Source organism: Macaca nemestrina, chromosome 7 (genome assembly GCF_043159975.1).
Source record: "Macaca nemestrina isolate mMacNem1 chromosome 7, mMacNem.hap1, whole genome shotgun sequence".
Taxonomy (NCBI): Eukaryota; Metazoa; Chordata; class Mammalia; order Primates; family Cercopithecidae; genus Macaca; species Macaca nemestrina.
Genome location: NC_092131.1, coordinates 149,885,297 through 150,003,365, shown reverse-complemented (window position 1 = coordinate 150,003,365; position 118,069 = coordinate 149,885,297). Strand labels below are relative to the sequence as shown.

The 118,069-nt window shown below is 46.0% G+C and overlaps 1 protein-coding gene across 7 annotated transcripts; it reads right to left on the bottom strand.

Moving 5' to 3' along the window:
* Positions 1–9,619: 9,619 nt before the first annotated feature.
* On the bottom strand, positions 9,620–117,415 carry LOC105490167 (myosin VC). 7 transcript variants are annotated; one of them, XM_011755560.3, is made up of 41 exons: positions 117,214–117,415; positions 105,558–105,668; positions 102,291–102,456; positions 101,657–101,801; positions 97,749–97,905; positions 94,784–94,927; positions 93,779–93,860; positions 91,836–91,943; positions 86,294–86,400; positions 82,975–83,240; positions 78,687–78,768; positions 75,294–75,434; positions 72,822–73,031; positions 69,918–70,001; positions 68,701–68,835; positions 68,160–68,257; positions 67,197–67,283; positions 66,594–66,705; positions 65,600–65,811; positions 63,187–63,352; positions 61,122–61,268; positions 58,909–59,073; positions 57,100–57,193; positions 54,120–54,183; positions 50,649–50,829; positions 48,370–48,463; positions 48,006–48,069; positions 47,843–47,923; positions 46,497–46,677; positions 44,110–44,203; positions 42,703–42,766; positions 41,463–41,631; positions 37,182–37,269; positions 35,770–35,868; positions 34,307–34,461; positions 31,153–31,242; positions 28,433–28,583; positions 27,155–27,437; positions 12,991–13,165; positions 12,082–12,162; positions 9,621–10,496 (listed from the first exon to the last, which is right to left on the bottom strand). In XM_011755560.3, the coding sequence occupies exons 1-41, from the start codon at positions 117,238–117,240 to the stop codon at positions 10,344–10,346; spliced, it is 5,313 nt and encodes a 1,770-aa protein (XP_011753862.2). In that variant the 5' UTR covers positions 117,241–117,415; the 3' UTR covers positions 9,621–10,343. The 7 variants fall into 7 exon arrangements, with proteins under 7 accessions (XP_011753857.2, XP_011753862.2, XP_011753838.2 ...); XM_011755536.3 differs by lacking the exon at positions 117,214–117,415 and adding an exon at positions 110,352–110,462; XM_011755545.3 differs by lacking the exon at positions 117,214–117,415 and adding an exon at positions 110,352–110,462 and having other exon boundaries at positions 72,906–73,031.
* Positions 117,416–118,069: the final 654 nt, after the last annotated feature.

The following is a 118,069-nucleotide window of genomic DNA, read 5'->3' as shown; positions in this document are numbered from 1 at the left end:
ATAGGACTAATTCTTAGGGCTTCGGTGATGCTGTGGGCATTTTTGCTGCAAGATCTGAAGCCTGTGCACAGCCACCTCTGGTGCGGACTTGATTTTGTATACTTTGAAAATTCCAGGATTTGTAGTCCATTCCTAGTCTTTGTTGAAGGCTTAGGACGAAAGAGTACTTCTGAGCTGAATTTTGCTCACTACTGAGGCCCTGTAAGATTCCATCTTCATTAGAGCTGGACCCACACACCACTGGGACCTGTCCTTGGAAAGATGCTCCCAGACTGTTTATTTGCCAGCTTCTCTTTTAGCTTGATTGCCTGCCAAGCAGACTTGTAGAAGTCAGAAGAAAAAAGTATTAGCCCTAAGAAAGAATAGAAGCTAAAACATTCATTGAGCACTTTGCTTGCTGGGTACTATTTAAAATAAGTTATCAAATGAAATCATGTGATCCTAATAAAACTCTTATGATGTAGGTGCTATTAGTATTTCTATTTGCAGATGGGAAAACAGGCTTCAGGAGAAAGGTGAGAACCTCCTTGCACACCACTAACTAGGAATATAAATAGGATTTGGACCCAGGCAGTCAGACACTAGAATCCACATCCTGAACCTCTATGCTATACTGCCTGGCCAAGCCTAGGCATACTGAAAAGTGTGTGTTATAGAAACTGATTCTATGGCAACTCATCTGTCACAGGACTCTCGCCTGACTGTTTTAAGACAGATAACTAAATTTTTTTTTAAAGTGGCACTTACGATTTCTGCACACGTTGAACAGTAGCTGAGTTGTTGAGATTTCTTGAAAACTGGTCTCAGAGCTCTTTGTTTGAAACATTTGTCACATGAGCCAAATACATTAGCAAGAAAGGTCTGATCACACATCTTCTACCCAAGATGAACTGAGAAAAAGTGAAAAGAAGGGAGAGGGTGTGAGAAAAGCCAATGGTTTTAGCTTTCTAAAATCTCTTCTTGCTTGTACCATGGTAGCTATTCAGACGTCTACATGTGGGATAGAGTATATGCAATTAATTTATAACCTTTCAACTATTACAACATGCTGGGTCAATACAACTCATTTATTTAATCAGTGAGAAAGCATCAGACAGTAGGTTTTCTTTTTTTTTTTTTTTTTGAGACGGAGTCTGGCTCTGTCGCCCGGGCTGGAGTGCAGTGGCCGGATCTCAGCTCACTGCAAGCTCCGCCCCCCGGGTTTACGCCATTCTCCTGCCTCAGCCTCCCGAGTAGCTGGGACTACAGGCGCCTGCCGCCTCGCCCGGCTAGTTTTTTGTATTTTTTAGTAGAGACGGGGTTTCACCGTGTTCGCCAGGATGGTCTCGATCTCCTGACCTAGTGATCCGCCCGTCTCGGCCTCCCAAAGTGCTGGGATTATAGGATTGAGCCACCGCGCCCGGCCGACAGTAGGTTTTCTGAACTTAACGCGTCTAACCAGTTTTTTGGCAGCTGGCAGACACAGTCAGGATTGATCCTGGCAGCACAGTATCAATTCTGTGGGGTTTCACAACGGAAAATGTTGTTGTAATGGATGCTATAATTTAAAACTTTTAAAAACATTCCTCCCGTCAGGGTGAACTTTTACAGTAAAGATAAGGGTCAGCAAATGATGGAGCCTGACCCTAACCAAAGCCAGGGGGCTGAGTAAGGGTGGTGTGGGTTCCCTGCAAGGCAAGCACCCACTTATTAAACATTTGACAGCCAAAGACCCAGGGTCCCTGTCTGTTCACAAGGAAGTCAACAGACAGGCCCAGGCCACTGCAGGGAGGCAGCCTTGAGGCAGCACAAGCATCTAGTGGTTTCAGGGACAGGCTGTGGCTGCCTGGTCCCGGACCACCACTGAGGCTAGTTACCTGATCTCTCTGAAGCTTAGTTTTGCTAATCTGTCAAGTGGAGATCTTAAAATCTACCCTCTGAGGTTATCAGGAGAATGATAAGAGTCAGTGCATAAAGCACTTAGCTCGAGGTTGGTAATACAGAGAGTGCGCCAGTGCCCTGAGTGGCAGCAGTAGCGGGAACAGTGGCTGCCTTGGGAAGGAGGGATAGGGGAAGGGGCAGGGTGAGGCTGGAGATGCGAAGGAAAAAAATGAGAGGAGCCTATGGCAACGGTTCAGACAAGACGCGAGGAAGTCATGGACTAAAGGTGAGAAAGTAACTTTTATCTGAGGAATGCAAGCCCTTTTAAATTATCAGGCCCAGAGAGTCATGAAAATGAGACAGCAATAACGTCCTAGTCCCCACTTTGAGCTGTGTATTCATCTTTTTATTATTATTATTGTTACTGTTATTTTGAGACAGAGTATCTCTCTGTCTCCCAGGCTGGAGTGCAGTGGCACAATCTTGGCTCACTGCACCTCATTCTCCTGGGTTTAAGGGATTTTCCTGCCTCAGCCTCCCAAGTAGTTGGGATTACAGGCATAAACCACCATGCCAGGCTAATTTTTGTATTTTTAGTAGAGACAGGGTTTCACCATGTTGGCCAGGCTGGTCTCGAACTCCTGACCTCAAGTTATCTGCCCACCTCGGTCTCCCAAGGTGCTGGGATTACAGACGTGAGCCACCACACCTGGCCTCACCTCTTGAAACTGCTTGCTATTCACACAAGTAGCTAAAAAACAACCTAATAATGCCACACTGGACACTATAATCCACACCCTGTAGTGTAACAATGTATAGCCAATCACTAATCAATGTTATTTCTATAAACCAATGAGAATTCCTGACAACTTTGTATCAGCCAACTCCCTGTCCCTCTTTTTTGCCTTAAAAAAAAAAAAAAAACTGCTTGTAACAAAGGCCAAACAGAGATAATGTTCAAGGTTACTTGGGTCTGGGCCTTCCAGGCATCTGTCCTCACTTTGGCTCAGGTAAACTCCTTAAATCTTGTTTTGTGCTACAGCCTCTTCCTTTTAGGCCCACAGAGCAATGTAGTGGGATGGACTTGGACCATGCTTAGGAAAGAGAAAGAGAAGGAGCTGGATTTGGCATGTGGGGTTGAGGAGGGGGAGATGTGGGTGCTGTGGCCTAGATTTCTTTGGGAGACCGAGGGGTTATGTTGCCATTGCTGGAGATGAGGACAAAGCGGTTAAGGGGGAAGGGAGGCCAGTGTGGCCCTGTCAATTTGGTAGGTGTTCCAGAGTAAGTCCCTTCAAGATTCAAAGAAATGACTCCCTGAACATAAAGATAATTGGGAGCGGTGGTCTGAACATTTCAACAGAGTCAAATCTGAGAGGGATGCATTTATGGGGGAGGTGACAGTGGGGACATTTCTGATGAGAAACGTCTGCCATGTGGAGCCCACCCTGGGGCTGGAGAGAGAATGGGGAGCTCATGAGTTGGGCTGAGCTCCTACAGCAAAGGGGCAGCCAGCACAGTTCCAGAGACCTCTAGGCAACAAAGGCATACAGGGCATCCCTTAGGGACAACAGCTCGAAAGGAAACCAGCTACCAACTGCCACAGAGTGCCCAGCCCTTGCCTCTCAAAACTATCCTGGGAGGGGGGCAGGACATCTGTGTTACAGCTGAGAAGAAGCAGGGGGATTAAGTAAGTCCAAGGTCAGCGGCAGAGCTGAGTCTGTAAGTAGCGTGAATACACACTTTGGAACCCTTCCAAGCTAGCATGGTCAAGCCGCATGGTTTTGTCACAAAAGGTGAGTTAACAAAAAAGGGCCTGCCCTCCAGAGCCTGGCCCATGGTGGGGCTTGGTAGCTGTTGCATCCCACTCCCCAGCCCTGTAAAAGGCAGCCAGTAACAAGGTCAGTCTGAGCACTCCCAGTAATAGTATTAGGACGGTGAGCCATGGGCTGTTAAGCAAGGGAGCAGCGTCATCCACGTGGATTATTCCAGAATTTGTGCTTCCAGAAATAGGTCAGAGAGAGAGAGAGAGAGAGAGAGAGAGAGAGAGAGAGAGAGAGAGAAGGGATGGCAGGAAAACAAACTAGGTTAAGAGATTGCTATGTTCTGCAGAAGAAGAAATGAGCTCCAGACAGAGGAGCAGCTATGGGAATGGAAGGCGAGAGGAACCCATGGCACCAAGTAGAGGAGGAATAGAAGGATGGCTGGGAGGCACGGAAGAGAAAGACAAGTAGAAAAGATGGCCGATATTCCATATCTAGATAGAAGCAATGTTTTTCTTCTCAAACTAAATTGCGAATTTTTTCAAATTATAAAAGATACTTATAATGTTCATTATAAGTAACTTGAAACAGAGGGCTGGGCGCGGTGGCTCACACCTGTAATCCCAACACTTTGGGAGGCTGAGGCGGGTGGATCACTTGAGGCCAGGAATTTGAAACCAACCTGGCCAACATAAGGAAACCCCATCTCTACAAAAAATACAAAAATTAGCCTGGCATTGTGGCGTGCACCTGTAATCCCGCTACTCGGGAGGCTGAGGCAGGAGAACCACTTGAAGCCAGGAGGCAGATGTTGCAGTGAACTGAGATCACGCCACTGCACTCCACCCTGGGAAGCAGAGTGAGACTCCATGTCAAATAAGTAAATAAATAACTGGAAACAGAAGGACACAAAAAGGGGAAGGTAATCGCCTACATGCCCTATGCCAATAAAAATAACTGACTTGTTGGCATTTTATGTTTTCTTCTAGTATCTTTATAAGCATATATGTGTGTGCTTTTTAAAAAATTGGAATTGTATACCATATACTACTTTAACTTATATAATAGCATTTTCATCTTCGCGTCACTGCATATTCCTGGAAAACACTATTTTTTAATGGACACTCCAATTTTTGAGTCATATGGGCCTTAAGTCATATCACATAGCTAGCATTTTAGACCTCACTGGTTAAACATGGTCAAGCTACAAACTAAATTTAAAGCATTTTAAAACTGTAAATGTTACACATATGATTGTAGAAAGTTTGGAGGAAAAAAGGTATAAGGAAGAAGATAATCACCTATAATCCCACGACTCAGAGAAACTTCTTTTTACATTTTGGTGTATGCAAGAATAGATTTGAGACCACAGAGGTCATACTGTTCATGTATACTGATGACATTTCTATATCTTGATGTTTTTCACTTAGTATTTATATCATGAGCTAAATTTAATTTTAGTACTTTCTGTTGTACTTATTGTCAATAATCCTTTTTATGATGAGAGAATTTTTCACAGCTAGAGCCAATGTTTCGATGAACATTTTGACAAGAAAGACAAAAATGCCCCATTTAACAAATTTTGACATGAAGTTGCTTTCCAGTAGGAGTTCATAGAACTTCTCAAACCTTCCCCTAATAACCTTATGCCAAGCACAAACTGTCTTTGATATCTGTTTTACCTAAATATATGGCTTAAAAATTACCACAGAAATACATGTTTATTTTAAAAAGAACCAATACCAAAGATGAGAAAGTAAAACTTGAATCCCCCATCACATGCCCTGCATTTTCACTGCCCTTATTTGGTTTGTTGTTTATTCTTCCAGACTTTTCTGGCACAAACACATAGATACAGCTTTGGTAGTCATGCAAATAGGGCTACTTGCTTTCTTTGTCTAACATATTCTGTTAACACTTATAGATCTACCTTTTTTGGTAATAGGTTCAGCATTATTCTGTCCTATGGAGTGTCATAATTTATTAAACCAACTTCCTGTGTTTGGATACATAAGGTATATCCACTTTTTACTTTTAAAATACTGCTTCATTAACTCAATTAAAAATGGACAAAAAGACTTTCATACATTGCTGGTGGAAAGGTAAAGTGGGGTATCCATTTTCCAATGGTGCAGCTGTGGAAAACAGTTTGGTAGTTATTCAAAACATTAAATATACAGCTGTTATCATATGACCCCACAATCCTACTAGATATATACCCAGGATAATTGAAAATGTATGTTCACTGGCCAGGTGTGGTGGCTCACGCCTGTAATCCCAGTACTTTGGAAGGCCCAGGCGGGTAGATCACCTGAGGTCAGGAGTTCAAGACCAGCCAGGGCAACATGGTGAAACCCCATCTCTACTATACAAAAATTAGCCAGGTGTGGTGGCAGGCACCTGTAATCCCAGCTACTTGGGAGGCTGAGACATGAGAATCGCTTGAACTCACGGGATGGAGGTTGCAGTGAGCCGAGATCACACCACTGCACTCTAGCCTGGGCAACGCGAGGAGACTCCGTCTCAAAAAAAAAAAAAAAAAAAAAAAAAAGGAAAAAAGAAAAAAAATGCACCTACAAATGTTCATGGCAGCATTATTAGCCCAAAGTGAAAGCAACTCAAGTGTCCACTGACAAACGAATAAACAAAATGTCTATCCCTCCAGTAGACTGCTATTCAGCAACAAAAAAGAATGACATTCTGACACATGCTACAACATGGTCCAACCTTAAAAACGCTATCCTATGAAAGAAGCCAGACACAAAAAGCCACATGTTGTATGATTTCATTTATGTGAAGTGTACAGGATCAGCTAATTCGTAGAGACAGGAAGCAGATGAGTAGTTGGGAGGTGGAGGGAAGAGAGAGTAAGGGGGAAGGAGGGAGTTGTGAGTGGCTGCTTAAGGGGTATGGGATTTCTTTTTTGGGGTGATGAAAATACTCTGGAGTTAGTGACAATGGTTGCAAATCCTTGTAAATAAACTAAGAAAACACTGAAATATATGTTTTAAAATGATGGGTTTTAAAACATGAAACAAAACATGTGGACATCATATCTCAATAAAGATTATTTTTAAAATGGACAAAAGGCTTGTGTAGTCACTTCACAAATAAGGATACTTATATGGTCAATAAACATATAAAAAAGTGCTCATTATCATTAGTCATCAAAGAAATACAAAGTAAAACTATGGTGTGATACAACTACTTACCCATCAGGAAACTTAAAAAGCCTGACAACACAAAAGTGTGGGCAAGGATGCAGAGACTGGAACTGCCTTTCTCTGCTGATGGGAGTGTAAGTTGGTATAACCACTGTAGAAAACTGGTTGGTAGGAGCTAATAAAGTGAAATGGATATATTCTATGACCAAGCAATTCTACTCCTGCATACATACGCCACGGAAAATAATGCTTATTTCCTTTAAAAACACACACACACACACACACACACACACACACACACACACACATAAATGTCATAGCAGCTTTATTCATAGAAGGCCTAAACTTGAAAGACCCAAATGTTCACCAGTTGTAGACTAAATTGTGAAATGAGCATAGAGTAAAAAAGAACAAATTGATACACACAACAATGTGGATGTATCTCAGACTTACAACTACAAAATGTTCTGTGTCAAAAACCTTTTTCTAACCCCATAAACTGTATTCAGAGGCTTATGTTGTCATGTGTCACCTGGATCAAATTTTAAAACTAACTTAGTGATTTTAAGTATGCTTAATCTTTTTCCTGATGCCACTATTAATGTAAAAAACACTTTACTGTTTCAAAATAAATTCATGTGTATTGTAGAAAAATTAGATTTTACAGATTAACAGCAACAAAACCCCTCACCCATGCTCCCACCACAAAGACCTGCTAACACTGTGGCCTGTACTCATCTGGATGCTTTTCCGAGCACTTCAAAAGCTGGAGTATTTTAACTAAATGTCAGCATGCACGTACCTTCCAGAGTCAGCACTGGGAGCCACAGAGCAGATGGTGAGAGGTGAGGACTGGCGCACAGCTTGAGGTGTGAAGCACCTCTCCCACCGGTTAATCTCCTTATCTTCTCAGAGTGCTTCTCAGCTTGCTTTCTTCCCCCACTGCACTTCCATGCTCCCTGCTGGGCACGCGCTGCCATCTGCATCCCTCACTCACCCCTGGAACCTTCTGCCCAGCCCCACTGTGGAGGGAGACCTTGGCAGGTTTGACCTCTGTGTCTGCGCCCACTCACTGAGCAGGCCTCACATTCACCTGGGCCGCATGTTCTTAACATTTCTCTATTTTGGTCTCCTTGCTGCTGTCAGCTTTGTAGAACTGATCAAGACCTGTGGGGTGAGCGCCTCCCTCTCCCCATGTTTCCACACATAAACTCCTCAGCCTCCACAGGTCTCCCTGTCCCCAAACATGACCTACTTTGTCCCATGGTTGACTCCCCGCCACACACACACAGTCCTCCAACAGGACTTGGCTCCGTCGGTTCTCTCCCACCTCATCAGCAGTAGGATGAAGGCAGGGATGCAGAGGATGTGGTACCTGCCCTCTGGGGCTCACAGGCCTACAGAGGAAGTGGGCAGCATTTCTGGCTTCCAGCCCAGGGTAAGTGCTGTAAAACAGGCATAAATCCTGAGTTATGGAAGCCGAAAATCAACCGTGATGGCTCCTCATGGTGTGGGGAAGGTCTAGAAAGGGCATGGAGGTCACAGCTCAGGATCAGAAATCCAGCCAATTCTCTACCAAGTAGCCCCTCATTCTGACACAGTGTGGAAGCACCCTGGAGACACAGCCTGAGCCAGCACTGTGACATGTTTAGTTCCTTTCTACACATTTTAATATACTTTAAATGAGATATTATGGATCTGTAAAGATTCTAGCATCTTTCAGTGTGACCCTAAAGAAAGGCATAAAACTTGTGCACTTAAGAGACATGTCATCTCCTTGCAACGAAAGAATCTGACCCAATTCATTTGGTAATTAATTTTATTGATTAAAGTATTACAAAGTTCTACTTTTCATTTTTTCATGTACAATATATTGAAATGAGCTAAACTCAATCACTTATAATATGAAAAGATATTATTACATATTAGCAGGGTGATATCGCTTCATAATCCTGTATTATTGCTACCTCTAAGACACTAGTCTGTATTATAGAATCACAGCTATCACCTGTGACTGTTAGACGCAGAAGGTGCAGTTGGGATTCTTGGGTTGGTAACACAACAGCACTGGATCCACAGGCCAGAGACTAGGAGTGCTTATCAAATGAGGTTTTAGGCTCTGAAAGGAAGGAATGAGAAGGTGTGCCGGGACAAGAAATAGCCAGTTCCCATAAAACTTGGGAAACATAGATTTCTCAAAAGGAGGGTCCGACCTAATTTTTTAGTTACTTTTGGAGAAAATTTAAAAATAAATACATTGAAATGCTGATTAGAGAGAGAAAATAATTTAGGTTGCCTTTTTAAACTGATTTTTTTTTAAAGTTATTGTATGAAAGGTATTAAAAAATAAAAAAAATTATGGTGAATATGTTGGTAGGTAAGATGTGAAGTTCTTTCAGAGAAGATAAATGGCACGGCAATTACGCTTTAATAATATATTAGTTTAAAATAGATATACACATAAAAATACTTCATATGATTCATCTCAGATTGAACACTCTCTTAAAAATTAAAAGGGTCAGCTGGGTGAGGTGGCTCATGCCTGTAATCCCAGAACTTTGGGAGGCTGAGGGGGGCGGATCACAAGGTCAAGAGATCGAGACCATCCTGGCCAACATGGTGAAACCCGTCTCTACTAAAAATACAAAAATTAGATGGGCGTGGTGGCGTGTACCTGTAGTCCCAGCTACTCAGGAGGCTGAGGCAGGAGAATCACTTGAACCTGGGAGGCGGAGGTTGCAGTAAGTCGAGATCACACCACTGCACTCCAGCCTGGCAATAGAGCTAGACTCCGGAGTCTCAAAAAAAAAAAAAAAAATTTAGAAGGGTCTAAAATAAACTTTTTTTTTTTGAGACGGAGTCTGGCTCTGTCGCCCAGGCTAGAGTGCAGTGGTGCGATCTCGGCTCACTGCAATCTCTGCCTCCCGGGTTCACGCTGTTCTCCCAACTCAGCTTCCCGAGTACCTGGGACTACAGGCGCCCACCATCATGCCTGGCTAACTTTTCTAAAATAAACATTTCTCAATGCAGGGCGTTTTCATTAAAACGAATTCATGAAAACCTTCCGTCCCCAGCAGGCATGGGGCAAGAGAGCTCTTGGCAGGCCATGCTGGCCAGATGGGATTATTTCCTGGAAGACTGAGCCCTGGAATCCACTTGCAGCTTTGTAAATGTACTCAGGCTTCACAGGAACCTTAGAAAACTTGGAAGCCACTGTGTCCCCAGATCTCACTCCCTCCTGGTAGAGCCCTGCCACAGACAGAACAGATCAAGAGGCACGTGGAAGAAAATATAAGCCCTCCAGGAATTTCAGTCAAAACCAGCTGAGATTTGAGAGTGAGACATGGTTTTTCCAACTACAGCTGGTGTGTGTGAATTCTTACAAAATTGCAGCAGCAGCGCTGTCACTGTGGGTGAGAGATGATGTGGTCCATTTGAGAAAAGTCTGTTTTCTTCCTTAAATCACATTCCAATTTCCATTGCCAATTAATAAACCACATCCCTCATAGTGAACCTTCACTTAGCTTTTGAGGAAAAAGTGCATTGACTTTTTCTCCTGCTATAACCTATTCAGAAAGCCTAGCTTGAAACTGCTGGGGATCTGAATCATTTCCAGAGCATGTGGAGAGGGGGTAAAAGGAAATGTGACTTGAAAGAGATATTTGGTATCCAACATCAGCTGTGATGAATCCTCGCGGCTATTTAGGAGAGCCTGGAATCAGAATCAGAGGAAAAATGAGTAAGGAAACTAACATGTTCTGCTTTACTGCTACCTGAAAGTCAAGGCAAAACACAACTATCTCTAGTGGAGAAATCCTTGCACCATCATGTGAAATGACATACATGAGAGCTTTTTAACAGCAGCACAATTCCAAAGTCTATCCAGGGCTTCCAGATCAGCTCTCATGAACAATTAACTTGCCTGTTTCACTTCAGAAGTTAATTTCCCATGGGATGAGCTGACCATAAATCTGTTTTATATTCTAATCTATTCTAATCAGCATAATTCTAAGGTCAAACATGAGTAGATGTCAAGTATTACATTTTTATTGAACCCCATTTTCTTCTTCATTCATGGGTTTGCAACCTTTTTGCTCTCAGGACTGCTTTATACTAAAACATTACCAAGGCCCCAAAAGCTTTTGTGTATATGGGTATGACTATCAGTATTTGCCATATTAGTAATTAAAATGATTTAATTCATTAAAATAAGCTCAATACATGTTAAACATAAGTTTCCAAAACAAAGAAAATTTAGTGAGAAGTGGTATTTTCTATTTTTGCAAATCCCTTTAATGTCTGCTTAAAATATCATATATAATCATACATTATATATGCCATATTTTAATATATATGTCATATTATCATATATATAACATATCATATATATCCGTTTCTGCATTCAATCTGTTGTGATACGTTATTTTGGTTGAAATACATGAAGAAAATCCACAGGATCTATTTAGAAAATCCACAGATACCTATTTAGAAAATCCACAGGTATGTATTCAGAAAAAGGAAGAGTTTGCAGACCCTCTTCAAAGTGTCTCAAGGACTCCCAGGGATCCTTGAGCCAAACTTGGAGAACTGCTGCCCTAGCGTTCCTCAGGGGAGAAACTTTAGGGATTATATAAGAAAAAATGGTTATACAAATGATTATAAAAGAAAAATCATCTCGGTTTCCATTCAGCCTCTGCCCACTTGCATGGTATTCAAAGATCAGTAAGAAATAAGATATATTGGCCGGGCGCGGTGGCTCAAGCCTGTAATCCCAGCACTTTGGGAGGCCGAGATGGGTGGATCATGAGGTCAGGAGATCGAGACCATCCTGGCTAACACGGTGAAACCCCATCTCTACTAAAAAAATACAAAAAACTAGCCAGGCAAGGTGGTGGGCGCCTGTAGTCCCAGCTACTCGGGAGGCTGAGGCAGGAGAATGGCGTGAACCTGGGAGGCGGAACCTGCAGTGAGCTGAGATCTGGCCACTGCACTCCAGCCTGGGCGACAGAGCGAGACTCTGTCTCAAAAAAAAAAAAAAAAAAGAAATAAGATATATTGACAGAATACAGCATGGGAATCATGGTTTTGGTGTTTTCATTCCCTTCCCACCTGGACTAAGGTGGATTCTGAAAATTTCACAGGAAAATTTCCTGCTTATCTTTGAGCTAGGTGCCTTCCATTTGTATATGTGGATAAATGTACTTTAATCCTGGATTTCTGTAATGTTAATTAAATATCAACATCTTATACCATAGTTAGGAGATAAAAATTAAAAGGCACATCCTTAAGAATCTCACCTGTACTTTGCGAACAAAGGATGGAGTCACTCTCTTCTCAAAGTCATCTATAGGCGTGTATGAATTAAGGATCTTTATGATCTGCAAACAGTACATAACATGGTGTTAGACCATGCAAAATAATAACTCTCTTCATAAAATAATGGTTCTGGTTATTGGGAACCATTGGGAAGCACAGGTGGTTCTTTTGGCCTATAATTTGGCTCAGGAACTGTATGTTACCTATTTCCAAGAAAAGAAAACAAAGGGAGAAAAGTGCCATAGGGAGCAAAGGCAAATCAGATAATCAGACATCAGTAAGAGGAGCCCCTTCCAGCCTCCCCACCTCCCACATGCCCACCCCTCCACATACACATTTGTGAGTTTAATGGGCAGGGAATGCATTGCAGAGATTTGTGTGTATGTGTGTGTGATTATTATTATTATTATTTTTGACATAGGGTCTCCCTTTATTGACCAGGCTGGGGTGCAGTGGCGTGATCTTGGCTCACTGCAGCCTCGAACCCCTGGACTCACATGATCCTCCCGCCTCAGCCTCCCAAGTACCTGGGACCAAAGGTGTGTGCCATCACCCCCAGCTTTTTTTTTTTTTTTTTGGTAGAGCGTCTTGCTATGTTGCCCAGACTGGTCTCAAACTCCTGGGCTCAAGCAATCCCCCCACCTTGGCCTCTCAAAGTGCTGGATTACAGCTGTGAGTCACCTCGCCCAGCCCATTTCTATGTGTTTAAGACCTAGTGTTAGTATTTAATAAATATTTATAGATAAAAGGGTGGGCCATGGGTGATAGGTATGATCCCAAGAGAACACACAGAACCAGGGTGCCCACAGCGGGCTAAGCCAAGAAAGGCAATGCCCACTGCACTGATGTGTCAGGGAAGAGCCAGGGAGACACCAGGCAAGTCCGGTCACCTGTACAGCAGACAGTGAGGTGCAGCGTTCGTAGATCTCCTTAGCATCACTGTCTGTGGTCTTCTTGACCTGAAGCAACCAGGCTGCCTGAGAGAGGGGCTCCAACGTTTCCTTTGCTAAGCTGTTCTGCAAATTCTTATCTTTAAGCCATTCTTCTAAGTAGCTGATATTGCACCTGGAGGGAAAGGCAGAAGAACAGAGAACACTTTAGGGAAGGGTGCTAGAGCCCCGTGTGTGTCCCAAGAGGGTACCAGAGTTCGCTGAGATCCTTAAGACCACAGCTCAGCAGTTTCTCATCTGCAAAATGAGGGAGCTGGACTGATGATGAGCTCTCCTGATCCAGAGTTCTAAGACTCACGGTGGTCTAGGCTGAGGGGCCAGAACAGCTATAGACTTTGGGGACAATCTGAGCAAAGAACAGTGATTGCAATCACTTACGAAATACAATTTTGAAAATTGATTAAAGTAAAGAAACAGTGATATCTGAAGAGAAGACTTCCATAAGTATAAAAAACTGTTTTCGTTTTCCTGAATTGGTAGAAATCTTTCAATTAGCGAAGGCTTTCTTTCAGTCGACTGCAGTTTTTATTCTTATTTCTGTCACTAACTGCCACATGGATTTATGAGTTAAGAGGCATGGGTTTTAGTCCTACCAATCCACTGTGTGAACCTGGAAAGTTAATCAACCTCTCCGGGCACAATGAGAGTGTTGAGAACCCTCAAACATTGCTAGTGGGAATGTAAAATGGTACAGCTGTTGTGGAAGACAGTTTGGTGGTTTCTCAAAATTGAATACAGAGTTACCATATGACACAGCAATTCCACTCCTGGATATGTACTCAAGAGAAGTGAAAGCATGTCCAAACAAAGCCCTGTACACAAATGTTCACAGCAGCATTATTCGTAATAGCCCAAAAGTGAGAACAACCCAAAATATCCATCAACTGATGAATGAATGAACAAACTGTGGCATTATCCCTACAATGGGATATTATTCAGCAATAAAAAGGAATGAGGTGCTGATATTTGCTACATGGATGAACCTCCCAAACATTATGTAAGTGAAAGAAGCCATCCACAAAAGGTAACATTTTATGATTCAATTTATTTTGAAATGTCCAGAATAGGCAAAATCTGTAGAGAAAGAAAACATATTAATGGTTTCCTAGGCTAGGTGGAGTAGGGAGTTGGGGTGGGGGTGAGAGCGGCCGTTAATGGGTATAAGGTTTCATTCTGGAGGGATGAACATGTTCTAAAATTCAATTACGGTGATAGTTGCACAACTATGTAAATATATCAAAAAGATTGAACTGTATACTTAACTTATTTATTTTTGAGATGGAGTCTCACTCTATCACCCAGGCGGGAGTGCAGTGGCCCAATCTCAGTTCACTGCAACCTCCATCTCTTAGGTTCAAGTGATTCTCCTGTTTTAGCCTCCTGAGTAGCTGGGATTACAGACACCTGCCACTACGCCCAGCTAATTGTTGTATTTTTAGTAGAGACAGGGTTTCACCATGTTGGCCAGGCTTGTCTTGAACTCCTTGCCTCAAGCGATCTGCCCACCTCAGCCTCCCAAAGCGCTGGGATTATAGGTGTGAGCAACTGTGCCCGGCCTGAACTACATACTTTAAACAGATGAACTGTATGGTATATAAATTACATACCAATGAAACTGCTAAAAAAAATTGAGTGTTGAATAAAGTTATCTCTAAAGTCAGTTCCAGCTCTGGGCCGGGCATGGTGGCTCACGCCTATAATCCCAGCACTTTGGGAGACTAAGGCAGGCTGATCGCTTGAGGTCAGAAGTTCGAGACCAGCCTGGCCAACATGGCAAACTCTGTCTCCACCAAAAATACAAAAAATTAGCTGGGTGTGGTGGCAAATGCCTGTAATCCCAGCTGCTCGGGAGGCTGAGGTAGGAGAATCACTTGAATCTGGGAGGTGGAGGTTGCAATGAGCTGAGACTGTGCCACTGCACTTCAGCCTGGGTGACAGAGTGAGACTTTCTCAAAATAAATAAAATCAGTCCCAGCTCTGACCTTAAAGATTAGCAATGCCCCATGTGGGTCTTCTTTCTGGCTGTAACATTTGGACAGTGATGCTGAATTAATGTTATTCCATAGGATAGTGGGTGTGAGATAACATATCTTGCATTGGTTCTCACTATCCCCCATTTTTGCATTGCTACTTTTGTCCCACTAGTTTGAGTTCTTATTACTTTTGTTTAGGTTTTTGTTGTTGTTTGTTTGTTTGTTTGAGACAGAATGTCAGTGTCGCTCTGCTGCCCAGGATGGACAGTAGTGGTGCAATCTCGGCTCACTGCAACCTCCGCCTCCTGGGTTCAAGAGATTCTCCTGCTTCAGCCTCCCGAGTAGCTGGGACTACAGGTACCGGCCACCATGCCCAGATAATTTTTGTATTTTTAGTAGAGATAGATTTCACCCCATTGGCCAGGCTGGTCTCGAACTCCTGACCTTGTGATCTGCCCACCTCAGCCTCCCAAAAGTGCTGGGATTACAGGCGTGAGCCACCGCGCCTGGCCTACTTTTAGTTTTTTGGGTTTTTTTTTTGAGACGGAGTCTTGGTCTGTCGCCCAGGCTGGAGTGCAGTGGCATGATCTTGGTTCACTGCAAACTCTGCCTACCAGGTTCACGCCATTCTCCTGTCTCAGCTTCCCCAGTAGCTAGGGCTACAGGAGCCTGCCACCTCGCCTGGCTAATTTTTTGTATTTTTAGTAGAGACGGGGTTTCACTGTGTTTAAGCCAGGACGGTCTCGATCTCCTGACCTCGTGATCTGCCTGCCTTGGCTTCCCAAAGTGCTGGGATTACAGGCATGAGCCACCGCGCCTGGCCCTTTTAGTTTTTATTACAGGTTTCGAGGGGCTCCCATCTCAGCCCTTCTAATTCACCCTATTCAAATACTGCCGCAGTCTATTCTAAAATCTGAATTTTGAGCACATTAATTCTCCCACTCAAAGATGTGTAGTGGGTTTCCAGTTCCTGGTGAGATGGAGTAACCATACTCCATCTTGTCTGTCCCACTGAACGCAGCCACAAATCCTGGATGGAATGCATTGGGCAGCTATTTGAGGACTTGGAAAAGTAAATAGTAGCAGGTATATTGGGGAAGATGACCAGAATTTGAAGTACTTCCAAGTCAAAAGTGAGATAATCACTTTTCCCCTCTGCTATTCACTGGCCTCTACCACCACAGTTTGAAACTCAGAGGTGGGCATCAATGCCAACAAAGACCTCCAGGGGGAGCTCTCTGGTTCTAGCTCAAGGAGCTGAAAAGGGGCCTCCTAATGCTCAATGCCCTACCTTTTCCCTCTCCTTTTTCTCTATTCTTTCATGCTGAAGTTCCGATCCCATGTCGACAGCAGTGGTGGCAAAGGAGGCCAGGAGGAACCTAAAACTCGAAGAGAAGGGAAACTTCCTTTCCAATTGGAGGATCTGTGGTTCAAGGTTCTCTCTTTGCCCTCACCATTTGACCCCAGATGGGGACATCTGCAGTAAGTACACGGCAGAGCAAGTCAAGGAAAGCTCCAGTTTTCTAGCAGAAGCACCAAAAAGGGGGCAGAAAGTAATAGGAATGCCACAGAAAGGGAGGAGCCTGGGAAAGTTGGGAAAAGCAGTTTGTCAAAGTTCTTTATTAACTCCTGGGTTTATCCCTGAGCCCATGCATGAATCTGACCCTAAATAGCATACACAGACTTTAAGAACTGAACTATGAAACATACCCAAGTTCCAAGGTGGCCACTGGTTTTCACATATATGAAATGGACCCAAAGAGCACTACAAAACCCTTACACATGGAAATGACATGAGAACCACAAAACATGGAGGATGGTCAGAACTTGCAGTCTGGACCCAAGTGCATTGTCCACCTGATGAAAATATCAACATTCTCTGTTGCAGGAAGTCAGGGACCCTGAACGGAGGGACTGGCTGAAGCCGTGGCAGAAGAACATAAATTGTGAAGATTTCATGGACATTTATTAGTTCCCCAAATTAACACTTTTATAATTTCTTACGCCTGTCTTTACTGCAATCTCTGAACATAAATTGTGACGATTTCATGGACACTTATCACTTCCCCAGTCAATATCCTTGTGATTTCCTATGCCTGTCTTTACTTTAATCTCTTAATCCCGTCATCTTCTTTGTAAGCTGAGGAGGATATATGTCGCCTCAGGACCCTGTGATGATTGCGTTAACTGCACAAATTGTAGAGCATGTGTGTTTGAACAGTATGAAATCTGGGCATCTTGAAAAAAGAACAGGATAACAGCAATGTTCAGGGAACAAGAGAGAGAAGACTTCTGGCCACTGATCAGCCGGATGGAACAGAGCCATATTTCTCTTCTTTCAAAGGCAAATAGGAGAAATATCGCTGAATCCTTTTTCTCAGCAAGGAACATCCCTGAGAAAGAGAATGCGCCCTGAGGGTAGGTCTATAGACGGCCCCCTTAAGGCAGCTGCCTTTTGCGGTGGAAGCTGAAGGGATGAAATAAGCCCTGGTCTCCTGTAGCGCTCCCAGGCTTATTAGGATGAGGAAATTCCTGCCTAATAAATTTTGGTCAGACAGGTTGTCTGCTCTCAAACCCTGTTTCCTGATAAGATGTTATCAATGACAATGTGTGCCTGAAACTTCATTAGCAATTTTAATTTCGCCCCATCCTGTGGTCCTGTGATCTCGCCCTGCCTCCATTTGCTTTGTGATATTTTATTACCTTGTGAAGCATGTGATCTCTGTGACCCACACCCTATTCGTGCACTCCCTCTCCTTTTGAAAATCGCTAATAAAAACTTACTGGTTTTACAGCTTGGGGAACATCATGGAACCTGCCAACATGTGATGTCTCCCCCGGAAACCCGGCTTTAAATTTCTCTCTCTTGTGCTCTTTCCCTTTATTTCTCAAACCAGCCGAGACGCATAGGAAATAGAAAAGAACCCACGTTAACCATCGGGGGTGGGTTCCCTTGATAATTCTCCATATGATTTAAAGACTTAGGTCTTAGTCAGGGATGGTGGCTCACATCTGTAATCCCAGCACTTTGGGAGGCTGAGGCAGGTGGATCACTTGAGATCAGGAGTTTAAGACCAGCTTGGCCGGCCGGGCGCGGTGGCTCACGCCTGTAATCCCAGCACTTTGGGAGGCCGAGGCGGGCGGATCACAAGGTCAGGAGATCGAGACCACGGTGAAACCCGGTCTCTACTAAAAATACAAAAAAAAAAATGAGCCGGGCGCAGTGGCGGGCGCCTGTAGTCCCAGCTACTCGGGAGGCTGGGGCAGGAGAATGGCGTGAACCCAGGAGGTGGAGCTTGCAGTGAGCCAGGATCGCGCCACTGCACTCCAGCTTGGGCGACAGAGCAAGACTCCGTCTCAAAAAAAAAAAAAAAAAGAAAAGACCAGCTTGGCCAACATGGTGAAATCCTGTCTCTACTAAAAATACACAAATTAGCCAGGCATGGTGGTGGGCACTTGTAATCCCAGCAACTCGGGAGGCTGAGGCACAAGAATTGCTTAAACCCAGATGGAGGTTTCAGTGAGCCAAGATTGGGCTGCTGCACTCAAGCCTGGGTGACAGAGCAAGACTCAGTCTCAAAAAAACAAAAAACAAAAACAAAAACAAACCCCAATAAAAACTAAAAAATAAGACCTAGAGTCTCATTATACAGTATTTAAAAATATCCAATATCCAATTCAAAATTGGCATATGAAGAACCAGAAAGATCTCAACTCACATTAAACAAAACAACTAATAGAAGTCAACACTGAGATGACACAGATATTCAAATTATCTGACCAAGACTTTAAAGAAGTCATCATAAAAATGCTCCAAAAAGTAAAGCTAAACTCTCTTGTAATGAGTCAAAAGATATAAAGTCTCAGAAAAGAAACAGAAGATACAAAGAAAAAAAAATGGAAATTTTAGAATTGAAAAATACAATAATAGAAATAAAAGAACTCACTGAATGGGCTTACTAGCAGAATAGAGATGACAGAGGAGAGTCAGTGAACTTGAAAGGATTGACAGAGATTATCCAATCTGAACAGAACAGAAGAAAAGAACTAAGAAAAAGGAGCAGAATTTTATGGACCTGTGGGACAATAATGAAAAGTCTTTAACAGTTGGTTCACTGAAGTTCCGGAAAGAGAAGACAAAGAGTATGATGCAGACAAAATATCTGAAAAAATAGTGGCTGAAAATGTACCAAATTTGGTGAATGGCCAGATTCAAGAAGCTCGGGAAATTCCAAACAGGCTAAACCCAAAGAAATCCACACCCAGACACATCACAAACTGTGGAAAACTAAAGACAAAGAAAAAATCTTAAAAGCAATCAGAGAAAAATGATGCATTATTTATGGGGAATAATTCAAATGACTATGGATTTCTTATCTGAAACCACAGTAGCTAGAAAAAAAGTAAAACATTTTTAAAATGGTGAAAGAAAACAACTGTCAATCCAGAATTCTACATCCTACAAACATATCCTTTAGGAATAAAGGTAAAGTGAAGACATTTTCAACTGAAAGAAAACTAAGAATTTATTGTCAATGAAACTCTAAAAGGTACACTAAAATACTTTCCTCGGGTAGAAGGAAAATTACATCAAAATGAGACTTGGAAAAAAATGAGACTTGGAACATTAGGAATGAAGAAACAACAGAAATGGTAAATACCTGGTTGAGTATAATAGACTATTCTTCTCTTACTGAATTCTTTAAAATATGTTTGATGGTTGAAAACTAAAGTTATAATATTGTATGGTATAGTTTTTGATGTATGTAGATCTAATATATAAGACCACTGCAACATAAAGTAGGGAGGCTAAAGGGACCTACATGATGGTAAGATTTCTACATTCCACTTGATGTGGTAAGATATGGATTCTAAATAGACTGTGAAAAGTTAAGTATATGTACTGGAATCCCTAGAGCAACAACTAAAAAAAAAGATCAAAGGGATAATACTAAAAACAAAAACAAACAAACAAAAAACCACATAATTTAGAAAGGGATACTAAAAAATTTCAAATAACCCAGAAGAAGCAGATAAAGAACATGGAGAGGTGAAAACCAGAAGGAACAAGCAGAAATTAATAAAATGGTAGTCCTAAATATAAGTATTATATTACATTAAAATGATCTAAACGTCACAGTTCAGAAGCATAGATTCCAGCCTGAGCAACATAGTGAGACTCTGTTTCAACAAAAATGGCATATGCCTGCAGTACCAGCTCCTTGTGGGGCTGAGGAGGGAGGATCACTTGAACCCAGGAGGTCAAGGTTGCAGTGAGCCATGATCATGCCACTGGACTCCAGCCTGAGTGAAAGAGTGAGACCCTGACTCCAAAAACAAAACAAAGAAGCAGCAGCGTAGATTGTCAGGTTGGATTTTTAAAAAGTAGATGTGGCCGGGAGTGGTGGCTCACGCCTGTAATCCCAGCACTTTGGGAGGCCGAGGTGGGCGGATCACGAGGTCAGGAGATTGAGACCATCCTGGCGAACATGGTGAAACCCCGTCTCTACTAAAAATACAAAAAAATTAGCTGGGCGTGGTGGCAGGCGCCTGTAGTCCCAGCTTCTCAGGAGGCTGAGGCAGGAGAACAGCGTGAACCTGGGAGGCAACGGAGCTTGCAGTGAGTGGAGATCATGCCACTGCACTCCAGCCTGAGAGACAGAGTGAGACTCCGTCTCAAAAAAAAAAAAAAAAAAGTAGATGCAAATATCTGCTGCCTACAAGAAATTCACTTCAAATATGATATAGGTAGGTTAAAAGTAAAAGGATAGGCAAAGATATATACTAAGGAAACACTAATTAAAAGAAAATTTTAGTGGTTATATTAATTTCAGACAAAGCAGACTTTGGGGCAGGCAGAGAAAATTACCAGAGAGGCCGGACGCAGTGGCTCACGCCTGGAATCCTAGCACTTTGGGAGGCCGAGGCAGGCAGATGATGAGGTCAAGAGACTGAGACCGTCTTGGCTAATATGATGAAACCCCGTCTCTACTAAAAATACAAAAATTAGCTGGGCATGGTGGTGTGCATCCGTAGTCCAGCTACTTGGGAGGCTGAGGCAGGAGAATCACTTGAACCAGGGAAGTGGAGGTTGCAGTGAGCCTAGATTGCGCCACTACACTCTAGCATGGGTGACAGAGTGAGACTGCCTCAAAAAAAAAAAAAAAAAGGAGAAAGAAAATTACCAGAGAGGGATAAAGAAGGACACTACATAATGATAGGAGAAATACATTCACCAAGAAGACGTAACAATTCTTAAAGTGTATGTACCAAACAGGAAAGCTTTAACATACATGAAACAAAAACTGACAGATTGAGAAAAGAAACAGACAAATTCATAATTACAGTTGGAAACTTCAACACTCCTCATAGTAATTAATAGAACTAGTAGAACAGTATCATCAACAAACTGAGTCTACTTGATGTTTACAGAACCTTCCAGCCAACAAGGGTAGACTACATATTCTTTTCAACTGCATGTATAATGTTCACAAAAACATATCATATTCTTGGTCATAAAAGCAAATCTTCACAAATGTTAAAAGAGTTTAAATAATAAAAAATATGTTCTTTTTTTTTTTTTTTTTTGAGACGGAGTCTCGTTCTGTAGTCCAGGCTGGAATGCAGTGGTGCGATCTTGGCTCACTGCAATCTCCACCTCCTGGGTTCAAGCAATTCTCCTGCCTCAGCCTCTTGAGTAGCTGGGATTACAGGCACACACCACCACGCCTGGCAAATTTTTTTTTTTTTTTGTATTTTTGGAAGAGACAGGGTTTCACTATGTTGGCCAGACTGGTCTCGAACTCCTGACCTCGTGATCTGCCCGCCTCGGCCTCCCAAAGTGCTGGGATTATAGGCGTGAGCCACCACGCCCGGCCTTAAAGTATGTTCTTTTTTAAAAAACGTAAAAATATTTAGAGATTGTTATTTTTAAAGTAAAACTGGGAAAGTCCCAGGCAAGGTGGAATGGTAAGTCCATACAGGTTCCATTTCAGTATCAAAATCTATGGTACATTTCAACCTGTATGCACATTGAGATTTTTTTCTAATTGTAGTAAAAATGGTATAACATAAAATTTGCCATCTTATCCATTGTTATAGCACAGTAATGTCAACTATATGTACATTGTTATACAGTAGATCTATAGAACTCTTTCAACTCATAAAACCAAAACTCTATACTCATTGAACAGCTACTTCCTTTTCTCACTTCCCAAATCCCCTAACTACCATTCTCCTTTCTGTTTCTAAGAGTTTTACTGAAAAAGTATGTTCTATGGCCATAATGGAATTAAACCAAAAATCAAAAACAAAGATAACAAGAGAGTCTCCAAGCACTTAGAAGCTAACATACTTCTAAATAATCCATGGGTCTAACAGTAAGCCTCAAGGAAAATTAGAAAATATTTAGGACTGAACAAAAATGGAAAAAAAAAATCAAAATTTGTAGGATGGAGCTAAAATAGTGCTAAGAGAAAAATCTATAGCATTACATGCTTAGAAAAAAATAAAGTTCTCAAAGTCAATAATCAAAGCTTCTCCCTTTAGAAACTAGAAAAAGAGGAGCAAAATAAATCCAAACTAAGCGGAAGCAATGAAATGACAAAGACAATCTCAGAAATTAACTAAATTAAAAACAAAAAAATTCTGGGTGTGGTGGCTCATGCCAGTTATCCCAACTACTCAGGAGGCTGAGGTGGGAGAATCACTTGAGGGCAGGAGTTCAAGACCAGCCTGAGCAATATAGAGACACTGCATCTCTAAAACTTAGCCAGGTGTGGTGGCACATGCCTGTAGTCTCAGCTCCTTTGGAGGCTGAGGCTGGAGGATTACGTGAGCCCAGGAGTTTGAGACCAGCCTGAGAAATATAGTGAGACCACCCCTACCTCAAAAAAAGAAAAGAAAAATCAATGAAATAAAAAACTGGTTCTTTGAAAAAAATCAATACAATTAATAAGCCTCTAGCAAATCTGACCAATAGAAAAACAGAAGACACAAATTACCAGTATCAGGAATGAAAGACAAATATCACTACCAATCCTGCAGAAACTAAAAGGATGACAAGGAAATATTATAAACAGTTCTATGCACATAAAGTCAACAAATTAGATGAAATGGACCAATTCTTTGAAAATCACAAACTACCAAAACTCACCTAAGATCAAATATATAACCTGAAGAGTCCTACAGCTATTAAAGCAATTGAATTCATAACTCAAACCTGTTGAAGAAAAAAATCTGTAGTGGCAGCTTCTGCTGATGCATTTCTCAGCTGGGTGCGGTGGCTCACGCCTACAATCCCAGCACTTTGGGAGGCCAAGGCAGGCAGATGGCTTGAGCTCAGGAGTTCAAGACCAGCCTGGGCAACATGGCAAAAATCTGTCTTAGGCAAAAATACAAAAAATTAGCCAGGTATGGCACTCGCCTGTGGGTCCAGCTACTTGGGAGGTTGAGGTGGGAGAATCACTTAAGCCTTGGAGGCGGAGTCTGCATCACTGCACTCCAGCCTGGGAGTGCACCACTGCACTCACCCACAGAGTGAGACTCCATCTCAAAACAAGCAAAGAAACAAACAATAAAAATAAACCATGCATTTCTCACCCTCGCATTCCACTCTCTTTCTAATCAATTTTTCCATCATTCCTGGCATGCTTCATTCAAAGGGGCTGTTCATATTCTGCCTTCAGTTTTCCATCATTTCATCATGTGCTCATTTCTATAATTCTTGGTCTGTTGACTTTGGTCTGTTGACTTGTTCTTCAAGACTCAAATCCGTGCCTTTCCTATTCTCCCAGATCTCCTCAGCCTGCATTATTCTAGTTTTTAACAGAACTGTCTCCATGAGACACTGGGCAAAGCAGCCACAATGGAAATTGCTGTAAAAATGTTAGTGCGGTGATTATGAGATAATGTTCCATGTGAGGCATTAGTTTTGTAATTTGTGACTAGGAACAAAAAATAATTAGGTACTAGGAAAAAATCTTTGTTTCTTCCCAGGAATCACTCTGCTTCATGATACCCAATAAAACTAAAGAGCTGATCATGTTTTGCTTTTTGTCCTGGCAGCCAGGAAGCCCAGAGCCAGTTTTCAAGCTACTCTGCCTGCTATTTACATTTTAATTTTCTTTGGTTCTAGTGTTCTTTTCTTTTTTATTTTTGAGACCGAGTCTCGTTCTGTCACCCAGGCTGGAGTGCAGTGGTGCAATCTCGGCTCACTGCAAGCTCCGCCTCCCGGGTTCACGCCATTCTCCTGCCTTAGCCTCCCGAGTAGCTGGGACTACAGGTGCCCACAACCACGCCTGGCTAATGTTTTCGTAGTTTTAGTAGAGATGGGGTTTCACCGTGTTAGCCAGGATGGTCTCGATCTCCTGACCTTGTGATCCGCCCACCTCAGCCTCCCAAAGTGCTGGGATTACAGGCAAAAGCCACCGTGCCTGGCCGGTTCTAGTTTTCTACTTGGGTTCATATTTTATTATTTTATTGCTTATGTTTTCACTGTAAAGCCACTGCAAATTCTTTGTAGGTCTTGCCGCGGTGGGCAATTAACAAATATCCAAATGACTAAATGAAAGCCACTAAAATGCACGTGCTCCTCAGAGCAAAACACTATCAAAGCATTACTTCTCTGATGGCCACTTCCACCTGGTGGAAGGGAAAAAGTACTGGGTACCTGGGGGGCAGGTGTTTATCCTCAAAGAAGTTGTTCTAAGACCTAGAGTCATGGATCTCCCTCATGATCCTTTTCATTCATGTCTCTACTCAGTCTTGGGGGATCCACTGATGGAGTGAGAACTGAGTTTAAGAAAGGCTCTGATGTGGCTTTACTTTAGGGCTGAAACCAGCTACAGAGGGCTACAGGATATCTGTTTGGAGCTTGTGAAATAAACATAACTCTTTCATTTCTTAATGAAGACATAAAGATCTGCAAAGACTAGTCCTTCTGAATACCCCTTCCTATCTGAAAACCATGCCCTGCTGTCATGGGAATTTGTGGGAATGGTCTATGGGGATTGACTCCAACTCCAAAGTTTCACTAATGCTAAAAAGGTGTAAGGGATGCCTCTCACATTTAGTTTTTGACTTAAGATACTTAAATTTTAAAAAAAATTTTGTGGGTACATAGTAGGTATATATATTTATGGGGTACATGAATTTTTTTTTTTTTTTTTGAGATGGAGTTTCGCTTTGTTCCCCAGGCTGGAGTGCAGAGGTGTGATCTCAGCTCACTGCAATGTCTGCCTCCCCAGTTCAAGTGATTCTCTTGCCTCAGCCTCATGGGTAGCTGAGATTACAGGTGTACAACACCAGGTCTAGCTAATTTTTTTGTATTCTTAGTAGAGATGGAGGTTTCACCATGTTGCTCAGGCTGGTCTCAAACTCCTGACCCCAAATGATCTGCCTATCTCAGCCTCCCAAAGTCCTGGGATTACAGGCGTGAGCCACTGTGCCTGGCCCATGAAAAGTTTTGATACAGGCATGCAATGTGAAATAAGCACATCATGGATAATAGGGTATCTGTTTCCTCAAGCATTTATTCTTTGAGTTACAAACAATCCATGACACTCCAAGTTATTTTATCTTTTAAATTATTTATTTATTTTAGAGCAAGATAGAGCAGAGTCTTGCTCTGTCACACAGGTTGGAGTGCAATGGTGTGATCTCGACTCACTGAAACCTCGGCTCACTGCAACCTCTGCCTCCGGGGTTCAAGTAATTCTCCTGCCTCAGCCTCCTGAGTAGCTGGCATTATAGGCACGTGCCACCACGCCCAGCTAATTTTTGTAATTTTAGTAGAGAGGGGTTTCACCATGTTGGCCAGGCTGGTCTCAAACTCCTGACCTCAGGTGATCCACCCACCTCGGTCTCCCAAAGTGCTGGGATTACAGGCGTGAGCCACTCCGCCCAGCCTCTAAGTTATTTAAAAATATACAATTAAGTTATTATTGACTATGGTCACCCAGTTGTGCTATCAAATAGTAGGTCTTATTCATTATTTCTATCTTTTTTGTAACCATTAACCATTTCCACCTCTCCCCAGCCCCCCACTACTCTTCCCAGCCTCTGGTAACCATCCTTCTACTTTCCATCTTTATGAATTCAATTGTTTTAATTTCTAGCTCCCACAAAATAAGTGAGAACATCTGATGTTTGTCTTTCTGTGCCTGGCTTATTTCACGTAGCATAATGATACATACTTTCTTTGTCACCTTCCCTTACATCATTACCATCATCACTACCCCAGGTTCTCATAACAGATACAGGTATCAAATTTCTGCACACACCATAAGAAACTTAAATATCTATCCTATATTACGTGTTTTCCAATCACTTGATCAGTGTTAATTCAAATAGTAGCTCAGGGACCATGGTCTCTCAATTAAGAGATAGTAGACACACCTCAAAACTAGATTACCAAGTCTTCGGGATGAACTCCAAATGCCTTAGCCTGGCATTCCAGACCCTCCCAGTGTAGATTCAACCTACCTCTTTACCTTGGTCCTGCTGCTCCCCACACCAGCCTCTGCTTACTCCACAAGCAGCCTGAGCAGGGGTTCTCAGTCACTCCCCACAATGCCTCTGACCATTACTCCTGCTTGGAACGTTCTTCTCCGTTTCCTTTATCACTCAAGGCACAACTCTCTGGCTTCCCCAACTGTTCCATCTGTAATCTCTCTCCTCTCTGATACATTTCCTGCACCACTTGTTTGTGATTTAATCATAGTTGCCTTTAATTATTATTTAGCTATTCAGAAGCTTCTCAAAGGCAGGGATCTTATCGACTTTTCCTTGTTTCCTGTGTTCTCCACCTGGCAGTGCTATTCAGAGAAGGTGGTCACTACTGGTTGAGTGCATGACCACCCTAGAGGGCCAGAATTTAAGATACACATTTACTGGTTCTCGGTTAAAGCGGCTAGGCCAGCGTATCAAATTGGCAGGGTGTGGCGCGAGTGGAGTAGGCCCTGGGCGCCAGCATCCCGGGGTTCTTAGGGTGACTCGCATATCCCTACAGCAGTAGGGCCTAAACAGGGGTTTGACGCCACAGCAAGGAGGGTCAGGCGTGTGTGGCCTCGGTCTTTAAGAGTATCTTTTCCGCCGGCCTCTCTGCGTGAGTGGCGGTTTATGAGTTTTACCTGATCTGCATCCCTTTTCTGCAGGAGCACATGTCCTTGCGCAGGAAGAGGCTGTTCAGCGTGACCGCCCCGATCAAGAAGAAGAGCTGCTTCACCGCCTGCCTCACGAGCTCGGGGTCCAGGCCGTTCTGGCACATGGTGGTGTAGAAGTAACTCAGCTGTTGCAGGACGGAGGTCATGGTGTAGGCGTCCGTGTCGTCTACGCTGGAGGAGCGCTTCCGGAAGCCTGTGGGCTTCAGGCCGGAAATGCCCTGCAGGCTCTCGTACTCCAGCATGCCTGGCACTGCGGAGAGACGGGGAGGCTGTGCTGACACACCAGGAGAGACACACGGAACGTTCCGACGCTCTTCTGTTTGTTTCAGGAGATGGGACATATTTCTTTTCTTTTCTTTTCTTTTTTTTTTTTTTTTTGAGACGGAGTCTCGCTCTGTCGCCCAGGCTGGAGTGCTGTGGCCGGATCTCAGCTCACTGCAAGCTCCGCCTCCCAGGTTCTCGCCATTCTCCTGCCTCAGCCTCCCGAGTAGCTGGGACTACAGGCGCCCGCCACCTTGCCCAGGTATTTTTTTGTATTTTTTAGTAGAGACGGGGTTTCACCGTGTTAGCCAGGATGATCTCGATCTCCTGACCTCGTGATCTGCCCGTCTGGGCCTCCCAAAGTGCTGGGATTACAGGCTTGAGCGACCGCCCCCGGCGGAGATGGGACATTTTTCTACAAGAGTCAGTGAATGTACTTGTGATAGAGAAAGCAAAAGAATCAAGGGTTTGGGACAGCAGGGTGTGTGTCGGGGGTAGGAATGGACGGTTGTTTCCAGCGGGGCTGCAGCTTGTCTTCTAGGTTTGAAGCAGCACGTTTTTCAGCCTCACAGGAAAGAAAGGCGGTTAGCGTGACAACTCATGGCCTGGGCATTAAAGCCTAAAGTATTTAAATTTCAGGAAATTAAGGAAAGTATACAAGAATTCGAATGGGGCTTTAGGATTTCAAAAATACTTGGCTAAGCCAAGAAGTAGAAGTACCACATATAATAGCAGTAGTAGAAGTTTCCCCAAGTTTTTTCCTTCAGGATAAATCATCCTTACAGAAAGAAAGTTACTAACAGCTTACTATTATTTAGGGAATCATTTTAAGCAAGCAAAGAATTAAAAGGTAGATACATGATTATATTTCCTTGACTTTTTAAACAATGTTACACATAATCACACATTACACATACCAAGTTTATGTTTTAAAAAGTCTTAATGTTACTATAAATATTTTTTGGTGATCAATTCTCTTCTTACCTATTATTGGTTGGATATTCTTTTCCATTATGATAATAAATTGATGATATATTCGTATAGCCACATCACTGAGAATCTGTCTGTATTCTGAAAGGTCAAAATTGTTCAAGCAATTCTTATTCTGATGTGGACTATTATGCTTCATGAATTCCTAAAAGTAATTTTAAACAAAGTATTAGAATAATACAAACATGTAGGAAATTAATAATCAGCTACTATAACTCTTTTACCTTAAAACTTAATGTCTGATTTATATCAAATGAGTTCATGATGCTTGGGGTAGCATGTACCTTCTATAAGAGAAAAATTGCACTGATTTCCTATATGATCCCAGTCTGTCACACTATCATTGTCCTACCCACTTCCCTACAAACATTGTCCCTGGAACCTACAGACTAAGTGGAAAAGCTCATAGAAAGCCCATGGAAGCGTATAGGAAAATGAAACAAAACTGCAGAGCATCCAAGGAAACACACTGCTACGAAGAGGTAAGTGGATACAATAAATGAGATTCATAACCTGATAATTATAGGGTACAAAGTTGAAATATTTTAAAGTGTGTGTTATGGATTGAATGTGTCCTCCTAAAAATCATACGTTGAAGCCCTAACCCCCGCTGTATTTGGAGATGGGGCCTTTAGGGAGGTAATGAGGTTAAATGAGGTCATGAGGATAGTGGCGTGATCTAATAAGATTGGTGTCCTCATAAGAAGAGACACCAGAGAGAGCTTGCCCTCTCTCTCCCTCTCCCTGACCCATGCACCCAGGAAAGGTCCTGTGAGGACACAGGGATGGAGAAAGTGGCTGTTAGCAAGCCAGGAAGAGAGCCCTCACCAGGAAGTGACCATGCTGGCACCCTGATCTCAGATGTTTGGCCTCCAGAACTCTGAGGAAATAAATCTCTTGTTGAAGCCACCCAGCCTGCGGTATTTTGTTATAGTAGCCTAAGTGAACTAATGGAATATGTTTAACATGTTCAAAGAGACTAAAGAAAAAGAAAAAATTAAGAATAGGACATTATGGGGCTGGGCATGGTGGCTCACGCCTGTAATCCCAGCACTTTGGGAGGCTGAGGCAGGCGGATCACTTGAGGTCAGGAGTTCAAGACCAGCCTGGCCAACATAGTAAAACCCCATCTCTATTAAAGATACAAAAATTAGCTGGGCATGGTAGTGCATGCCTGTAGCCACAGCTACTCAGGAGGCTAAGGTAGGAGAATTGCTTGAACATGGGAGGCGAAGGTTGCAGTGATCCAAGATCTTGCCACTGCACTCCAGCCTAGGTGAGAGAGTGAGACCCCATCTCAAAAAAGAAAGAGAGGAAAAAAAAGAATAGGACATTGTGGTAAGAGGCAGAGGTGAAAAGGAACAAGAGAGATTTTAGAAATAAAAATATGGTAACTGAAAAAGCAGTCAGACAGGGAAAAGAACATTCTATACATGGCTGAAGGGGGCAAAGAAAGGATCATAAAACAGTGCTGAATAAGGCATTCTTCCACTAATGTCTCCCAGATACCAGTTTGCTGTAAATGGACTAGTCTGTGCCTCCTCCTGTTTTGGTATTCTTTTTAGTCAGAGGTTGGATTTTCTTTACTTCTCCTTTTGTTCTATAGTACTAGTCAGATTACTGTTATATTTTATTTTACCTTCTTTCCATTGGGACAACTGTTTATCTTTATGGAAGAGGATATTAGATCATTACCTTACATATCAATTTTGGATAGGTAAAAACATAATTGTCAACTCTAAAGGTGAACTACAAAAGTTTAGAAGAGAGTATCTTCATGATCTCAGGGCGGGGAAGAATTTCTGAACAAGACACAAATCATAAAAGAACAGGTTTGACAGATTTAAGCATATTGAAATTCAAAAACTGTGTGACAAGGGACTTCATAAAGAAAATCAGAAGTGAAGCTACAGTCTATCCATATGATATAAAGACCTCCTACAAATCAATAACAAAAACACCAACCCTAAGAAAAAGAAAGAAAGGATGTGACTAGGCAATTCAAAAGGAAACCCAAATGACCAATAAACATATACAATTATGCTTGACTTCGCTAGTGACCAAATAAATGCAATTTAAGTCAACAAGATATAATTTTATACCCTGACACTGGTAAAGGATAAGAATGTCTGTCAATACCAAGTGTTGGTGAAGGTATGAGACACTGGAAACATCATACACTGCCGGTGGGGCTGTGAAATGGTACAGCCATTTTAGAGAGCACTGAAAACCCTGAAAGCCACTTTGTTATTTTAGTTCAATGAAATTTTTCTCTGCAAGTACTTGAAGGTGGAGAACTCTTTTATGACATCAGCCTCCTGGAAGCAGAGTCGGAATGGCAAAGGAAACATATTTATAGATTATGGAGGAACAGTCAGGGTCCTGTAGAGAGAACAGCTGTGAAGAAACAGGCATTTTAAACCAAGGGCTGTATTTTGGAGTCATAATGCTAAACGTCTTACAACCAGGAGGAAACTTAAAATTCGTCTTATCTACCTATTGATATAAAAGTAATGGAAACCTAGGAGGCCTAGTACCGTGCCCAAAATCTAAGCTGCTTCCAGAAGTCTCTTGCCTGTGGTGTATACCCAAGAGTCCAACAGATAATGCGCTGTTGGCCTCCTGGGTGAAGAGAATAGAGGCTCTATTGAGCTCTGGCTCAGGCGGTTCTAGACTGGCTGTCAGCACAAAACAAGCAGGTGAGCGCCCCCTACCTCTTCTCCGCTGTACTGCTTCAGGCAATTGAGAAAATGGCAAGTGTTGGAAAGCCAAAAGGACAGCATTTCAAAGTCTTCTAAATGTTCCTTAGAAAAATAAGAAAAGACAGAATTGGACTTAATTATTATTTGTACCTCTGAGCATCTTACCTGTTTGGTTATTTGTAGCTTTTGACCAAAATTAATTTTTCTTTTATTCACTAAAGCCTTTATCTAATTCATACTATAATGATAAGAGCTTATATTTATTTAGGTCACAGTTTGTAACATGTTTCTGTACAGGTTGTGTCGCTCATTATGAAGTTGAAGCGGCCTTGAAGGAATGCATGAGCAGTGTAAGTTTCACTTCTTGCTCTCCTAAGTTCACATTCTCACTGGGAAGATAGATAGGACAGAGTTTAGTAGGTGGTCAAGTACCCACACAATGGTTGTAGACTGTGCTACAAAGCTCAGGGGATGGAGAGAGAGGATGGGGAGGCAGAGCAGCTGAGGAAACCTCAGAGAGGCAGGAGGTCTAGCCCTTGAGGGAAATGGGTGGAGAGACAAGAGCTCAGGACTAGGACTGCTGGGGAGAAGGCCTCCACTTACAGGGCAGGAAGAAGAGGAACAAGCAGCGAAGGCAGAGGTACAGTGATCAGAGGGGGAAGAGGAAAACAGAGAAAATCCTGGGATTTAAAAGACAAGGGAGGAAGCTTTCAAGGAGATGGTGCTAATGCTTTGGTCAATTTCAAGAGAATAAAAAGTAAAGAAACACCGCTGGTTTTAGTAAGAGGAATTACTGGTGATCTATCTGTAGAGTGATGGGTTAGAAGCCAGATTGCAAGGAGTGACAAAGAGAACTGGTGGAGACCACTAGTTTAAGCACTTTGGCAGTCCGGAGTGGAGGGAAAGGAACAGTGGCTAAAGAGGGTATGTGGGCACATCGCTGTAACTGCTGTGTGCTGGAGGTGGGGAGGGGCAGGTCCTGGGCACATGCAAAGGCAGTGGGAGGGGGCCACGGAGAAGTTGAGACTGAAGATGCTGGTGAGAAAGGGGTCTTACAGTCCTCATGCCATGCGTCTCTTGGTTTATGAATATTTGGCTAAACACCCCAGAGCATCAAGGGGAGGCAAATACTCTGTGTCCTGTGCTGGAACACAATACCAGCTTGTCTTAAGAAAAGCCAATTTATGCAAATATGGACAGGAGGAAAACATCAATTTATGGGAGCCCCTTCCAAAAACACTGTGGTGGCTCCTGTGAAGACGGTGACTATAAAGTATCCAGCACCAAACAAATGTGAATTTTCTATTCCTAACTCCAGATAAATAATGAATTCATGATACTTTTTGGAAGCAGAGGAGAATTACTATACTATGACATCTCACAAATCTAGTTTTTATGTTTCTTTCTTCCTAGAGTTTATTTATTTATTTATTTATGAGACACGGTCTGGCTCTATCACCCAGGCTGGAGTGCAGTGGTGTGATCTTGGCTTACTGTAACCTCTGCCTGCCGGGCTCAAGTGTTCTTCCCACCTCAGCTTCCTGAGTAGCTGGGACTACAGGCACACACCACCACACCTGGCCAATTTTTGTCTTTTTCGTAGAGACAGGGTTTCATCATGTTGCCCAGGCTGGTCTTGAACTCGTGAGCTCAAGTGATCTACCTGCCTCAGCCTCCCAAAGTGCTGGGATTACAGGTGTGAGCCACCACACCTGACCTTCCCTAGAGTATTTAAAAGAATTTAATTCCTCATTACTCTTTAGAACACATATTTTACTAAAAATAAGTTAGGATCTCCCTAATTAAAAATTCACATATGTCCTAATATCGAACATCACTTCTCTTTTGGAGGGGCATGAAAAACAGTTATTTTAGTGTTACTTATGTCTTCTTGCCCCCTTCCAATATGGATCAGTACATTGTAATTCCCAGAAACGAGTACTTTTTAACATAACTGTAAACTGGTCATTTCCTAGAAAGAGAGAAGGTTTTTGTACTAACTCCACTGTGGCAAATGGAATTTCCACACTCAGGGTAGCATCAGGTCTGGCTTAGAGCTAAGTCAACCACCCTACCCACACCCAAGATTCCAGCATGCGCTAAGCATTACCAGAGAACTCTTTTTACAAAGTAACTATCCCTGTAAGCAAGGATCCAGGTCTGTTTACAAAAATCTTCAACGCTTAGATACAGTTATTTACTCATTGATCATTTATGGAGTTTCCAGGAAAAATAATCAGCATGCTAAGAATGATTTTAGGATTATGTTTCAGTTGGAAAGGAAATTAGCAATAAACTTTGTGTTACTGTTAAGTTAGCCTTCACAAAATCCCGCCCTTTGTCATTGTCATTTTTGATCATTATCCACTTGTCACACCATGAAGAGATGATTGCTCATAAGAGTTCAGTTGGTGACTTCTGATACGTACACCATACACACATGGTCTATGTCCTATGGTAGGTTCCCTCTCGCCCAGTGGTAAACTGCTGGCTGCCTGCTTGTCCAATCATTCCAATAAGGACACTGACTTAGGGAATGGACAACAGCAAGTTGGAAGGAACCTGGGTCCCTGCATGATCATATAGAACAGAGCCACCTTCCAACCTAGATGGCTCATTATGGAACTGCTATCAGCAAAGAACAATCCTCCATCTTCTTTAAGAAACTGTATATTGGGCAAAGGGAGGCGGCAGGTGTCTTATAGCTACAATAGCTTAACTTTACTAAGTAACTAACCTAACTAATACACAGTTCATCTTCATTTGTGGACTAGGAATAAAAATACACAATGTGCTTTTAGGAAGAAGAATTATATAATTGCCAAGGGAAGAGAGGAGTAATTTTTCATTCCTTTTCATTTCTCATGATTTACCCTTGTTACAGAGATAGAACATATACCCCTCACAGCTGATAAGTTCACACCCTAAGGGGATAGCAGTGGTGGGGGCAGTGGCTACCAGGTTGCAGTCTCGCCGGTAAGGCTTTGAGGGCTATGGCAGTTGCTCATCCATTTATCTTTTCCTAACAGTGTGGCTCCCTTCAATAGTGGGGAGGGAGGAATCAGGCGTCTCACCACACACGGGAGGCTCAGGAGGGGCAAAGACTGGGCATCTGGTCATTCCCATAGATGTGATACCAAGGGCCAATGTCAAAGGCACTTCCTACCTTAACCACCTGCTTGATGCCATTAATGGTGCTGTTCATGAGGGACTTCAGCATGTTGGCATCATTCAGAGAGTCTGCGTAGCGCACACACATGAACAGGATATGAGCCGGCAGCCCGGGGATCATGTTCACCACCACGCCACGGGGCTTCAAGTCTGAAGCAGAGACAGCCAATGAGGATTACAGCTGACAGGTCAACTCTTCTCCTAAGGAACCTGTGACTAGGGGCAGGGGCTTGTTTGCTTTTCTGTGCTTGATGCAGTGCCTGAATGTATATGGATTTATTTCCTCTTTGAGGAATTCCATCTGGCTCCTTTCTTGTCACAAAATACACAGGTGCCACTTGTTCCTCTTTTTGTTTACAAAGGACTTTCTCTTTCTTAAAAGGTTGAACAAGAGACAGAATCTTTATTTTTCCCTGGTGTGGAAACTCTGGATTTCAGACCCCAATTGTAAGAAAGGAACTCCAGTTCCATGCACCCCTACTCCAAGCTCTTTGATGAGAATGGAGTACAGCGTCTGCAGTCACATGAAGCTGCCTTGAATAGGGAAAGCAGGCACACACCAGTGCAGCAGAGGATGTCTAGCTGGCCTTGGGGAGAAGAGAGCGGCGGAGACGCACAGTGGGGATGAAGGGGAGAGAGAAACCTTACAAAAAAAGTTAAGAATAAGCAAACAAGGACGTCCCCCTGGCTGCATGAAGACAGAAGCACAAAGAAGAGGTTCACACTGTATGACGCCAGTGATGGGGGGAAAGAAAAGGGTGGGGGTGCTCACATGAGCTGAGGGGTTTCACTCGCAGAAGAGGAAGGAAGGCTACATGCTGGCTTTGTGTTTTGAGATCTTGGGGCCAGCTGACAGGGAGGCAGATTTTTCTCCCGATGCCAGAAAACCACGTGGAAGGTCACAGTGAAGACAGTGCAGTAAGATTGTTTCTATGACCACCAGATCTTGAGCATGCACATGGGACATTCCTGTAACTGAGGCATGGCTGGGAAGCCCCATCACATTGCTGCAGAGAAATTTCTCGGAAGTCAAATGGAGCTCAGAGCCGCAATTACTTCCATGATGGCTTCTGTGCTGAGTCACAAAAATGAGGTGATGTTTCTTTTCTACCCTGGTCCTACAATTTGGAAAAGGTCAGGGCAATGGTTCTCAACTGAGGACAGCTTTGGCCCCCACAGGACATTCGGCAGTACCTGGAGACATCTTTTATTGTCATCACTAGGGGTTGCTGCTGGCTTCTAGCGAGTAGAAGTCAAGGATGCTGCTCCATCCTTTGTTACTCACCATTCGCAGAGTTAACAGGTCAACAGTGCTGAGGTTGAGAAACTCTGGGCTGGGGTAAGAAGCAGTGGAAGAAGAAAGTAGAAAAAGGACCACCCCTGCCCAGGACTTTGGCACTGACTGATGTGCAGATTCTCAAAGAGAAAGCAAAAATCCAGAGTTCCAGGTTTCAGTACCAAAAATGAGGTTCTGAATGAGCTTGGCCTCATCTTCTCTCTTGTATTGCAGCATTCCAAGGTACTCCTTAGGTCCTGAGGACGAGTGCACATCATTGGCTGTAGACAGAGGCAAACAATCAGCTGAATACACAAAAGCAGCTTTCACAGGTCTCATAATGTGACTACTCTCCTACCCCATTCTGGCTGGTTTGCACGTAAATGTCTGTGGCTTTCAGATACATTAAAACTGTACTGTATTGTATCCTGAAGAATTTCTCCAAGTAGTGATTCCTCTTTGTGAGTACATGAGTGAGTACAGCTGCTGCTGAAAAGGCCCAGTTATCCTTTGAAGAGCCTTATGAGTGCCTGATATGTATCCGGCACATGGTAACAGGAAAGAAATCCTAGATATTGCCTTGTCTTCAAGATGCCGATGCTACTGTGAAAGAAGACTCGTGAAACATGTGGTGTGCAAAGTACCAGTGTGCATGATCCTTACTGAGAGGGCTGTATTAGTTTCCCATGGCTGCTGTAAAAAGTTACTGCAAACACAGAGGCTTAAAACAACACAAATGTTTACTCGTACAGCTCTGGAGGTCAGAAGTCTGAAAGGTGAGCCAGGGTGGTGAATGGTGGTTCATTCATCCCAACAGTGGGGATGCAGCGGGGGCTGGAAGCACAGACCTGGGCCCTGCTCTCATGGGGCAGACTGCCATTTGTCATTTATTACTGAAGGAAAAGGATCCTGAGTTTGCTTGTGGACATTTCAAATTTGAGGTGAGAGTTGGGTAAGTAAGAATAAAGCCGCTCTTCAAAGAGATGAATATAGAAAAAGGAACAAACAAGACACAGCCTTGGCAATAAGGCTGGGAGGAAGAGGAAAAAGTAATAAGGAATGAAAGAGTGAGAAATGTGAGCAGGAGCTGAACACAGGCAAAGTTCAGTGATGGAAACAGAAGGAGGGATGAAGGGCTGAGCGTCCCTTTCACAGAGGCTCACAAGGATGCTTTATGTGTGCAGTGCAGTCCATGTTCAGGATGTCTGCTTCTTAGCTCTCTACTTTTCTAATAGAAATTTGGATACTAACTAATCCTACATATGTAACAGGGAGAGAAGGTGAATTTCAAGCAGTTAATTGAAAACTTGTTCACAATTTCATTTTTTACAAAAGGGAGCTAACAGAGGAAGAGGTTCATGTATTAATGATAGGATGTCTCTCGCAGGTACATCAACGTATCTGGTATCATCTGAGCGGGAGGGAGCTGTCTTCTTGTCCCAAAGGATCTTTTCGTTAGCCCAGCACTAGGTCCCAAACCTTACCACTTGAGAATCATTCCTTTGGGTTTCATAAGCTTTGGACCAGAGAGAAAATAAACGAGTGCATGTTAGCCTTAGCTCAAAAGAATAAGAAAACAAGTATTGTTTCTTACCTTTTCCAGCTGTCTTGCTTAGTGTCTTGACTTGATCTTGTAGCTTTTTAATCACTCTGTCCTTCATGTCTAATTCTTCTTCAAGATCCTACAGCAATAAAAAGAAACCAGGATTTAGCTTAGAAGCACTTTAATCTATTTTTTTTTTCTTTTTTGGTAACAGCTTTATTGAGCTACAATACTGTTCACATACTGTACAACTCACCCACTTAAAGTGTAAACTCAAAGGTTTTTTAGGGTAGTCAAGAGTTGTGCTACGATCACCATTTAATTCCAGAACATTTTGTTACTCCAAAAAGAAAACTAACCTTTAGTGTCACTCTCTAGTTCCTCATACCCTTCCAGCACCTAGCAACCACTCGTCTACTTTCTGTCTCTACGGATTTGCCTATTCTGGGCATCTCATATAAATAAATTCATAGAATAGGTTTTTTGTATGTCTGGCTTCTTTCGCTTAGCATAAGGTTTTCAAAATTCATCCATGCCGTAGCAAGTATCAGCATTTCACATATTCTTATGGCTGAATAATATCCTATTGTATGCATGCACTACATTTATCTTGCTCTTATTACATAGGAATGCCCATCATAGAGAATTTAAAAATATGAATGTGAGAAAATGGGCTTTCTAGATGTCAGAAGCTGGAGCCAGAGAAATGTTCAGAGATTTGGGCCTGGTTTTACCTTTCCTTCCTGATAAGGAGGTGGCCTTGCCCATGCTGAATTTGGTTCCAGAACCAGGAGAGTCCTTGGATACCTAGAAATACTTCCTATAAAGGACATACAGTGTTTAAGTTCTTTCAGATCTGAGCCTTTGACACATATAGAACTCAGGCTTCTCTGACCCAGAAAGACCCACCATGCAGGGTCACTGCAGCTGTGTGCCCTCTAAGGACTCTTGGGGCCAAGGGACATTGTGCTGTTTCTACTCTGTGCGGCCACCTCTCTCCCTGCCACCATTCTGTGTCCCTGGCTAGACATGTTAGGAACTCTATGGACTTTAGAAGTGGAGGTGTCAGTAGAGCTTCTTCCCTCCAATTCAAGCCCATCTTATAATATATCTAATAAAATGGGTCACCCATCAACCCATAACTCAGGAAAAAAACCACTCTTAACATATTGATTTCATTCCTTTTTTCCCAATATGGTGAATGTACATTTTATAAAATTGGGATCATATTACATGCAAAATTTCAAATCCTACATTTTTCTCTAGTTATACTGCAGACATTTTCCCATGTCATTGATAATATACCCAAACCATCATTTTAACAGCCAAGTCATACTATATCATACAACAATTTAACCTTTGCTCTATTGTTAGATATGCATTTGATTCCTTTGGGTTGCTTTTTTTTTTCTCTCTGATTATTAACACTATGATGATCACTCTGAACAAAAATCTTGGTCCACATGTTCAAGTATTTACTTAGGATAGAACCTTACAAGTTGTGTTACTGAGTCAAAGGGAATGTACTTTCCAAAGGTTCATGAGCCATACCTTCAAATAAGCCCTCAAGAAAGTTTATACCAATCTATATTCCCAGCAACCATGTATGACAGTGCCCATTTCAAGATGTTCTCTCCAGCAGCATCTCTATTAATTATTATTATTAGTAGTAGTAGTATTTTTAGAGATAGGGTTTTGCTCTGTCACCCAGGCTGGAGTGCAGTAGTGTGATCATAGCTTACTGTAGCCTCAACCTCCTGGGCTCAAGCAGTCCTCTTGCCTCAGCCTCCTGAGTAGCTAGAACTATAGGCATGCACCACCACACTTGGCTAGTTAAAAAAAAAAGTTTTCCTTGTAGAGGTGGGGTCTTGCTACATTGCCCTGGCTGGTTGAACTCCTGGCCTCAAGTCATACTTCTGCCATGACATCTTAAAGTGCTGGGATTACAGGTATGAGCCACTGTGCCAGGCCCAGATCTCTGCTAATTTGACAGGCAAAAATAATACCTAGTTTTAATTTTGAATTTCTTTGATAAATAGTGAAATTATTACTAAAAGTTTTTTTTTTTTTTTTTTTTTTTTTTTTTTTAATCTCTTAATAAGAATTTCCTTTTCAGTGACAAAAGAGTCTGGAAAAAAAAATTTTTCTTTTTTTTTTTTTTTTGAGACGAAGTCTTGCTCTGTCGCCCGGGCTGGAGTGCAGTGGCCGGATCTCAGCTCACTGCAAGCTCCACCTCCCAGGTTTACGCCATTCTCCTGCCTCACCCTCCCCTGTAGCTGGGACTACAGGCACCCGCCACCTCACCCAGCTAGTTTTTTTGTATTTTTTAGTAGAGACGGGGTTTCACCGTGTTAGCCAGGATGGTCTCGATCTCCTGACCTTGTGATCCGCCCGTCTCGGCCTCCTAAAGTGCTGGGATTACAGGCTTGAGCCACCGCGCCCGGCAAAAAAAATTTTTCTTTAACTCAAAGCATCACATAGTGGCTTGAACAGTGTCACCCTGAAATTCATGTCCAACTCAAACTCCAGAATGTGGTGACTTTATATGGAAATAGGGTCCTTGCAGCTGTGGTAAGCTGAGAGTCAATATGAGAGATGGCTACTACAATTTAGGGTGGGCTGTAAATCCAATGCAGATGTCCTTATAACCGACAGAAAAGAACACAGAGACAGACAGGGAGAAGGCCAGGTGCAGTGAGGCAGAGGCTGGAGTCACACTGCCCCAAACCAAGGAAGACCTGGAGCCCTCTAGAAGCTGGGAGGCAAGGACGGGTTTTGCTTAGAGACTTCGGAGGAGTGTGCCCTGCTGACACCTTGACTTCAGACTTCTGACCTCCATAATGGAGAGAACACATTTCTGTTGTTTTAAGGCACCTGGTTTGTGGTCATTTGTCACGGCAGCCCTGGCAAACTAATACAGATCAGGTCTCATCTGTGGGTAGAATCCGCCGGCTAATGTATAGAGATGATACTCTTGTTGTATGTCCCTCTGCTTATATGTAACCGTGAGGCTACTCCGGGTTCAGAAAGAGCTATGGAAATGAACATGTCAGGCCTGTCGGCTCCCCAGCTCAGCACACCTGTGGGGAGCAGAGCCAGACACTCAGAGGAGCTCCAGAAGAGGGCACCAGGACCGGGCTGTGCTCTGGGGCACCAGGAACGAACTCATAAATCACAATGCACTGGGACAGTCAGAGTAAAGGATCAAGTGGGATGACATGCGCAGCACATGCATGACCCACCCATGTAGCTTCTCCCTGACCACTGGCTCCACTGAGATCCCAGGGGCCCACAGAAGGCAAGGCAAGGCAAGGCAGCCTCACACACATGGACGGCAGGTGGTTGCTTCTCTGGTGTAATATGAGGATTCCAGTCTCCGAGAAAGTCATATCCACCTCAGAAAAGACAGCCATCATGTAGGTGCCACTGATTGGAATTTGTTACTTCCTATTAAATGTTAAACTCCTGGAATGTCTCTTTTTGGATGTAACCATTCTTCAGAGTTAAACCCTGACACCCAAAATGTGTTTTTCCTCCAACAGGCTTTTCCTGTGAGATTGGAAATAGGGGCCCTGTCAGCGGGGAGAAGGGCACGTGGGCATGTCCACACTGACCCACTGGACTCGTCAGCCCTCCTGGGTCACCCTCTTGGAAGCTCTCAGGTCTTGAAGGGGCCCAAGAGGGTCTCAGCTCCTAGGAAAGTGGCCTACCTGTCACTTCAGCACTTCTCAGTCTTCCGGGTTCCATACAGCATCACAATTTCAAAATCATTGCTGGGACTTGACGTACAGTTACCCAATTTCATTTTGGTAAGGGCGTTTAAAACTCAGAAAAGACCTTAAACACTTTTAAAAAGTTGCTAAGCCTTCCATCGACATCACGATCATTTCATAGAAGAACATTTTGACTCTTAAAATTGTGGGAAGGCCACCCGCTGAGAAGAAAGCATGGGCACTCATATGGGGTGAGTTTTGCTGGGTAAAGCGCTCACACGTAGGCCTTGCTAGCCTCAGTGTGTTCCACAGCATGGTGACTCCATCCTGGATGGTGCCGTCCACTGATAGTGCTGGGGAACCACGGCCTGCACCTCACTGTCTCTCCTCCTTCACCCTCCCCAGGCTGGCCTATAAGTCTCTGAGGCCTGTAAGTCCCCAACGCCTTCCCAAAGCCAACCTCAGAGACCATGTGTCTTTTGGGATAAGAAAACAGACGGTTCTGATAGAAGGACCTTTGGTCTATAGATGTTAATTATATGCTTTAGGCGGCACGTCCCCCCTTTCAGCATCATTTGCACACAGACAGTCTCCATCACCAAGTTAGAAGACTTCTCACCCTGTTTTCCAAAGTGAGCCGAGATGCTTCCTGCCAGAAGTTACTCTTGACTTCACTTTCAGTTTCAAATTGTTTCTTCAAGTGGTCACTGGCCTCCTGCATTTCTTGAATCTTATCAATCAGCTTCTCCTTCTCTTTGGTATGTATTTCATTCTGGGCTTCCATGGCCCTGAGAAAGGGAGGGAGGAATGGCTGGTATCAGTATGACCGTCATGGAGAAGTCACTCACTGTCATAGCAAGTGGTGATATTTCCAAAGATGGGAGAACACCTTGGCCAATTTCTGTGTAAAGCAAATAGTATTTGAATAGGGGCGTCCTTCTGGGGGAAGGAAAAGAGACCAGGACTGGCTGGGACAGAAAATTGTCCATGGACTCCTCTAGTCTCCTTCACCCAATAAGAGGTTCCATTCTCCACCCAACCCCAGCCCCACTCACTGTTCCCATGGGACATCCACGCCCACCATACCCTGTGACAGCTCAGCAGTCATCCCCTTTGTGACCAGCCTGGGGATCAGACACTCACAAAGCCAGGGATCAGATAGAAGAGAGGAGGGGAGACCATGAGAAGAGTTCCAAAATGGTGCCTTGCTCCTTTTCCACTACTTTGGGTCCTCATCCTACTGATAAAGTCACATGACTAAAGATGCTCTTGGGGATGTCAAGTGTCCATTTATTATTTTGGAAAAATAACTGTCTCAACAAGTTGGCAAAAAAACAGAACATTCTCCCCACAAGGCTCTGCCAGGGCATGAGGCCCTTTGTTGGTCAGGATGGAAATGGGGGGATTAGCAATGAAGATTTTCCATCGACATGGGTTTTTAATTCTTACCCTAAATAGTCTGCTAATAGAAACCGTTCTCTCTCACAGACTCTTATCCGTTGTTTGAACAGATTATTCAAATGCATGGTATAGCATTTCAAGGGTACAAAAGTGTACATATACAGTGAAAAGTACGGGTCCTCCCCTCCTCTGTGCATCAGTCACCAAGCCTGGAGGCAACTGCCTGGAGGCAACCAATGTTTGTTCCTTAACAATCTCCCAGAGATGCTGCAGCTGCTGCTGCTGCTGAGTGTGCTGTACATACACATATTTTTTCCTTCCCATTGGAATGGCAATATATCATATATATTAATTAGCATCTGGCTTTTTGGCATTAGTAACACATCTTGGTATATTCTACAGTTTCAGAAAAGCATTACATGAGCATGAACTTGAGGTACACACATATTTACACTTACTTTCTTTGTGTTCCTTCCTCCTCTTGACTGCGATTTAACTGATTAGACAATTCTTCTAGTTTTCCTATAATAAGAAGAACTGTCAATACTTTGTGAGGAGTGGGGGGGGGGCATATCACTGCATTCTGATTTGGGTTTGGTATTATTTTCAATTTTTAAAAGTCCTAAACCAGGGGTGTCCAATCTTTTGGCTTCTCTGGCCCATATTGGAATAAGAATTGTCTTGGGCCACATATAAAATACACTAACAGTAACAATAGCTGATGAGCTGAAAAAAAAATTGCAAAAAAATCTCGTTTTAAGAAAGTTTACGAATTTGTGTTGGGCCTCCTTGAAAGCTGTCCTGCGCTACATGTGGCCCATGGGCTGTGGCTTGAACAAGCTTGTCTTAAACTGTATCCAGGCAGAGATTAACTTTTATTTGGTCTGAACAATGTTTAAACATTTTAAAACCATCATTTAAAAATTGTAATATTTCACATAAAAATCTGGATTCCTGGGTTTTCTTTAAAAATAGGAATCTCTAGCAATACTGGGCTCACATTCCCACTGGGCAACAATCACTGGAGCTTGGAGGCAGAAGCCTCTTTATTTTACTGTATTTTTTTCAGAGACAGGATCTCACTGTGTCACCCAGGCTGGAGTGCAGTGGCGCAATCATGGCTCGCTTCAGCCATCACCTCCCGGGCTCAAGTGGTCCTTGCACTTCAGTCTCCCACACAGCTGGGACTACAGGAACATACTGCCATGCCTGACTTATGTTTTAAAATTTTTTGGGCTGGGTTCAGTAGCTCTTGGCTATAATCCCAGCACTTTGGGAGGCCAAGGTAGGTGGATCACCTGAGGCTAGGAGCTCAAGACCAACCCGGCCAACGGCGAAACCCCATCTCTGCTAAAAATACAAAAAAAAAAAAAATTAGCTGGGTATGGTGGTGGGTGCCTGTAATCCCATATACTCAGGAAGCTGAGGCAGGAGAATCGCTTGAACCTGGGAGGTGGAGGCTCCAGTGAGCAGAGATCGCACCATTGCACTCTAGCCTGGGCGACAAGAGTGAAACTCAGTCTCAAAAAGAAAAAAAAAAAGTTTGTAGAGATGAGGTTTCATCATACTGCACACACTGGCAGACTGGTCTCAAACTCGAACTCCTGGCTTTAAATGATCCACCCGTCTCTGCTTCCCAAAGTGCTGGGATTACAGGTGTGAGCCACTGCACTCAGCCTGCACCTCCTTCAAATGTCCTACATACCTTCCCATATGTTTCAACTGGCCCCCTTCTCACATTTGTTACCTGCCCAGCCCCCTGGAGAACCAGAGTTTAAAACCCCCGAGTACGAGGACATTTCAGTGTCACTTCCTGGGTATGGGAAACCATTTTCTACAAGCAGGTTCATGACGGTTTCAGTTACCTTTCATTTTCTCGGTTTGTTCATTCAGGCGGATTTCAAGATCTTGCTTCTGCTTCTCCAATTCTGAAATTTGCTGTTTAAAGTCTGGGATCATCTTTAGAGAAGAATTAGAAATATTAGAATATAAAATACTTTGATCTATGAACTTTAAAATATTAGAAGCAAACTAAACTGTCTTGGCATTCAGCCTGCGGAACATATAATTGTGTAAGAGAGCCACGACATTAGACTGGATTAACATTCTTTTTTTTTTTTAACCTCAAAACCTATATAGTCTCAGGAAATACCAGTATGCTCAGAGGAAGCAGTTCTCATACAGCTACGATAGCAAGAGAAGGATGCGTACATGTATAGAAATCCTGTGTTGAGTTGAGGAAGGAATTAGGTGAAGAAATGGCAGCCGACCTCTTTGGTCCAAGCCCAGAGCCATCATCTCCTCATCTAGGAACAGGAAAAGCCATCTCAAAGGGTCCCACTGCAACTTTTGAATTCCAGGACATGCACTGCTCTGTTAGTAGAGGTCTGAAATCACCCAGTAAGTTTCTCAATCCTTTGTCCCTATCTGTATATTTCCTTACACGTCTATTGCCTCTACCCGCAGTTAGGTTAAACAGGGTTGTTTTTTTTTTTTTCCTTCCCCAAGTTTATAAACATGCTCATTTTAAAACTGAGTGGCTGAGATCCAGGCCTCCGAAGTCTAAATGAAGAATACAGACAGCCACTGATTTACGATGGCTCAACTTACTATTTTTTGAGTTTGTGATGGTGTGAAAGTGATACTCATTTAGTAGAAACCGTACTTCAAGCAGCCATTCAACCATTCTGTGTTTCACTTTCACAGTATAGTATTTGATAAATTACATGAGATATTCAACACTTTTATTATAAAAATAGGCTTTGTGTTAGATGATTTTGCCCAAGCGCAAGCGAATGTAAGCATTTCGAGCACGTTTAAGGCAGGCTGGGCTAAGCTACGATGCCTGGTAGGTTAGGTGTATTATATGCATTCTCAACTTACAATACAATACTTCCAGCAAATGATGGGTTTATTGGGACATAGCCCCATGGTAAGCTGAGGAGCATCTGTACTTGTTTGTGCAATTGTGTCTCACTGCAAATTCCTCATTGAAATTTCATCCAAGGAAAAAACAAAGGTGTAAAGGTCCCCCACTACTGTTCCCTGTGTCCACCCCTGGTCCTCAACTGCTGCTACAGCCCCGAGATTTCCTAACACTCCCAGTTTAGGGAGAGGAGAGGGTAGTAAGGAAGTAGGGGAGCAGCAGCCAGTGAGGCAGGACAAGAATGCTGGGAGAGCTGGGCATCCTGGAAGCCGAGAGAACAAGGCGGAGAGGGCAAGATTAGCATCGCCAGGGGCTGCTGAGACACAGTAAGATGAGGGTGCAAAGGAACCCTTAGTGCTCAGCTCTGTGCAGGCAGAGTCAGCCAGTGGTGGGGGCACACGACAGAATGGGGTGGTGGGCAGTGAATGGGAGGTGTGCGAAGGGAGTATGCCTAGAGGGTCTTCGTAAGTCTGACTAACTCACCAAAGAAATGGGTGATGGCCACAGGAGTGTGGGGTTAAGACAGAGATGGCTTTTTGAGTGAGGAGATTCCTAAAGCATTTCTTCAGGCCAGTAGGCATGAGTTGGAAGAAAGAATGAGACAAATGCAGTGGTTAGGAATGCACGTCATGGAAGAGGAAGCCCTTGAAAAGGTGAGATTTGAAGGCCAGGCACGGTGGGTTATGCCACTTTGGGAGGCCGAGGCGGGCAGATCACGAGGTCAGGAGTTCAAGACTAGCCTTGCCCACATAGTGAAACCCTGTCTCTACTAAAAATGCAAAATTAGCTGGGCGTGGTAGTGGGTGCCTGTAATCCCAGCTACTTGGGAGGCTGAGGTAGGAGAATTGCTTGAACCCGGGAGGTGGAGGTTGCAGTGAGCTGCAATTGCGCCACTGCACTCCAGCCTGGGTGACAGAGTGAGACTCTGTCTCAAAAAACAAAAAAACAAAAAAAAAATGAGATTTGAAGCATGAGCAGGACTGGCCTTCTGACACACTCCTGTTTCAAGAGCTACCCTTCAATTTTGTGGTCACTTTCCAAGGGGTTAGGGCTGGATTTAAATACAGACTTTAAAACATACACACTTACGCACACACACACAATCACAGCACCTGCACCCATCCTGTGGTGAACACACACTCTTGTATCAGAGTGCTCTCTGGTCTGCAGTCATTTTATAGTTTAATCACCAGACTGAGTTATTTCACTTCTGGAAAAAGTAATTTATATCCACTCTTTTACTGCCAAGAAATTGAATTTGACTCCACTGACAAAGAACATCTCTAGTATGATGGCCATGACTGGGGCCCCTGGCTGAGACCATACCATATTCTCTGATGTTAGCCTGGTCACTTCAAGACGGATGCTTTCATTGATGTCATTTTCTTCTCTGAATAACTTCTGCAGGTGGTTGATTTCTTGACTTAGATGCACCACTTTGAAATTCAAAGCTTCAATCTCCTTTTCGTAGCACTCCTTCTGAGACTGGAAATGGCTCTCCAAAACACTATTAAAGGAAGGGTCAGGAAATAAACTGCATGGCCTTTATTCTGCTGTACGGACGGCTGGGAGGCAGTTATGAAGACCCACAAGAGCCGTGCACAAAGTACATCAAGTTTACTTATGCACTCACGGTTACCGGCTACAGAATCAGGAATGCCTAATTACAAAATCTTCTAGCTAGTTAGGAAGCATTATGTGGGGGTTAACATGTAGTTAACAATGAAGAAAATTTTAGAGGTTATTGTATTTTTACACTCTTAATAGTTAAAAAATTTTGGCCGGACGCACTGGCTCACACCTGTAATCCCAACACTTTGGGAGGCCGAGGTGTGTGGATCACTTGAGGTCAGGAGTTTGAGACCAGCCCAGACAACATGATGAAACCCCGTCTCTATAAAAATATAAAAATTAGCCGGGTGTGGTAGCGCATGCCTGTAGTTTCAGCTACTCAGGAGGCTGAGGCACGAAAATCGCTTGAAACCCGGAGGTGGAGGTTGCGGTGAGCCGAGATCTTGCCACTGCACTCCAGCCTGGGCAGCAGAGTGAGACTCCACCTCAAAAACAAAACAAAACATGTTCTGTATGATACTACAGTTGTGGATACGAATCATTATACATTTGTCAAAACCTACAGAATGTACACCAAGAGTGAACTCTAATGTAAACCATAGACTTTGGGTGACAGTGGCGTGTCAGTGTTGGTTCATCAGTCATAGTAAACACACCACTGCGGTTTGGGAAGCTGATCGTGGAGGAGGTTGTGTGCATGTCGTGATGGGTATATGGGAACTCTCTATATTTCTGCTCAACTTTGATGTGAACCTAAAACTGCTGTAAAAAATAAAATTTATTAATTTAAATACATGCAAAACATGCCTTAAATTTAAACGTATCTACATATCTCTGGCAACACTAACTAACTTATTTGATAATCGGTTTCCACTGTATGGGTTATGGGGTTTTTTACTAGGCATTTTATCCCATGAAGAGATTGCTCTTCATGAATAAGCTAATTACTTACTTCTCAGAGAAATATTTCTAGCGGTTATTTGGTCATTCTACTCTAAGGAATTTGTGTATCAATCTATGTTAAGGTACACTTTGGACTTTCCAATCGTCTATTTATTATCTCTGAAAAATAAAGAGGAACCCTGAGGAGAATTTCTAACCGTGTTGCTTTCTTCAGTCCTTCATAAGCAAACCAAAGTTCTCCATCCTCATTTAAATGTTCCAAATCTTCCATAGAGAGCCTGCAAAATAAGGAAGATAAAATCTATTATCTCTCTCACGTTTTACATGTCTTAAAATGTTTGATAATGCAAAAATGATTACCTGCTTCTTACATCTTCAATGTCATAGCTTTCGAGAAGTTGTTTGGTGATCTCTGACATCTTTTCTGAAAGGAAAAGGCAGAGTTGTATACATTACATTTGTGGATGATTTATCTTTTCCCATTCCCTTTCCAGGGCCCAGTTTTCTAGCTTCACAGTTTCCAGCTAAATAACTCACCAGCTATCCAATCAACCAACTAACCAATCTTCCAGGTATTCAACCAACTAGCTATTCAGCCTACCAACTAAGCAATCTACCATATGTCCAACCAAATTCATACCAAAGGACACGTTTCCTTAGCAGTGACACAGCTATGATAAATTCAGTCTACACCCATGGACTAAGAGACTCATATTTTTATTACCTCTCATTTCCCGTTTTTGTGACTGCACATGTTTCTCCACATCTATCTTCTGTGCCTGAAGTAGCTGTATCTCTTTTTCGAACTCAGAGATTGTCTGAATCACAGCAACGACGGAATCAGGTAAAGAAAAGAAACAGCAATTATGCTTTATATGAGACAAAGGGAACACAATTACGGCGTCACCTGTCTACGCAAGACATCCTCACTGCAGTTTCTTTCTTAGCTAAGATCTTGTTAAACCATCATTGCCCACACAGCTTGGCCTTGAGGCATGCTTAACTACTCAACATGCCAGACCTACTGGGTTGTATCAGTAGAATTAACTTCCCTGGGCGGGGCGCAGTGGCTCACACCTGTAATCCCAGCACTTTGGGAGGCTGAGATGGATGGATCACCTGAGGTCAGGAGTTTGAGACCAGCCTGACCAACAAGGTAAAAACCTGTCTCTACTAAAAATACAAAAATTAGCCGGGCATGGTGGCAGATGCCTGTAATCCCAGCTACTTGGGAGGCTGAGGCACGAGAATTGCTTGAACCTGGGAGGTGGGGTTGCAGTGAGCCAAGATGCTGCCATTGCACTCCAGCCTGGGTGACAAGAGCAAAACTCTGTCTCAAAAAAACCCCAAAAAACAAAAATCAAAAACCCAGAGTAATTTTTTTTTTTTTTTGAGATGGAGTCTTGCTCTGTCACCCAGGCTGAAGTCCAGTGGTGTGATCTCAGCTCACTGCAACCTCCACCTCCCAGGTTCAAGCGATTCTCCTGCTTCAGCCTCCCGAGTATCTGGGACTACAGGCACGTGCCGCCTTGCCTGGCTAATTTTTTTTTTTTTTTGTATTTCTAGTAGAGACGGGGTTTCACCGTGTTGGCCAGGATGGTCTCCATCTCCTTACCTCGTGATCTGCCCGCCTTGGCCTCCCAAAGTGCTGGGATTACAGGCGTGAGCCACCACGCCCAGCCCAGAGTAATCTTAAGAGATCACACTGGAGAGTTACCCAGTCTTAGCTACCAAAGAGAAAGTGAGTGACACCTACTGGTACCTCTCTGCAAGCGCAGTCTCACAATTTCCTACATTTAAGATACAGACCTCAGACTTCAGCCAGATGACAGGACTCCCACAGACTGACATCAGGCTCATGTGGCTGCTAAGAGTGAAGCAGTCACAGGAATGAAAGTGACCCTTCCTGATCATGTGGTCTGACCTCCTACTTTTAAACAATAGGGGACGGGGCCCAGAGAAGACACATACTTCAGCTATGGAATTCAGTGTCCACCCGGATGCAATTCCAAAAGCTCTTCTAAACCACACATGGCTAGTTCATGACAATTACAAAGAATATTTGCATAATCCTGCTCTGATAATATGTATTTCACATATTTAGTAGAAGCTTAAAAGCTTTCCAACTTAATGATGAAATGTCTTACATTTAAGAACACAGGTACACTCAGGTTTAACTTTTCTGGTAGGGAAACAATTCACTTAAGCCTTGATTGTCCAAGCATGGATCATTACTTCATCCATTCATTCATTTTTCTCGAGCTTTTTATTAAATTGCCCAGGAATATTTATATATTTTTAATGATAAATACAGGTAACAATATTTTTATGTATGATTATGCAGTTTTAAAAATTCTATGTGATTTTTCCCTCTCAGGTTTATAAAAATTTACTTAAAAATTTCTACCATTGACAATTTATAGCTTTATTGATGTTATAATTCATGAATATAATGTGGAATAATTCAGCTGATTAACATGTTATCACCTCAAATATTTGTCATTTTTTGTGGTGAGAACATTTAAGATTTATTCATAGCAATTTTGAATGTACAATATGCTCTTATTAACTACATTCACCACACTCTGCATTGGATAATTGTTTTTGTAAATTTTCTAGTAACGGTTTAAATGAAATATTTTGATAATAAGGTAACTTAACTTTAATGCAGATGTTTATAGATTTATAGTGATGGATTATATAATAAGGATTCACCTCAATTTACAGTCTAATTTGCAAGTATTCTCTACATCAACATATTTAAATAACTTTACATAAATGTAATTTCAAAAAAGTTAGAAAGTTGACTTTTAAAATATAGAATACAATGATTGCTAAATCAAAGGCAGCCTGGAGGTTCACAGTTGGAAGGACTGAAGGAATCAGGCTCTATTTGCCTGTGGCCTTTACCCAGATGCTTTTAGCTGTCTAATCTGTGGGAACTTGGAATTGCAATCAAATGACTTAACCAGAGGTCAGGGCTGAACGTGAGAGCAGCTCTACCTTGGCCTGCTTGCTCAGGCGGGCCACTTCTGCCTTCAAGCCATCAGAAGTGACGTGCTCCTCCTCTACCAGCTGTTGGAGTTGCGTCTTCTCATCCTTGAGAGCTTTAATTACTTCTTTCAAAGACTGAATCTGCTTCTCATAGTCTTGTGTTTTCAGTTCAAAACTTTTTTCAAGAAGCCTAGGCAGCAAAAGAAGAAAATAATTTAGAGCTGAGTGTGGTGGCTCAAACCTGTAATCCCAGCACTTTGGGAGGCCAAGGCAGGCGGATCCCTTGAGCCCAGGAGTTCGAGACCAGCCTGGGCAACAAGAGAGACCCCCCCCCCCGTCTCCACTAAAAATACAAAAATTAGCCAGGTGTGGTGGCGCACGCCAGTAGTCCCAGCTACCCAGGAGGCTGAGGTGGGTGAATTACCTGAGCCCAGGAGGTCCAGGCTGCAGTGAGCTGAGATTGTGCCACTGCACTTCAACCTGGGTGACAGAGCGAGACCCTCCCCACAACTCCCCCCACCCCCCCAAAAAAAGAAGAAAATAATTTAGAATTGTCTCTACAGTCTTTACTTTGAATTAGAATACATTGTTTTGAAAACAACAAGAGGAAACAAGTTAATTAGGACCTACTGTGACAGTTCCAGCAGATAATGGCCTTATTTTTAGCAAACTGTTTCCTCTTCTCTTAGGTTAAAGGCAACTTCTTACACCTCCTGATCTGAAAGGTGTAGCTTTACAATGATCACGCACCGGGGACACTGGATAGGGAGCCTGAACTTAAAATACACACTGGTTGTTGGGACACTGTATTCCCAATCCCCCGGGGTTCCATGCAGTCCCCTGGAAGGGCCATTTTCCCTCAGAGAATATCTTGGCGTGCTCTGCCAAGTCCTGGCTCCTTCCTCGTTCCAAGGATCCTGCTGGGAGTTTGTTTGATCCTAAACAATAGAGCTATCTGATATGTCCAGGGGTCTAGCCCTTCAAAAATTCTGGAATAAACGGCAGCTAATCCAGGTGCCCAAAAGTGTGTGTAAATCCAACTGCTCTAGAAGGTTGCTCAATTAAAAATTTGATGATTAACTAAGAAAATAATTGAAAAGAGATACATAACCAGCATAGCCCACAGGGGCCCTGAAGCGGTGCCAGAAGCTCTATGAGTTTATTAAATCATTCTACTTGCTGAGCTGTCATCTCAGTTCCTTTTATAACTCGCTTTTATAGCACAAAAGGAAAAACTCTGAGAAAGAGAGCCACATTCCCAATAAATTTGTTTGATTTCTTTTTTATAGATTTTACTTATTTATTTACTTTTGAGACGGATTTTTCTCTTACCCAGGCTGGAGTGAAGTGGCACAATCTCAGCTCACTGCAACCTCCGCCCCCCGGGTTCGAGTGATTCTCCTGCCTCAGCCTCCCGAGTAGCTGGGATTATAAGGTGCCCATCACTACACCCAGCTAATGTTTCTATTTTTAGTAGAGACGGGGTTTTGCCATGTTGGCCAGGCTGGTCTCAAAATCCTGACCTCAGGTGATCCGCGCCTGCCTTGGCCTCCCAAAGTGCTGGGATTACAGGCATGAGCCACTGCACATAGCCTCTTTTTTCTATAGATATTGACAAACTTTGTTTCCAGGTTTTTAAAAAAACTGCAGTGCTCCCAAGAGGCCAGTAAAATGCCTTTGAAAAAGAAAACTGCAACCAGAAGTCTTCCTTTTTTTTTTTTTTTGGAGACAAGGTCTCATTCTGTCACCCAGGTTGGAGTACAGTGGCGCGATCTTAGCTCACTGCAACCTCCGCCTCCCGGGTTCAAGCAATTCTCCTGCCTCAGCCTCCCGTGTAGCTGGGATTACAGGCATCTGCCACCACGCCCGGCTAATTTTTGTATTTTTAGTAGAGACGGGGTTTCACCACATTGGCCAGGCTGGTCTCAAACTCCTGACCTCAGGTGATCTGTCCGCCTCGGCCTCCCAAAGTGCTGGGATTACAGGCATGAGCCACTACACCTGGCCCAGAAGTCTTATGTGAAAAGAATCTTAGACCCACAGACGGAGCTGGTCAGGAGGGTGCCCACAGACTGCAGGCCTCTTGGAGCCTCCTGAGAATTGTGACAGGGGCCAGGAATTCCCCACTTGGCTGACCAAGGGCTAAACCAAGCTACAGACGAGTGCTAACGAGGAGGCAGAACACGGGCCTAGAGACGGTGAAGAGTTTTACTCCCTTCACTGGCCTGCCTTGCCCTGACCCAGTTAGGACTGCAAACAGCCCACAATGACCCGGCCTCAGCCTGGCTCTCCAAACCCCCAGCTTGAAATGATCACTCCCAAGTGGTCCCTGCACGTGGACAGATGCCAAGAGCCGAGCTCTTCTCCTCACATGAAACACTCATCGACAATTACATTTTTCTAGGTAAATGAGTTAATTAGACTTATTTAAAAACTGATGGAGGATCATGAAACACGTCATATATCTGTTAACTCCTGGAGCCATTCTGGGATATTCCCTCCTCTCTTTAGAATCCTATTTCCTCACCCAGACCCAGGCTGTCCTGCTCACTGCTTGGGAAAGGTTTGTATCCTACCACCACAGGCAGACCTGAGCTTTCTAGACCCCAAAAGGGATGTGCCAAGAATGTTCTATCTCTTTCCAGCACCCTGCCATGCACCCCAACTTTGAGATCTAAAAACCTTTGACTACTTAAGAGAAGGGAAGCCCAGATTGGAGTCCTTGGAGGTTAGCAAAGGGTTTGCTATTGAGATAGGAAAGGTGGGCTGGTACAGTACAAGGTCAGGCACCTGCCTTAATTTCTGTGAGGTGCGTTATTTACCTTATCTCTTGGGATAAAAGACAAACTAACAAGTACAATAGGTGGGGAAGGAAGGGAGGGAGGTTTATTTCCTAGGCAAGAATCTTAATGCTTGGATTTGGTGGAAGTTGAAGGTGGTGGTAGTCTCTGAATTTTGCACTGTCTTAGCAATAAAGTAAAAAAAAGAAAGAAAGAGAAAAAGAAAAGGAGGAGAGGAAGGAGAGGAAGGAAGGAAGGAAAGGAAGGAAGGGAGGGAGGGAGGGAAAGAAAGAAAGAAAGAGAAAGGGAGGGAGGGAGGAAGGAAGGAAGGAAGGAAGGAAGGAAGGAAGGAAGGAAGGAAGGAAGGAAGGAAGGGAGAGAGAGAGAGAGAAAAAGAGAAAGAAAGTAATTAGTTCCTGGTGATCCAGTGTACCCACCCAGCAGAAGCTTTATGGACTACTCTAGAATGTGTTCAGCATCTGATAGCACACATTGTGGAACTTAGCTCTCATAAATCTCTAATCTCACTTCCTAAAAATAGTCACATCCCACTTTCTTGTATCTGTGATCTCCTATATCACAGATAGTCACACCCCACTTTCTTGTATCTGTGATCTCCTATATGCAAACTGAGATGGAAAATATAAAACAGCACAGAGAGAAGAAAGAAAGTAGCTTTAAGGCAAACTAGATTCCATACATTCTTTGCCGTTCTTCCTTTTGTACATCATCAAAGAGCTGCTTGGTGAGGTTGTCCATTTTTTCTGTAAAAAGAGAATGCTTTTTGAGATATGTCTGCCAAATCAATGCCTTGATTGTTTCATGTTATGTTTCAGAAAGTGAGACTATCAGGACAATCATGTGATGTTTATTATTAACAGGACTTACAATGAGAGCATAGGTCATTTTTTATAAACAAGAAATACAGATGAGGGGGTTTCAAAATAATAATTCTCACAAATTTGTCAGGTTGGAATTATCACTAAATAGTTTCATTTATAGTACTTTTATTGGTCTGTTATTTATTAAAATAGATATATTGGCTTTGAGACAATGAATATCATTAAAAATAAATAGAAACCATTTGGGAAGAAAATGATCCATTTGTGACAAGGTTTCTCAGTCTTGGCATTATTGCTACTATGGGCTGGATAATTCTTTTTTTTTTTTTTTTTTTTTTTTTGAGACGGAGTCTTGCTCTGTCGCCCAGGCTGGGGTGCAGTGGCCGGATCTCAGCTCACTGCAAGCTCCACCTCCCGGGTTTACGCCATTCTCCTGCCTCAGCCTCCTGAGTAGCTGGGACTACAGGCGCCCGCCACCTCACCCGGCTAGTTTTTTTTTTGTATTTTTTAGTAGAGATGGGGTTTCACCGTGTTAGCCTGGATGGTCTCGATCTCCTGACCTCGTGATCCACCCGTCTCGGCCTCCCAAAGTGCTGGGATTACAGGCTTGAGCCACCGCGCCCGGCCTGGGCTGGATAATTCTTTGCTGTGGAGAGGGGGCTGCCCATCCCTGGCTTCTACCCTCTAGAAGCCAGTAGCACCTCTGCTCCAGTTGTGACAACCCAAATTGGTTCCAGACATTGCCAAATGTCTGGGGGTGAGGCGGCAGCAAAGCTGAGAACCACTCATCTGTGATAACCAAGAAAATAATTAAATGTCTGGGAAAGAGGAAGTACAAAAAGGCAGCTGTTAGCACTGAAATACAAGAGTTGCAAACACAAAGTCTGCAGGCCGAGGGGCAGGACGTTCCATGGCTGTGACAACCCCACATTCCCAACACACCCGTATGCCACAGGGATCATCAAAATGGGAGAAAGGCAATGCAGCCCCTCAAACGGCGATGCTCCTGTTTGCACTGAGCTGACATCTCATCCTTGAGATCTACCTCACCTCTGAGCCCCGCCCCGGAAGGAGTCCTCGGGGTGCAGTGTCGATAGCGATTCTCCAAATTACTTTTTTTTTTAAGCCAACGGTTTAATAGTTTGTCTAACGTAGTGCCAAATGTTTCTGAATCAAAATGACTGCTTCAGAACGTTGTGAGGCAGCCAGGAAATACTGGGGGAAATGCTCAAGCTTTAATTTAGAAGCCAACACGTTTGATATAACTTCAATTTTCAATTAACCAAAAGCACTGGCTTTAATTCTAGTGCTTACCATCTTGGGCCATTTGCAGATGGGCTACAGAAGCTGCTCAAATGTGATTTACTTCTCAAGGGGAATGGGATTATGTCCAAGTTAAGTCAGAATCTCAAAAAGGGGAAACAGCATTTGAGAGCATCCCTGGGTCTTAAGTCACAAGCATAGGTAAAGGTTGGTGCTGCTCACAAAACACTGTTTGCCAGGAGGGAGGAGGCGCACAGGATAAGCAGTTTATAAATATTACGTTGAAAGTTTTCATGGACTTTTTGGAAGAGGATATAAAATTACTCACCCAAACACGACATGGTCTCAGAAACATAATTTTCAGGTTATATTCCTGAGAATGTAAATGCCCTTGTGGGAAATTCTACTTGAAATTAGGGGGGAAAAAACCCACAACCACCACCCAAGAGGAGTGTGCTGTAATAAAAAGGGTGGAGGTGGGGAAACCCTTTCCTAACTCAGGTTCAAGGTTTACTCCCGGACCTCTGACATGCTCCTGTTCATCTCTGACATTCGCATGGCTCCGGTGCCCACACCATCAGCCCTACAGAGACAGGGTGGAGGGCACACACTACCTGGAACAGGAGGGCACAGCCTTTCCTGCCCCAGTGCCCTGGTGTCAGGTTGTTTACTCCCTCTTCACTAACATTCGCTCCTCCCACTCTCTGCCCTGAACTTCCAGGGCTCTGCGCTCCTCTGGCTCCCATCATATCCACCATCTGCTGGGCCGGAGGTGTGTGCAGAATCCCCAGGCCTGAACCCTCGTGCTCCTGCCGCCCCCACGTTGGAGCTCAAGGAAGAGATCCCTAGGCAAGATCACCGACAGTGGTGATTTAAACTATGTGGTCAGGGACCGCCAGGCTCTGTTGCCTGTTGCCTTTTCTGGGATACAGCAAGTAAGTATTGTCAAGTTGAATTTGAGCTGAAAAGCTCAAATGTATAGAGCTAGGCTAAGCATAGCTGTTCCACACCCCTAAAGGAAGTGATACCTACTGGTTCCAGGGTCTGCCCTTCACTCTGGGCAGGACAGTAGCAGAGGACATGGGTATCACTTAGGCTAATTAACTCTGACAGATCTGAATTTTTTCTGCAAATCTTTGGTGAGCACCAAACATGACCACAGCATTACTCTGACTGCACATCAGGATTACCATAAAAGTTTTCTAAAATTAGACGTCTGAACCACCTCTGACACCACTACACACCCATGCGCACACACAGACACACACACACCCATTTCCCGATGCAAAAGCTCCAGGCTCATGGTCCGACCATCTGCACTTTGCAAAGGGCCCAGGAAGTTCTGAGGCACAGAGAGGAATTGCTGTGCTGTCTGACAAAAGACGGAAATAAAACAGACGAATCTGTAGGGCAAAGTTACCACGACTTAAATATGGCTATTCCTTGTGAGCAAAAATTGTCTCACTAAACTAAGTGTACACCAGAGACCCCTGGTTCCAAAACTGGTCACCCCCAGTACTGTTTACTGAGTGACTAAATCAGTGAATGTCTGGATTTGTGCCCCCCGAGCTTTACCTTTCAACTCTTCAGTCTTCTCTTGAAGCTTCAGCTGTATTTGGTCTTTCTGTGTTTCCAGTTCTGAATTATGCTTCTGAAGCTTTGCCAACTTCTAGCAGAGGGAAGGGGGAAAAACAAACTTTTTTGAAAACCTCACTTCAAGCTGTCACCATTGCCTTTCTTGGCAAAAAGATGTATATTCTTAAATTAGTTTATTTTTTCTCAGCTCCTGTCCATAGATAACAGCTAGCACCAGCCCACTGTAAGACGCTGCCATTAGTTTCACATGCAAGGGCTCAACATGACTTCAAAGGTGACACTATTCCCGACCTGGCCAGCAAGGGCTGAAACAAGGAGAAAGGATACATCCAAGACCTCCTCAATGTCAGGGACATACCTCTTCCTTTTGCCGAGCTTCTCAATAGCCAGGGGACTTTATATATCGAATATGCTATGATTACGCAGTTGATGGCGTAAAGGGATTCACACTTTGCAATTGTTATGACTCACGAAGGATGTGTGAGCGCAGCAGAATTCCTATCATTTTGGCTTCTCCTGGTAAAGTGTCTGCTGGGCTGGCAGCAGGCCCGTGGTGCTGACTGATGGTGACTGGCAGCTGGCGATGCCCACGGCAGCAGTGTTGGTGCACCCAGCACCGGGGCATGGGGAGGGCAAAGGGATGTCTTCTGGGCCTCCAATCCACCAACCCTGGGTGCTAGGACTTTGAAAATGCAGCAGAGGCCGGGTGCAGTGGGTCACGCCTGTAATCCCTGCACTTTGGGAGATCAAGCGGGGGTGGATCACTGGAGGTCAGGAGTTCGAGATCAGCCTGGCCAACATGGTGAAACCCCACCTCTATTAAAAATACAAAAAATTAGCCGGGTGTTGTGGTGTGTGCCTGTAATCCCAGCTACTCCTTGGGAGGCTGAGGAAGGAGAATTGCTTGAACCTGGGAGGCAGAGGTTGCAGTGGGCTGCAATTGTGCCACCACACTGCACTCCAGCCTGGGTGACAGAGCGAGACTCCGTCTAAAAAAAAAAAACCAAAAACCCAAAATGCGGCAGAGTGGATGGTAATAAAGATCACCTTCTTAGAACACACTGGCTCCCACTTTTGCAGGGACTCACCACAGGCATTTGGCTAACTTATTTCATCTGACCATTTTATTCTCACAAAATTCTGTCAATCTCTTTTTGTTATTCTCATTTTATACAGGAGGAAACTAAAATTCATTATGGTAGGCATTTGGCTAAAGTATTTAATCTAATGATTTTATTCTCACAATAATTCTGTCAGTCCTTTTTTGTTATTCTCATTTTTTTATATGAGGAAACTAAAATTCAGAGAGGGTAAGGGACTTTAGCCAAGGCTGCCCAGCCAGACAAAGGCAAGATTTGAATCTAGGGCATCTGGTTTTTATGCTGACTGCTGTTTTCACTACACCAGAGATGAAAACCCTACCCTAGCTTCGCATCGCTGTTCAGGGGAAGATGTTTCCAGGGCATAGACCTTAAGGACAAGTGAGAGGAGACCAAGGTCATCCTGGAAGAAAGGGAAGCAGTCAGCCAGGGCTCTATCATCACTTTGCAAAACTCGAAAGAGAAAACCTATGTTGCATTTCTCTCTTTATTAACCTCCTCCCTTCCCCTAGACTCTAATCCTCTGATCTCGCTCTTCCTAAAAGGTAGGCTCCCTTTGGTAATGGAAGTTGATAGCAAAATCTGATTTGCTCTGCAGAAATCCACTTCATAGGAAAAGCCTGCAGCGCTCATCTTTTCCACAGAGAGTCCACGTGTTTCCATCCCGTCTCACGCGCCCGCAGCTGACCTCCTCCACAGCATCCCTGTATCTCTTCCCCTTCTCCTCATAACTTCGCCTGTGGGCGGCTGCTCTTTCTAGTTCTGCTTCCAGCTTCTGAATCTTTTCCACATCCCCGGCTCGAAGAGCAGCCAGGCTGGTCAGCTTCTCCACCAGCCCATGGTTTTCTTTGTTCTAGAGAAAAGAAAATTCAGATGCTTAGAGGTTTATTCAAACAAAGACACTGTTCCATTTAATTCTCATAGCCTTTGACATGGCATCCAAATTTGAGAGGTTGCTTTACGCTGATCACACTTATCACTGCACTGACATTTGTTAGCATCTTCTCTGTGGTGAAACAGTATGGCAGATCTTGCTGGGTCCATGTCTTCCCAAACTGGTGGCTATTTTAATGTGAGAAGTTTCCAATTCTGGCGAACCAGGACAACCTTACTATTACAGGCTGAACTGTGCCCCCCAAAATTCATTTGTTGAAGTCCTAACCCCTGAACCTAGGAATATCGCTGTTTTGAAGACAGGGTCTTTAGAGAGGGAATTAAGGTAAAACCAGCCCTCAGGGTGAGCCCTAGTCCAATATGATTGGTGTCCTTAGAAGAAAAGGGGATTAAGATACAGACACAGGCATGGAGGGAAGATCATGTGAAGGCAGACAGAGGTGGCAGCCATCTACAAGCTAAGGAGAGACGCCACAGAAGAAACCAACCCTGCCAAAACCTTGATATGGGACCTCCAGCCTCCAAAACCATAAGACAGTAAATTTCTGTTGTTTAAGCCACCCAGTCAATGATACTTTGCTATGACAGTCCTAGCAAACTAACACACCTAGGACAGGCAGCATCGGTACTCCCACCAGGCATTGCTCCTGGCCAGCTGCGGCTATTTTTAAGTGTTATTCTGAACAAGCTGTGTAGCAGGCAGGCCTGTTACACAACGGCACACTGAGGGAAACCCCATCAGATGCCAAATCTATTTGTTCACCCACTCACCCTTTCATTCAGGACCCCTGTGGTACAGCTTAGGGCTAAGTTTAAAGCTCACCTTAGGAGAGCCTCAGGATTAGTGGAGAGCCTGCGAGTGAGTTTTATGGATCTGGACACTGTGTGTTCCACAGCATACGGATGTTTCTTTTCTTTTCTTTTTTGTTTGCTTTTTGAGATGGAGTCTCACTCTCTGTTGCCCAGGCTGGAGTGCAGTGGCACAATCTCAGCTCACTGCAAGCTCCACCTCCCGGGTCCACACCATTCTCCTGGCTCAGCCTCCCGAGTAGCTGGAACTACAGGCGCCTGCCACGACACCCGGCTAATTTTTTGTATTTTTAGTAAAGACAGGGTTTCACCGTGTTAGCCAGGATGGTCTCGATCTCCTGACCTCGTGATCCGCCCGCCTCAGGCTCCCAAAGTGCTAGGATTACAGGCTTGAGCCACCGCGCCCAGCTGGATATTTCTTTTGTTTTTTTTGAGACGGAGTTTTGCTCTTGTTGCCCAGGCTGGAGTGCAGTGGCGTGATCTCGGCTCACCGCAACCTCTGCCTCCCGGGTTCAAGTGATTCTCCTGCCTCAGCCTCCCGAGTAGCTAGGATGACAGGCACGCACCACCACACCTGGCTAATTATATATTTTTAGTACAGATGGGATTTCACAATGTTGGTCAGGCTGGTCTCAAAGTCCTGACCTCAGGTGATCTGCCAACCCCCGCATGGCCTCCCAAAGTGCTGGGATTACAGGCGTGAGCCAACACGCCTGGCCTTGGATGTTTCTTTTCATACCAGTGGGAATGGTATGGGGAATCTTCCCAAACTAGGCAGGGCTGCAGCTAGACCCTAAGGCACCTGTGGGAAAATTAGAAATGGCAGCTCCTCTGAGCTGATGTCATCCCGAGGCAGCACGCTTGGCATGCAGACAGCATCTTTGAGCAAATGAGGAGGTACCTTCGCCTCAAGGCAACACAACTTCACACAGGGACACCTGCCTTGGCAAGTGGAGCCAGGCTGGACTCAGCCCCACCTGCCCTCTGAGGTAGGCACATTTGTGCAGTATATAACCTACACCACCACAGGCAGCAACCCTTTACAGTGTACCTCTGTTTCCTAGCTCAGGTGGTCCACGTAAACTGAACCTCCTAACATGGGCATACATTTTAATAGCACAGCTAAGGAACTGCTCCAGAACAAACTATAGCCATGTAAGAAAAAGTAAATGTAAAAGATGCACTATGAGCACCTACCTGATCTTCCAGTTTTTTCTGCAAACGCTGGACCCTGTAAGTAAGCTGAATATTGAGCACGAATCGTCGGATACTCTGGAATCTGCGTCTGGCCAGCCACGCCCGTGCGTATTTCTGCAGGATCACAGCCTTGTGTTCCTCCAGCATCTTTAAAACAAGGTTTTGTGAAATATAAACTGGACCCCAACTGCTTCTCTAAAACAGTCTTACTATTGTTGGTAAAAAATGGTATGAGAAATCCATGTCCCAAGAAATCGGTCTCTGCTATAACTTTCTTTTTTTCTTTTCTTTTTCTTTTTTCTTTTTTGGAGAGACTAGTTATTTCAAAAAGATACTTGTCATATTCAGCATCAAAACAGTTGCATTAGGGCCACGTTTATGGCTCACACCTGTAATCCCAGTGCTTTGGGAGGCCCAGGAGGGAAGATCACTTGAGGCCAGGAGTTCAAGACCAGCCTAGGCAACATAGCAATACCTTATCTCTACAAAAAAATTTCAAAAATTAGCCAGGTGTCGTGGCATGTACCTGTAGTCCTAGCTACTCAGGAGGCTGAGGCATGAGGATCCCTTTAGCCCAGGAGCTCAAGACTAGCCTTGGCAACACAGACAGACTCATTCTCTACCAAAAAAAAAAAAAAAAAAAAAATTAGCTGGGCATGGTGGCTCACGCCTGTGGTCCCAGCTACTCAGGAGGCCGAGATGGGAGGATTGCTTGAGCCTGGGAGGCTGAGGCTGCAGTGAGCCATGATTGTGCCACTGCACTCCAGCCTGAGCAATAGAGTGAGACTTGTCTCAAAAATAAATACTTTTTTTTTTTTTTTAAAAAGGTGATTCTAGGAGTTAGCCAGAAAGAAACCCCCAAAATATACTGTTCAGGTTTTCGGCTTTAAAGTGTCTTTGGACAACTTTAGTTTTTCATCAGAAGTGACCAAATTAAGACCGTGAAATCTCTGAGACCAAACTTTTGTCCTATCTCAACCCCTTTCCCATCCACTCACAGGATGGATCATGCACCCCTCATGTTGAAGTGAACACTTATTGCTCTCCTGCCTCCTTGAAAGAAAGAAAATTACGTTTTTGCCATATGAAACTCATCTCATCACCCTTTTCTGGGTCTAAAGCTGCTGCCTCTAAAAGAGCCATCTCATTGTGCTTTGTATTAGTGCTGGAGAAATCTTGAATAGCGTATGTGGAAAACTTGTTCAATTTTATATTACTTTGAATTTGTTTCTTTGGAGTTGGGTACCCTGGCCATCTCATCTGGCTGTGAGAGCTCTCTACAGTCTGTGGGGTGGCAGTGTGCTGATTTTTTTTTTTTTTGGGCTGTAGTGCAGTGGCGCGATCTTGGTTCACTGCAAGCTCCGCCTCCTGGGTTCACGCCATTCTCCTGCCTCAGCCTCCTGAGTAGCTGGGACTACAGGCGCCCGCCACCACGCCAGGCTAATTTTTTGTATTTTTAGTAGAGATGGGGTTTCACTGTGTTAGCCAGGATGGTCTCGATCTCCTGACCTTGTGATCCACTCGCCTCGGCCTTCCGAAGTGCTGGGATTTACAGGCACGAGCCACCGCGCCCGGCCAGTGTGCTGATCTTTTAAAGTTTCTTTCCCCACCCAGTCTCTGCTTTAGGTGAGGTCTGTTAGGTGCACATTATTGGCTTAAAATTTACTTTCCTTTGGTGTGGTCTCTTTGGGGCCAACTGGGAGAAAGAGAAACCAACAGTGCAACTGGTGTGTGTGTGTGCATGTGTGTGTGTGTGTGTGTGTGAGAGAGAGAGAGAGAGACCGGGTCTCCTTCTGTTGCCCATGCAGGCTGCAGTGTACTGGCATGATCATAGCTCACTGCAGCCTCGAACTCCTGGACTCAAGGAATCCTCCCATTTCAGCTCCCTGATGTCCAGTTGGGACTACAGGCCTGAGCCACAGCACCTGGGAGAATCTTTCTGGCTTGGCTGACACTTTGTACAAAGTGAGGTTGCCCACAGTGGAGTCTTTCCCTGGCCCCTGTTTTGTTCTCAGTAAGGAAGGCCCGTACACCCTCCCCTCCTCTAGAGAGAGGTTGGCCTTACCTTTCGATACCTCCTCCTTGCCAGGAATCCTCGGGTGTAGGCCTGGATGGTGATGGTGGCCACGCGAATCAGCTGATACAGGTTGCGAACAAGATACCCGCGGCAGTGCTTCTGAATGATTATGGCTGCCCAGGCTTCTTTTAAGGCCACTGCAGTAATAGCTTTCCTTGATTAACAAGGATGAAGAGTGAGTCTGTTATCCACAGAGCATCAACTTCCATCACACAGCTGCAAGCTTGGCTAGCATGTGTTTAGTAAGGAAAGTTCAAATATTTTGCACCTCTCCATATTAAATTCTGTGAGCGGTTTTTTATTCTAATGACTACTTGAGGCCAGTCCCCAGTTCCCTCTCCTTGAAGAACCACATGGGAACTTTCACACGCTTCCCATTCAGGCCAATCGATTCGCCTCCACTCAGGTACCCACAGAGACCACGATGAGACCGTGCACTGGCGCTGCACTTGCTCATTCATGTACTCATTCATTCATGTGAGAAATCGTGCTGGAGGCTCCAGATCAGGGCTGGCCAACGATGGCTACCACCTGTCCTTATCAAGCTTTACTGGAACACAGCCACATCTATTATTTACGTATCACCCATGGCTGCTTTCATGCCTCAGCAGCAGGAAAGACTGCAAGACCCCAACGCCTTAAATAATGATCATCTGGTCCTTTACAGAAAAAGTTTGCTGCCCCTGTCTAAATGACTAGAGGTGAAGATGATGTTCTTGCCTTTAGAATTGACAGCCTCACGTACAGAAAGACTAATAAATGGCCAAGAAAAAAGAAAAACAAAATACCAACTAACTAGATCTGTAAGTGAGAGGGGAAAAAACAGTTATTCTGCTTGGGGAAAGCTGATACGTGAACCAGCCCATGATAGAGTAGGATGTCTGTACACAGTGAAGGCTGGAAAAGGCTTTCAGGATGAGGGACCAGCATGAGTAAAGGCATGGAGGCCCTGCAGTGCCTGAAATATTCAGAGAAGGAGTTTGTTTGGAATCACTAGAATAAGATGGATGAAGAAAATTAGACGTCGATGAGGTTAGAGAAATAGATGGGCACCATTTGTTATTTTAAAAACATATTTGTTGAACACCTATGACAGCCACCATGCTAGGTCCAGGTATGGATGACCAGACAAGTGTGGCCCCTGCCCTCATAGAGCTTCCATTCTTATGAATGCACCCACGCTATGGAGGGCTTTGAATATCACGTCAGAGACTGAATGCTATTCTGTAGGAAACAGGGGCCTTAAAGGCAGGTGCAGGGCAGTGGCTCAATCAGGCTTTGATGTAGGAAGATGGGAAGGAGGTGGGAGGTGGAGCATGGTGCCATCAGAGTACAAGGTAGGTGATGCTGTGAGCTAAACTGGGGGCAGGAGTGGGATGGAATCAGTGGGACAGGCAAGAGGCCAGCAGGGCAGGATGATCAGGCCCTGGTGAGCCCCAAATAGGAAGGGAGCATAGCCTTGGCAGGGAAGATAACTATGGTTTCCTTCCCCAGAGACTGCTGTTATCAACTGGGCCCAGAAGCACAGGAGGGCGAGCCAGCCCAGCCGTGTGTCCATGCCACACCACGCTGGTCATGCAGAGAAGGCCAGAGGCTGCCACTGGTCATCCTCCAGCTCAGGAAGAAGTCAGGCTTGCAGATGCAGCCTGATCCTAAACACCAGCCTTCTCAAGCATCCTCACAGCATCCCAAGGAAGGGGCAGGGCAGGCAGAGAGAAACATACAGTTTATCTAGGGGCACCCTGGTCTCGTGCTTTCCAGCAGGTACGCCAAAGCCCTGGAAGTCCCGAAATGACCGTGGTCCTTCAGTGGGCTGGCAGGGTCGTGTGGACTCTCAGGACCCCTCAAGCCAGGTGGGATCAGTACAGCTGGTGGATCGCCCTCCCCTCAGCCCTTGGCGTGGCTGGGGCTGCTGTGGTCTTCCTGCTCAGGGGTTCTGCGATTGGTTTGCTGCCACGCCTTGCCAGGGACCCCCTCTGCCATGGTGCACCCCACCTGTTGCTGGCAGGCTGATCACTGGCTATTCTTGACATCTGTCCTTTGGATCTTCACTAGGACCTTGCTGGCCTTAGGCATTTTCAGTTCCCACAGGAAAGGGGCCCCGGGCCTCTCCCTGAGCTTCCAGAACCCTGACTCTCCTCAGTAACACTCTCACCAGGGCTTCGTCCCTGCAGGGCCCTGGGTGTCGGCTCACCACATAGACGCCAGGCAGAGCCAGCACTACTGCCCCTGAGAGATGAACCCTTCTTGCCCCAGTGCTCATGACCACCAAGGGGACCCCTGCATGTCTGCACCCTGGGTCACAAGAGAAGGGTCCCTTGTCCTTGATGGGTCCTCCCCCTGGAGATAATCAGCACAGAAAGCCCCACAGTTCCACATGTGTTCCTTGATTCCAACACACCTCACGGTTTGCTGACCCCGGAAGTACCGCTGGATTATCAGGGCGGCTCGTCTCTCCCGGAGGAATTTTTTCCTCTGGAGCCAGCCACGAATGTGCTTTTGTATCACAACACAACTCTGCCTCAGTTTATCCAATCGAAGTTTCTCTAAATAAGCCACTTGTCCTGCTCTGAAGAAAATTTTGGTTTTACCAAACTGGTACTGATTAGAATCCTGGAAGAGAAAAATGATACAGTTAGAATTAAAATCTTTCAGATTTTCTACAGTACAGTATTTGGAAAAGACCTTTAGGGATTCAAAGGTGCCATAAATATTGTGATTTTGACATTTAAGGCAGAAAAACTCACATCATGATCTAGAAATGTATACTTTGAGTTGTTTGTTTCAAGTCACCCTGGAGGGAGAAATGGGACTTAGGCTGAGGAATCCCTCTGTGGGTGAGAAGGGGGTGTCATTTGTGGCAATTCTCAGTTCGGCTGCCGGAGAACCTCAGCCGCTCACTCGTGGTCTCTACATCGGAGTAGAAGAAACTGGGGAAGTTTGGTTTTCTGTCTTCATTTTGGGTTCTCTTCACCATCCCTTTTGCTGGACCTTGTAACTTCCCATCTCCTTCCCATCACAACTCATCACTGCAGCAATGATGTCAGTCCACACTGGGCACCATGCCTGGAGCCCACGTGGCTTGGTGACAACCCCAGTTGACCATATCCTATAAGCCTGGTCCACGGAGGACTGGGTTAGATGGTGGGAGAGCAAAGCAGGACACAAGGATACTGGGGAGGCCAGGGTTCGGATGTGGGTCCCTAACAGGGACTCATGGCCCACTGAACGCTCTGCTACAGTCTCCCCAGCAGACAAGTGCTCCGGGCACGTTTTCTCTCCTCTCAGGCGTTCATGATTACAGTCCTGAGCGTCCGAGACAAAGATAAAACAGCAGGTTTGGGAGACGTGCTTCCAGGAAGGAGACCACGATCGCAGGAGGTGGGGAAACTGACCTGAATGAGTCTGTGTAAAACCGCCTTGCACACCTCCTTTTTATCGCTGAAGGAAAGCTCTTGCTTGGTCATGAGAATGCCGTAGCGACTGTAGAACTCGATGTATGTCCACCTGGAAAATCAAAGGGGATCAAAGCCAGGCGTGTCAGAGGAAGCGCGTTGTGTCTGGGGATGCCACTGCCTTACCTGCCACTGTTGTCACAGGGCGGGGGTGGTGGAATCTGTCCTGAGGATAAAGGCACTGATCTTTGATACCCTGCCTGCCTGGGACACTACCAAGACCACCCTGAGCACAACTGTCTGCCCCAGCAATCGTGCTCCTTCTCCCAGTCAGCGTCTTCCCCAGCACACCGGGGAGGCAGCGGGGTCACCAGCAGCTGCCGAGATGCAGTGATGGGGTGAGGAGGTGGTGGTGGCCTCCGTCCCCCACAAAGCCTATTTCTCACCCTCTTCTGGACTTCCCCAGGGCAGTGGGAAAATCTTGGGGGCACTTTACAGAAGCCAAAAGTATGTGACAAAAATCATGGCAGCCACGTCCTTGGTTCTCAGCATAGCTCTGAAGTTGGCTACTTTTCCCCCCAAAAACAAGGACGGACAACATACCTGGAAGGGTAGCTCTGTGCACTAATGCGAATCGTTTCTAAAACACCGCAGGCTCGCAGCTGCTGAACAATTCTTTTGGAGTCAAATCTTAAAAAAGACAACGTTATCATGTGTTAAGCCAACGTAACTGCTCAACATGCCCATAAGCAGGCACAGCAGACCCGCCTAGACTGTGACCGTGGGCCAGGTACCCAGCAGTACTTAGTACGTTTCTATTGCCTGACCAAGAAAAATAGCACCTCTGCAAAACAGTCCAGAAAGGTGCAGTGGGATATAGAGAAAGGAGCAGCTGACTCTGATGGAGGTGGCAGGGAGAAGGCCTTGGGGGAACCGGCCTTTGAGTTGAGCTTCAAACGACAACCAAGTGGAAAGAAATGTGCTAGCTCGCCTGGCCCAAGCACCCACTGATGCTTGAATTTCCTCCACAAAACACCCAACAGGTGGCTCTGCAGCTTCGGTCTCACCCATCTGGTGACCCACGGACACACTCACCACCTCCATAGGCAGCTCATCCCCCTTTAGGCACCTCTTTCAGCTCTAGTAAGCTACAAGGGACTCGTTACACCTTATATGCACAGGGTTTGGGTCTCCTCTGTGGGGTCCCAGAGAACAAGCATAATGCCTCATGCCATCACGTGTGAGGACAAATCTTCCGACCTTCCACGATCTTCTACAAACACGCATACTGATTCTCCTTTTAATCAAGTAACAGGTTCTGGCTCAGTTGCAAAAACTTTAGTTGTAGAAGATTCTTTCAAATCTAGCCCTTTTGCTGAGCCCTGGAGATGAGGGGGTTTAACCAGAGGGGCTGAGCTAACATTTTATGTAAAGGGCAATATTGTTCTAAATCACTAAAAAAACCCAGACACAGGGTAAATCTCAAGACAACTGGAAACAAATTCTCCAACTTTATGGCAGCAACTGCCTCCCCGCATCTTCACTGTGAGTTGTATAAGAACTTACTCGAAGGGTAACTTCTCATCATTTGGCTTGATGCATCGAACGTAGTGGGGCGTTGTCGCATTGAGGGTCTCCATGAGCAAGTACAGAGAGCTGCGGAACTAGGAAACAAAGCTAGAGATCAAACATGGCTCTGAAATAATTTACTGCTTACATCACGGCAAAACGCAGCCCAACCTTGTTAAGTTACTCAATAGGAAGAAAAGTTAACCTCATGCGTAAACACCTTTTATGAAAGGTTTCAGTCCATGACTGTGGTTTATCAGCATGTCCTACCGTTCTGGACAGACCACTAATACTCCCAGACAGCAGAGAACTGAATAAACCATGTTATTGTGCAAAAGTGTGGTTCGCTCCAGTGCGTGCTGCCTTGGAGGGGGAAGTATGATGACGACGAACTTTTTGCAGTGGAGTGCATGTTAGACTGGAAGAGCCCCAGCATCCATCCATGTCCAGGCCTGGAATATGGGTCCTCTGAGTGCCCTGGCTCCCCAGGGCCTGGCCCTGCCTTTAGAAGCCTCACTCTCAAACACATTCTCAGTACCTTGCTCCCAACCGTGGTCCGGAAATGCTTGCTGTTTGGCTTGATGACTTGCTTTGCAGATTTAACTGTAATCATTGAACCAAAAGGAGAAAGAGGAGCTGGATTTTCTTGAAAAAAGTTGGCACAGAGATGAAACTGGAAGGAACAGAGAGGATCTCAATGTCCAAAAGCAACTGTCCACAGTCCTCACTCATACAAGCCACATAAATGGTGACAACCCAGCTAAACTAGTGGGCAGTGAACAACCTCACCAACGTCTACAGCCAAATCTCAATTCCACAAGAGGATCATCTTCCCTAGGGATGGCCCATGGCTTCTTTCCCAGGAATGGGAACAGAGAAGAAAAGTGTGTGAATGTCTGTATGTGGGTATCACTCTAAGTGTCAGAAAGTGGAAACATCTACTATTCTCACCTCCGTGCCTGGCTCACTCTGTGTCTCCACCTGCAATCTCCTCCCTCCTACTCCACATTCTCATCCCTGCAAATCCAAACCCTACCCATGAATCTCTTAAAATATTTTCCAGCCCCACCCCCTTCACAATGAATGAATGAATCCCAACTTCTCTGAACCGTCTTCATCTTGTATTTGTACATCTTTAAAAACACTTACTACCGTCTGCTTTGTATCAGTTATTTCTTTAAATGTCTTATCTTCTCTCAGAGTGAATTTCATATTTTGTTTTGTTTTGAGACAGGGTCTTGCTCTGTTACCCAGGCTAGAGTGCAATGGTGCAATCATGGCTCACTGCAGCCTCTACCTCCCCGGGCCAAGCAGGCTTCCCCACCTCAGCCTCCCAAGTACCTGGGACTACAGGCATGTCACCACTCCCTGCTAATGTTTTTTATATTTTTAGAAGAGATGGGGTCTCGCCTTTTTGGCTAGGTTGGTCTCAAACTTCTGGCCTCGAGCAATCCACCCACCTCTGCCTCCCTAAGTGTTGGGATTACAGGCGTGAGCCACCACATGTGGTTGGAACTGTGATTTTTTAATGGTTCTATTAGCTGTCCTTCCCGTCATCTGCATGTTTGATTTCTGATTTTGCATATAGTAGATTTACAGTAGTTATCTTTTTGTAACTGTGAGCTACAAGTTACCACTGTCCAGAGAGTTTACACACACACATACACTCTCTCTCTCCCCTTACTCTTTCCTTATATACATCTCGATCCATGTCAATTATATAATAGTTTTAGTTACCACTAGGACTTTACAGACCTTGCTTGCTCTCAGGATTTCGACCAGCATGTCATAGACGGTGTCTCTGTTCTTCTCCAGGAAACCTTCACATTTATACTCTACCTATACAGAGGAAGCAATTAATTATTCCCAAAGAAGCCACAGAATATAGGCTCTAAGCACAAGTTTCATCTCTTTTTAAAGAAAGATTAATAAAAAGGCTATAGAGGCGATCTTACAAAAAGAGGTCTGTTTTCTGTGCGCCACCGCAGCAGCCCCATTATGTATCAGCTGGGAATGTGTCTGCTCTCCTACCACCTGGATCTCTCACCTGCCTGCTGATCACTCTGCACTCACCTGTCAGCTCCCTCTGGCCACAGGGGTCCCGTTGCTCCCTGCGGTATGTGCAGTTCATACAAGAACACCTGACTTAGGTCTCCCTTTGCCTTTGAAGCCACCAGGAGGAGGAAAAAGCTTAGTGGTGTTCACTGGGTTCAAACAGACATCGTTTCCTAAATCAACATTAATGTGGTAGAAAGGATAGAAAAACCGATCAGCTGACCACCGGGCCTTCGAGAGCCGCCAAGCCCTCGGAGTCAGGTTTAGAGTGGGTAAACGTTTGCACTGCTTGAATCTGGCTTAGAAAAATTCTCCATGCTGCCCTTTCTGATGAGTAAGGCTTCTCGAATCCCTCAAACCATGGCATATCCAGGGTGGCTGCTTAAACATTCAACCTCCCTGTAGTTTATGCCTCTGGATTGCATATCTTAATATGTGATAATATATTTTTCATAAATTAAAAACATATTAAAATTAATGTTAAAAATTGACAATGAGGAAACAGGGGAGAGTGCTGGAATCTGGAGGCAGAGGGTTCCTGGGCATGGCCTCGGCTTTGTACCCCAGGCAAGGAAGTACTCTTGCCAGTAGGTTAAGATCCAGGAACACCGGCTGTTTGTAAACACTTCTTTGTGAATGAAGTACCTGGATTGTTGTACAAATTCTTCCAGAATGGTGGTGTGAGCCACTAGGACAGACAGGCAAAGGTGGCAAATATAGAGCTTTCTTGGTCCGGGCAAGCATCTGTGGGGACAGTGTCACAGGCAGCTGGTGCCTCTGTTGGGGACTCTGGGACCAAAGGGAAGATGTGCTGAGTTGCCACATCTAAGCTCAGCTGCCTTGCATTCAATATGACCTGATTTCCCTGGCCAATGAGACCGAAAACCTAATCTAACCCCATAGCATGTGTGGGTTCTTCCCACCAATCAATCCACAGTCCAGCCCAAACGCTGCCTAGTTTTTTGAAGGGAGACTTCCTGGAAGTGGCAGGTGAGAGAATTTACATGTACAGAAACTACATCCTATAAAGAGAGACCCTTGAAAGAAATCCCAGGCCGGGCGCGGTGGCTCAAGCCTGTTATCCCAGCACTTTGGGAGGCTGAGACGGGTGGATCATGAGGTCAGGAGATCGAGACCATCCTGGCTAACACGGTGAAACCCCGTCTCTACTAAAAAAAATACAAAAAAAACCTAACCAGGCGAGGTGGCGGGCGCCTGTAGTCCCAGCTACTCCGGAGGCTGAGGCAGGAGAATGGCATAAACCCGGGAGGAGGAGCTTGCAGTGAGCTGAGATCCGGCCACTGCACTCCAGCCTGGGCGACAGAGCAAGACTCCGTCTCAAAAAAAAAAAAAAAAAAAAAAAAAAAAGAAATCCCATATGTGCTTTTTATGGAGTCTGGTCTTTCCCTCTCCCTTTTCCCATGGGACCAGAACCCTGATATTATAAGACAATAGCTAGAAAATATAATTTAACATATGATCATTCATTTCATAGGCATCTTTTCAGGAGCCCATCTGAAAAAGTCTAAGCACTAAAAACTTAACTTTTTTTTTTTTTTTTTTTTTTGAGACAGGGTCTTACTCTGTCGGCCAGGCTGGAGTGCAGTGGCGTGATCTCGGCTCAATGCAACCTCCGCCTCCCAGGTTCCAGCAATTTTCCTGCCTCAGTCACCTGAGTAGCTCGGATTACAAGTGCGTGCCACCACGCCTGGCTAATTTTTGTATTTTTTAGTAGAGACGGGGTTTCGCCATGTTGGCCAGACTGGTCTCGAATTTTTGGCCTCAAGTGATTCACTCGCCTCAGCCTCCCAAAGTGTTAGGATTACAGGTGTGAGCCACTGCACCCAGCCAATCCTATATTTTAATATTTTACAGTACTCTGCGAGCACACAAAGGTGATCACAGCTTTCCAGGTTGCTGTCCCCTCCCTCCACCATCAGTCACTCAGGAGTGACCAGCTCTGACTCACAGCACCAGCCCCTGCAATAAACACAGACAAGCACAAGTCATTCCCGTGAGCCCTGGCACTGGGCTAGCCTACCAAGGCAACACCCAACCAGGACATGGGAGGAGGTAGGAGCTCCCTTAAGGAAGGAAAACAAATAAGAATGTACATTTAGGACAGGTGGTTATGGCAATTTTTTCCTTCTGTTTTCTAAGCTTTCTATTATGCAATTTTAACAAAAATTTTTCATTTCAGACAAGTAACATCTGTTTAGCAAAAAGAAAAAGGAGACATATAAAGAAGAAAAAAGACGCAAAAGATGAAAAAAAGCACGAAGATAACCCATCAACATCTTGAATTAACCTATGTTGCCATTGTAATATAGTCCAGTTTAATCAAATAGAACTTCAGAAAAAGATATAGCTTCATCATAGGAAAGAATTATGCTGTCTTGATGATCACAATTTCATACAGAAAATAAACTGATAAGAGGTTAATGAATTCACAATAAATTCAAAATCAGAAGTGAGGTCTTCTAACAACACATTCGTCTTTAAAGTAGTACAGTTGAAACTCATGTATGTCATCATAAAAACAAATCAGGAACTGTTAAACACACACTTATCAAAGCTACATGTTAAGTGTGACTTGAATCTGACCAGAAACATTCCCGGCCTGCCTACTCCTTCTGGAGGCTGTGTGGGTTCTGGGGCCGACGGCATTGCTGGAGGCCTTCGCAGTACCTTATCAGCAAAGTGCTGGATGACAAAGGATGTGTTCAACATTCTAGGCTTTTCAAACAAAGGGTTCTTGTTGACAAAATTATTATACAGCTTTTGAAGCCAGTTTTCATCAGTTCCATGTGGTAACTGGAAAATAAAAATAAAGCAACTAGCAAGTAAGAAAACTAGAGATTCATACAGGCGAGGAAAAGCACTAATTCTAAGAAACCAAGGTGATCTGGCACTTTAGTGAACTGCTCTCAATTACAGGCTTCCTATTTATTTATTTTTGAGATGGAGTCTGGCTCTTCCACCCAGGCTGGAGTGCAACGGCGCCATCTCAGTCCACGGCAACCTCTGCCTCCTGGGTTCAAGTGATTCTCCTGCCTCAGCCTCCCAAGTAGCTGGGATTACAAGTGCCTGCCACCACGTGCGGCTAATTTTTGTATTTTTAGTAGAGACGGGGTTTCACAATGTTGGCCAGGCTGCTCTCCAACTCCTAAACTCAGGTGATCCACCCACCTTGGCCTCCCCAAAGTGTTGGGGTTACAGGCATTAGCCACTGCGCCTAGCCTTAAAGGCTTTTAAAAAAGCAACTTTAGGCATCAATTTGTCCTTGATCTTAATCTTTAGGGCACTTTAAAAATTATTGACAAATAACAATTACATATAGTTGTGGGGTGTTTGAGGTGATATTTAAATGGATACATCAATGTCCCTTTAGAAGAACAAAACTTTAAAAAGAAATGGTCGCACAATGACTTTAGAATGAAGAATTTTATTTCTATAAAATGGGCGGTATTTTATTTCTTCCCAAAGAAGTCTAAAGGTTCAGGAAAAAAATAGTGTGGGTTCCATTACATGAACATGACCTTTATTCACGGGTGAATGGGAAAAGGCTGGCACCTGAATAGACAGTCCTCCCCTTCCCTTGCCTCAGGAAAACAGTTTTTCTTATTTTACTTCCTAATTAACTCACTCCTTGAAATAAGAGCATACCTCCTAGTACTAAGCTAGTTGCAAAATTTGTTCTTGATACACGTGATTTTTTTTTTTTTTTTTGAGACGGAAACCCTGTCTCTACTAAAAACACAAAAATTGGCCGGGCACGATGGCTCACGCCTGTAATCCCAGCACTTTGGGAGGCTGAGGTGGGCGGATCACGAGGTCAGGAGATCGAGACCATCCTGGCTAACACGGTGAAACCCCGTCTCCACTAAAAATACAAAAATTTAGCTGGGCGTCGTGGCGGGCACCTGTAGTCCCAGCTACTTGGGAGGCTGAGGCAGGAGAATGGCATGAACTCAGGAGGCAGAGCTTGCAGTGAGCTAAGATATACCACTGCACTCCAGCCTGGGAGACAGAGAGACTCCATCTCAAAAAAAAAAACAAAAAAAAAAAGAAAAAATTAACCAGGCATGGCCGGGCATGGTGGCTCAAGCCTGTAATCCTAGCACTTTGGGAGACTGAGGCGGGTGGATCATGAGGTCAGGAGTTTGAGACCAGCCTGACCAACATGGTGAAACCCCATCTCTACTAAAAATACAAAAATTAGCCGGGCGTGGTGGTGTGCACCTGTAATCCCAGTTACTCAGGAGACTGAGGCAGGAGAATCACTTGAATCTGGGAGGTGGAGATTGCAGTGAGCCGAGATCACACCACTGCACTCCAGCCTGGGCAACAGAGTGAGACTCCGTCTCAAAAAAAAAAAAATTAGCTGGGCCTGGTGGTGGGCACCTATAATTCCAGCTACTCCAGAGGCTGAGACAGGAGAATCGCTTGAACTCAGGAAGTGGAGGTTGCAGTGAGCTGAGATCACACCACTGCACTCCAGCCTGGGTGACAGAGCAAGACTCCATCTCAAAAAAAAAAAAAAAAATCCTTTAACCCCGAAACCTTATTAATCCCCTCTTGGGGATTATTTGTTCTTGTGCACGAGAGACACGGCCAGGCTGGCCGACTTCGGGGTTTCCGAGAGGGAAAGGTAAGAAGAAAACTCCTAGAGAGCTCTTCCGGTGAATCATACGATGTTGATTTTTCAGCTATAGCTGATGACTCACAAGAACCAGGATGTAAAAGAAAACTCAATTGTTATTAGTCACCGACAGCTTGAGTGGAGTCACTTGCTGTTTCCATGCATGTTTCTACAGACACCTTGGGACGGCCTCCATGCTGGACGTTACCTAGGAGGTGGTGCAGCTCCCCAAGGGTGGTTTACACAGGCTGAGGGCAAAGGGCCCAGCGGGCCCTCTGGGGTCCCTGCTGTGGATGCTGTCCCAGCATTAATATCCACCCAACCAACTGGGTAAACACCAGGATTTTACAAGCACACTTCAAAAAAACTGCTTTGCAAAATGCTCATCTGTTAATACTTAAAAGTTGAAAAAAACAATTATTCTTAAAAGTTACCAAACATTCTTCATCCAGTAACTCCAGAATTCCCATTTTTGCTTCAATCAGATCAATAACCGGTTGATTGTCATAGAAATCTATCAGCGTCCAAGGGATATCTTCCTTCATGTATTCTTCTTGTTCCAGTTTGAAGACATGCTGGGAATCCAAAGTTAATACAGAAAGTAAAACAGAATATTAAAGTGTGTTTCCAAAGAGCAGGACGTAAGCATGTGGAAAACATAAATGGTTGATCTGTAATATTTATGTTTAAACAGGAAGACCCTGAAGTATAGACAAGGCCCATACTATGATCAATACCACTGAGTTCCTAAAGCGGGTCTAGCTGTCATCCTCCCACCTAGTCTGAGTGGGTCTCCACCTCCCAGGACATGGCTTGGGCCAGCCTGTGTCACCACCAGCACCACATGGTACTCAGTGTGGTCCTACAGCCCCTTCCTGCTAGGAGCTATTCAAGGACAGATCCAGCCTCTTCGGCCTAATGCAGCCTGGCTGGGTGGAGCCAGCTACCTGAGAATGCTAGTTGCCGGGCCAGGGAGAGAAGCCCACTGCTTAGAGATCTTTGTGTACTACTTATTTGGGCTGTAGGGGTATCTGGGAGGCTTCCCAGAGGATGTACTCAGGCCTACCATGGAGGATGAAAGAAAGTTGGGCTGGTAGGTGGTGAGGTGTGGTGAGGTGGGGTGAGGTGGGGTGAGGTGGGGTGAGGTGGGGTGAGGTGGGGTGAGGTGGGGTGGGGTGGGGTGGGTGGGGCATCAAGAACAAAAGCCTCCCATGGAGGAATCCCAGTGGGAACCGCACAAAAGCTCAATGGGTGCTTGAGAAACGCACCTCAAGCAGGTTAGAAAGTACAGGAGGACAGCAGGCAATGTGGTGGCAAAGAATGGTAGAGTCAGATCACCCTAGACCTTCACACCCTCCCTAGAGAATTCTGGGCCTATGGCCTTTTTCTAGGAGCAGTGAGGACCCACTGGAGGGTGGAGGGATTATGACGAGACCTGAAGGATGGCTCAGAGGAGGGAAGGACCGGAGGCAATGAGACCAGTGAGGTCTCAGCCCGATGCTCTTGGTGGCTGCGACTTGGGGAGGAGGATGAGGAGGGAAGAGGTCCAGATGAACGTCAGGCTCAGGACACGGGGTCCACGGCATGACTTGACCACAGAAAGTCACATGAAGGGTAAGTGGGCTGAGAGGAGAAGGTGGCACCTGCACTTCTACACCTGCTACTGCTGAGCTCCCTGCGGGCATTAGGTGCAAGGCCCAGTGGCAGCCAGATGAGGGAGACTGGAGATCAGGAGAGTCCTAACCAAAGCTTCCTGTGCCGACAACTGAAGGAAGGTACTACCCCTCCTGGGAGGATCTACAGATGGACGGATGACTCAGAAAAAGGAGAAGAGGAAAAAGGAAGAAAACGAGGAGGAAGTGGATGAGGAAGAAGAACAGGAGGGGATAACAAAAGCAAAAACAAAAAACAGAATTGCAGCCTCTGATTTGTGATTTTTGGCAAGACATCTGCCATCAGTGTCACTTTGAGGGTAAGGTGGACATGTTGGGGAGCAGCATGCCACTGCAGCCAGGGGACAGGGTAGCAGCCACAGAGAGTTGGACTTCAGGTGAGTCCAACTGAATATGCACTTGGAATAAACCTCAGCTGTAGTTATTAATGTTAAATTTCCAGGAAAGCCTTGCAAATGCTAAAGAAATAGAAATTTACAATGGAATGAAATTTAATGATTATACATGAATTAATTCTGGGCAAAAAAAAAAAAAAAAAGAAACTTCTGAGTAGGATTCAATGTTAGGTCTTCTCACAATATTAGACAGCTATTATTGACTCTTTTTAAATTGACATATAATAGTTGTACAAAGTTTTGTGGTACATGTAGTATTTTGACACATGCATACAATGTGTAATGACGACTCATTTTTAAAACAAGGAAACAGAGGCTTAGAGAGCCCCAGGTCCCAGAGGGAGGTAGAGCTGAGACTCAAACCCAATTTAGTTTGAGCCAAAGCCCATGCTCTCCAAGACCTTTCCTCAGGGGTTCTGAGGGAGAATAAGACTAAAGACTAACAAAGGTATAACCTTTCCATGGAGTAACTGTTAGGGTATTAATACATGATTTCTATTATGAACTGGAATCAAAATTCTTGCCATGAACATGTAGCCAAAGTTTAGGATGTAGGCTAAAAGGAAAATGTGAGTTAGTAAAGCATTTTCACTTTCATGGCTTTTCAGAAACAGAGCCAAATAGAAATGTGAAGGAGGCAACTATTTAAAAAAACATGAGAGTAGTTTCATGGTAGAGCCAATGTAGAAGGATGTCCAATCAACTTTTAACTTCATCGATTTCTGTTAGGAGCAGAAAGGCATCAGTACTGTTGGGAGTTCAAAAGTGAATTCACTAAAGTTCTTGCATCTAGGGAACTGATTTAAGAGGTCGAAATTGTATTCAATACACATAGCAATAATAAATGCCAAAACGGCCACAAGTAGCATTTAGTCAACATTTTTAAAATTGTCTTATTCATCTTTCTATCTCAGCACTTAACTTGGTACCTGCTATACACAATATGCACTCAAAAATGTCTTTTGAATAAACAAATCTTCCTGGTGGGAAAAAAAATTGGAATCCATCTCCTGTCTGTTTCCATGGGAGGATACATTTGATCTTATCAGTAGTTAGGAAGGTACCATATATGTCTTGTTCTAAATTAAGGCTGGAGAAACTCATTCCCATAATCCATTGGCCATCTGCTGTTTAGTGCTGCATGCGCCGAGATAAGCACTGGGCTGAGAGAGACAAAGAATGCCAGTCCTGGACTCTCCAGGTGACCAAGTCTATTTGGAGACTTGCATGCAAATGATGATAATCCCATGTGACGGGCCTGTGACAAGGAAGCACATAGGAGGAGGCCAGGAGATATCGCGGAAGGCTCTCAGGGGAGCTGGATCTCAAAACACAAGCTGGAGTTGGCCAGGTGAAGATAAAGCAATGGGGAAAAAACAGGAGCAGGTGGGTTAAGGCAGAGAAAGCAGCAAGTGCAAAGACAGAGAGGCTCGAAAGAAAGTGGAGGCCTCAGGCAACCAACTAAATAGTTTTGCCTGGCTGCACAGAGGGTCTGTATCCAAGAGGCGCAGTAAGGCTCACACACTGGCAGGTGATTCAAAAAAGAGCAAATAGATGAGAGGGTGTGATTTCAAGATTTGGCCACAAGGTGGTGCAGTAACCCAGCGTGAGGCTCCTTGCATAAAAATTTGAAACCTGAAGAAGAATGCCTCTTTCCATGATCACACACACACACACACACACACAGAGACACACAGACACACAGACACACACATACACACGGCTGAGAACTAGTCAAGAAGGCAGAAGGGTCACCTACCATGTTAAACTGTTGTTGCAGTTTTTCATTAGCGTAATTGATGCAAAATTGTTCAAAGCTGTTCACATCAAAGGTTTCAAAACTGAAATACAATTTAAACAAGTTAAAATATAACCTGAAGCAGGACATATGCATTTGTTTATAGATATTTTTTGACACTTAGAAGCTTAAACATTTGCTATATCTTCTACAAGTTTTAAATGCCCCTCAAAGCTTCTGGTTTTAATGATATCCTAGTAGTCAGTTTATATATAACCCTTTTCCTGGTTGTCCCCTGGAAGGAATCTGGTAGGTATAAAACACCTTCCCCAAGCAAGGCATTAAAATAGGCGTGTCACGATATGGTGTAGTCCGCACAACAACAGTGATATTGGCAATTGTTATTCTGACTTTATAGGTCAAAAATAAGCCTGAGAGGTTAAGAAACTTGCCAAAGGTCACACAGCTTGTGTCAGAACTTAGCTGCGAAGCTGCCTGACTGTGATGCCTGTGCCTCCGGTGAGAAGGCAATGTGGTTTCCTATTCTCCTTTCCTTGTCTGTTGAGGGCAGGAGCAGCACAATTGCGGCACAATTTTGCCTCCCGAAGGGGTGCTTTCATAGTTCCTGGAGGAAAAGGACAAAGTCATTTCATATCCTACAGCCCAGCACACTCTGTCAGGGACGAGACAGACACGGCTGGCTTCCATGTTCAGACTTTCATCAGTTGCCTCTGCAGTTGCTTTGAAGTTGCAAGCTCAAGAACTGAGAGGAGCCCTCGGGGACAGGCCTGGGAAGCAGACTAGATACGGCACAACAGTGAGCCGTGCGGGGGCTGGAGAGCCATCAGGATTGTCCAAGGGGCAGCTGCTACTCAGCTCCTGCCAGTCGTAGCCATGGACGAAAGTGGGCCAGGATGTTAGATTCACTGGTTCTCAAGAAAAGGCAGAAAACTGGGACTTTTAAGTGAGTAATCCCACTCTGCAAAACATGCTGTGGGCGGAACAAAACAGAGGCGCCAAATTTAGCACCTGGCCAGATGCGCTCCAGCTGGAAGGCAGCTTGCTGAGCGCTTTAAGGTGTCAGCATTTATGCATGTCACCTCCCTTAACCCTAACACAGCCCTATGTGAAGGGCTCCTGTGGCTCCACTGTCACACACGAGGGTCAGAGAAGGAGTGACCATGGTGAGGACCAACAGCCAGCAAGTGGTGCCAGAAATGCAATTCGACCCCAGTGCTTGGTGCCTCTAAAGCTTTGTTCTTAATCACCCTAATCCTGAGAGGTTCCTGCCAGCTCCTACCACGGGTTCCCTGGGAGTCTCACTTGACTGAGCTGGTTTGGCTCAATCTGGGATTCCTGGGCAGGGTAAGAACCTGGACTGTCCTCTAGGCAGCTCCAGGGTGACGCATAGCAGCTCGAACGGCCCCATTCCACACGCAGCCTTGGTGGCTCAGAGATTTGGGGGCTGGTCTGCTCATGGAAGCAAGGCCAGGGCTGGGCCTAGGGGAGATTCAAAAGGGTCTCACTGCGCTCTGCAGCTCACAGCTGGGGCCAAGGGCAGGGCTTTCTAGAACCTGGCAAAATGTCAAATATCAACGCATTATTTGGGGGCACAAAGAACTGAAGTTTAGGACCTATGGAAAGACCTAGATCTGTGACTTAAAATGCTAAAGGCACGTTGACTATGGTAACACTTCACATTGGATCCATGCTTATGGTTTTCAAGGTACCTGTATACCTTCCATCTCGTCTTCAAAATCACCCTGCAAGAGAGGCCCCATCTTGTAGATGCAGAAACTGAGGCTTGGAGAGGTTCTGTGACTTTCTTGGGGTCACGTAACTGGTATGCTATGGAGCTCACTCCGAGGGGTCTGACCCCCAGACCCAGGCTTTTCCAACTCTGGGTCCAAAGAACATAACACACGACAGGCCGGGGAGTCACCAGCCTTCGTCCGCTCTCAGCTTAGACCTGGAAGCTCATAGCCTCAGCTTTACTTGCTTTCAAAGATGCTAACTGTTCCTTTGAAGCTTCCTTATTTCCCAGTCAAAATGAGCTTTCTCAAAAGTTGCAGGTACGCCTGGGCGAGGGTTAGCCTAGAAGTGAGGCTGCTGGAGGGGGCGGGAAGGGCTTGGCCCCGGGCTGCAGCCCTGCTGCCTAGAGGAAAGTTGATTTTTTTGGAGGCGTCTCATGAACTCAAGGGTGGCAGCAAAGAGGCTGTTGTTAGAATTTTTGAGAGGAATCTTAAAATAATTTATTCTAACAAGTCTTTGAGAATTTATAAATACTCATCTCAGGTTTTTCCACATAGTTGAAAAATTCAAATTCCTTATTACAGTGGTCCTGGATCCTGCCTGGGGGCCAACATCCAGCTTGCTACTCCTTGCACACGGCTGCCCCTGCTCTGTCCCCACCCCCTGCTAACCTCCAGCACACCTTCCTCCCTTCCCAGGACTCATCCCAACCTCTACTGCCGGCCTGCCGCCCTCACCAGTCTCGGTCCCACGGCGGCAGGAGCCGTGTGTCTGTGCTGTTCAACCATTGCCTCCAACACAGTGCCTGGGATATAAACATCTGTTAGATAAAAATATGAAATAATGGCCGGGCGCGGTGGCTCACGCCTGTAATCCCAGCACTTTGGGAGGCCGAGGTGGACAGGTCGCAAGGTCAGAAGATTGAGACCATCCTGGCTAATACTGTGAAACGCCATAGCTACTAAAAATACAAAAAATTAGCCAGGCGTGGTGGCAGGTGCCTGTAGTCCCAACTACCGGGGAGGCTGAGGCAGGAGAATCGCTTGAACCTGGGAGGATGAGGTTGCAGTGAGCTGAGATGGTGCCACTGCACTCCAGCCTAGGCGACAGAGCAAGACTCTGTCTCAAAAAAAAAAAAAAAGAAATACACTCTTAAAATAAAGGACTGCCATTTAAAAATACATTTTTAAAACGCCCAAAAGAACAGGGAATAACAGAACAATTACATATTTCCACCACAGTGAAACAGGACTATTTTTAATGACGACTATCCACTTTTAAAAGTTCACTTAAGCTTTTACTGGCTGCTCAAACACTTTCTTGGAACAAGACAAGGTAAATAATTGACTAGACTATCCCAGTAATGTATTAAGCATTTTATAACTGTTGACATGTACTATGAATTGGGAGCCATACGTATTAACGTAGGATCTAAATTAAACAAAGCAACTCCCTTGAGGCACTGTCTCCCATTTGACAGCTATGGGAAAAGCTGCCTCTCCACCTGGGTGCAAGTCCAACAGCGTGGCGTGGCCCTGTCCCGCTCCTCCCCAGGAGGCAGCAGCAGGGCCAGGAAGGCCAGGGCTGGGCTCTCCCCTTTGCATGGGGAATGGGGTTGAGCTGCTTTTTGCCAGGGTGTGGGGGAAGATCCCCCAATCCAGGTGGAACACTCCACGATGCCTTTCACGGGTCAATCTTCCCCCTTCTCCTGCTAAGAAACCAGGGTGGGTCCCAGGAGAGGGGCAAGGGCTGGGCACTGGGGCCAGCTGCTGAGAAAAGCCTGAGGGATAACAATCTCTGCGGAGCCCTCCATGCCAGCTTCCACTCTGGTTACTCCCCAGCAGTTTCAGCATGAGCTGGGCCTGGGGTTTAGAGAAGGAGGACCAGGCAGAGACAATGAAAAAGAACCCAATTCCAGGATGGGATGAAGGGTAAGACCTCCTGGAGGAGGGCTGGGGAAAATCCAAGACCTTCTCACCCGAGAACGGAAAATGATTGGGGTGGGGGGTGGCTGATCAGAGACCTGGGTTCAGTCCACCTCTGGCCGCTGGGCTTGGGCAACGTGCAGGCCTAGATGACTTGTCATCCCCTGTGATTTGAATGGGAAGGGACCCCGGGGCTCCACACCTCAGGGGCCTTTGGTGGGAAAAGCAGAAGCAGGAGCCTCACAACTGTGCTGGCTTTTCCCACCAGTGGAGCAACTGTGACCAAGTTATTGAGTCTTTCTAAGCCTTGGTTGTTGCAGGTCTAAAATGGGGATAGTTATGAGGTTGCTTAAGAATTAAGTGAGAAAGCTCAGGGAAGTCAGGCAGCCTCAGAGCTGGCACACAGTAAGCTCTTAACGCCAGTCATTACTAATTCAGCATCTCTTTAATGCACTTTAAATAAACGGCACCATAGCCCAATAGAGTGTACTTAGCATCTATAGGGGCAAAAGCAGAGAGTGTTATCTTTCTAATCATGTGAAATACAAAGGAACCAGAACAAAATAATCTAAAAACCACATGGTTCTCAACATTTAAAGGAGGAAAGACAGGCTCACTGAAGAGAATCTTACCCATAAATGTCCAAAACACCAATAAAAGTGTGCTGCTTGCCTGAAAACTGCAACGCTTGGTTAATTCTCTCCACAATGAAGTCGAACAGGTGAGCATAGATCTTTTTGGCCAGTGCATCCCTGGCGTTGACAGCCTGAGGCCTGGTCATGGGTTTTACCACCGTCTCAGAGCTCGTGACGATTTTGCGATTGCACAGCCACTGAGCAACTCTGCCACTCTCCAGGCCCAGGAGCTCACAGAACACCTTCAGGTGACTGTCATCCTCCTTCAAAAACAAGCACAAGCCCCGTCAGGTGGCCCAGCCATCCAAAGCCACACAAACCCACCCGGCCCAGGCCCCTGTGCCCACACTCAGGCCTGTGCAAGAGCTGACTAGTAGCTGGCACAAGGATGTCCAGGCCTCAGGAGGTGGAGACAGACCTGGGAGTAGAGCAAGAGGGCTGCACCGGCACGGGTCCTGCACCTGGCCCTTGGAGGACCACCCCTGCAGCAATGCCGGGGAGTCCAGGGCTGCATCCCACACTGATTTTTCATGTTAACCAAAGAATGCCCGCGGTGACTAAGGCCATGGAGGCCATCCTCCCTAGACCCCGGCCTGTTCCTGTGGATGTGGATGCAGCCCTCTCTCTTCCCTTTGTACCATCCTGGGCCACTTGTCAAGAGTGTGCACTCACCCTGCCCCACCTCGTGTGGCCAGGGGTTTGCCTGGATGATGGCCCAGGAGGTACCTGGGTGTTGCTGCCAGGCAGAAACTGGTGCGGTTCCCGTGGCTGAGCTAGTGCCTCAGCTGACACGAGGCCTGGGGTGGGACTTTTCCTGCATGCACAAAGTGAAATCTTGCTTCTCCCCCAAGCCCGGGCATGAGAGCTGCCCCGCTGGTCAGCAGATGAAAAGAGGGAAGAGGTGCTCCCATTTCCCTTCAGCCGGTGTAGACAAAGGGCTCCTGTCCTCAGGCGAGGATGTGACTCCCAGCTCCTCTCTCAGTCAGGAGAACTCCCAAGGCAGGCTCCCCTGCGGGCACCATTCCAGCCCACCAGGACACCCACGTGATTGCACTAAAAAGCCTCAGGACACAGTGGAGGAAGCCATGGAAACAGCCCTGCCCCTCCCTGCGCTCTACCCACACCCCTGCAGACCAGCATCACAGTAACACAGAGCTGGCTTTGACGTGCCTGACCTCATAAGGGAGGGGACTGGCAGAGGCATTTGGTTTCCTTCCTTCTAAGAACGAACGAAACCTTCTGAGTCAAAAACAATTCAGCTGCAGGTGCTGCTATGGGAAAAAAATGCAAAGGGCAGCAGCTTTTCAGAAACTCAGACGGCTTTGTCCAAATTTAACGTGTCTAACATTTCAAGTTCCTGATACAAATGGGTGGAAATGGATCCCAAATCTAGGACCAATAATTATAGGACTGGGAATTTTCCACAGATATTCTTAGAACACAGAAAGGATTTTCTGCCAGTCAATGTTAATTCTTCCTCCAAAATGCTACCTTCACAACAAGCTTCATGGGAGAGGGCTCAGTGTGGTGGCATTTGTTGGGCAGAAATCACATTTTTAGTCTTTGGGGGTTTAGGGGGAAAAGGGCAGAAGCCCAGCTTCTCTGAGGTAACTGAGCAAAGAAACAGAGGGACCTGCCACTTCAGACACACCAGACTCTCCCCCAGGCCTCTCGTCACTTCTCTCCCTGCTTTCCCACTTGGGGAACTGACTCATTCTGGGAGGTCTGCACACCGCGGGGGGATGGGAGGGGTGCTGAGGTGAAAGCTGGAGGAGAAGAAGGAGAACTACTTCCTGGTCACGGCAACAGGCCTAAAACGCCGAGCCCAGGAGCTCATGCTCCACTCAGCTCTGCCCTCTCCCCAAACCGTTGGTAGCAGACAGCCAAGAACTCACCGGGTACACAAAATGATCAACTATTCCCATCGGTTATTTGAGGGACATGAAAATAGACATGGTTACGGACTGAATATTTGTGTCCCTCCAAAACTCAGATGTTGAAGTCCTAACCCCCAGCGTGACAGTATTTGGAGATAGGGCCTTTGGGAGGTAATCGGGGTTGGCGAACGTCGAGAGGGTGAGGCCTGCCATGATGGGATTAGTGTTCTCGTAAGAGGCATCACAGTGTCTGCTCTCTCTCCACCATGAGGACGCAATGAGAAGGTGGCTGTCTAGGAGCCAGGAAGTCCTCACCAGAACCGAGCAGGCTGACGCTCTGCTCTCAGACTTCCAGCCTCTAGAACTGTGAGAAAACAAATGTCTATTGTTGAAGCCAGTCAGCCTGTGGCATTTGGATATGGCATTCTGAGTTGACTAGGACAGACATGTCACTGTTAATGCAAAGCTTTAAAGGTAGGCAGATTCTGTGTTTCATGGAAACATTTTTTACTTGTGTTTGTTTTCTTCTTTACACGGACATTGATGAGACTAATTAAACACATACCCCTCCCCCAAGAATCACTACTCATAGTATGTGTCAGAGAAGAAACACACATTAAATTAACTTGTGTCCATTAAAGAAATCTATCACAAAACTTACAACACATTCCCAGGAAGCCAGCACCACTGACGTCTGAGTCAAGCAGGTGTAAGGAGGTAGTGAGTGTCCTTCTGCTGAAAACTACCCAGCGTCCTTAAGGTCCTACATGGTGTGCCATCCCCCTTCTCCCTCTGGTCTCATCCACACCCTCCCTGTCACTCACCCTCTGGATACATGGACCTTCCTGCTGTATCTCAAATGACATCTTCTGCCTGGGAGTTTCCGCACTTGCTGTTCTTCCCCCATCCACAGGTACAACCTGCTTCTTCATCCCCTTCAGGCCGCTGCCCACCACCGCCTTCCCGGAAAGGCTTTCTCTGACCACCCCACATGAAAGGCACGGCCCCTCCGCATGCCCCCTCTGCTTTACTTTCCTCTGTGCCAGCCGTCACCAGCTGCCGGAGATCATATTTGCTTGTTGTGTCTCCTCCCTACCCCTGATCATAAGCTCTCTGAAGGGCTTCTTGCTTTGTTTCGTTCACTGCTGTTTCCCCAGATGCTATGACTGTCCGTGGCACTTAGTAGGTGCTGCATACGGACTTGTTGAATAAAAGAAAAACACACAGAAGACACATTTCCCCTCCTCTACTGTTGCAAGGGGAGGAGGCTTTACTCCTTGAAGGCAACCCCTGGAAACCCTTGCCGCTGGCTTCCTGCTAAACCAGTCTACCCAGGAGGCCATCTATGCCTGCTGCTAAAAAGCAAAGGCAGGCCAGCTGCGAACCGGTTCCACTATGACCCTCGGACAAAGGAAAAGTAAAACAAATGAGCATCTCACACTAACTGAGGACCTCTCGTTGCCCACCGCGGTGATCTGCACGTTGCCCAGATGTAGGATGGCTGCCAGGATTTTAAAAACGTCCATCTGAAAATCCTCCTTGAAACCTGAAAACAAACATTTTCCCAGATTAGGAATACTGCATCTCTTCTCTGACTAGTAAGATGGGCACCTGGATTCATTCGAGATATGCAGGTCGCATCAGTGCCAAGCTCTGGGACAGGAACATGAAGTGGACCCAGGGGCCTCTGGTGCACTATTCCTTCTAGGCGACCTCTGTAGACACACGTCATATGTGTCTATACACAGGTTTTCCCTGTGCCATGCCTGCTAGGAAGTTCAACACAAAAATTAAAACCCGAGTAACTGTTTCACTTCAGGTTCCTCAGAGAGTCGTCCTGCCGTGATTCTGTGCTTGATTTTGAACGTCTTTCACTTTTCTTTTTGCTCACAAGCTCTCTGAATCCGTGAATTATTTTCTAGGTGGGATTGCTAGAGGGATGCCATTTGCCCCTCCAGATCGTCTGCTCTCTGCCCCAGGGGACTTGGTATAAACCAAGGCGATGGCCTTTCATGCCCTCTGGCGTTTGGTTGGGCTTGATTCATGGGGAGCCCCGGCAGGAGAACAGAGAGAGGAGCGGAGAAGGTTCTGAGTGCGTCCTCCCCAGCCGCTGTCCCTGCGAAGCTGCCTCCAGCTGGCTGCGTGGCCCGACTGACAGGAGGTCACTACTCCTCTGGGGCTGACTTTACCCAACTCTCCTTCTAGGCTCCAGAAACCCAGACACACTTGGATGCCCACATGGGAAAGAGCAGTGAACAGTTCTGCTGCTGCCCCCAGGTGCCCACTGCCCCTTGTATTAGTAGATCCCCTAGACTCCACTCACAACTTTGTAGTTGTAAATAATAAATAATCCCTCTTGTATCCTATTGTGAGCCTGCCCCATGTTTCCCATTGGGACTTTGATTGCAGTAAGTAGAATATAAATTATAACTACATACCATATTCAGTCACCATGAGGGCATTAGCATATTTCCTGGAGCCAATAAGAAAGCAACCCAGCTGCTAGAAAGGACTGTGTGTTCAAACCCTGCAAATCACAGTGTAGACCTGCACGCTGTGAGCCCGGTGATGCCAGGTCGGGATCCCCCCAGTGTGTGTTAATGACACTGTGGTGACCTGAGGAGCTGAGAGATGCGCGCGGGCTGGCAGGCAGGCTCATTCACACCAGGCAGGCTGCCTGGTCCACCCTGGAATGGACACCGGAATGGAAGCCAGTGACCCCTCATTTGAGGATACCTGGAGTTTTCATTAGCAGGTAGGTCATGTTCTTCAACAATTTCAAAACCTACTTTTTTTCTTTTTTCTTTTTTTTTTTTAAGACAAGGTCTCACTCTGTTGTCCAGCCTGGAGTGCAGTGGCATGATCATGGCTCACTGCAGCCTTGACCTCCTAGGCTCAAGTAATCCTCCCACCTCCGCCACCTGAGTACCTGGGACTACAAATGTGTGTAGTCCCAGCTAACTTTGTGTAGAGATGGGGTTTCGCCATGTTGTCTAGGCTGGTCTTGAATGCCTGGGCTCAAGTGGTCCACCCTCCTCGGCCTCCCAAAGTGCTGGGATTATAGGCATGAGCCACTGCACCTGGCCCTGAGTCTCCTGTACTACAAAGATTAAATAAAATCAGTCTCAAAAGCTTTCAATCCAAGAACACAGGGAAGACTCCAGCTCCAGCTGAGTCCAGGCACTTGCTGCCTTTCCATTTGGAGGTAACTCCTCCATCTGAAGGACAGATGTGTGCAACAGAAGCATACCCCTAGGCCTCCACCACAGTAATGACAGGCAAGTGACCATGAGCAGCAACTAAAAACACCAGGTGCAGGAGCCTCCATCCTGGCACTCCTCCCTGCTTTCTGTGATCCATAACTAAATCCCTCAACTACTCCAGGCCTTCCAGAAACGCAAAAGGGAGATGACAACTCCAAAGCAGTAATATGAAAGAAAGAATTCAAGACCTGTGTTAAGTAATCACCCTTAGTGAGCCTGTCACACAAAAGCAATGCCAGCCTGAATCAGATTTCCAGGGGGAGCTCACTGGTCAAGTTCCTAGTGCCTGAGGTCCCGGGGACAGCCTGATTCCAAGGTGTTCGTCCCATCAGAGAGCAAGGGGCATAGCAACACTCAAATGGCAGGGATCAGTGGATGAATCACTTGAGAAAGACACAGCAGAAGAGCAGAGGAGAGGGGCTTTTTAATCAAAACGCATCCTCTCGCACTTCTCCAGGGGTAATCTCAATGCCAGCTGAGGGACCTCAGCAGCAGAAGCGAGGGGAAGGCGAACGGAACACCGCCTCAGGCACTGTCCTCGGTATTTTCCAGCCATCAGCTCCTCTCATGCTCACTGCAACCACAGGAAGGAATCCTAGTATTGTTCCCATCTCACAGAAGAGGAAACTAAGGCACAGGAAGGTTAGGGAACTCACCCAAGGTCACAGTGAGTAAGGAATATCTAAGCAGTTTAACGCCAGTGCCCACCACAGTATGAGAAAAGACCCACAGCATTCATGAGCCATCTAGCTTCACCCTAGCGTGTCTAAACAGAGAAGTCCCTGATGACCTCGTGCAAGGTGAAGGAAAAGTTTGAGCAGGGTCGCTTGCTGAGGTATCCTCATTTGAAGGCAGAGGTGCAGGCAACAGGTGCAGTGGCCCCAACCTCTTACCACCTGCCCACTTCACACAGCACAGCAGGCGGCCATCACCATTAACGCTGTGAGAGGACACAGTACTCCACCTCTCTACAAAACTCCAGAGGGCTTTGTCTAAAACATCTAGGTCTGTGCACAGGCTAAGTGTCCAGGGCCAACCCCGCACATGCGGGGCCCTGAGGGTGAGCGCCTCTCTTGCCTTGTCCCAGTCTTGGCCCTGGGACTGAGGAATGTGATGTGGAAATCTGTAAACATAACCTAAGTTGTGTGATACACGGGGGCAAATGGCTGCAAATTGCTGATCTCCAAAAATTAGAAAAGGTTTCATGGAAGAAGAGACGGTTTTACTCAAAGCATGGTGAGGGTTTGGAAAACTGGGAATGTACAGAGCTAGAAGGCAGGGAGTAGCAGTTACCACACACCAGCTATGTGCTTGGCCTGGTGCTGGGGACTTTTACATACACTTCCTCGCCAGTTGTCATGAAAGGTAAGGTGTGCTGCCACTCACAGATCGAGACACCAAGTCTTGGCTGGGCACGGTGGCTCATGCCTGTAATCCCAGCACTCTGGGAGGCAGAGGCGGGTGGATCACCTGAAGTCAGGAGTTCAAGATCGGCCTGGGCAACATGGTGAAACCTCGTCTCTACTAAAAAGACAAAAATTAGCTGGGGGCGGTGGCGTGTGCCTGTAATCCCAGCTGCTCAGGAGGCTGAGGCAGGAGAATTGCTTGAGCCCCAGAGGCAGAGGTTGCAGTGAGCTGAGATTGCACCATTGCACTCCAGCCTGGGCGACAGAGCGAGACTCCGTCTCAAAAAAAGACACCAAGTCTCAGAGTGGGTACCTTAGACTCATACCAACTAGGATTTGAATTCACGTTCATTTGATCCCAAAGCCTACTCGATTTGCCCTATATTATCTTGCTGTGAGGAGGACATGATAGAGGTGAGAGACAGTAGAAGGATCAGGGAGATGACAGTGGGCAGGGCAGGGAATATCCTTCAGCCCAGCCAGAGTTTGGCCACCTGTCCCCTCCTCACGCACCGAGCCCGCGCTCCATGGAGTAGATTATACGGAGATTGAAATGACGACTATAATTATTTTCAGAAAATGTGAATCAGTGCCAAAAGTGTTTATCTTATTATTACAAAATGTTCAAATTGCCCTTCTCCTTGAAGCAGGTTTGAGGGAACAGAGTCTGATGGTGATTTTGCTTAGAAAACCATCTTGTTTTCACTTTCCATTATCCAGCTGTGATCGTCTTACCTATTCCTTCGATATATTTAACCTGAAATTCTTAGCCTTTTACATTCAGATACAGTCAACTAGGCCACAAGAATGAAAGCACTTAGAATGAATTGGTGGGAGATTTCAGCAAGAGAAATTTCAGCAAGACGTAGAAATGACTGGCTGGGCGTGGTGGCTCACACCTGTAATCCCAGCACTCTGGGAGGCCAAAGCAGATGGATCATGAGGTCAGGAGCTCGAGACCATCTTGGCCAACACGGTGAAACCCCGTCTCTACTAAAATACAAAAAATTACCCAGGCATGGTGGTGCGTGCCTGTTATCCCAGCTACTTGGGAAGCTAAGGCAGGGGAATTGCTTGAACCGGGGAGGCAGAGGTCGTGCCACTGCACTCCAGCCTGGCGACAGAGCAATATTCCGTCTCAAAAAAAAAAGAAGAGAGAAAGAAAGAAATGGCCAACGGCCTCACCCTGATCAAAAGCTTTGACTGGCAGCTTCATGTGGATGTCTAGACTCATACAGAATGGGAGAGCGAGTGCCTGTTTCTGTAAACACCATCTGGTAGGCAGCCTTTCTGAACATGAGCTCTGTGTGGGAAAAGTAAGGCGAGAAGGACTGGGAGCAACTGGCTGTGCTGTGAGAGTCGTGCCTGCTCCACCTGTGCCGGCATCCGAGCAACAGAAGATGGGGTTTTCTGTACAAAATGAGATGCTTGAAGACCCTGGAGTGCAAAAGCCAGTTCTACTCTGAATCCGCCGCCTAACGTTGGGTAAATCACTTCCCGTCTCTGTGCCTTACTTTCCCGCTTATAAAATGGGAGAAACAGCAGCACTGACTTCTTAGGGTGGTTGTAGGGATTGAATGAGTTCACACAGGGGTATGAAGTGCTTAGGATGGTGCCCAGCACATTGTAAGCTCCAGGTAAGTGCTGTCATTACTGTCATCATCAGGAGACCTATGAAGGCCACAGAGGGCCAACGTTCCACTTCTGAACCGAATCGGACCTTGGCTTCACCAGTCATCCTTGTATTCAGCCTAGAAGAGCTTACAGCAGTCACATGGCTTGCAGCCCATGCCTCTGACAGTGAGCCAGGAAGGCTGAGGGAAAAAAAGGGTTAATTTCTAGCTCTTTTAAGGGAAAAGCAGTCTTGACCACTTAGTCTCCAAATACGTTCTGATGGTTTGTCCTAAAATTAGAATTGATTAGGAGCCTTCAGAACACACATATGCTGGGAATCCCCTTTTAATTTTTTTTTTGAGATGGAGTCTTGCTCTGTCGCCAGGCTGGAGTGCAGTGGTGTGATGTCGGCTCAATGCAACCCTCCGCCTCCTGAGTTCTAGGGATTCCTCTGCCTCAGCCTCCTGAGTAGCTGGGACTACAGATGCCCACCACCATGCCCGGATAATTTTTTGTATTTTTCATAGAGACTGGTTTCACCATGTTGGCCAGAATGGTCTTGATCTCCTGACCTTGTGATCCGCCCGCCTCGGCCTCCCAAAGTGTTAGGATTACAGGTGTAAGCCACCATGCCTGGCTTTAATTTTTTTTTTTTAAGAGAAAATGGCTACATCCTCGGATGGGATATTTGCTCTTACCCAGCAGCGTGAAGGTCTTTTGAGTCTCTACCATTTCAGCTCGATCATTCACACCCTCAATGACAGTATTGCCTCCCATTCTCGTATAATTAAATTCTTCGGCACTCCCTGAAATCAAAAAGTAAGATTTGTTATGTCTGTAACACAGAAATTTGGACATACACATTTATCAGAAGAAGGGAAGTTCATACTTAATAAGCTGTGTCATGCACTTTACACAGTTTATTCTATTTATTCCTTAGAACTCTGCATTACAGCCAGGTGTGGAGGCTCATGCCTGTAATCCCAGTACTTTGGGAGCCTGAGGCAGGGGTTTGCTTGAACCCAGGAGTTCAAGACCAGTCTGGGCAAAAGGGCAAAACCCTAACTCTACAAAAAATTAGCTGGGCATGGTGGCACATGCCTATGATCCCAACTATTCAGGAGGCTGACGTGGGAGGATCATTCGAGCCCAGGAGTTCGAGGCTGCAGTGAACCGTGCTGGCACCACTGCACCCCAGCCTCGGTGACCCTGTCTCAAAAAAACAAAAACAAAACAACAAAAAAAGAATTCTACATTACAGACGCAGAAGCTAAGACTCAGAAAAGTGAAGTAACTTTCTCAAGTTCCCATAGCTGATGGCACGCAAGAATTTAAATGCAGGCCTAACTCTAAAGCTCATGGTTTTTGTTCCTGCACCCAACATTTTTATATAGCTTTACTGAGGTTTACTGAATGTACAATAAACTGCATGATTAACACGTACAATTCGATAAACTTTTGACATGCATATACTCCTATAAAACCATTAGAACAATCAGGATGACTATATACACACACACACACACACACACACACACACACACACACACACCCCTAATGTTTAAATAGTAGAGGATCTTTCAGAAAGCCCTTCTGCAAGTTCGCTATTCATATTCTGTTTGGTAGACAAGGCCAAGGATATTACCTTCATGTGAAATCTGCAGAAACTTAGATTCTAAGAGCACAAGCAGCTTCTCCAAAATTAGAGAGTGTGTAAGTTCAACTCCAACATACTAGACGTTATCTCTGACAATTCTCATCTACCAGCATAGCACAAACGGCTAAGGCAGGAGAGCCATGACAGCACAGGGCTCGGGGCCTTTTGTATTGAAGGACAAACAGCCCTATGCTTCAGCCATCTCTGGAATATAATCAATTATGACTACAAATAATGAATGACCTTGAGCCATCAAATTATGATAGAGGTGGTTTGTTTTAAAAAATGGGTTAACATGTCATACATGTTAGAAAAACAACTATCTATGCATGTTCAAATAAAATGGAAGGTTTGGTGACGCCGTATGTTCCAGTTGTCAGGAGGTCTTAATCAGGTGGTTCTAGCTGGAGGAGCACAAACACCCAATGAGCTTTTTTTTTTTTTTTTTTTTTTTTTTGAGATGGAGTCTTGCTCTGTTGCCTAGGCTGGAGTGCAGTGGTGTGATCTCGGCTCACTGCAACCTCCCTCTCCCGGGTTCAAGCAATTCTTCTGCCTCAGCCTCCCAAGTAGCTGGGGCTACAGGTGTGTGCCACCACGCCCGGTTAATTTTTGTATTTTTAGTAGAGACAGGGTTTTACTACGTTGGCCAGGCTGGTCTTGAACTCCTGACCTCAGGTGATCCGCCCGCCTTGGCCTCCCAAAGTGCTGGGACTACAGGTGTGAGCCACCACGCCAGTCCCAATGAGCTTTAAAAATAACCTCAGGCTTAAGAGTGCCCTCTCTCTCTAAACTCATCCCCCCAGCCCTAATCCAGCCCCTTAATTAGATGCACCAATTCGGTCCTTGAAACCAAAGAATCTTATATCTTTGGGCAAATACTTAAAAAAAAAAAAAAAAAGACATATTAGTATAAGAAGAAAGTTAACCTAGAATTTAAGCCCCCACATAAAAGACAGACCCTTCCACACACGATCCATCACATACCCAATTTAAGATGTTTAAATTCCGACTGCTGTGCAGATGCACAAAGCTGATAGAAAATGTGGTAATTTCGTTCATTTTCCGACTGTAAGATAAAGAAATGTCCTCAAAATTACACCAAATCCTCACAAGCAAAAATGCCATGTTTTTTTTTTTTTTTTTTTTTTTTTTTTTTTTTTTTTTTTGAGACGGAGTCTTGCTGTGCCCCAGGCTGGAGTGCAGTGGCACGATCTTGGCTCACTGCAAGCTCCGCCCCGCCGGTTTCACGCCATTCTCCTGCCTCAGCCTCCCAAGTAGCTGGGACTACAGGCACCCGCCACCTCGCCCGAAAAATGCCATGTTTTTAACTAGAGAATCTTAGATGTCTAACCTGGATGGATAATTATCTGTCTGGGATGTGATCTGGCCAGTCCACAAGAGGCCCTTCCTCTCAGCTGAGAACTGGGTGGCCTGAGATGGCCTTCCAAGTAACGAGTAACCCAGAGAAAGTGTTATTAAATGAAAATATCCTATGGAATAGGAATGACATAACTCATCCTAGTGACATTTTTAGAAACTTCCTGCAATACAAGGTTTACTGTTGCTCTCCTCCTGGGCCAAAACGGTGAGAATTTTCTCCATTTTACTGGCAGAAAAGCCTTTCTCTTAAAACCGCCTCGATAGCTCTGATCCCATTCCCTTTCTGATAGGAAAGCCAGTCTGTCAGCTTCGTCTATTTCAAACAGTTTTTGTACTCTAGAAAGAGATACCTGCTTTTTAAACTATAAGGATTTTGTAAATCCCCCAAATTAAAAAGTCATAACCTCTTCCTACAGTCATACAACTCACCTGTACTACACCTATTCACCATCAAGTTTTAATCAACAGAAAAAAGAATCCAAACTGCAAATGAAAGATAAGAAAACCCTAGTCTTCAATTCATAGCATAGCGTAGCCTGCCTGAGTATATATCATAAGAATGTAATTGTAAATAATGCTCAAAAAGTTGGGGAAAAATTTAATACTTACTTGAAAGACAACTCTGGATTTCTCCAGGAGGTAAGTTCTCATGTTGGCTCCTATAATTTGATTTTGTTCATCAAAACTGATTTCTGTGTATTTCCCAAACCGACTACTATTGTCATTGCGGGTGGTCTTGGCATTTCCGACGGCCTAAAAAAACATAACTCTTCTGAAATAACAACATTAAAAGATTTTTGCCTCAACGTTATTGCAGGAGTTTTTAGTCAAATGCAATTCCGTACCCGAGGGGAAGGTCTGATTGGCAGAGGGAGGTCTGGGGAAAGAAAGCAACCCCAGGCTGGCAGGGAACATGACCAGTCCCGAGCCTGCTGCTCAAACCTCTCCTCGGTCCCACTGGCAGACACTGGGGAGGACCAGAAAGAGCACAGGTTCTGATGTTTCAGGGCCCTGGGTTCTATCTTTGCTATCTGTGTAATGTCTTACAAGTTAGTTCACTGGCTAGGTGCGGTGGCTCACGCCTGTAATCCCAGTACTTCAGGAGGCTGAGGCGAGAAATTCACTTGAGGCCAGAAGTCTGAGACCAGACGAGGCAAAACAGTGAGACTCCCATCTCTACAAAACACAAAAAAATTAGCCAGGCATGGTGGCATGTGCCTGTAGTCCTAGCTACTTAGAAAGCTGAGGTGGGAGGATTGCTGGAGCCCAGGAGCTGGAGGGTGTAGTGAGCTAAGATTGCAGCACTGCACTCCAGCCTGGGTAACTCAGCGAGACCCTGTCTCAAAAACAAACAAACAAAAAAGGTAGTTCATCTTTCCAGGTCTTAATTTCCCTATCTGTAATATGAGAATAATAAGCAACTTACTGTTATGGACTGAATGTTTGTGTCCTCCCAAAATCCTCATGCTGGAATCCTAACCCTATGTGTCGGTATGGTAAGGTGGGCCTTTGGGAAGTAATGATGTCACGAGGATAGAGCCCCTGGGAGTGGGATTTTAATGCCTACGTAACAGGGATCCCAGACACCTCTCTTGCTCTCTTTCTGCCATGTAAGGGTACCGTGAGAAGACAGCAGGCAGGCACCCAGAAGAGAGGCCTCACCAGAACCTGACCCCTGCTAGCACCCTGATCTTGGACTTCCAGCCTCCAGAACTGTGAAAAATAAATTTCTGTTGTTTATAAGCCACATGGTCGATGACACTAAAGTATATTATACTAAAGTATATTATACTTATTATTATAACAGCAGCCCAGACTGACCAGAACACTTACAGAATTGGGAGGATTAAATGAGAGAATATGAGGTGCCTCAATTCACTCAGGCCCCAAATGCCTATGATGCTCAATTAAAAGTTCACATCTTTCATCCAACCTTTATTCCAATCCTTACTCCTTACTGCTTCCCTACTCAAGCTTTCCACTTAACCAAGAGACTGCTCCTTCTCATCCCTCCCACTCTCTGGGCAGGATTTTTGCTTTTTACTTCTGTTCTTCAATTTCATCTCTCCTCTGCCCCTCCCCACCCTCTCTTGAGCACCCTCTTTCTAGATGGACCCTGCCCAGGTCATCATGCTGCCTGTCAACATGTATTTACTGAGCACCTACTATGTGCCATGCGCTCGGTGAACCAAATAGATATAGCCCTGCCTTCAGAGTGTACAGTCTAATGGGAGAGACAAACCCTAAATATTTACACAAAATTATCCACTGGGCATTTAACTTGGCACTGGCTCTTGATAACTTTTATTTTGGGAAGGGGTCCTGCTCTGTCATCCAGGCTGGAGTGCCAGTGGTGCAATCTTGGCTCACTGCAACCTCCACCTCCTGACTCAAGCAAGGTAGACTACCTTAGCCTCTTGAGTAGCTGGGACTACAGACATGTGCCACCATACCTGGCTAATTTTTTGTATTTTTGGTAGAGACGGGGTTTCATCATGTTGCCCAGGCTGATCTGGAACTTCTGAGTTCAAGAAATTCACCCACCTCAGCCTCCTAAAGTGCAGGATTATAGATGTGAGCCACTGCACCCAGCCTTGATAACTTTTCTATTGGTATCTTGGATTGTAATTTATGTTTCTAAGAAGCTTATGCCTCTGAACTATGAGCTTTGCAGTGTTTCTTAGTACCCCCTCCCCACTTATGTTTCTATTTAATTTTAAAATATTCTTACGTTAGGTTAGAAGAATCGTAACTTGGAGATTGGGTCTTATTCTTTTCCATCACTTCCCACATTAGCTACACAGTGGCTTCAACAGAGTAGATGGTCTGATAAATATTCACTGAGGATTTTGATTTGAGAAAACAGGAAGAAGAGGTCTACGAGTCTAATGTTCTTAATTATTTGCTTTGCTTCCAAATAAATTCAAATCAATCCTCTTCCCATTTTGCAGGGCAGCTGGAGTTGGCTTGCGGGGCCCTCCTCTGTCCCTTTTGGGTGCCCCTTCTTCCTTGAGGGCTGTCTCCTCACCCCTGGGCACTGTCATGGTTGGTCTTGCCCACTCCCTGTCCCAGTCAGCAGTGTGCTGATGAACTGGCTCTTGGGGAGGGCAGGAGGAAGAGTCTTTACATGTGGCCTTTGCCAAGGCAGAAGGTATAAATTCTCCTCCCATGACTGACGTCAAACGACCAAAGGTTTATCAATCAGCTTGCAAAACTCCTGAATATTTTAACAATCAGCTCATGAAAGCTGATGCCAGCTGGTTGGAGAACACCAGTGATTTCAGTGCACCAGTGATGTTTGGTTTTCCCCTGGGATGTAAATGTAAACAGAGGACTTCTGGAATCTGATGGTAGATTTCCAGCCCAGGAGGTAGAGCAGGAGAGAGCCTTGAAAGCAGCAATTCTGTCCCCATCTCCTTCAAATCCCACCAGCAAATAGGCTTCCTGGGTCTTTCCCGCCCTCACTTCTTTAGTCTTTAAAGGGTGGGGACTTGAATTAGCCAGGAGAGCACAGAACCCAACCAACCCCCATTTCCATCATCAACACACGGCTGCCTTCCGTAGCGGTACGCACCTCGGTGATGGGATTGGACGCCAGGACCTTGTCCTCCACGTGAGCGTTGCTGCCCGATTTGCTGACGGTGGCGAAGTACCTCATGGCATAGCGAGCTGACACTGTCTTTCCAGCACCCGACTCTCCGCTTACAATTATGGACTGGTTTCTGTTGTTTCTAAAGCAAATAAAAGAGTTTTCAAATGTTAGTTTCTTCCCATTAAAGAGGCGATGTGTGCTAATTAAGACAAATGTGTGCTAATTAAGACAAATGCGGACAAGACAAAAGAGGGAAACCGTTTTGTCACTCTACTATTTTAAAATCTCAATCAAGGCTGGGCGTGGTGGCTCACGCCTGTAATCCCGGCACTTTGGGAGGCTGAGGCGGGCGGATCACGAGGTCAGGAGATCGAGACCATCCTAGCTAACACAGTGAAACTCTGTCTCTACTAAAAGTACAAAAAATTAGTGGGGTGCGGTGGTGGGCGCCTGTAGTCCCAGCTACTCGGGAGGCTGAGGCAGGAGAATGGCGTGAACCCGGGGGGCGGAGCTTGCAGTGAGCCGAGATTGTGCCACTGCACTCCAGCCTGGGTGACAAAGCGAGACTGTGTCTCAAAACAAAACAAAACAAAACAAAAAAACAACTCAATCAATTTCCTTCTAGATTTTTTTTTCTATCTTTCTTTTTTTTTTTTTTTTTTTTTGAGACGGAGTCTCGCTCTGTCACCCAGGCTGGAGTGCAGTGGCCAGATCTCAGCTCACTGCAAGCTCCGCCTCCCGGGTTCACGCCATTCTCCTGCCTCAGCCTCCCGAGTAGCTGGGACCACAGGCGCCGCCACCTCGCCCGGCTAATTTTTTGTGTTTTTAGTAGAGACGGGGTTTCGCCGTGTTAGCCAGGATGGTCTCAATCTCCTGACCTAGTGATCCGCCCGTCTCGGCCTCCCAAAGTGCTGGGATTACAGGCTTGAGCCACCGCGCCCGGCCTCTATCTTTCATCCAACCTTTTACTCCAATCCCTACTCCTTATTGCTTCCCTATTCAACCTTTCCACTCAACCAAAAAACTGCTCCTTCCCATCCCTCCCAGTCTCTGGGCAGGATTTTTGCTTTTAAACTCTGTTCTTGAATTTCATCTCTCCTCTGCCCTCCCCACCCTCTCCTGACCACCCTCTTTCTAGATGGACCCTGTGCAGGTCATCATGCTGCCTGTCGACATGTATTTATTGAGTACCCCAAAATTACTGAGGGGCCCCAAGACCAACCCCAGGTTCAATGTCCCAGTAAGAGAACTCACAGGACTCAGCATACAGTCATCCTCACAGCGCAGCAAGAGGATACAAAGCAAAAGCAGCAAGGGGAAGAGGCATGAGGGGTGAGGTCCAGTGGAACCTGGGTACAAACTTCCAGGGGTCCTCTCCCAGTCGGGTCACACAGGACATGCTCAATTCCTCCAGCAAGGAATTTGACGGCACATGTGAAATGCTGGCTGCGAGGGAAGCTCATCAGAGATGCAGTGCCCACCTTCTGCCTGGCACATGCCAACATTCCAGACTCCCAGAAGGAAAGCGGGTATTCAGCATAAAGCACATTGTTTACACAAACAGCTTGAGTTTAGGTAAAATGAGCCACTTTATCAACCAAGAAATGTCAGGAACCGTCATGAAATCAGAGGCCAGCCACGGGCCTCCTTGCAAGCAGGTCTCTAAAGATAGCAGCCTCAGGCCTTATGTCAACTCCTTTCTGCACATCCCACTTAAATATAAAAACATTTCAAGGACATTATTTTGAGAGCAATTATTCAAAAGATGCTTGGGAACATATGCGCTCTGTAAGCCAACATGCTCTGTTATATAATTTAGAGATTTTAAAAAATGCACTAAACTTTTCATGTCATAAGATCGTGACGGTGGAAGCTTCTAACGCGGCTCTGTGGATGTGGCACCGCTCACATGCCAGGTGCTGAGTGAATACAGATTCTCATTTAAGCTTCACGAAAATCCTACGACATAGATCTCTCTCTTACAGAGGAGTAAAATGGTGACCGTGGGTGGAGTGACTTGACCCAGAGCACAGAGCCACAGCCTCCCATGTGAATGCTGGAGAAGACTTTGGGTACACAGCCCTGGTCCAATATTTTCATTTCAGAGACAAGATGAAGACTCCGAGAAGGGGAATGACATGCTCAGTGTCCCTCAGGGCATAGAACAGGGCTTCGGTAATCCCAGTCCTGTTCTACAGCCCTGAGGGACACTATCTGTCTAGCATCAAATAAGGCCAACACGAGCCTGCTTTAGGCTCTGTTCTGTTACTGCAGTTACACAGACCGCCAAGGAGACACTGGCTCTTCAGGGCTGAACTGAGCACAGCCCTACAGTGCCCAAGAGCTCATCCCACTGATACCCAGACCCTAATCACCATGATACCTGGGAGACCTGCAGGGAGCCAGGGAAAAATCTCAGAACCGTGGGGGTTTTAGGGTTAGAAGGAATCTTGGTGCAGCAGAAGCTACTAATTCTCTACCCAGTATTCACTTGCATTCTCCTCTTCCTTCTTAGGGACTAGGCCCCAGTGGCCAGGCAGTGCCCCGCTGTGCATATGAAAGACTGCACATCCCAGCCTCCCTGTGTGAGTGAGGTCCTGGCAGATGAGCTGTGAGCAGAAGTGCTTTGTGGGGCTTCCGGAGAGTCTCCCTAACCTGGAGGGCTGTACCCTTCCCCTCATATGCCTTGTCACCTAGAATATGGAAGACAGAGCTGAACACTAGCTTGTCCCTGAGGATGCCTGCCCCACCCCAGGGACAGGGAGCTGCACAGCACCGGGTCTCTGATGACTGTGAAGAAGCTCGGTCTATCCCCAGACTGCCCATTAGATGGCTATGCAGGAAAGCAGCATGTGTTCTACCTCATGGAAGCTACCACCTGCCCCCTCATTATAAGCAGCAGAACCAGGAATGGGTGCCCTCTGAGAGTCCAGCTCACGGACGAAGACATAAAGCGGAGGGAGCTCAGGAGCTGCGGCTGGGGTTATGCAGTAAAGACTTAGGTAAAGAGTCAGCAGGTCCAGGTCCTGTGCCTCGGATTTCCCATCTGTGAAAAGTGCGCAATGAAGTCAGTCGACTTCACAGGAGTGCTGTAAGACTCAAGGGAGACCACTGTATGTGCAAGTTCTTTTGCAAACTGTAAAGGCAGCTACAAAGATAGGGTGGTGTTTTTATTCTCCATACTTTACAGATGAAGACACTGAAGCCAAAAGTGATGGTTATGGGAAAAATAAACTAGAGTTTAAACATCCAAGCACAAATCCCAGGATCTGCCTTTTACTTGCTGCCTAACCTCAGTTGGTTATTCCCTGAAACTGTTTACCACCCAGACATCTGCATCATGGGCTATTCTGAGGCCATCCCAGATGACATATGGGAATGTGTGTGTGGTGCCTCATTCGCAGGAGGCTTTCCATACATGTGCACTAGTGAAACAAGAACTCCACGGGGCCCTACAAACACCTAGCAGTGAAATCAGGATAAAACTCCCAAGTCTCCTGCACCTAAAACCTCCTGCAGATAAATCCCCTGTCATCAGATTCTGCTTCCTTGAATGGGTTAAAAAAAAAAGCTTAAACATCTCATAGCAGAGAATAAATCAACACTCCTCCAACCAAACACACTACAAGAAAAGGATCTGCTATTCCCAAACTGGTAGGACTGACTGGACTACCTTGAAGGAACAAAACCCAGGAAACTCAGTCTTGACAGGTCAGGTGCATGGAACAGTCGTTTGCTATTCATTCCAGGTAGTCGGCTCGACAAAGCACCATCTCTGGCCTATCTCTTTTAACGAGCCCAACCTAGGTATCTCCCCTCCACTGTGATGGTCTGGCAAATGCAGGGAGCATTGGCAGAGCAAGGGGAAGTCCAGCTTGGCAGGAAGCTACCTGGCCATCTGCTTGTATGCCTCTTCTGCCACGGCAAATATGTGTGGGTCCATATCGCCCATGTTCTGCCCGCTGTAGGCGTGGATGATGGCATCTCCGTATATTGGCAACTGCTTGTAAGGATTCATGGCCACCAAAATGATTCCTGGGGAAAGATGTTAGATGCAGTTAAAAGATTCTTACTGCCACTGGCCTCTCCAGTTTGTTTTTTTAAGAAATCCCAGCTCTGTCATTTATTAAACCTTCTGTGTGACTTTGGGCAAGTCACTTCATGCACTGAATTAATTCCCTGCCAGTCACCTACACCCTCCGGCTGGTCTGATGGTTGGATGACAGGACAGGTGGAAATGCTCCCAAACGGAAACATTTTTGCAGTTCACAATGTAAGTAATATCATTGCCCAAAATAAGTAATAAATGTATCAAATCCGATGAGAAACCCAAACACAAGCTTTGTTACATCTCCTTTTCTTGGTAGTCCAGTCTTAGCTCTTGTTGAAGACTCTCCCCACCTAGATACTTCTTTGTACAACAAACTCTGGGTGCTCAGTATAAACATAAAACAACCAGGAGGCTCCAGACAGCAAGCTTCCATTCCAGTGTCATTCCTTACTTCCTAGAATTGCTCTCCTTACCACTGTAGGTGTAAATGAGTTTGGATTCTGCAAAGCGGATCCTGAGGTTGTGGAGCACCGCGGGCTCATGGAGATAGCTGAGAGCCGTGAGGTCATTCTCGCCCACGAGGATGTCAGGATTCCGAAGTGGAGGCAGAGATTCTGGATTGACGGAATAATCCAGCTCCTATGGACAAAGATAAAAGTAAAGCTCTGGAAATAGAAGATTTTTGGCGTTCTGTTGAAGCACTGTTTTTATTTCCAGAGTCATCACTGACACTAAAAAGCAAATGTATGTATAGCAACAAGAAAATCTTCACAGCTGACTCCTGGAATAATGAAAAGTAGCAGCAGGGGACTAGGGCACTGGCTATGTGCACTGGGGCAAGTCACTCGCCCTCTCTGGGCCTCATTTCTCTCATCTGCGAAGAGGAGCTAGACCAGACCACGGGTCCTTAGAGCTACAGAGGCCTCAATAAGGGGTGCTGGGGAAGCTACATGGGCAGAGATCCAGGTGCCCCATTCCTGAATCTCCCACAGGGGCTCTACCTGTATGTGGTTTCAATGTTGAGGTCATGCAAGTTTTCGTTTGAAAACAAGATGCTGCAGCTAAAAGGACACAACGACCTAAGGTCCCTTTAACTCTAAGGTTGTTGAGTCTCTGCTCAAAGTTGACACACTTGGTGGTGACAAATACCTAAAGGAGTCCGTGCAGGTGGTGGTCTCTCCGTGACAGGCCCCTGGTGCAGGTGTCTCCCGTCTGCAGTCGCCCACATGCCCGAGGGCTCACGGCTCCCCCAGCAGGGCTGTCTATTCCTGTCACTCTCAGCCCTGGGCCAGGGAATCTTCCCAGGCTTGCTCCTCTTCTGCTAAATTTAACCTAGTATTCCTAAAGCGGCTGCCTTAGCAGAATGAAGGTGAGGCGAGCAGGTCCCGTGGCATCTGTGCCACAGACGACTGGGCCTTTCCAATGTCAGAGTATTCTAATTCCTACACTCCTGTTTCACTGCTGGGGGACGTGAAGCCCAACTAAAGCGACTTGAGCAGGTCACCCAGCATGCTTGTTTCTCTTCTACCTTCCCAGGCCACCGCCGCCTTCCTGGTATTCAGTCAGTATCTCTGGGTTCCTTCTGATCTCTGGTCCTGGGCCAGCTCCACAAGGTGGCCCAGCTGCCCCTTAGCAAGTGCCACTGTGCAGACCCCATGCCAAGCACTCAGCATGGATTGTTTCATTTAATCCTCAAAACTGCCTTCCAAGGAGGACGTGACTACCCCAACCAAGAAAGTCAACGAGACAGGTTCAGAAAGTAGGAATCTGTTGTCCAAGGTCACACAGTGAATCTGGGCCTCACTCTAAAGCCTGTGCTCTCTCACTAGCACAGTGCTTCCTTGTCGACGGCAGGGGTTTCGCTGGCTGGTTGGTCTGTTCTGCGTAAAGCGAGCAGCTCAGGGCAATCCACAACTGGACACAGATCCTCAGGTCAGCTCCTGCTCCCCTGTTACCAATGCAAGTGTATGGTGACCTAACCCCGACCAGAATATTCTCAACCTGAACACTTTTGAAAATAAAATCAGGAACAATGATTCTCATACCTACTGACTTTCCTTGTCTCTGTTTTTCTATTGTAAATCCACAACCCCCACTTCTGGTTTGGCCTCTGCATGTGTTATGTGTGAAAGCAACAGGGAGACAGGACAGTTTTTTGGAGGAGGGGAGAAAATGTAACGAACATTATGTTGACAGGTGGAGGCAGAGGTGACATTTTCCTACAGCAAATGTCAGGCCTTTTCTCTTACAGTATTGACAAAGGGTTGAGTTAGAGAGTGTCCTGGCTGTCCGCCATCCTACTCGCCTCTGCAGCCGGGTCAAGGCCGGGAATGTAGCCACCTGAAGCCCAGCGGACATGACCAAAGCAGCAAACTGACACCGCAGCTGCTGCCTGGAGATTCTCCTCCCCAGACAAAGCCACCTGATCCCTAATTGGAGCCCAGACTGTGCACAGGAGACACTCAATAAAAGCTGCGAGAGCTCCTGCTGGGCAGGGAAGCCCCAGGGAGCAAGAGGCTCTTCCCAGAGCTCCTGCCTTTCTTTACACATGCACACGGGATTGTCTCATCGCACTTCAGCAACCCTGGGATGGTGCAGTCATTACCTCCTTCGTACATATGGGGAAACTGGGGGCTTGCTGCCAAAGACTTAACAAGCGGCCATGCCAGGATCTGAAGCCAGATCATCTGATTCTAGGGGGTGTGTCTTTAACTGCTATGTTCATCTGCCTTCCCAGGATCTCAGGAAATGTCTCCCAAATCCAGGACAGTCTGATTAGAAGTAGTGTGCCCTGTCCCTGCAGAACCCATTCATGTGCTTTGTCAATTAATCCTCACATGATGTTCCCCAGACCCACCTCTGGGATCTAGATGGAGCACAAATCCCCTGCCCAGGTCTCTATCCAGATACTTGATTCTAAACCCATCCAGTCACCCTAGCTACAAATCCAGTGGAATGTCACTACAGCAATGGTGGGCAAGGACGACTCATGAGGGACACTTAGAGCAAATGCAAAGTCTTCAGAAGCTGCGTCATCAGAAGGCACACGCAGCCTTGCAGGGAAGCTCCTCACTAGCTCATCCCACCACTGGAGCAACTGCTGAAGTTCATCCTCACCTCCCCCTTACCACACCAGCACCAACAGAGGCACCTCATAATGTCACACAAAGACAGCATCCCTGTCTTCTTGTTCCTGCCACACTCCCTCCCTTACACATTTCTGTACATCCGTGGACCGACTCCCTCCAGTCTCCTCCCACTCCTCCCTCTCCCTGCCTATTTTCTATCTCCCTCTTCTCATTTTCTTCCCCTTCTCATCTTGATGTTTTTCTTTACCAGTGTATGCCTTGGGCTCAAACGACTTCTCTCCAAGTTTTTCATCTTTGCCCAATCTCTGGGCTGAGACTCAGGAAGCCAAAATGGAGAATCACTTTTCAGCAGTCTCCCAGTAATGCTGGGTGCCTGGAAATGCAGTGCCGTGGCACAGACCTGGCTCCTGCAGCTGGGCCCTCTTCACAGAGAGAGGCCCGGTGGATGCAGGGCAGCATAGGGGAGGGAGGGAAGGAGTACAGACACATCAGTGAGTCCTGGTGCCAGGGTGCCGTTTGGGGATGGTGCTGGTGCCCACTCATGCGCCCTCCCTTGGGTGCCTCCCATGGGGTCCACGTGTCCCCATCCTCACACATACCCCAGCTACCACTTTACACATCGACGCAGCCGCAAACAGCAAGGACCCTCACCGTTCCATCCTCCAGCAGGAGTCGCAGGACCTTGTCACCAACTCTGTAGTCCGTGGCTATTTCAGCAGACTTCCAAACTTCTTCAGGATCGGGAATCCAGACTCTGTTGTACTGACCAACAGGATGAGAAAAGCTGAATTTCAGAACTTTCAAAAGCATGGATCAATGCATGGTTAGACGCAGGAAGGTTTCTTTCTGTCCACTAGGTCAGCTCCTTTATGAGGAATACGTCTACCTAATTTTGCTTATGAGGTGATCTTTCATGCATTTGCAACACACTGGGCCTGGCTGCCTCAGTTTACAGGCAATGGAAATCCCAAAGCCTTCTAGATAAACCTTGAATGCTGAAAGCCTGGACGTGGGAAAGAAATCTGCGAGTACCTTAATGGAAACATCTCATGGCTGTCTACAGGGTTAGAGGACAGGGATTTCTTTTACCACTGATTGACTATGGAACTCTGGGCCAGACACTTAACAGTGCCTCATTTTTCTCATCCTCAAAATCACCACAACAATATCTATTTCACAAGTTCCCTGGGAGGTTAAATTAGACTTCGTACTTGAAAGAACTTTGTAAAATGCTATGAAAGTATTGTTACAGCAATGCCATCACAATCTTATCACACCGGTGGGCTGCCAAGGACTCCCACAGTGGGAAATGCAGAAGTCCAGACACAGCCACCCAGCTCAATTCCCAGCAGGCAATGGGCACGCCTGGCTCAGTGCCGATGTACAAGTCTTTGGGTAGAACCATGTTGCTGTGGGCTGAACTGTGTGTCCCCCAAATTCATACGTTGAAGCCCTAACCCGCAAATGACTACATCCGGAGATAGGGTCTTCAGAAGGTAATTAAGGTTCAATGACGTCATGAGGGTAAGGCACTCACCCAACAGGATTTTCTTTTTTTTGAGATGGATTTTCACTCTTATTGCCCAGGCTGTAGTGCAGTGGCATGAACCTGGCTCACTGCAACCTCTGCCTCCTGGGTTCAAGTGATTCTCCTGCCTCGGCCTCCTGAGTAGCTGGGATTACAGGCGCCCACCACCACGCCTGGCTAATTTTGTTTTTTTAGTAGAGACGGGGGTCTCACCATGTTGGTCAGGCTGGTCTCGAACTTCTGATCTCAAGTGATCCACCTGCCTCAGCCTCCCAAAGTGCTGGGATTACAGGCATGAGCCACCACGCCCAGTAGGATTTTAAAATTAGTGTCCTTATATAAGACACCTGAGAGTTTGATGTATTTTTCTACAATATGCATCTATTACTTTTATAATCAGAACAATAAATATTAATCTTTAAAGGCAAATATCAAAATATAAGCCCCCCCTCAAAGAATGATACATTAAATTCTGTGATATGGGACATAGTAATTTCATTTATAATGGACAAAAATTGGAAACAGACTAAATGTCCATTAATGAGAATTTTTAAAAATGCCTGCAGTATACCCATACAATGAAATACAACTTACCCATAAAAAGGAATGAACTACTGATGCAAGCAAAAGCATGGGTGAGTCACCAAAGCACGCTGAGTTAAAGAAGCCTTACACAAATGAGTACCTCCTATGTGAGTCCCTTCAAATTGAGAGGTGGTAACAGGCTAGCAGCCCTCGCTCTCGGCGCCTCCTCGGCCTCAGAGTCCACCCTGGCGAAGCTTGAGGAGCCCTTCAGCCCACCACAGCACGGTGGGAGCCCCCCTCTGGGCTAGTCCAGGCCGAAGCCGGCTCCCTCTGCTTGTAGGGCGGTGCGGAGGGAGAGGCACGGGCGGGAACCGCGGCTGCGCGCGGTGCTCGCGGGCCAGCGCCGGTCCGGGAGGGCGTGGGATCGGCAGACCCAGCACTCCGAGCGGCCAGCCGCAGGCCCGGGGCAGTGAGCGGCTTAGCACCCGGGCCAGCAGCTGCAGAGGGTGCCTCGGGTCCCCCAGCAGTGCCGGCCCGCCAGCGCTGCGCTCGAATGCTCGCAGGGCCTCAGCTCCCTCCCTGCCCGGCAGCGCTCCGGACCCGCAGCCCGCCATGCCTGACCCTCCCCTCCTCTGCCCCTCCCCGAAGAGCGCCAGCCCCTGCGCCGCGGCTCCGGGTCCCATCAACAGCCCAAGGGCTGAGGAGTGCCGGCGCAGGGAGCGCGACTGGCAGGCAGCTCCGCCTGCAGCCCTGGTGCGGGATCCACTAGGTGAAGCCAGCTGGGCTCCTGGGTCTAGTGGGGACCTGGAGAACCTTTAGGTCTAGCTAAGGCATTGTAAATACACCAGTCAGCACCCTATGTCTAGCTACCCTAGTGGGGATTTGGAGAACTTTTCCGTCTAACACTGTGTCTAGCTAACGCATTGTAAATGCACCAATCAGCACTCTGTGTCTAGCTCAGGGATTGTAAATGCACCAATCAGCACGCTGTCAAAAATGGACCAATCAGCTCTCTGTAAAATGAACCAATCAGCAGGATGTGGGTTGGGTCACGTAACGGAATAAAAGCAGGCTGCCGGGGCCAGTAGTGGCAACCTGCTTGGGTCCCCATCCATGCTGTGGAGGTTTTGTTCTTTTGCTCTTTGCAATAAGTCTTGCTGCTGCTCACTCTTTGGGGGCTGCACTACCTTTATGAGCTGTAATACTCATAGCAAAGGTCTGCAGCTTCACTCCTGAAGCCAGCAAGACCATGAACCCACCAGGAGGAACAAACAACTCCAGACGCACTGCCTTTAAGAGCTGTAACACTCACTGCTAAGGTTTGCTGCTTCGCTCCTGAAGCCAGAGAGACCACTAACCCACCAGAAGGAAAAAACTCTAAAGACGTCCGAACATCAGAAGGAACAAACTCCAGACACACCATCTTTAAGAACCGTAACACTCACTGTGAGGGTCTGTGGCTTCATTCTTGAAGTCAGTGAGACCAAGAACCCACCGATTGTGGACACAAAATCAGGTTCTGGAACAGCTAAAACTAATGTGTGCTGGGAAACAATTCACAGCAGTAGTTGCCTCTGAGGGTGGGTGGGGCCAGGGAGTGACTCCAAAGGTGTGTGAGGGGGTCTTCTGGAAGCGATGGTAACAATATCTATCTTGATGGGGCTTGGGTTACATAGGGGCTAAGCACTTTTCAAACCTAAGACAATGCAGACTTAAGATTGGTGCATCTCATTGTGTGTAAATTTTACACACAAAAAATACGGAACTCTAGTTAATACGCATACTAAAATATTTAGAAGGTGTGTTGATATATGACTTAAAGATGCTTCAAAAAAGTGAGATGAATTGAAGGTCAGATAGAAGAACAGAAAGATGGATAGACATGGGATACAATGAATATGGTAGACTGTCCACACCAGAATCCAGGTGGTAAAACAGGTGTTCACTATAATTTTTTTTTTTTAAGAGACAGGATCTAGTTTTGTGGCCCAGGCTGGAGTGCAGTGACATGATCACAGCTCACTGGAGCCTCGAACCCCTGGGTTCAAGTGATCCTCCTGTCTTAGCCTCCCAAAGTGCTAAGATTACAGGTATAAACCATTGTGCCTGACCTGTAAAGTTATTTCAACATTGCATTATGCTTAAGATGTTAATATAAAAATACCGGAGGAAATAAAGAATAAGAATAAAACAGCCTGGGCACGGTGGCTCATATCTGTAATCCCAGCACTTTGGGAGGCCGAGGTGGGTGGGTCACGTGAGGTCAGGAGTTGAGGACCAGCTTGGCCAAAATGGTTAAACCCCATCTCTACAAAAAATACAAAAATCAGCTGGGTGTGGTGGTGCGCACCTGTAATCCCAACTACTCAGGAGGCTGAGGCAGGAGAATCGCTTGAACCTAGGAGGTGGAGGTTGCAGTGAGCTGAGATCGCACCACTGCCCTCCAGTCTGGGAGGCAAGAGTGAAACTCCATCTCAAAAGAAAAAAAAAAAGTTCACGGTACAAGTACTAGACTAGGACAATGTTGGATGAGGAACACATCTATTAATATAAATCGCCTTGCTTACTCAATAAAAAAGTCACTGGATGGATATCAATCGTGACTACCCCTAAATCATTTGAATTGCTTTAATCCTTAACAGCTAGCAAAAAGCAGGAGCTTGCAGAAATGTGACATGGATATGTAAGTTTTGAGAGAGCGAGAATTGAAGAGCACTTTGGGAGGCCGAGGCGGGTGGATCACCTGAGATCGGGAGATCGAGACTAGCCTCACCAATATGGAGAAACCCCGTCTCTACTAACAATACAAAAAAATTTAGCTAGGTGTGGTGGCAGGTGCCTGTAATCCCAGCTACTTGGGAGGCTGAGGCAGGAGAATCGCTTGAACCCAGGAGGTGGAGGTTTCGGTGAGCCAAGATCATGCCATTGCACTCCAGCCTGGGCGACAAGAGTGAAACTCCATCTCAAAAAAAAAAAAAAAAAAATGAAGTTGTCCGGCTGGCTAAGCGAAGCAGGCGAAAGTGGAGGTGTTCTGACGGAGCTGGAGCGGAGGGCCCTGGGGGCAATCCAAGGAAGCCTGGGCTCTGAGAAGTAATGTGAAAGTCACTAGGCCAGTCAATCCTTTTGTTTGACAAAGCCCCTACTTGAAGCCCAGAGAGAGCAATAACTCACCAAACAGCACACAGAGTCTCAAAGGACCAGGACTCCAGTGGAGCTAGGGCCTGTGACTCCTAGTTTGAACTCCTCGTTAATTAAACGAATCTGGACCTGAAAGTAATCCTGAACTCTGAACTGCAACCATCTACTTGAGAGTCCATGTGCTCTCCTAACTATAGTTTAGGATTGGTTTCAGCTAAAAGTGGTATTAAATGGCAGGTAATATTAGGACATACGTAACCGCTGGCGGCTTCTCTTCTGAAGACCAGTGACTCCTCAGCCCAGTACCCCAGGATGCCCACACCCTGCGATCCTGGTGCCTTTGCTGGCATTGAGTGCCCTTGCAGCTGAAACCCAGCCTGGTAAGTAAACACGGTGAGTTTACTCAGCTCCAGGTAAGTTCCACCCATTCATTCCCGTCCCCTCCTCCCTCACATTCCTCTACCCACAAAGCAATGCTTCAAACTGGAGGAAGACCTAACTTTACAGCATTCATTCAAATAGACACAGTCCACAGTCCATGCAAACAATGTAACCAGCTGTCAACTGACCTTCAGAATATGGGGCCTTCCCATGAGGCAGGAGCCTGTGGACTGGGATGGAATGGCTTGCCAAGCCCTTCAGCAGAGCCAAGAAAGAGAGGGCCACCTCCCACCTTCCCTGAGTGCCCTCCCATGCTAAGGCTCCAAGCTGAGGCAGAGGCTTGGGACCACTGAACCTTATGAGCTCAAGATCATGTCAGCCACCCCCCCAGGCAAACAGGTGAGATAAGAACAGCATCTTCTCACGCCGCCCACTTTTCTGAGGGATATTCTGGCATCAGCCACAGAAATGACTTGAAGACTTATATGGAAGATGGGACAAGATGGGACGACATGAGTTCCCCTCCTAGAACCGCTTTCTGGACTGGGAGTGTCCACACTCCAGGTCGGCCAGGCCAGATTGTCACACCATGCCCCTCTCTTCCTCCTCCTCTTCACTCACTCCTCACAGGCCCCTTCCCTGGTTCCCCTGCCCCTCCCACTCCCCCCATGTCCGTGTCTCCCAAGGTCCTTCCAGCCTCTTCTCATGATGGGCTGTTTCTGGAGAGTTCCACCCAATTCCAGACCTTCTGCAACCGCCTGGCACCTATGCATCTGAGACCTCCCACCCAGATCGTGCACTGGAGCTCTACACCACATTTCCAATTGCCTCCAAGATGTCAGCCCCTCAATCTCCTCGAAGACTCATAAATTCCAAACTCCAGTGATGCGGACGCTCCTCCTTCCTAGCTCTCTTGCCCCTCATGTCAGAAGCCTGGGACAGTGCTGGATGCCCCCCGTGTCTCCACCCCAACAGCCCAACGGTCACCAGGTGCTGGAAAAGACTGCCTTTTAAAAGCTCTCTCCTGTCCGCCCCTGCCCACCAGCCCCCTTGCCATGGCCATAAGTCAGCCCCCAACCCTACTCCCACCGATCTTCTTTCGACTGGTGCAGCAGCCCCCAGGGGCTTCCTCAGCCAGGCTGAGCACCAGGTTTCTTTGAACAGACAGACTCTCTCAACCGTACTTGATTGGAATTCCTGTGGGTGGGGCCCAGCAAGAGAAAAGCTTTGAAAATCAACCCCCCATGGGTTTCAAGGAAGAGCCAGTCCTGGACAACCAGCATTTTGGCTGATTTTCCTACTCAGGCCTCACCCTCTTTTCAATCCACCCTCTGCCTGTGGTCACCCAAAACCACTAGCACTTTCTGGAACATGGCAGGCCTTCTTTGGCTTTCTGCTGTGTACTTCTGTTCCTTCCACCCTGGCCCCACCCATCCTCTCCCCATCCATGAGCAAACAGCTCTGAATAGTGTGGAGTAGCTGGACACAGTCCTCATCCGGGCACTCTCCTTGCCGCTTGCCGTCTAGCAGAGCTGATGCTTCCCCTTGAGCACTCTCTGCCCCGCCCCCAGGTATCTGGGCTGCCTCCCATCTCCCCCACTGGCATTTGAACTTCAAGAGCCTAGTCTTTGTGCTAGGAATCCAATGCAATGACTTCCCATAGCTAGCACTCCATAAACATTTGAACAAAAATTCAAATTCCCAGTGGTTCAGTTCCACCAGTTAAAGACTAAACTTAGGATTTCAGTCTTTTCATCCCTTTTTTTCTCTTTGAACTACCCATACATAATACAATGGATACATTTAATTTTCCAGAGTTGTTAATGATATATAAAAGTCTAAAAACTATTTAGAATTAGCCAAAGTAAAAAAAAAAAAAATCATTACACTGAACTTTGACCTCATTTTAGACAGGGGTCCTGGACTGCTAGTCAAGACACTTCTTTTGACCTTGCACATCTGAGTTTCAGCAGACTTCGAAGATATTTGTGAGTTCCTCTTGCACAAGTGAAAGAAACAGATGGTGGAATGACTGTAGGGAATCTGTCACTAAACACTCATAACCTGAGTTCTAATTAATGAGCAAAGAGCAACCTTTAGAAAAACAAAAAGGTCTCCAGAGGCATGCCACAGAGCTCTACTGCCTCCCCTTTCATTCAACGCTTTCACCAGTATCGTAGATGAAAAAACAAAACACATGTATCAAATAAGCAGATGAAATGATTGATTAGCTAAAGATGATCAAGATTCAAAAGGTTTTTACAAGCTTCAGAAACGCTGGGCGCTAAATAAAATGGAAAATTTTATAGGGAAAAATGTAAAGTCTGTATTTAGGTAAAAAAAAAAATCAACTGTATTATGATAGCATCCGTATTCGAGTAACCTTTATTAAGCATTATGTGTCAGGTGTTGTGCTAAGGATTTTACATGCATGAATCTTCATAGTGACCTCCTCAGCTGGTAAGCACGATTTGGTCCATTATACTGGTGTGGAAACTCAGGTTAAGTAACTTGCCCGGTATCACTCAGTTAGTAAGGGGCAGGACCAGGACTTGATTTGACCCACCAGGGGCAGAGCATGTGCCAGCTCTGCTGAAAGTACTAACATAATGCCAGGATGCACTGAGGGGTGCTCACAAGAAGTTGCACCGTACTCATGGCTGAGTAGACCAAGGCTAGAGAATAGTGCCACTAAAATGGGCGTCAAGGTGTGAAAATTCACCCAGAGGAAGGTGGCCTGGATGCTGAGGGTCTCGAATGATGCTGTCAGAGAAAAGGTTGGTGGCACTGTCACTCTCAAGCCCTCCGTCCTACCCACTCTTCCTCCTCAGCAGCTGCCAAGCTCTCTGTGCTGTCTTCCTTCTCTGTCAGTATCTCTGTGCCTTCAACTCTTGCTACTGCAGCCTCGGGCGCTCACTCCTTTCCAAGGTTAACCTGTGCCTGGTGCCTTTCTTACATCTTCAGACCGCAGTCCTCTGCCAGTTTCCTTCCTTTAGCGGGTCATGTCAGGGTCTCCCTTTCCCCTTCACAGTTCTACCTGAACAGAAACGATGCCGGGGGCCAAACCTAGTGGCCAAACCTAACGACCCATCCCCAGCCTTCATCCTTGTTGACTTCTCTGCAGCTACTAGAAAAAAAGACCGTCCAATCTTTCGGCAGTGATATATGTGGTCTTTTTCCTTTGTTTGCATATTTTATGTTTATCCTCATACAGTATATACAATTGTTGTGCCCCATTTTTCACATAACCATGTTTTCATGTTAGGAACTCTTCAGAAATAGTACTTTTAATGGCTTTGTGCTGTTTTATCATGTGAGTCTTCCATAATTTACTCAACTTTCCCCCTCTCGCTGGACACTGGAGTTGGTTCCAATTTAGTTATTATAAGGAATAATATAAAAAAGCAGGTGCCAGGAGAGGTAGCTAGAAAGTGGATGAACTTCCCACAAGCCCACTGTGTGTGGGGAAAAGGTCAGATCCCTTGAAGAAGAGGAAGACAATAAAGGCGGTTGAACCAAGGTGGTGGTGGTGAGGGACACTAAGAACATAGGTTTTCACCTCTGGCTCCATCACTTGTATGTTACCTTAGCAACTTACTTGACCTGAGCCATTTCTGAAAGTGTGAGATCATCTAACACACAGAGTTGTTTATTCAGATTAAACGAGAGGGGGCACATGAAACTCTGAGGATGGCATCTGGTACATAGAAATAAAAATAACCACCATCCATATCATCGTCTCCATGGTCCTAGCTATTTCTGTAAGCAGAAACGTTCAGTCATGCACACAGGTGCACAACAAACACTTACGAAGCCCCCACTGTCCCCTGCTCACTGAAAGTTCTTGGTCAATGGGGGAGACAGAGGGTTCACGAGCTGTTAACAGGCAATATGGAAGGCATCGTGTGGAGGGGCTGGCTGCAGAGGCTTTCTCAGAAGAGGCTCTGCACAAATTGAAGGTGGAAGGTGCAGGTGCCGTGGGCAAAGGTGACAGACAGAGCCTCGGACAGGTGGAGTTCCGTGCACCAAGGCACGCAGCGGCGATGTGCTGGCAAGGCATTGAGGGAATGGCAAGGAGTCTGGCAGAGCGTGAGTCCAGGTGAAGGCAGGGAGACAGGCAGGACCTCGTGGCTGGTCAGTGAGTCTGAATGCAATGGGAGCCTCTAGAGGTGGTCGAGCAGAGAATGCCAGACCAGCTCTTCTTAGAGAGATTTCAAATAGGGGAACTGCTGCTCCGAGCATTTCTAAGGCATGGCCCTTGTAGCTTTTGAAAAGCGATGGATGATTTTACACCTCACCTGGCAGCGACTGCTGCCCTCACCAAGACTTCTCCTGGAGTTCCCTCTTCCCTGTTCCCACAGGGTGCCTCCCAGCAACCCTGTTTGCTCCTCCTCTGGTTGGCTCCATCTCAGCCCTTCTGCTTCCTCTCACTCCTTGCACAGATGCATTCCCCGCTGGTCTGTCCCTGGCCCTCTTCTCTGTCTGCCTTCTCCCACCTTGGTGCGGCCCTCAGGGTCTTGTTGGTTCAGTGACCACCTCTGGGCAGAAGACCCTTGGCAGGGCCCGTCCCCTCCCTCTGACACCTCCCACTCTGCAAGGCACCTTCCCTTGGAAGCCCCCTCACCCCTTCAACCCCTGCACATACAGAACTTGCCTGATGACTTTCCTAAGAAATAGTTCCTCCTCAGGCCACATCCTTAATTCACTCAAGAGCACCACCTGCTCTCTCTCATACAGACTCTGACCTCAAATGTCATCCTTGGCTGGTCCCTCCAACCCCCACCCCACTCCCCAGTCCGGCCTCTCAGTCTCACCTGCCTCCACCCTCCATGGCCAACACTGCAGCTCTAATGATCTTCCAACAGCTGGAAAGACCTGAGAATTCAGCTACGTGACCCCAGCCCCTCTCCTCCACAGCCCAAGGGCGCTGCTGGCATACATAACAAATCTAACAGTCCTAGCACACCACCCTTGATCCTGCCAGCCCCCACTCAAAACCCGCACTGGGGAATAAAGCCCTGACCTCGTTCTCTGGCTGCCATGGCCGTCCCCTTCCCACCTCTAGAACAGACAAAATGGGGGCTAACTGCCTACCAGGAAGGGAGGTGGCAGCCTAGGCACACAGGTGTCCACCTGGACACAAGGTCGGTGGGGATGGCCATCGGGCTGCGTCAGTCTCTGGGATTCTCAGATTCTCATTCCCTTCAAGCTTGTACCTTTAAACTCCTTCCTGTCAGCTTTCCTACGTTGTGCCTGGTACTTACTAGACATTTAATAAGTATTTGAGGTTTGAGGCACCTGAGGATGGGGCACTTGCACCTGTGTGCTTCTGCTTCTGGAAATACTCTCACCTCAAACAGGTTCCGCAGCAGCATTTTTCTGTGTCCTCCAAAGTATAGTCTAAGACTAGTCCAAGACTTTTCTTTCACTTCCAGTAAACTGAAGGCTGAAGAAGCGCTGTTGGCTATCTGAGGGCTCACACTCTCACTGGTGAAAATATTCTAGAACAAAACTAGGGCAATTCAAACACTGTCCATTTAGAACTCCAGTTAATGGAGATGCAATAGAGGAGAAACTACAGTTTGGTTGCTTTGTGTCCAGACTGTTACTAAGTAATCAAAGTAGAAGAAAAACGTTTGCTTAAACCATTGAAACAGGATTATTTTCATGACTATCTTTTCTATCTACAGCAAAAGCGTCTTTTAAAGTAGAAAGCTAGAGCATATGTCCGGGGAAATGGATGGATTCTAGTCCCACTCGTCTGAATACTGAGGTCTCTAGATTTCTCCACTGGTGTATAGGAGGATCAGGCTTTATGGCTATTCAAACGGATTTTTTTTTTCAAAAGTGCTAACAATGTCACACTCTTTATCCAAATAATTACCCAAGCCCATCTCAGAGGGAACGCTGCCCTTCCGAGGTAAGAGGTGGAGCCCCAGCCAGCAGAAAGGAAGTTTCTGAGGAATGCTCTAGTGTTTCCCAGAGTCGGGGTATACGAAAGGCGCTTTAGAAACTGTAGTGTTTGTACTGTTGCGAACAGTACAGATGTTAGGCAGAGAGCCTACGACTGCAGCATTTTTTTTGTGCTTGTGGCCCCTGGGCTCCCCAAGCGCTTGGTGCCACTGCAGTGCCCTCAAGCCTGTGACCCAGGCTGCTTCAGCTTTAGGCATCTGATGAGCCTACATGCACGTTCACGCACTTTGAAGGCACAGAATTCTAGAAAGCAGCCCGAACACTGCTGCCATAAGCTTCTGTGCCAACTCGTTCAGGGGGGTCCCAGGAGACTCGCCGGCGTCTCAGCTTCTACGTCCGCATGGGCAACTCTGATTCCACCCGTGGTGTGGGAGGAAGGGGACGAGGCGCTCCAGTCCCGGGAGATGGGGACGCACGCGCGACCTCTGGGGATTGGGGATTCTAGGCCCCGAGGCCGGAGCGGCGGAGGCGGCCCCTCCCACAGGGTCTTCCCTCCCACAGGGTCTTCCCACCCGCAGGGCACCCAGGCGGGGCGAAGCCAGGAGGGGGCTTACCCGCGGGCAGGGACGGAGTACGTCGGGGCCCTGGAGGGGCGACGCTCGCTCGTGCCCCCGGTCCCCGCGGCCCCTCCGCGGCCCCCAGCGCGCGCCCGCCCGCCCTGCAGAGTCAGGTGCGCAGGTGTGGCCCGGGCGCCAGGCCGAGTCAGCGTTAGCAGGGCCGGCTCCCCCACAGCGCTCCCGGGAGCCCAGCGGACCCTCCTACCTGCGTGTACAGCTCGGCCACCGCCATGGGCAGGAGGGGCCGGGGCCGGGCCGGGGCTGCAGCACGTGCGAGGCTTGGGGGCTGGGCCTGCGGCGCAGAGGCCGGGCGCAGGAGAGACGGGCACGGAAATCACCGCCGGGCCATCTTGCCCAAAGTTTTCCAATGGCCTCCTGCTCCCGTTCCCGAGTTGGCGGCGAGGGGAGGCGACAGCGGCGGGATTGGTCCCTCCAAGCCCGGCCCGGCTAGTCCGCGCTGCCATTGGCCGGGGCCCGGCGGTGCACCTGGCGGGAGCGCGGGTGGAGAAGGCTGGGGCCCGGGGCGCGCTGCCAGGCAGGAACAGATGCATCCGGAGGCTGCCCGGCCCGAGTGTTAGCTCCTCAAAGAGCAGAGGATACGACCATTTAAATGGAAGCCCCAAGGGAATCAACGAACTGAACACAAAGAGAAGTGTTAAGAGAGTCCAGCAAGGTCATCGTATTCAAAATCCAGTACAAAAATAAGTAATGGTCCTTTATATGAGCATTGGCTATGCAATACAAGATATTTATGGCCGGGCGCGGTGGCTCACTCCTGTAATCCCAGCACTTTGGGAGGCCGAGGCCGGCGGATCACAAGGTCAGGAGATCGAGACCATCCTATGAATGGTGAAACGCCATCTCTACTAAAAATACAAAAACTTAGCCGGGCGCGGTGGCGGGCGCCTGTAGTCCCAGCTACTCGGGAGGCTGAGGCCGGAGAATGGCGTAAACCCAGAAGGTGGAGCTTGCAGTGAGCCGAGATCGGGCCACTGCACTCCAGCCTGGGCGACAGAGCCAGACTCCGTCTCAAATAAAGATATTTACAATATCAGTAAAAG

Bases quoted from the DNA above. Each gene is read 5' to 3' on its own strand.
- LOC105490167 (XM_011755536.3), bottom strand. From the start codon at position 110,447: ATGCCAGCAAAGGCACCAGGATCGCAGGGTGTGGGCATCCTGGGGTAC. The intron at 63,353-65,599 runs GTGTGTTGGAAT...TTGTTAATCAAG, and splicing joins CGGGGTCAGCAAACCGTGAG to GAAAGCTATTACTGCAGTGG. The intron at 48,464-50,648 runs GTAGAGCTGCTC...GCTGTGATTCAG, and splicing joins GCCTGAGCAAGCAGGCCAAG to ACAATCTCTGAGTTCGAAAA.